At 39.7% G+C, this 144179-nt stretch overlaps 2 protein-coding genes and 1 long non-coding RNA gene across 6 annotated transcripts; 2 read left to right on the top strand and 1 right to left on the bottom strand.

Annotated features, from left to right (window-relative positions):
• Nucleotides 1-25292: 25292 nt before the first annotated feature.
• On the bottom strand, nucleotides 25293-52403 carry LOC150063583 (uncharacterized). Of its 2 annotated transcripts, none has more exons than XR_016535556.1 (2): nucleotides 32728-32857; nucleotides 25293-25406 (listed from the first exon to the last, which is right to left on the bottom strand). XR_016535556.1 is itself a non-coding variant. In XM_090333309.1 (2 exons), exon 1 carries the CDS (start codon nucleotides 52388-52390, stop codon nucleotides 51950-51952), a length of 441 nt encoding a protein of 146 aa, XP_090189435.1. In that variant the 5' UTR covers nucleotides 52391-52403; the 3' UTR covers nucleotides 25293-25406; nucleotides 51240-51949. The 2 variants fall into 2 exon arrangements, 1 of the variants encoding a protein (XP_090189435.1); XM_090333309.1 differs by lacking the exon at nucleotides 32728-32857 and adding an exon at nucleotides 51240-52403.
• Nucleotides 44997-58953, top strand: LOC150063582 (uncharacterized). Its single transcript, XM_090332242.1, has 5 exons — nucleotides 44997-45024; nucleotides 49393-49686; nucleotides 50772-50942; nucleotides 51689-51844; nucleotides 58363-58953. The coding sequence occupies exons 1-5, from the start codon at nucleotides 44997-44999 to the stop codon at nucleotides 58455-58457; spliced, it is 744 nt and encodes a 247-aa protein (XP_090188368.1). The 3' UTR covers nucleotides 58458-58953.
• Nucleotides 58954-68611: 9658 nt separating this feature from the next.
• On the top strand, nucleotides 68612-131858 carry LOC150063581 (uncharacterized). 3 transcript variants are annotated; one of them, XR_016535557.1, is made up of 3 exons: nucleotides 68612-69569; nucleotides 87745-87855; nucleotides 131784-131858. It is a non-coding gene; the product is annotated as an uncharacterized LOC150063581 (long non-coding RNA). The 3 variants fall into 3 exon arrangements; XR_016535558.1 differs by having other exon boundaries at nucleotides 68612-69573; XR_016535559.1 differs by having other exon boundaries at nucleotides 68614-69515.
• Nucleotides 131859-144179: the final 12321 nt, after the last annotated feature.

The raw sequence follows: 144179 nt of genomic DNA, 5'->3' as shown, positions 1-144179 counted from the left end.
TTGCCTGCTCCTTAGTCTAAGGCAGGAGGACTCTGGATCAAGGAAATGTGGTTTATACACATACACAGTGGAATGCTGTGCTTCCATCAGAAAGAATGACATCACTGTATTCATAAGGAAATGGAAAGATTTGGAAAAACAAAACAAAACATATTAAGTGAGGTAAGCCAGACCCAAAGAACATAGAAACATCTCTAGGATAGTCCTAGAAGAGGATCACAATAACTCAGTAGTTATGTACAGATGACCCCATAAGACAGTCCTAAATGAAATTAACCCCAAGGTAAGGAAATAAGAGATTTTTCTTTGTTGTTGTTGTTTTTAATGTACCGTGTGAAGTTATTTTTTTTCCTCTCATTTTTCCCCCCTTTGATTTATCCCCTGTTGTCACTGTATTTGATTTTGGTACAGTATGTCCTATATATACTATTATCTGAATTGAAGATGGGGAGGGGAACAACAAAATGCTGAGACAGAAGACAAACGGCGAACCAATGCAACAGAAATACTTGTAAGACTGTATGTTAGAGAATAATAACAGATGCTGGAGGGGATGTGGCCAGGAGGGATCACTACTACATTGTTGGTGGGAGTGCAAATTCATTCAACCACTATGGAAAGCAATATGGCAGTGCCTCAAAAGGCTAAACATAGAGCTCCCCTATGACCCAGCAATTCCACTACTTGGCATTTACCCAACCATCCAGAAACTAGGGCATACTAAATCCACTAGCACAACAATGTTCATTGCAGCATTATTCACCATAGCAAAGATATGGAACCAACCTAGATGTCCCTCAGTTGATGAGTGGATCAACAAGTTGTGGTATTTGTACACAATGGAATTCTATGCTGCTGTCAGAAAAAACGACATCGACCCATTTGTTAGGAAATGGAAAGACTTAGAAAAAATCATATTAAGTGAAGTAAGCCAGACTCAAAGGAACATAGGCCCAATGGTTTCCCTCATTTGTCATAATCAGTAGAAACCTTGGGCTCTACTAGCAGAGATCTGCAATAGAGCAAAACCTTGATACATAGGCCATATAGTCTGAAGCTAATTGAAAGGACCTCCAGGATATTGAAACAAAAGCCATATAACGAATGATTGTTGTCCTTAATGCACTATGTTATCTCTCATCTCCTTTGCTGTCCCTTGGGTATCTCATATTGTTACGGTATCTCACTTTGTTATCTGATATATTGAATTTATTTATATTTGATTATTTGAAATTTGATAGCGAAGGGGAGAAAACCAAGATGGGGTGGGGGGTGGGATGGGGGGAGGGTAATGGGTACCAAGACATGTGAAAGGGTATCAATGTATGTGAATTAATGCACCTTCTATCTGTAACCCTTTTATTAATTACAATAAAAAACATAAAAAAAGACTATGTTAGAAAGGCAGTTTACAACTTGGTGGGTTGGGGAGGGAAAGTGGGAGAAAAATGGGGGAAGGGGTAACAATGTTTGACAAGAAATGTACTCATTACTTATGTAACTGTAACCCCTCTGTACATCTCCTTGACAATAAAATTAAAAAAATTACAATGAGCCAAAATTTAAAAAATTACAATGAGTTTTCATGGTACCCCTATTTTCATCCTCCTCTCCCCCTCCCTTCCCACTTGGCCCCCCATGTATATCTCACCATCATTGCAGGAGGGATTTTTATTTTGGCATGCTTATATATGCATGCAGTGATACAGTGTCCCTTCATCAGACTTACCCATCTGTCGCTCTCCTCCTCTCCCTCTTCAGAATAATTTCAACAAGTTTCATTGTTCCATCTTTACACAAGTACCTACACTATTTTGTCTCTGTTTGCTCTCTCTACTTTACTTTCCTGACTTTTTTTTAAAAAGTTCATGCTAATTCTTCAAAGGGGTTTTACTTTAATATTTCACTTATACATATACTGTATTTTAATCTGATTGAACATATATGTGTATATGTGTATGTATATGATCCTGTACCTGTTTATGTTTATGTTTGTCTTTTCAGTCTAGCATCCATGGGCTCTCTTTAGAATTCTCCCAAACTGTTCTCAATAGTGGATTGGAGAACTTCTGCAAGTCAACTGAGAAGTGCTGCTTACACTATGAAGTCAGACCACAGGCAAGCTTTTCTCCTCTGACCTTTCAGACCAAGGACAGCTCCACCAGTCACAGGCCCTCAGAGATGGAAGGGGAAGGGTCATAGCACCAGCTGGTGGGGATAGAGCTGTGAGGAAAGTTCAGACTGTCCAAGGGAAACACTGAAAGCTTTTAAACTTCTAAACTGTCAGCTTTCACTACATGAATCCTCCGGTGGAATTCATCATTGGCATAACAACCTAGAAGTTTTTTGTTTTTCTTTTCACATAGAAGCTGTAGAGTCAAACTTGACATTCCTTTAAAAAAGAAGAAAAAAAAAAACTATTCTCTAGCCTTGTGGAGAAGGCAAAAAAGCCTGGAATATTTGGTGTTTTATTTCATACTGTTTTTTTTAACAAGTTTCTTAATTTGACTATACCTCAGGTTCTTTATGAGTACATTTGTGCCTGTTTTACTGGCACCAGTAGCAATTTTGTACATTAAACATGATATGAGATGTGAATGAAGTCTAATTCATAGGCTCTCGCAAATGTTTGCTATAGGGCAGGCAGTTTTATCCTGGCTGCACCTACCTATGACAGGAGACTAAGAGGTTTTCTACCTAGGATTTTGACTATAGGAAGCACAACAGAACCCTGCTGGGCTGTTGGAATGCTGAACATTGTGAATACTGTTTTCTAAGAAATTCTGAGTTTATTTAGGATATTTCCTAGACTTTTTGTTGCTTGAAACAACTTGTTTATTACATGCAAATATCTCTTTTTTATCAGAATTTTCCTCTGAAATAGTAAAAACTGATGGAAAAATTTTTATTGTATTTGGGATTACTATTCAACAAATCATTTATAAGTATAATGGATCTTGATTAATGACACCCCTCTCAGGACATTCCTTTTGACATCTTTTACATGTCTCTTATTAATAGTTTTAATTCTTAAATCTAACACCATAAATATTCTAACTTAATATTTCATAACAGTATCCTGCTTTATCAAAAAGTCATTATTTGTTCTTGCACAAAACTTTTAAACCCTTCAAAGGAGATTATTAGTCAAGTCAGATAAAACTGATTTGTAGATAACCAAAATTAAAATATTTCAAATTACTCATTTTTTAGTCTATAGTTACTGAGATAACTTGTTTTTGAGTTACTATTAAAATGGTAGATGGTAATGGAAACTGTGAAGGAAAATAAAGTGGAACCCCTACAAGGGAGAAGGAGGAGCTAAGATGAAAAAAGGCCATTAAGAAGGCTAATTGAGCCTCTTTTATGTGTATAAATGTTGCCAAGTGCATGGGACTAGTTGAATTCTTTTAGCCTTAATGTTTCATGATGGTAACCTTCCTAGTGAGAAGGACATAGCTTGACCTATGCAGTGAAATAGAGAAGGAACACGAATGAGGGACCACTGAGCACTGGGCACTTAGTGAGCTGGAGGGCCACCATGTACCTCAGTGGCTCTGTGCAAAAGGCAAGCTTTAGGAAAGGCCTGGAAAGTTACACTTAAGTATAGAGAATCTATGTTTAAATCTGTACAGTAAATTTAGACTCAGTACAGACTAGAGGGTAGTTAAGTTGTAGCAGTTTGTTTTGGTATTTCAAAAATAATTATTAAATGAAATACGATTACAAGAAAAATATAACCTAAATTCAGAAAATTCAAAAGACTTAGGAAAAATAAGTCATCTTTAATTCGATTACTCTTTAGAGCATTTAGTATCAGCACTTGAGTAAATCTGTTCCTCGTATTTTTGTAAGTATGCGTATTTAAACATAACTGAAATCAAGAATACATAGTTGTGGATCCTGTTCTTTTAAATATAACATCTTAAAAGCATTTTCCTTGTTGCTAACCAGCTTTTCATAGCTATTCTTTTAACAAGGGAATAATATATCATTAAGCAAATGAACAGTAATTTACTTAATTTAACTACTTTAAATAGTTGGATATTTATAATCTATCCAATTTCTTGATATTACAAACTATCACATCAGTGTACAATTTCTTTTCTATATTTTTGATTCTTAGAACTATCAGAAATTCCAAAACATAAAATGTTTCAGGACATGAATATTTTATGATTTGTCATACTTACTGCTAAATTACTTTTCCAATGGCTTATCCTGCCAGGCTTATCCTGCCCAGTCATACTCCTATTTGGAGTAACAAACCTCACCGTATGTGAAAACACTGAATTCTTTTCTTTCCTCTCTTCCTTCTTTCCCTGCTTTTTCTCTTTCCTTCCCCCACTTTCTTTTTCTTTTCTGACACTGTGCGAAAGGGTGATCAGGACTATAGACAGGGAAGTGAGGACAAGGAAGAGTGTGGGTGAGGGAGTGTGGTTCTGTATTGAGGTTTTATACAGAATCAACAGGAAAGGCCTTTCTAAAAAGATGGCATTTAGCTGAGGATGGTGGCCTACATCTGTAATCTCAGTACGAGATGGCAGTTTTGAAACCAGCCTGGGCAACTTGGAGCCTATGGTTAAGTAAATAAAATGGACTAGGGGTAGAGCTTAATGGCAAAGCACTTGCCAATTTGCATGTAGCCCTGAGTTCCATTCTCCATACTTGCAAGTAAAGAAATAAAAGGTGATATTTGAGTAAGGTATGAAAGGAGTGATAGCTGCGGAAGAAGGGTTTATAGCAGTGAGAACACTAAGGGGAAGGCAGATCCATTCAGAACCAAAGTGATGGCCCCTGGATACACGATGGGTGTAAAGGGGAGAGGTCAGAGGGAAAGAGATACCTAGGACATGTAAGGCATTACTGGTAATTGCTTTTCCACTCTTGAGTAGGACAGAAGTATTGGAAGGTTTGGGTTTTTTTCCCCCGTGCTTAATTTTTTTCCCTGTCATCTGTAGGACTTGAACTCAGAGCCTTGACACTGTCCCTGAGTTCTCTCACTTAAGGTTAGCACCTTACCACTTTGAGCCACAGCTCTACTTCAGAGTTTTTGAGTGGCTAATTGGAAATAAGAACCTTACGGATCTATGCTGGCTTCAAACCATGAGCCTCAGCCTCCTCAGTAGTTAGGTTTACAGGCATGAGCCACTGGCACCCAGCTATTGAAAGGCTTTAAGTACAGGGTATCAGGAACTGGTTTATGTTTTATATGATTGTTATCCATGGCTAGTCTGTCTAGCCATGCTAGACATCTTTCCTGCAAAACTTTGTACATTCTTAGCATCTTTAACAAACGCTCAAAACCATGGTCAACTCCTTAAACCAGTTGTCACCAAGCCCTGTCAATGCTTCCTCCAAAATGTCTCTCTTGTATTGGCTTTCTCTATTTCCACTTCCCTGTATCTACTCTAACAATATTCTGTCTGATCTTCCATTGATCTTGCCCTTCCTCCTTCTCACTACTCCCAATTGCCAACACACTTAAACCAGCCAGGCAGTTTATTTATCATTAGTGTCACCTTGTTCTCTACCACTAGTAAAGTCCAGATTCTTCATAGTGGCAACCAAATCCTATCATAATTCCATTCTAATCCAGCAGTCAAAACTTATCTCCCGGTATTACTCAGAATTAACTGTGCTTTCCTGTCTAACAAGTTTTCTGAACCTGCCCTGCACTTACTGAACAGCCTTGTTTACATTGTCTCTCTGTCTTTCTATCTTCTGTTTAAAACCCCTCCCCCAGGCTTACTCTAAAATTCTCCCCATGTTTGTGGGACCATTCCAAATACCACTTTCTTCACAAAGCCATCCCCTATCTCACTGGCTGGGATTATAGTGATATCCCCTGGACTCTCATAAAATCTGTGGCAGTACTTGCATATTAAGTGTGAGTTCGTGATTGTGTTCATTTCCTACTAGATGATATGTCCTTTGAAGGTCTATGACTTGTTTACCTTAGCTCTGACAGCACTTATTACAATGCTTTGAACAAATGGGTATCTGATCAATGTTTATAGAACCTAAATTCCCCAAGGCCTGTTGCTAATTCATTCTGAAACAGAACTAGAATCCAGGTCATTTCAGTCCAGCTCTAACCACCGTTCCCAACATCATTCTCTCCAATTTCTTATTATGGTTCATTGTCATCCCATCCGAACTGCATCTGAAACAGCTGAGGAGAATGACTAAGCAAAAAACAAAAGCTGTAATTAATTTTCCTTGTAGCCATTTAGGCCAACAGTAAAAATTAAATAAAATTTTTAATAAAAGCAAAACCAAACAGTAACAAATAGCATATGCACCTTTAGAAACTTTTTAGCTTCCTAGAGTTTGATTGCTGAGTTGTATTTATAGACATCACGTTTCTGTGTTTCTTGGTATGCTGTAAATTTGTAGTCTAGAGGGAAAAGGAAAAGAGAAATACATGGGTGGTTTGGTCTCTTGCCTGCCTGCCTGCCTGCCTCCCTGCCTCTCTGCCTCCCTGCCTCCCTCCCTCCCTCCCTCCCTCCTTCCCTCCTTCCCTCCCTGCCTCCCTGCCTCCCTGCCTCCCTGCCTGACACCCTTTCCTTCCTTCCTTCCTTTCTTCCTTTCTTTCTTTCTTCCTTCCTTCCTTCCTTCCCTCCCTCCTTCCCTCCCTCCCTCCCTCCCTCCTTTCTTCCTCCCTCCCTTTCTCCATTCCTTTCTCCTCTTTTCCTTCCTTCTTTTCTCCTTTCCTCTTTTTTTCCTTCTTTATTTTTAATAGTTCCAAGCTACATTTCTTCATCTTTGTCTTTCCCTGTCTTCTCAACTTAGAAAAATACCTCAAAAAGCCAATGTGTTCTAGACTGGGCTTCCTCTTGGAAAACTGTAATTAAATAAGTAACGTATACTCATAATACATGTTTTATGCAAGTATGTATACGTGAATAAAATGAAGTGTTAACATTTAAAGAATGGCATTGCTAGCATTAATGGTGCATGCATGAGCATTCTTTGAGAGTAAAGAACAATGATTCCCTTAGGAAAGTGAAGACTGGCTGAGTTAAAACATCTATTTTAGAGAATTCTTAATAGTGGTAGGGGAATCAAAGGAACTTGTCTTCCTTTCTTGCTGCTGAAACTTGTAAGAGGACAGATTGCTGTTAATGTCCTATTGAGGTTCTCACAGATTCAAATGAAATAGATGAAATTAAAGCCCATATACTTTGTTGGAAAAAAATAAAGTTGGAGAAGAGTTGATTTCCCTTTACTGGAGTACTATGTCAGAGGCTGGCCTTTGCACCTGACAGAGATGGAAATACAGGATCAGAGAAATGAAAAGAAGCTCTGAGGCCATTTCTATCCTTTTTATTTTTGGTAAGGAGTCCCAAACTATTACAGATATGCAGTGTGTGAGAAACTTTCCCATAAGCAGTATCTCCCAAATGCTACTATGGACCATGTTTTCTTATGCTGTACCATAGTAATGGTCACAGCCATTTCTATATTCTGTGGATTATATTTCTGGACCAGAGGAGACAGCATAGACTGATAGGTAAGAGTTGAGGCTTAGAAATAGAGATCTGCACTTAAGCCACAGTGTGGGATCATAGGCAATTTACTTAAGCTCTCTAAGCCTCAATTTCCTCATCCATAATGTGGGGATGATGATATGGTCCAGCTGATCAAATTACAGTAAGGAATAATTTAGAACAAGAGTTGTCAATACAAATATAATTTGAGCTACATGTGTGATTTAACGTTTTTGAGTAGTTTGTTTAGAAAAGTAAGAACAGCTTGGCACTGGTGACTCATACCTGTAATCCTAGCTACTCAGGAGGCTAAGATCTGAGGATCACAGTTCAAAGCCAGCCTGGGCAGGAATTCCATGAGACTCCAGTTAATCACTAGACAACTAGAAGTGTACTGTGTCGCTCAAGTGGTAGAATGCTAGCCTTGTAAAAAAGGAGCTCAGGGATAGTGCCCAGGCCAGGAGTTCAAGTTGGTAAACTGACAAAAAGAGATAAAAAGTAAAAGAAAAAAAAGTAAAAACAAACAAGTGCAATACATCTTCGTATTATATTTAACCTGTCCAACATAACATTTCAGTATGTATAGAATATTAATGAAATAATTTGTATTCTCAGTTTTTGAAACTCAGTGGGTATTTTATATTTACAGCATATCTCAATTAAGAGGAATCACATTCCAGGCACATTCTTAATCACATGTGACTAGTGGGTAGTGTGAGTCTAGGAAAAAGCTGTGAAGTATTTAGAATTATGCCCACATATAGTGAATGCAAATATTATTCCCAGATGACTCTAGTCATCTCAACTTTCTCCTGTCTGTGGTGCTTGTAGAAATATCTAGAGCTGTGGACTGCTCAAGCTTTAGTGGCCTGGTTACCCTAGGAGTCACTTCTTTATAGTCATTCCCCATCTATTGTATGGAAGTGAACAAAAATAGTATCCTCAACAGGGCATATATGGACAATATATCATGAGTTCCAATGATGTATTAGGGCTTACTGCACTTTAGGATAGTGACTTATGAAACGCCAAAGAGGAAGTACAACTACTTTTTCATAGAAATGGGACATTAACAGGGCATTGCTAAAGAAACCATTTGCTCCTATATTTCCCTTCTTTTCAAACAGTGAGATGCTAAGCAATAAATTGTGAACAAAAGTTGAATTGTGCCAGGTGCTGTTTGGTGTCTCATATATCTGTAATCCTAACTACGCAGAAGACTGAGATCTGAAAGATTAGCCCAGCTTAGACAGAAGAATCCTTGAGACTCCATCCAAAATTACCAGCTAATAGCAAGACTAGAGATATGGCTTAAGTGTTAGAGCTCCAACTAAGTAAGCAAGCTGGACAAACAGAGTTCAAACCCTAGTTCTTGCAATAAAGAAAAGTTGATTTGTTAATTTAAACATAGAGTTGTGATATCAAGAAATTCTATCAGGTATATACCAAAGAGAATTATAAAAGATCTGTTAACACAAATTCTTGTACACAAAGGTACATGACAGTATTATTCATGATAGCCAAGAAGTGCAAAGAACCATTTCCAACCTTCATAAATGCTAAATAAACGTGGTAGGCTGAAATAGTGTGATATTATTAGCTATTCCTTATTAGGAATTAAGGTTGGATAACAGCGGTTCATGCCTGTAATCCTCACCACTCAAGAGGCTGAGATAAGAGGATCACAGTTCATAGCCAGGCAGGCTGAAAAAGCCTATGAGACTCTTACCCTCAATTGGCTACCAAAAAGACTTGAAGTGTAACTGTGACTCAAGAGATGGTGTAATAGTCTTGAGGGGAAAAAAAAAAGCTCAGTAAAAAATCTTAGTAGAGATGAATATCTAAACTGCCTGAGCTGAAGCAAGAAGATAGAAACCAATTAAACAGGCCTATAACATGTTACAAGATTGAGGAAGCAATCAGTTTTCCAATAAGGAAAAGCCTAGGTCCCAATGGATTCATGGATGAATTTTCTATTACTTTTAAAGATTAACTAATACTCCTCAAACATTTCCATGAAATAGAAACAGAAAGCACAATTCCAAATTCATTCTATGAAGCCAATATCAGGTAAAGATTCAACAACAAAAAAAGAGAACTATAGACTAATTTTCTGATGAATACAAACCTCTTCAATAAAATACTAATCAGCAAAATCCAGAAACTGGTGAAAAAAAGCATACATTATGATCTTGTAGGCTTCATCACACAGGCACAAGGTGGGTTTTAACATAGTAAATCAATAAATATAATTTACCATATGATCATCTCAATCAATGCAAAAAAAAAGCCTTTGACAAACTACAACATCCATTCACATTAAAAAACCTTTAGAGAAGCTCAGAATAGAAGGACCAGATCAATAGCCAACATCATACAGTGTGATGAAAAACAGAAACAAGGCCAGGGTGTCCACTCTCTCTACTCCTTTTCAATACAGTTCTAGTCAGAACATGCTGCAAGAAAAGGACATAAAAAGGATTCACATTGGGAAAGAAGTCAAACTATCTCTATTTTCAGATGGCATGATCCTATATCTAAAGGACCCAAAAGACTCCACCCCGAAGCTCCTAGAACTGATTAACCACTTTGGCAAAGTAGCAGGATACAAAATTATCCACAAAAAGAGAAGCCCTTCTGTATGCCAACAATATATGAACAGAAAGGGAAACCAGGAAAACTCAATTTGCAGTAGCCTCGAAAAAAATAAACTACCAAGGAATAAACCTAACCACAGGCATAAAATATCTTTATTGTGAAAATGATCAAATCTGAAGAAGGAAATCAAAGAGGGCATCGGGAAATGGGTAGGCCTTCCATGTTTATGGATTGGTAGAATCAAACTTGTAAAAATGGTCCTACTGCCAAAATGGATATACAAAGTCAGTGCAATCCCTATCAAGATCTGAATGACATTCTTTGCTAAGATAGAGAAAACAATTAAATTCATATGGATCAAGGAAAGACCTAGAATAGAATACCAGTCTTCAAGCTCTACTACAGAGCTACCATAACAGAAACAGCTTGGTATTGGCACAAAAATAGATATGAAGAATAATGGAACAGATTAGGAGACCTGGTAATAAAATAATGTACTTAGTTATTTGATATTTGATAAGGGAGCCAAAGATATACAATGGAAAAGAAATAGCCTCTTCAGTAGTTGGTGTTGGGAAAATTGGACGGCCATATGTAGAAAACTAAAAGTGGTTCCTTATTTGTCACCATGCACTAATACCAATTCAAAGACCTCAATGTGAGACCTGAAACTTTGAAATTACTTCAAGAGAGAGTAGGAGAAACACTAGAACTTATAGGCATAGGTAGAAATTTCTTGAAAAGAGTTCCAAGGCACAACAGAGAGTAGACAGACTACATTAAAAAAAAAAAAAACTAGAAATGCAGCCAACAGACTGGGAGAAGATTTTTTACCAGCAATACATCGGACAAAGGCCTAATATCCAGTATATACAAGGAGCTCAAGAAACTAACCCCTCCCAAACCTAGAGACTCCATCCAAAAATAAAGCAATCACTTATAAAGGGAGCTGAGGAGAGACATCTCAGAAGAAAAGGTAAGAATGGCAAAGAAACACATGAGGGAATGCTCATCATCCCTGGCCATAAGGGAAATGCATATCAAACCAACACTGAGATTCCATCTAATCCCAGTTAGGTTGACCAACATTGTAAATTTGAACACAAATGTTGACTGTGATGTGGAAAAGGAACCCTATCGCACTGTAAACTAGGAATGTAATCTAGTATTACACCATGGATAGCAGAGATCTTCCCTATGATCCAAACATACCACTCCTGGGCATCTACCCTGAGCATCGTGATCCAGGATCTGATGAAGACACCTGCACATCTATTCACATTAGCCAAGATATGGAAACAGCCCAGATGTCCCACAATAATAGATGAGTGGGTCCAAAAAATATGGTACCAATACCAAATAGTATTTTACACAACCATTAGAATTAATCTTATGTCTTTTACAGAGAAATGGACAGAACTAGAACAAATCATGTTAAGTGAGGTAATCCAAATTCTGAGAAACAAATGGTGCTATGCTATCTCACCCTTCCTCGAGTGCTGTCCCCTCCCAAAGATCCCATACAAAGACACCATATATAAAACGTATTCTTAAAAAATCTCGTTTCCATATCTTGGAGTTTGTGTCTATATATACATATATAAATATAGATAGATACTTAAGATAAAGGGACACATAGGAGTATCCTCTTTTGGTCTCACTGTGTGTGAGTATCTAGAATCCTATAATTTACCATTTCCCTGTGTGTTTTAGATCTAATTTCTTCATATCAGAAAGAGCCTGCACCAATTGTCTTCACTTGGCTTATATCGCTTAACATGTATGATGAAGACTGAGTGACCCCAAAACATTAAATTCCTTATGGAGGGACACAGTATGTGATTATAGCATGCTAACAGTGACCTTCCTCATTCCCCACTAGGCCCTTTGGCAGCCTAATAAGGATTGTAGGATCTTAAATACAAGCACTGGACTTCAAATGAGCTGTTTTATTAACTTAGCCCAACTAGTTTGGGGAAAATGTTGCTCTAATTGTCTGAGGCCTCCAGATCTCTCTTGGACTTCTTCTTTTCCTTCCCTGCTCTTTAATACTTCTCTGCTGGCTCTTGTCAGAAGAAAAGCTGCCAATGAATCATTAGCCCCTCATCCCTTCCAAGAGAAAAAATATTAAAAATATTAAAAATATTAAAATATTAATATTAAAAATATTAAAAATATTAAAAAATATTACACAAAACTCCCCCAGTGGTTCATGCCTGTATTCCTAGGTGCTCAGAAGACCAGGATCAGGAGGAGGATGATTGGTTTCCTAGCTCAAGGGAAAGGTTTATAAGGCCTCATCTCAGCAAATAAGCCGAATGTTGTATCTGATTCAAACTACACAGGAAACCTAAATAGGAAGATCTTAATCAAAAACTGGCCCAGGCAAAAATGAGACCTTACCTGAAAAATAAAACAAGAATGGATTGGGGACATACCTCACATAGTAAGAGTTTTTCTTAACAAGTGCAAGGACCTTAGTTCAAACACCAGTACCATGAAAAAAATCAGTTAAAAAGAAAAGATATAAATGGTAATGTGGTTGGCAATGATAATACTAATAGTGACAATACTTGCTGAAGATTAGGAGTTATTTATTGAATATTTACTATGGATCAGATAGCCTACTAAAATGGATAATTATATATCCTAACAACACTATGAATAAATATCATACCCATCTCATAGATAAGAATGAAAAAATAGAGTTAGCAAGTGACAGATGAGAGACAAAAACTATCTCTAAGAAATTTTGCCCTAAGAAGTTCCATCCTAGTACTCAATGAAATACTATTGTAGTATATAGATTTCTAAGATTGATCTTTGATCCTTGAGGGAGACCTAAGGAGTCTCATAGCAAACCAGTGTGTCCATCACTACCATGATTTAAATCTGGAGTCTGACGCTTAGGTCTCCTGAGTGAAGATCATGTTTCTGTGTTTGAGATTAATGTTAGAATGTGAAGAGATAATACAGATGAAGTACTTACAGCAGCATATAGGAGAAAGTACATAGAAGGCTTTCAGATATTATCCATGTTGGTTGGTTGCTATGAATTTCTATTAAGTATTGGAAGGCCCATGCCTTTTTTTTTTTTGCACTCCTAGGATTTGAACTCAGGGTCCTGGACTTGCTAGGCAGGCCCTGTATTGCTGAGCCAACCTTCCAGTCTTAATTTTCATTGGTTATTTTGAGTCTCATGCCCAGACACGTGTCTGAACTGTGATATACCTATTTTAGGCTTCCATCATAGCTGGGTGCCCAGGTAGACACCATCATGCCCACTTCCTCCTGTGAGATAGTGTTATGGATTTTTCGGCCTCGTGTGTGAGTTGGGGGGGTGCGAATCCTCCAGATCTCAGCCTCCCCGGTAGCTAGGATGACAGGCATGAGCCACTGATGCCTGGTTCCTGTACTGTATTTCAGCTTCTCAAATAACAGAACTGTACTTTTACTGGAGATTATAAAGTGCTTGTTGCTCCATTTTCTGTAAATTTTTTAAATCGAAAAGGTGATGCAATTTTGAAAATAAATACCCTAATTCCATTTCCCTAACAAGATAATTGCTTTTATTTTTGTGTACTTCCTTCCATCAAGTTTTGCCAGGTTTGGGAAGATGCATGGAGAGAATACTGACTGCACTGAGTCATATTTGGGCTTTTGTCACAAAGTAGCTGTATAACTTTAATAAAGTTACATAACTGCCCTTTGCCTTAGTTTTCCAAAATATAAAATAAAAGAGTGAAGCCAGATGAACTTTAAGATTTCTCTAGCTCAGACAGTGGGCGATTTTGTCTGTCAGGTACTTTTTTAAACTTTCATAATGTTAATAGAAAAATGAACATATAAAACACATATAAATATTTTCTGATGTAGATTATAACTAAATATACTGGGAATTACAAATGTGTCTACCCAAAACATGAAAAAAAACATAAATTAGTATCTTAATACATGATATAAATACCATATCATACATATCTAAAGCTATATTAATAAAAATTATAAATAATACATGCAGTATATTAAGGCCATTCTAATCTTTGTTAATATGTAGTTATTCACAAACTAAAAAAGATCAGTATTCTATAAGTGCCATTTTCTATGTACAACAAGGTTTATAATTATTTTTAAAGTTGCTATAAAAAAAGATGAAAAAAGAAATAAAGGAACAGTTCTAGCTGACCAAATTGACAGAAACACATCAGTATACAGGTCTCAGAAATAATCCTTCAGGAACACAGTGGTTCAGTGACTTACATCCACCCTTCTGTGTCATATGACTTGTATAACTTTTCTAGAGGCCATTTGACAATACCAATCAAGAGCTTAAAAATGCTACTAACCTTTAACTAGTTGATTCTACTTAGAAAAATCTGTACTAAGGAAATAGAAAGTATACTAATACCTTTATTGCAGCATTACGTAAAAGTACAGAGAATTGGAAACTAAGTGACAAGAAATAGAATGACAAATAACTGATGTTAAAAATATAGGAAATAAGACCAGGAGTTTGGCCAGGTGGTAGAGTGCTTGCCTAGCATACATGAAGACCTGGGTTTGATTCCTTGGTACCACATACTGAGCTCAAGTGGTAGAGTTCTAGCCTTGAGAAAGTCCAAGGACAGTGCTCAGGCCCTGAGCTCAAGACCAGGACTGGCAAAAAAAAAAAAAAGGAAATAGCCAGGCACTAGTGACTCATGCCTGTAATCCTAGCTGCTCAGGAGGCTGAGATCTGAGGATCATGATTTGAAGCTAACTAGAACAGAAAATCCCATAAGACTCATCTCTAACTACTCAAAAGCCAGAAGTGGCATTGTGGTTCAAGTGGTAGAGTGCTATGCTTGAGCATAAAGAGGACAACACCCAGACCTTGAGTTTTTTTTTTTTTTTTTTGTCAGTCCTGAGGCTTGAACTCAGGGACACTTTTTGCTCAAGGCTAGTACCCTTCCACTTGAGCCACAGTACCACTTCCAGGTTTTTCTAAGTATGTGTTACTGTGGAATTGAGCCCAGGGATTTGTGCATGCTAGGCAAGCACTCTATCACTAGGCTCTGCTCCCAGCCCACACTGAATTGTTGTTTTTGGCTTTTGGTTTTTTTTTTTAAAGTATATTCATGTGAATACATAGTTAGAATGAATATATATTTGTGGATGTGTGTGTGTGTGTGGATACTTTTCCTGCCTCAGCCAAGTCATCATATGGATTCTAGAGGTGCTCTCTGCTATAGTTTGCTTTCTAGGTCTAGTCAGTGAGCAGAGGAGGTAAAAAAAAAAATGTTTAGTTTGTTTGTTTTGAGATGGGGCCTTGCTATGTTGTCTCCATTGGTCTCCAGCCCAACCTCCTGCCTGCGACTCTTTTGTTTTTACTTACAATATAAATATAGCTTAGAGATCAGTCTATAATAAATATACCTAAAGATTCCCAAGTCCTGTTATTTACTTATTTTTGTTGGTCTTGGAGCTTGGACTCTGGGCCTGGGCATTGTCCCTGAGCTCTTCAGCTCAAGGCTAGCACTCTACCTGTGCCTGGGCTGGCTTAGACATGATTTTCAGATCTCAGCCTCCTGAGTAGCTAGGATTACAAGCGTGAGCCACCAGCACCCAGCTTCAAGTCCTTTTTATAGCTGCACAGACTCCATTGTATGAACATAACCATAGCTTGTTTACTAAGTCTTGTGTTGACATTGGATTATTTCTTGACTTATACTATTATTTTCTAGACTTTTACTATTCTATAGTTTTGCATTACATATGTGTGTGTGTATGAATGTGTGAATGTGTGTATATATATATGTATGTATATATGTCTTAAATCTATATGTTTTTGCTGTGTGGAAATATATAAAATAAACCTAAATCATATCAAACATAAGGGAATTATCCAATACTAGTAGTTGTTTCAGAATTCTAGAACCAATTTGAAGATGCTAGTACACCAAATAAGGATAACTTACACAATAAGTTTAAAAGATGAGATGATTGTCAGGCACGGTGTCTTACACCTGTAAGCCTAGCTACTCATGAGGCTGAGATCTGAGGATCGTGGTTCAAAGCCAGAGCCAGGGCACTAAAGTCCATGAGACTCTTATCTCCAATTAACCACTAGAAAACCAGAAGAGGCGCTGTTGTTCAAGAGGTAGGGCGGTAGCCTTGAGCTGAAGAGCTCAGGGACAATGCCCAAGCCTAGAGTTAAAGCTCCACGACTAACAAAAAAAAATGAAAAACTAGGAGTGAAGTTCAATGATGAAGCAGTTGCCTAGCACATGAAAGGCCAAATGTCCTAGTCTTAGCATTCCAAATATCTAGGATTATAGCTGTGAGTCAATAGCATCTGGCTAATGGTTATATACTTTCAAAGTCCTTCTAAAGACCTATGTTGAAATATTTATAAATGAAATGATATAGTATCTTGGCGTTCACTTCAAAATAAAATGAATAGGGCTGGGATGTAGAACAATGGTTAAGTACTTGCTGAGCATGCTTGAGGCCCTGGGCCCAATCCACTGCACTGCAACAAACCGGACCTAGCCCTCCCCAAACAGAAATAAAAGTAGAAAGGTATTGATGGGTTAGCTGAATCATGGATGTGGGGCTCATTATTCTGTCAACTTTGGTTTATGTTTTAAATTTTCTGTAACAAAACTGTACATTACTTGGGGTATATATCTGTGCATATGGCTATGTATGTGGATGTTATATGAATATATGTGTATATTATAAGGAAATAAAATATTGGTGATGATTATATGTATATGATAAAATTATAGATGATCTGGTAATTCCTTTTTCTTCTACTCTTAGGTTTTAGATATATTTTATGCTATACATACATAATTTTTGTTTGTGTACTGCAGATTGAACACAGAGCCTTTTGTATGCTAATTATAGAGTCTACAACTAAGCAACACCTTTAATTGACTTGTGTTCTTTGTAATCAGCAAATTTTCATTTAAAAAGACAGATAATCTTATAGCTGGGCATGGTAGTATACACCTATAATCTAAGCACGTAGGAGACTGAGGCAGAAGGATTACAAATTCAAGACCAGGCCTGGGCCATATAGCAAGTTCCAAGCCTTGGGTACACAATGAGATCCTGTGTGTGTGTGTGTGTTTGTATATAAAAATATACATATTTATATATATATGTATTATACTGGGGATTGAACCCAGTCTCTTAGGTGATAGGTAAGCTTTCTGCTACTTGTTTGTATCCCCAGCCCAAGACAAATATTTTATTTAACAAAGCTCATTTTTATAATTCAACTATAATTCACCTCTGGCCCAATAAATAAAATTATTTTTAAATATAATTGAACAAGGCAAATCATTTGATATTTCACTGTTAATTTTGAGTGAATACAACTAATGTTTATGAAATATAGCTCTGAACTAAATTTTGAGATTTAGAAATCTGTCATTTGGTGCAAGAGGATAAATCTTAAATGTATAGCCTAGGAATAAACATATTTTTTTCTCCTTGCATAACATAAAAGCAACTGATCCAGTATGGCACAATATTTTTTTCTCCAAAGTCACCTTTGTGCTGAAATCCTGCATCTCAGATTTCCGTAAAATAACTTGCAGATTAGAAAGCATTTATTTTTGTTGTTGTTATTGTTGGTAGTGGTGGTGATCATGGGGCTTGAACTCAGCTTGTGTGCTGTTCATGAGCTTTTTTGCTCAAGGCTAGCACTCTACACTTGAACCATAGCCTCACTTCCAGCTCTCTGTGTATGTGATACTGAGGAATCGAACCCAGGGCTTTATCCATGCTAGGCAAGCACTCTACCACTTAGCCACATTCCCACCCCCTTTATTGTTCTTTATTTAATTTTCCTTTTATTTTTGGAATGCAACGTGTTTTTTTGTTTGTTTGTTTTGCCAGTCCTGGGCTTGGGCTCAGGGCTTGAGCACTGTCCCTGGATTTTCTCAGGGCTAGGGCTCTACCACTTGAGCCACAGCACCACTTCTGGCTTTTTGCTATGTATGTGGTACCGAGGAATCGAACCCAGGTCTTCATGCATGCTAGGCAAGTACTCTACCACTAGGCCAAACTCCCGGCCCCAAGAATGCAATGTTTTATAAATTATACTTTTATTATCTTTAAGGAGTTAAACAAAGAAGTTATTTACCATTCAACCAATCAGTTTATGAATGCAGTGCCTTAATCAGTGTCACCCCTTTCATTATTCTTCCCCATCCTTCCCAACTCTACTCCTTCCCTCATTTATCTTAATTTTATAGGATATGCATTGACTTTTATTCCCCTCCCTCTCTTCATTTGTCTACCCCCTCTCCTTATCCCATCCTTATCTTTCAAGTCGAATTTTCCTTTTTTTGTTCATGCCATTTCATACTAAATAAACCAGTATGGAATATGTCATGAAATATATAGACAGGTTAATGTTAATGCCTCTTCTGTTCTAAGTGTAGACTTCAAACAGTCATCTGTTTATTATACTCATTTAGAAGGTATTATTGATTTGGGTCTATTTGTTCTTTTGATGTTCCATGTGTTAGTATGTGCTTCCCATAAATTTAGTCTACACTTGCAACTATGTTACAGGCCTTGTATTATGTTATTTTCATATGTAATCCCAATCAAAAGCCATGTGAAAAAGTTGTTTTAGAAAGAGGTTAAGTTGCTTGTCCAAGGTCACACAGGATTCTAGTTATTCAGAGAGTTATGTTACTACTTGTAAATTATAAATAATGATGACTAAGAACATTGGTCACAGTCCTTGATGGCTAGCACCAGCTTTGGACTAGAACGTATGTCAAAGTTCCAAAGCTGATATCTATGTATCTTTTTGCAAAACCTCTTACATCCTAGAGAATGTGAAGAAAAAGCAAGATGACTCAGTATTGGAGCAGAGGTGGAGCCAGCTGGAGCATGCGCTTATGCAGACCCAGTGTCACGTGTGGAGGAAAGAGGGAGATCCATTCACAATAGCACAGCAGTGCCAACATTCTGCTTGGATCTTTTAACTAAGTCTGGGAGTAGACAATATTTTGATGTAGCCAGGACCAAACTAAAGGTCATCCTAAGAAAGTTGATTCTTGACATCTTTCCAATATGGGTCACTTGTTTCATCTGAGTAATTCAAAGTTTGGCTCTAAAACCCTCAACCTTAGTAAATTGTATGTTTCAAGTACTGAGAGTTCTAATTAGACATACCTCCCAAATGCCAGGAGTACCCTCTTCATTCATTTGATCTCAGCTTCATGAAAAACTGCTGGTTTAGGAGGTGGCATTTTAAAAAAGCAATTTACCTTCAGGCTTAGAAAATGGAATATGTGAGAAAATAATTTTCCAAGTTTTATTGACTCAATGATGAAATAGGAAAATATGTTTATAAGAACACAGCTACTTGGTTGCTGAAAAATAATGCATCAAAGAAACTTGAAATTTCAAATGCTAACTCCAATGGTAAATTTCAAACATAATTCTCTAAGCAGACTCTTGTACCAGCAACCAACAGAAGCATACCAATGAGCATCAGCTGGCCATCACATTAACTGTTCCTGTGAGATTACACCAAAGTTACCAGACACAGTTTATTTGTGGAGACATAAAGACAGGTTATACAATACCTTGAAATAAACTTGAACTAAAGGATATGAAGAACAAAAATAAAGCATGATGAAACTCACTCTCCTGCTACCAGGAGAACAAATGTTTCCAAGAGACTTGAAGCCAGGAAAATGGAAATCCACAATCACAAAGGGCAAGATAATCAGTAGAAGCTAAGTCTCAATAAATGACAAAACATAACACTGGAAACCAAACAAACCTCAAGCCTCCATCTACTTTGAAGGAAAGAATGCTAAAGAGCTTTGACCTTTTCTGCCCCACTGCCTACCACAGAAACCCCAGCTGGCAGCTGATTTTAAAATTACCAACTCTCCAAAAATGATGGAAGATGGCTATCAAAAAAAAAAAAACCCAAACAACCAAACAAACCAACAATCACTTTGATCACATAAGTCAAGTCCACATTATCGTAAGTAGGAATTATTGAGGAAGGGGTAATTTACTTCATTTTAATAGCCAGTTCTTTCTCAGATCTGCCACAGAGCCAACCCAACTTAATTAAGAAGGCACAATAATATTGGATTGAACCATTTTTTAATCTAAGAATTTTTATTATAGAGAGAAATCTTGGGCAATTTATACAATTATGTGCTTTTTTTCTCTTTTGCTATATCTCCATTCTTCCTCATCTACAAGGTATTGAGCTGAGCTTGTTTCATTCTTAATCTTTTGTATCTTGTCTTCTTTTTAGAAAAAATTAAAGTGTATCTTAAAAAGCTGCAGGATAAGTGCTGGTGGCTAGTTTCTGTGAGTAATAAGTCATGTCCTCTAGTTCCCAGACTGTTGCCCTGGAGAAAAATATGCCAAATTCTAGCAATTGTGCTGTGTACCTAAAACATAGAAAATCTAGAGCTCCTGCCATGATGCTTGTGGATGGCTGTGTTAATGTTCCCTGTACATTTCACAATATCCATTCCCAAACACCATAGGAGATTGTGGCCTACATAGCCCTGCTTGTTCCCAGGTTAGCATTTTTTTCCCATTTGGATATAACATCTGCTAAGAAGCAAGTCATGTGAAAGAAAGTGGAACTTAGAGTCACAGTGATTTAGTGAGTATCTGTGAAAGCTATGCTGACCAGTGCCAATCCTAGTTTTCCACCTCCCAACTATTTTACTTTAGGGCAGGCTATTTAAAGATCTTACTTCAGTCTTTTCATTTGTCAGATGGTGATGACTACCAATAACTACCGTACTGGAGTTCTGAGGTTAAAGAACTTTTATTTTGTCTGTTGTGGGTCTTGAACACAGCCTGGTTGCTGTCTCTGAACTGCTTTGCTCAAGGCTAGTGCTCTACTAGCGCCCCCTCTGGTTTTTTAGTGGTTAACTGGACTCGCTTTTTAGTGGTTTCCTGGGCTCAACTTGAATCATGTCCCTCTGGTTTCAACCTCCCCAGTAGCTAGGGTTACAGGCGTGAGCCACCAGTGCCCAGCCTGAAAGACCCTTTTTTTTTTTTTAAGGGTTTAGAAGAGAGACTCAGGTATCCTAAGCACTCCATAAATATGAGCAACTATAAGTATTAACTGCATGACAGGGAATCTTATCTAACCATTCTAGGATTCTGTTTTACCTTTTATACACAATAAGATAACAATTTCACATTATTTAGAAAGATCAAATAAATTCAAATAAGATAACACATGAAAGTTATTGAGATGTAATCAAGTATTAAGACAATTCCTGTAATGGGCTGTCTGTCTACACACACACACACACACACACACACACACACATGCATGTACACACATGCACACAAACACACACATGCTCATGCATGCTTGTACCATACCCTGTCCATCCCTGTACTGTAACACTTGTTATATTGAATATGAGGATCTCTTCCCTGTCTATATCTCCCACTACCAGTGAATCCTCTGACTCATCTCGGCATTCTCAGCAGAGTATTTATTGAATACCTGGTGCAGGACAGGTACTCAATAAATACTTGTTTAAATGAATGTTGTTACAACAGTTGTTCAAGAACACTAAAGGCTTTTCTTTGCCAGGAATGATGGATTATTATTTTTGTATTATGTCCATATTAGACTACCCAAAAAGTGCTTGTTTCTCTCTGCAGAGGCAAGATAATAAGATTCTCCCTTTCACATGCTGCCAGTTTTATGTGGTTGTATTTTTTTATTCTTTTCACTTAATAAATAATTATTCAGCACCTATTGTGTGTCAGGTCATAAGATGAGCTCTAGCTATTGCATAAGTGGTAAATGCCAGTGGCATTTAACTTGGCTTACCAGACGTAGAAGTAACCTGTTTACCGTAGAGCTATATACTGTTTGCATTAATAAGCTCCTAATTGAGTGCTACATTAGAGTGCTAAGATCTCAGAATAGGAAAGAATAGTTTCTAGAATTAAGGGTTGTTATAACATGATAATTAAGGTCAAGAATCTGACTGCATAAGTTCATTCCTGAATCTGGTTTGCATCAAGGTATAAGACCTTGGCAAAATGTAATGTCTTTATGCCTCACTTTTCCTATCTGTAAAAATATAGCTAGTAAATGCCAAGTAGTAGAATTGCTGGGTCATAGGGGAGTTCTTACCCAACCATCCACAATCTAGGGCATACTAAATCCACTAGCACAACAATGTTCATTGTAGCATTATTCACCATAGCAAAGATATGGAACCAACCTAGATGTCCCTCAGTTGATGAGTGGATCAACAAGTTGTGGCATTTGTACACAATGGAATTCTATGCTGCTGTCAGAAAGAATGACATCGACTCATTTGTTAGGAAATGGAAAGACTTAGAAAAAAATCATATTAAGTGAAGTAAGCCAGACTCAAAGGAACTTAGGCTCAATGGTTTCCCTCATTTGTCATAATCAGTAGAAACCTTGGGCTCTACTAGTAGAGATCTGCAATAGAGCAAAACCTTGATACATAGGCCATATAGTCTGAAGCTAATTGAAAGGATCTCCAGGATATTGAAACAAAAGCCATATAATGAATGATTGTTGTCCTTAATGTACTATGTTATCTCTCATCTCCTTTGCTGTCCCTTGGGTATCTCATATTGTTACAGTACCTCACTTTGTTATCTGATATATTGAATTTATTTGTATTTGGTTATCTGAAATTTGATAGGGAAGGGGGGAAAACCAATACGGGGAGTGGGTGGTGGGTGGGGGGAGGGTAATGGGTACCAAGACATGTGAAAGGGTATCAATGTTTGTGAATTAATGCACCTTTTATTAATTACAATAAAAATATATATAAAAATATAGCTAGTAAGATAGATGTCAGTATTAAAAATAAAAATCTTACTGATTGTGGTGGCTCATGCCTGTAATCCTAGCTACTTAGGAGGCTGAGATCTGAGGACCATGATTCAAAGCCAGCCCAGGCATGAAAGACCATAAGACTCTTATCTCCAATTAACCTCTAGAAAAGGAGAAGGAGTAGGGAGATAGCCTTGAGCTAAAGAGCTCAGGGACAATGCCCAGGCCCAGAGTTCCAGTCCTATGACCAACAAAAGAAAAAAAAGAAAGATAGGGCCTGGAGTTTGGCCTAGTGGTAGAGTGCTTGCCTAGCATGCATGAAGACCCGGGTTCGATTCCTTGGTACCACATACATAGAAAAAAGCTGGAAATGGTGCTGAGGCTCAAGTGGTAGAGCTCTAGCCTTGAGAAAGTCCAAGGATAGTGCTCAGGCCCTGAGCTCAAGCCCAGGACTGGCAAAAAAGAAAAGTAAGAGAGAGAGAGGGGGAGAGAGGGAGAGAGAGAGAGAGGAAAGAAAGAAAGAAAGAAAGAAAGAAAGAAAGAAAGAAAGAAAGAAAGAAAGGAAGGAAGGAAGGAAGGAAGGAAGGAAGGAGAAAAAGGAAACCTTGCAGGGTATGGTGGCACCTGTCTGTAACACCAGCAATCAGGAAGTAGAAGACAGAGGATTCTCAGTAAGAGGCCAACCTGGGCTACATAGTGAGACTTTGTTCAAAATAAGAAAGAATAAGAGACAAAGAATAAAGAAAAAAAAAGATTAAAGAAAAAGGAATGAAATCACTATGGTATCTGCCATATAACCAGTACACACTACAACGTATGTTTAACTGTTACACTACTCTCCCAACTCCCTCACTTTTTCAACATAGTTTTTGAACCTCCATTACAAACCTTTTCCAACAAATAGGGAATGGTTCCTCACCTTCTAGCAACCCTACCACCTGCTCAGGGAACCAACTACCTCCTGTCATTGTTCATTTAATGGCTACACTGATATAATTGTTGATAAATTATATGGTGCTGAGATATACATGCTTATAACTTGTACTCACTGAACCTTGATCATCAGGAAGAATGGCATCTTTCCATTGTATGCTGCCCCCTTTGACTTCAGAAAGTAGCTGTGAATGCTGTCACCTCCCCATTCACATATCTTAAAACCCTCTTGTTATAGCTGAATAACAGTTTGCCAGATTGTTCTGTTACTTTTTCTCCATTCTGGAATATTTTCATTTATCAATGTCTCTGAATGTCTGAAGCCCAGAATTTATAAAACAAAGTAAAATGTGGTTTGATCACAATGAGTACTAGAGAATTAGGCCCCTCTTGAACACTATAGTTCTATTAATACAAAAGATAATTTTTTTGGAAGCAGCATCACAGTGTGTTGACTCACTATCTCCTTACAATCAGTAGGGACTCTAAATCTTCCTGACATGTGTGTTGTTTGCAAATCATCCACCCTCATCCTGTGCTTGTGTAACTGAATTTTGGAGATCTTTGAGTACTTTAAATGTGTACCCATTAGCTTTATATTATTAGATATGATTCATTATTACATTTGTCAGGATATGGGAAGAGAAATTTCTGATTGTATCCACCAATTTACATGTTATCCCTTTAGTTACATGTCATCTGTAAATTTCCTCAGTGTGCCATCAATGTTATCATCTTAGGAATCAATACAAATTTCAAAGGAGACAGAGCTGCAAACAGGACCTGCTGTAGGTCCTAGAAGATCTGAGTATGTGTCACCCTCTTAAAAGCAACAAAACAACTTTTATAAGACACCATTCAATCAGCAAGTATTTGTTGAGTGTATTATGTATACCATTCCAAGTGTTTAGCTAAATAAAATCCCTGCCCTCCTGAAACTTACACTCTAGAGAGACAATTTAAAAGAGAATATAAGTAAATAACATTAATTTCATAAAAAAAATTAATGCAAGTAAGAGGGAGCATGGAGGAGGCAATTGCTGTTTATAGGCAAACTGGCTAAAGCTGAAGTGTACTGCTCTTGCTCTGTGTTCTCAGACTGTTCCTGGGTTTTCCAGTGTGGGTAGCAAGTCTTTCTGACTTCACAAAATCCCCTTTCTCCATCTGAAGTCACATTAGAAGAAAATCAATGAAGCAATGCTGAATTTAATTCTTCATGAACCAAAATAGAAAATTTAGAGTTATGAGAGTTCCCATTCCTCTGAACACAGATATTCAGACATTTTAAGAATAACTGGAATTGCTGGAAAGCCAGTCACATATGATGTAGTTTCAGAACGGAAAAGTTTTTAAAGTTTCTCTACAGAAACAGAACATGATTTAAAATAATAATAGAGGAAAAAACTCTGAAAAGCTACTACTTACCTTATTCCAATCCCCATGTTCTCAGGTATGGAGTGGGTGAATCCAGTAGCTTCTGGAGAATCAGCAGATGGGGTGCTTGGCTGACCTCAATTTATGGCTCATAGTCTGGATATTGAGCTCTGGAAAAGAATCCCACAGGGACAGCTTGGAATCTGCCTCTACTGACTTTTTGTTTTGGTTTGGTTTTTTTGCCAGTCCTGGGCTTGAGCTCAGGGCCTGAGCGCTGTTCTTGGACTCTCTCAAGGCTAGAGTTCTACCACTTGAGCCTCAGCACCACTTCTGGCTTTTTTCTATGTATATGGTACCGAGGAATCAAATCTGGATCTGCATGCATGCTATGCAAGCACTCTACCACTAGGCCAAACTCCAGGCCACTCTACTGACTGTTCTTTGTTCATGATTCTAATGTTTTGGTGGAGCCTTCTAAAATGTTTCATCTTTAAATCATTTTGATATTAGAAAGAATTGATAATTTTTGTTTCATAAAATGCAAGTTATAACGTTTAATTCGAACTTATATTCTCTTAATGATATTTATACTCATTCATTTTTGAGAAGATATTTTGCTAGTGCTAGGAATGAAAAGATAAGCAGGATAAATATGATTCCTGCTTACAAGGAATTCACCTTAGAGGGTAAGATAAGAAGCAGGAAAATCAGCCCTGATGAAGCAGTATGCTATGAAGTGAAAAGGAAGTGAGGATGGGGAGTTAGTGACTTTTACAGGTATTTACAAACTATGAAGGATTTACTCCTACGGAGAAGTAGGAAGTCTGCCTCTGGTGGATTACACAGCATATCACATTGGGGAAGTCTTAAAGATGACTCCATGCTGAGTTCTAACTAAACACAGACAGGCACAGTTGAGGCAGGATGCACCGACTAGGGATGAGCCTGGAAAGGCAGAACATCAAATTATGCAGAAATTTACTTCTCTATCCTAGATAGAGAAGATAGATTCTAATGAAATGAGTGACTGATTACATGGTGGGGTTTTGAAGAGAAGTCAAGAGGAGGGGTCACATTTTGGACTTGGGCAATAGAGTGAATAGTAATGTCACATGAATTACAAGATGGAGTTGGTGTGGGGAGAAGGTGAGACATTCAGCCTTGGTTGTGTTTGTGATACTTGACATTTACAGAACAGCAATAGACAGCTGGATCTAGAAGTCTGAAGATATAAGTTTGGAAATAATTACATCAGATGATAGGATTTATAGCAACGACTGAGACTGTGGAGAAAGAAAAAGAGACTCAGAAGAGAATCCAGAGGAACACCAAAGTTCTAAGGATGAGAGAGAAAGGATTGGTGAGAAACACTGAGAAGAAACAAGAAGTGTGAACTCTCCCCGAGGATAAGGGAATAGCACATTTCAAGAAGTACGTTATTAGGCTACGAATGTGGCTTAGTGGTAGAGTGCTTGCCTAGCATACATGAAGCCATGGGGTCCAATTCCTCAATACCACACAAACAAAAAAAGCCAGAAGTGGAGCTGTGGCTCAAGTGGTAGAGTGCTAGCTTTGAGCAAATGAGGCCCAGGGACAGTGCCCAGGCCTTGAGTTCAAGCTTCATGACCAACAGCAACAACAACAAAAAAAGTACATTATTAGATGAGGTGCCTAATAAGCATATCTATTCAGGAGACTGAGATGTGCAGGTCTTGGTTCAGTCTTTGAGACTCATCTCCAGTTAATCAAGTGGCAGAGTACCATTTTTGAATGAAAGAGCTAAAGGACTACACCCAGGCCCTGAACTCAAGCCTATTACCAACACACACAAAGTACATTATGTTCAATACAGGCAAATGTTGTTATAAAGTAACAAAGACAGAAGAGTATCCATAGATGTCCCTAGAAGCCATTTGACCAGTTCAGCAAGAAACTGGGCCAGTGGATACAGAAGTAGGACATAGTGCATTGGGAAAAAATAGAACCAATGCATAGAGGCAACTTTTTAAAAAAATACTTTGCCTTAAAGGTGGTAGATGTGAAAAGCATAACCCCTAGACTTTCTTTCTAAGGATAGGATTATTGGGTTCTTATGGAGCTCCCCATCCCCTTCTCTCTCTTTTGGCAGTACTGAGGATTAAACTCAGAGCCTCCTGCAAACACTCTACTGCTAGTCATAGCCTCTGTCCATGGGGGCTTATTTTAATCTTTAAGATCCCTATCTTCTATGACCTATTGTCACAACTCGATTGACCACATGGTCTGTCCTCTGGATGGCCATCATTTGTGTGTTGGACAGAGATCTGAAAAACAGCAGTGCTGGACTCAGCTTCAGCTCTAAAGTAAAGCAAATTGGGGTTTTATGTTCTCTACCTAGGCCTCCAAGGTCCATACAGGCTTCTTGGATCAGCCCACAGTCTGCCTCTGACCTCTCTGAGCAGTCTACCAATGACATGATCGTCACAGGTCAAATCTCACAGTTCCACACCATCGTTACTTCTTGCCTATCGTTATGGCTTGGGTTATGGGGGAGTCAGAGGGCAGAAGAATTTTGTCACCTTGGAGTCTGGAACAGGCAGCTGGCACCACAGCTGGCCCAGCAGCTATACAAGCAGGGAGCCTCTCTGAGAGAAGTCAAAGTAAGTATGTCAAGTGGAACATAGGACCATAATTGTGAGCAATGCTGTGGTTGGCCCTGGGGAATAAAAATAGGAAAGTCATAATGAATGGACACCAATGGGTCTATATGGACAAGACAAGACTGAAAAAGCAGAGATGAACTGAAGATACTACATCCCACACAGAGGCTAATTATGTCTATAGATGGATTTAGTACCAGAAGCCATTTATGATCCTGATTCCTCCCAGGGCACAATCTCATCCTCCATTGTAGGAAACCAAGTCTCTCGGTTCCTATACCTCATTATCATAGTCTTCTCTTTTGCCATCATGGCCCTCCATTCTTGAAGACAGGAGTTGTTCCTGAGTGCACACAAGCATCAATTATAACTGGTCTAGTATAACGAATGATTGTTGTCCTTAATGTACTATGTTATATGTCATCTCCTTTGCTGTCCCTTGGGTATCTCATATTGTTACAGTATCTCACTTTGTTATCTGATATATTGAATTTATTTGTATTTGGTTATTTGAAATTTGATAGGGAAGGGGGGAAAACCAAGATGGGTGGGGGGTGTGTGGGGGGAGGGAAATGGGTACCAAGACATGTGAAAGGGTATCAATGTATGTGAATTAATGCACCTTCTATCTGGCAAATATCATGTAACCCTTTTACTAATTACAATAAAAAAATTTTTTTCTATTTCCAATCAATTGTCTACCTGCTGGATATTGTTTAAAGAGGAGTGTTCATCTTATTTGATGGGACTGAAATGAAAAAAAAACTACATAATACCTCATTTGTGTATAATGCTTGTCTTTCAAGAAGACATATCAGTTTGAACTCCCTAATTCAGAGTAGCAACATTTTTATAATGTAAATACCAATAAGAGCTATTATCATTTTACATATTAGACAGGAAAGAAACCAGAGGAGAAGGGAATCAGATGACTGATTCAATGTAACTTCCATTTTAGAAGTGTCACAGCTAGCTTTTCATTTTTTTTATAGACACAATGAAACCCTGCTTTAGATAAATACATTTATTATACTTACTTTGACATACTTACCTTGCCCTTAAGTTTTAAAAAGAAAAAACGTATTGTTTAAAAGAAGTAATGGAAACAAAAACATTCAGATCACATTTCTCTTGAAAATCTAAACCATTAAGTTTTCACTGCCTAGCTTTGCTGTTCATCACTTGGTTCTTACCATCTAGGGCCATACATATTACAAGTGGACTCTGTATTGCTCCCTATCCATACGTGATATACCACCTTAATTGGATTTGGAAAGTACCATTATATATATACAAATTCAGGATTGTTGCCCAGTGCAGCCTAGACTTCAGTCTTCCTATGTAGCTGGGGTGACAAGTGCATGCCACCACACCTAGGTCTTGATTGAGAGGGTCTTATTAACTTTGCTTGGGCTAGCCTCAGTAGCTAGAATTATAGGTACAAGTAATGTACTCGTAATTTCAGATTTTTTTCTGAATCATTCCTTTATTCACACACTCAAACATGTATGCATCCATTCAAACAAATTCAGTGTTCAAAATGTGTAGTCCATTTTCCAGATGCAAAAGATAAAAGTAGGCATAAGACAAAATCACAGACTTCAAAAAACTCACAGCCCTTTGAGGGAGCCAGTTTGGTTGTGAAAACACACGTGAGCTATGCACACACAAAAAAATGGGAAGCACAGAAAGGGAATCTGGTTCTGTTGGATTGGGAGCAGAAGGAGGTACTCCCAGAGTGCCCAGGAGAGGATTACAGTATTCTAGGGACAGGGAACAGCGTGTGCCAAGAGCAAATGACACATTTGGAGAATTAGAGGAAACAGGGTACAGTCATTCTATGGTGTTTTCTGTTCCACAGCCCAGGCCCTGATTTCCCATCAATTATACTCTAAAGGGAAATATATTATCATAGTCATATAAAAACAAAAACAAACAAGCAAAAAATAAATTTTCTCTGTGGGATCTATACCATAGTGCTTTTGGAAACTTCTGCTACCTAAGGAATCTCATAAAGAGTATAGCTTAGAATAAAAACTTCAGTCTGGTTTACCCAAAGTTTATATTCTCCATATCTTATTGCGAGTATACTCTAAGAGTTAATAGTATCCAAGAAGGCTGTTTGTCAAATCTAAGTGGTCACTTAGCCTTTCTCTAGTATTTCACTGTGAAAGTTTTATATATGTTATTTTTAAATGCATTGTGTTGGATGGGTCAGCGTTTTACCTCTGATTATTCAGATATGGTGCTGGTGAGTCCCAAATGCATGTGAATAAGCCTTCCAGACTTACCAATAACCCATATGTTAACAAGGGGTGTTTGAAAATGGTTCCTGAAAATCCTACACCAAGTCCCTGCTGTGACAGAAACTAAAATAAATTATTTTGAACTCTTGAAGTAGCTTTAAAAATTCCCAAGTAGAGAAAAGGATGTGATTCACAATGCAATGCTTTTAAGTGACAGGGGAATTTGAGTGAAATCAATTCAATGAATCACTGTTTCATCTATCCAACCTTTACCAATTTCATAGCATTTCCTTCCTCATTTCTGTCCATCTCTTAAGACCAATCCAGTCTGTTACTCCACTAAAACACATGTGAGAAGGTTGAAATGGCTTCTGTGATGTCAGATCCAATGGCTAATTCTCAGTCCTAACCTCTGAGCTATTCAACCTCTTGGGACTGATGGTCACTGTCACCTTACTAGAAAATTGTACTTGTCTTCCACCATGTGTGCTGGCTTTCCTCCTACCTCACTGTGCCTTCTCAAGATGCTTGCTGGGTTCTTCCTTAACTCTCACTGTTGGGCCTGCCCCTCTACAGTTGCCCAAATAGTCTCTTGGATTTATTTTGTCTTATTTTACATTTTTATTAGCATATGCAGGTTGTACAAATGAGGTTCATTGTGATAGTTCCATATGGGTACACAATATTTGTTGATCAGATTCCCCCCTCTGTCACCCTTCCTAATTCCCTCCTCTGCCTGTGTGTGTGTGTGTGTGTGTGTGTGTGTGTGTGTGTGCGCGCGCACACGCGCACCAGTACTGGGGCTTAAACTCAGGGCCATGTATTTTTGCCTAGCTTTTTCTGCTCAAGACCAGGGCTCTGTCACTTGTGCCACACCTCCACTGCGGCTTTTTGTGGTTCATTGGAAATAAGTGCCTTGCAGTTTGGCTGCTTAGGCTTGCTTCATAACATCCATCCTCAGATCTCTCTCAGCCTCCTGAGTAGCTAGGATTATAGGCATGAGTCACTAGCTCCCAGCTTCCCCTCCTCCCTACTTAAAAACAATTTCAATAGGTGTAGCTATTTTATTTTCATACATGCATATAAAGTATTGGGCCATCTTACCCTTCCTTGTCCTCTCTGTTTACCCTCCTCTTTCTACTGGCACCTACTCCACATCAGAGCCTGTTAGGCATTATTGTCATCCATTTTTTTTAAGTGTATGTTAATTCTACAAAGGGGTTTCACAATAGTACTTCATATATGTGCATATTGAATTTAATCAGATTAATCTCCTCTCTCCTTCTTTCCATGTACCTCCATCCTGCTGCTATTTAAGTTTTCAGTGAGTTTCCTTATCTGACTCTATTATTCTATTATTTCTTTTTTTTTTTTTGTGGGTCATAGAACTTGAACTCCGCCTGGGCAATGTCCTTGAACTCTTCAGCTGAAGGTTACTGCCCTACCCCTGGGCCTGGGTGTTGTCCCTGAATTCTTTACTTCAAGGCTACTGCCCTACCGTTGAGCCATGCCCCACTTCCCATTTTCTAGAGGTTAATTGGAGATAAGAGTCCCAGGTCCTTTTGTGCCTGGGCTGGCTTTGAACCTTGATCTTCAGATATCAGCCTCCTGAGTAGCTAGGGTTACAGGTGTGAGCCACCACACCAGGCCTTGACTCTATCATTTCTAATAACATATTTTGGGGGCTAGAGACCCAGTTTAGTGTCATACTTGCCTAGTATGCTCAAGGCCATGCATGGATTTGATGCCCACTGCTGCATAATAAGCTAAAGTGGCTTTTTCTATAGAAAGTGCCAAAATTTTAGTGGTATAGGAGAGAAGGATATGAGTTGGCCAGAAGAGTGTTTCTTATGAAAGAGCAATAGGAATAGACACAAAATTGTTTAAAGAAAGATGCAGTGATTACTGAGAAGGTGGCTTGCAGCTATAGTTTATAGCTAAGAAATCTAGAGTTTACATTGAAGACAGCAATTACCAGAGGTTCTTAAAGAGAAGAGAGTTCGGATCATTCATATTTAAGAAATAAAAATAGACTGGGAAGCATGATTTAGGTTATAGAGAGCCAGCCTAGCAAGTGCAAGGTCCTGAGTACAATCCCCAGTACCACAAAAAGAAATAAAAGGTTAGAGTAAGGGGAGAATTGAGTCAGAAAAGCCCATTACAAGGCCATTTTAGTAGTCTTAATGTTGAGAATAAGGTCTGAATCATCATAATAGCAAAGGAATGAAAATAATAACACATGCAAGGGAGATTTAGAAGTAGCTGGGAGAGCCTGGTTACTGATCAGATAGGGGCATGGAGTAGAGGAGACAGATAGGTTGAAGTGTAGTGCCATTAGGCCAAAGGTAGTAGAGCAAGTGCATACGGGGAGATTACTACCATCCTAAGTTTGAGGTGCTTGCAGGCTGCCCAGTGTGAATGAAGGCCAAATCTATAGATAAGGGGAGGGATTTGGGTGAATGTACAGGTTTAGGTAAGTACTCTAAATGGGAGGAAGTTCCTGAGGCCAGGACTGTGAACAAAAAGATACAGACAACTTTTTAGAGGAGACCTGGGAGAAGGGACTGGAAAAGAACCATCAAAGGTGGCATGGGAGAGTTAGGTACCTGGTGAGTTCACAAGTAGATGGAGGAATGATCTTCTAGGAGAAAATATCAGCTCTCCCTGGGGTCAGGTGGTTACAGTAGGTTTAGTAATTAGAAGATGAAATGAGCACAACTTCTTGAGAGTAAGAAATCAAGCTGGAAAAAAAAAAAGAAATCAAGCTGGAATGATCCTTCTCTTGAGAGTGTAGCTGTGAAGGGAGTGGGTAATTGGAAGAAGATGGAGCTGGGTCAGAATGGATGGGTGTGGCCCTCTAGCCTAAAGACAACCACAAGACAACCTCTTGAGATTTTGTCCAGTAACTTATGCAAAATACTTCAACATATATTTGTGAGCACCTGTTATTGTAAAGTATCAGACTTAGCATTTCAAGTGCCCAAAAGATTTTCAAGGTACAGTCATATTTTAGCTTGTCATTGCCCCAAAGTTATATCCTTCCAGCTACTGTCCTCTGGAAAAAAAAATTCTTCCATGTAGTAGCCCTGCAGCTAACAGAAAGTGGTTTCAGCCATCTTCAGTTCTCTCACTTGTTCGAATTTCATGAAATAATTCAGTTTTGATGTATGTGTGTGTATTCATTTATCCATGTTTTGTTGCCAGCTGGCTGCTTCCCTCTGGATATCCATAACCTCGTCTGTCAAAGTCCCTTTGAAAGTGTAGTACTCAAAATTCGTCTCAGTTGTCCCCATCTGGTAATGAGCAGTAGGAACACTCCCAGATGCAGGACGCGGGCACTCTGGTCTCGCAGCTTGCTCAGCCAGTCAGTGGGTTCAGATAGTTGGACTGCTGACTCATGGTACTTTACAGTTAACTCCCAGCCTGAGAGCTTTGGCATTTGAAATGTTGACAAACTAGGTTTCTCATCTGAAATTTAAATCATTGGCCTTTAAGAGCAAATAATTTAAATTTAAGAGCCAATTTCAGGATTTTACATTTTTCCTACTAAATGCTGTATTTTCACATTTGGGTTTTTTAGTCAAGTAGCAAAAAGAGCAAGGGCTTAGGACCCAAGCAGATCGACATTTGAATTCTGGTTCTGTCAAGCTGTCTTGAAACTCTGAATGTATCATGTGTTCTCTGAATCTCAATTTGCTAATCAGTGAACAATATTGTCTACATTTCAAAGTGGTTCTAAGGCTTAAAGAAGGACAGGATAATCCCTAATGTAAGTGTTCAATAAACCTTGGTATTTTGGCTTGCTATTTTTTCTATTCACTCTGCTTTGCATCATTCTTAGAAGCACATTGACATGAGTAACCACAAAAAGAAATTTGAGTGTAATAGAAGACTAAGAGCAAAAGAAGATGTGTTAGTATAATAGTTAAGCCTATGGGCTCTGAACCCAGAATTTCTATGGTGAAATCTCAGTGCTTCTACTTAGTAGATACATATTCAGAAGTAAGTTCAAGTTCATAAAGCATTCTGACCTTTGGTTTACTCCAAGAAAAAAGAAGTAACAATACCTGCTTTTCCAGATGAGAGGACAGATTAACTGAGATGATAGATGGGAAGCTCTTTCTTCACAGAACCGTGCACATGAAAAGACCTCATTGAGTGGTGGTATTGTTATTACCAAGTTGAACCCTCCCATTAATCCACATGTTGGAGTTTACTCTCTTCATCTATTAGTGCCACTGTATAATATTGTCCCATGTTCCTTTGCATTGTCTACCAGGATCTCATGAAAATCTCTGCCCAGTATGACAAATACCACTTAATTTTCTGACCTAATAGCTATTTTGTAAAGGAAAGATAGAGGGAGAGAATGAGGAAGGAAAAGAGGGAAGGAAGGTAGAAGGGTGACTTGACAAATCTGACCTGCAGCTTCTGCCTCAAAGAAATGGTATTATTACCTCTACTAGGAGGTCTGGAGTGAGAATTGACTTGAAGGTATGTGGGGATGAAGGAAGCGAGTGGGTACTTAACTTCAACTCTGCTAGTTCTGTTGACACTAACCTTTCCTTAAGTCATTAAACTTATCAGCCAATAGGTTCTCGATTTCACTTCCCTACTTTTAAAATTGGCAAAAATTAACCTGGGTGATAATTCTATGTCTGGGAACCTGGATCCAGTACATAGCGCTAAAAAATAAAAGCAGAGACCATATGCCTTCGTACCTAGCAAATGATCAAGAACTTTATGGTATTTTGCACAGATAAAGATGCAAAAAAATTTAAAAAATGCATGCTATATCCAGAATGTAAACATGTGCAATCATTCTAGATAGCAGTTGAACATTTTGTTAACTACCTTAACGTACACAGATGGGAGTGGCAGCAGCATACATTAGTAATCCTAGCATTTGAGAGGCTCAGCCTGGGTTACTAGCCAGATAGTACAGAAAAACAATTGGCAAGATTGTCTAAATCCAAGCATTTCTTTCAGTGTGATTCCTTACCATACATCTAAGATCATATCTGAATTTTTTTTTGTATCCCTAGAAGTAGTTTATATGGATAAGAAGAAGCTTTCAGTCTCATTTAAATTTGAATATCTCATCTAAATTTAAATCTTATTTAAATTTATCCATTTATCATTCACCTTGGGCCTCTATTTCATTTTAAATTTTTTCTTTGCCTACAAGAGCTTACATGTCTACTGAGGAAGATTTCAAGTATGAAGAAGTCATGAAGAAGAAAATTCAATTCTATCAGGACATTATCACTAATAATATTTTACTATGTAATTATCCAGTTTTTCTGAGAAAATGCATTTAAAAATAAGTAACCAGTGTTTCTGATGTCACAGCATCTTCTAGAACCTGCTTTTTATTGTATATATGCATTTCATTGTAAGAATGTACTACAATTCACACAATGACTTTTTTTGGACAGTAAGATTATCTCCAAATAGTCTTAGAATGTTCCACTAAATACTCTCCTACATTAAGTTTCATGATTATCTCTGAATTTTTATATTATGCTCATGAAGTCTTTTATCATCCTAAGGTCAAAAATGCCTGTACCACTTGATTCTTTCCCACACACTTCACGTCTCTTGAATGGGTCATTTTCCATGTTTTCCTCTTCTTTTTTTTTCCTTTCCTTTCCAGTGGTACCAGGATTTGAACTCAGGACTTCAGCGTCTTAAGCAGGCACTCTACCGCTTGAGTGATGACCCTAACCCTAATATTTTGCTCTTTAATCCATCTGAAATGTAATTCATTCCTTCTTAGTCATGTTTGTTTTGTCTTTTTGAATCAGAGAGTATGATTTTTTGCTCCGTTAAGTGAAAAGTTCAAGACCTCCATGCCAAGTTCAGTCAGATGGTTCACTCTGCGCACAAGATCTGAGAGTTCCCTTACCTAGGCCCTGGTGACAGCTTCATTTTTTTCAATCTCTCCCCTCCAGGTCACAAGACCTCTGTTTCCTATTTATTTTCACTTTCAGAATGAAAGCATCTTTGGCTTAGCTTGGCTGGCAAAACTCCTGCCATTCTCTTTGATGGAAATGACTTTTAAGACACATGCTTATACCTGAGTCTGTCACTGAGGTCAAAGGATACTATTGGGCCTATATTATACTATTTGGCTAGCCTGGGCTACATCTTCCACCTTTGGAAATAAACATGAATCAATTCTCCTAGAACTCTACAACCACCCCACGGGAAGGAACAGCAGGGAAAGGATAGCATGTGAGGGGACAATTAAGGTTCTATCTCTAAAGTATCGAAGTCATTTTTTTAAATATGAAATAGTAGCCAGGTCCCAGTGGCTTGTGCCTGTAAATCCTAACTACTGAGGAGGCTGAATCTGAGGATATGGTTCAGAGCCAGGCCAGGCATGAAAGTGCAGTGAGATTCTTATCTTCAGTTAGCCACCAGAAAACTGGAAGTTGAGCTCAAGGCTAAAGAGCTCAGGGACAGTGCACAGGTCCAGAATTCAAGCCCAGCAACTGATAAAACAATAATAATATGAAATAGTGAATGTTCTGCTATTCAAAAATTTATCTCACCACTATTAATGCTAATGACTAGAGATATGGTCAGAACAGACACAGTTCTTTCTCGTCTGCATTATGAACATTTGGATACATCATTTTCAAAAGTCCAACCATATGCAACTAGAAACAATTCAGCACTGTGTAGAGAACCATAGGAAACTGGTTCTGCCCTGAATTTCTCCATTTCTCCTGGTGATGTCTCTGGCTCCTTGCTACTGTCTTGTCTAATTATTAGAACCCTCTGTCGTGTGTGTGTGTGTGTGTGTGTGTGTGTGTGTGTGTGTGTGTGTGTATGTGTATGTGTATTAAAGTTTTAACTACTTTGTGATGTCTTTTTCTGTTTTGTGTTCCGATAACTGTATGCTTTATTTGACTCCTTTCTCAAAGAAGCTTCCCAGAAGGGTGAATTGAAACTAAATGAGCTGGACCTTGGAGAGACATCAGTTGACTCTGAAGAGTCATGGCACAGTGACACATAATGTTACTATGTGCCAGGCACATTTCAAAATGTTCTCCCTGGATAAGCCATTATCCATCTGCCCTGTCCTAGACACAGCAGTTCTTTATTCCTTTTTGCATCATGTCTGGTCCTTTCTAATCATATTCTCTGCCTTCTATCTAATCCTAACTTATGACATATATGTATGATTACTTGATTTTGGTGGTCTTTTTTAATTTTTAAATTTTTATTGTTGAGATAATGTATAGAGGGGTTGCAGTTCCATTTGTCAGGTAGTAGGTGCATTACTTCTTGCACACTAATACCCCTTCTCATGTTTCCCTCCCAATTAATGGTCACTTTCTTCACAGGTCTCTTTCTCCAAAAGCTTTTGCTGTCACTGGACTCAGTCCTGTCTTCAGCATTTGCTGCTGTTGTACTCTTCAGCCTTGTCCATGGGACACTGCACATCCCAATATTGCCTCCCACCTGATCACTGACTGACTCTTTCCTATCTTTTAGTGACCGCTGGCAGCACTGCCACGCTGAGACAGAAAGTGAACCTCTCACCTGCTGTGAGCAATGAATAGCAGTAGAGCTAGATGACTGAAGCCCTAAATTCTTTATTCTAAAACCAATTTATTGTACATACAATCCCATTTTATGACATTTTTGATTCTCAAAAACAAAATAAAAGCAAAACACTTGTCCTCCTCCTCCTTCTTTTAATGTTTTCTTGTTCTTTACTAAAGTCACAGATTTTTATAAAAATATACTTCTCAAATCATTTTACTCTTCTGGTCTCTGGCCATACAGAGGCTTATGGCCATATGATCTCTTAATTTGCTCTTCCAGATGGGGTGAATACAGAACTGCCTTCAATTTCAAGGGTGTCACTGTCACTTCCCTTAAGTTGTCACTTTTACTTCATTCTTCTGGTTAGACTTAAACATGGAATAGAACCTTTTCGATGCTCACTTTTCAGCAGAATGATATTGTTAGTTTACGTTAGAAAGTCCTACATTATCCCTTCATTGTGCCCTTTGCCAATCATTTTGTCATAGTATTTGTTTTGTCCTGACAGCACATGGCTGGAAGAGAGGAGGCATGAACCAGATCTGGGGTAGGGGTTCTCTCCAGAGCATGGGCTGTGAATACAGAAGCCAGCTTGGAATATAGAAGCAGCAGCAGGTGTTGCACAGCCTGGCACCTCACAGCAAGGTGAACTTCAGGAAGCTACTAGCACTGAGCTGTCTGGACTTGCTGCAGGAGTAGATTTACTCCTGAGTGTTAGACACCTGTGTGCTACATTAAGGAGATCTCCCCATGGATGTGGGCAGTGGAATAGTCCTCTGTTGGGGAGACCTGAGCTAAACAAGAAAGCAGAGTCATGGTAAAGTGGGTTAGGGCTCTAGGCAGGTACTACATCTAGAGAGAGACTGGGATACAAAATACAGTGGCAAGAGACAGAAGGCATGTTGAGGGTGGAAAACCAGCATTGGGGGAAGTGCAGAGAGCAAGGGATGTACAAGTGTCTGAGGCCCACAGCCCACCTGGTTTAAAGAATGCAAGGTGTGAAGCAGACTTCACATTTTGATACATATTGATGTGCTTTTCTCCCAGTTAGAAGTACCATTTAAGTACTGGGGAGGCTGGGGAGCCAGATCTTCAGGTTGGGTTAGATAACCTAGCAGCTGCTTCTAGGGAAGACATGGCTGGGGCTTATTGAATGATCTGTATCTGGGCCACTTTGGTTTCTGTTTTCACGAATGCCTGGTAGATTATGTGATTCTTATGAACAGTTACATACCTTCCTAGTGCTATAATTCAATAATAGCTACAGTTTCCTGATGGCTTAGCATGTCCTAGAGACCACTCTAGCTGATTTACATGCTCTGCCTCACTTAATCCCACAACCTCCTTCAGAGGTATTATCTCCACCTTAAAAAGAGAGAGGAAATTGAAACTTAACACGGTTTATATAATCAGCCCAAGGTCATACAGCTGGGATGCAAAAAGAGCTCAAATTTAAAATTAGTTTTGTCTGAATACCTATCTGTTGCTTAAAAGACAACAGGGAGTCTGAGTAGTAGTTCATGCCTATAATCCGAACAGAGATCTGGAGAATTTAGATTTGAAGCCAGCAGAGCAAAACATTAGCAAGACCTCATTTCAAGACAAGATATGTGCATGTCATCCCACTGTATAGGATGCCTTAGATAAGAGGAATGAAGTACAAAGCCCATCGGGACAGAAAGAAAGACCCAATTTAAGGAAAAAATGATTTAAAACATAAGGAAGTGGAAGAACCACCCATGCTCCTATATTGGAAGGATTAGCATTATTACAATGGTAATACATGGGGCTGGGTGTTTGGCCTAGTTATAGAGTGCTTACCTAGCATGCACAAAGACCTGGGTTCAATTCCTCAGTACTGCATACATAGTAAAAGCTGGAAGTGGTGCTGTGGTTCAAGTGGTAGAGCTCTAGCCTTGAGAAAGCCCAAGGACAGTGCTTAGGCTCTGAGTTCCAGCCTCAGGACTGGCCAGAAAAAAAAAAGGCAGTACTCCACAAAGTTATCCACAAATTCAATGCCATACTCATCAATATCCCAACAACATTCTTTAATGAAATAGAAGAAGCAATCAAAAATTCACATGGAATAATAGAAGGCTCCAAATCACAAAAACAATCCTTATCGGGAAAAACAGTACTGGAAGAATATCGATTCCAAACTTAAAATTCTATTATAAAGCTGCTGTTATTTAAAAAGAAACAATAACAAAACAACAACAAAAACCCTTGGTACTGGCACAAGAACAGGCCTGAGGACCAATGGAATAGAACTGAAGACTCAGACCTGCAGATCGATGGCCACCTAATCTTTGATTAAGGGAGCCAAAAACACAAAACAAAACAAAAAAACAGGATGGAAGAAAGACAGCCTCTTTAAAAAATGGTGCTGGCAGAATTGGGCATACACATGTAGAAAACAGAAGTTAGAGCCTAATATAACATCTGGCACCAGAATCTACCCCAAATGGATGAATGACCTTGAGGTAACAGCCGATATCCTGGAAATATTACAGAAAGGGTTAAAGGATACACTAGGGCTTCTTGGTACAGGTCAAAACTTCCTAAATAAAGATCCAAAAACACAACAAATCAAAGAAAGGCTGGGTAAATGTGATTACATTAAATGGCAGAGCTTCTGCAGGGCAAAGGACATAGCTAGCAAGATAAATAGAAAGCTCACAGATTGTGAGAAGATCTTCACTAGCCATACAGCAGACAAGAACCTCATACCAAAAATATACCTAGAGCTCAAAAAAATCAAACCCCCTAATGACAAATTCTCAAAGAAACAACCACCCCCATTAATAAGTGGGATAAAAAATTCAAAAGTGGGGCTGGGAGTTTGGCCTAGTGGTAGAGTACTTGCCTAGCATGCATGAAGACCTGGATTTGATTCCTCAGTACTACATACATATAAAAAAGCTGGCAATGTTGCTGTTGTTCAAGTGGTAGAGCTCTAGCCTTAAGAAAGCCCAAGAACCTGAGTTCAAGGCCCAGGACTGGCAAAAAAAAAAATTCAAAAGAGACTTCTCTAAAGAAATAAGAATAGCTAATAGGCACATGAATAAATGCTCAACATTCTTGGTCATAAAAGAAATGCAAATGGGGTGAGCTTTGACCTCACCCCATTTAGAAAGATCATTATGAAGAAAACAAGTAAATGCCAGCAGGGATGTGGCTAAAAGGGAATGCTTCTACACTGTCGGTGGGAAGATAAACTGGTTCAATCACTCTGGAAAGCAGTATGGAGGTTCCTCAAAAGACTAAACATAGAGCTCCCCTATAATCCAGCAATCCCACTCCTGGACATTTACCCAAATGATCACAAACAAGGCCACACAAAAGCTACCAGCACACCATGATCATTGTAGCATTATTTGCGATGGCTAAGATATAGAATCAACCCAGATTCTCCTCAGTAGATGAGTGGATCAAGAAAACGTGTTATATATACACGAAGGAATTCTGTATTTCCATCAGAAAGAATGATATTGTCCTATTCATAAGAAAATGGAAAGACTTGGAGTAAATCATATAAAGTGAAGTAAGCCAGACCCAAAAAATCATAGGCTCTATGGTTTCTCCCACTTGTAAATAATTAGTGTGTGTCTAGGATAGTCACAGCAAAGCATCACAATAGCTCAATATCTAAATATCTATGTACATATGATCATATAAAATGATGCTAATCAAAATGAACTCTAAGACATGGAAACAAGGTTGTTGTTGTTGTTGTTTAATATACTATGTGAAGTTACTTCTTTTTGTCTTTTTCTCTCCCTTTGCTTTATCACCTCTTATCACTTTTTGATTTTGGTACCGTGTATCTTGTATATATGTTTATCAGAATTGGGGAAGGGGAATAAAACAGTGAGACAAAGAACAAAGGGTCCACAATGAAACAGCAATACTCACAAGACACTATGTTGGAAAGAAACTTTACAACTTTGGGGGGAAGGGAGGAGGAAGTGGGAAAAAATGAGGGAGAAGGTAACAATATTTAATAAGAAATGTACTCATTACTTATGTAACTGTAACCCCTCTGTACATGTAGTTTACTGTGTAAGAAATAGAACATCAAGTAGGAAGTTACAGAATGAATTAACACAGTTAAAAATGGAATTGGTAGGGCCCAGTGCCTGTTATCCTAGCTGCTCTGAAGGCTGAGATCTGAGGACCATGGATCAAAGCCAAAGCCAGACCAGGCAGAAAATTTTGTGAGATTCTTATCTTCAATTAACCACCAAAAAGCCAAAAGTGGGACTCTGGCTTAAGTGACAGAGCACTAGCCTTGAGCAAGAAAGCCCCTGAGTTCAAGTCCCAGGACTAGTGCATGTACACATGTGTGCATGCACACACACACACACATGGGATGGCACTACTATTTTCTCCCTTGCTTCATGTGTTTACAAAGTCAGCTGGCAAGAATTCTTGTTTGCCCTATGAAAATAACCAAGTTGCTAACTGGTGGGGATATATCCTGAGAAATATATTCTAATGTGGGTTTGTCATTTTGAGAACATCATTGACTGAACCTCACAAACCTACATGCAATAGCAGCAGAAACAGAAGAACCTAAAATATTTATTTGACTTTATTGGGAATGTTTAAACTATAATGGTCATATTTTTAAGATTGTTAAAACTAAATTTTTGTTTTACTCCTAAAATTTTTAATTCAAGAGTACTTTTTCTTTTTTTTTAAGTGACACATTATCACAAAAAATGCAGTCAAGTTTCCTACTTTGAGGAAATCACAGAAATCAGCATATCTGTAATATAGTAGATGACTGTTAGCCCAGGAAAACCACTTTTGTGATCCTAGTATCTTCTTTGCCAGGTAAGTATGGGAATATTTATTGTTTGTTTGCTTGATTAGTTTTGGGGAAAAAGTCTTACTTTGTAGCCCAAGGACACTCTTGTTTTGTAGATTTTCACATCCTCAGACTGAAGTCACCCCTTCTCTGGCAATGGTCTGTTCTGATGGCAATATTTTTCAATAGAAACAGTAGCAGACTGAGAAGTATATAGTGTTTCTTAACAGGTTATAAGTCTTTTCTCTGTCCAGAGTTACCTTTTCCTCAGATGGGGATCTGGGGCTGGGCATTCCAGAAGTGGCTGCAATGTCTTACAGAACTGTGATGGCAACATACATGCCCATTAACTGCATCAGGATGCAGTGATGGATGGAGAAACACATTGCTCTTTTTCTCATCTAAGAAAAGATAAAAATGACCCCAATTGACCAGGCACAGACATTACTTATCAAAATGGTTTGGAACGCACATTATATCACTCAGTTCATGTTAACTCAAGAGCAAAACAAAAGTCCAGCAAATTATGCTTCCTACAGTCAAGTTAGGCTTCAAAAACTCAAGTAAATATCCATCCATCCATTTACTTACTTGATTTATTTTTACACAAGGTCTCACTATTAGCTCAGGCTGGTCTTGAACTCAGAATCTTTCTAGCTCTGCTTGTCAAATGCTAGGATTATAGTTGTATACCATACCTGGCTCTATTTATTTTTTTGAGATCTGAACTGATTTTTATGTCTTTCTAAAACCTGTGTGCTCCTTTCTCTAATTTAACAAAAATGTACTAAGCATGGCAAGCTCCAGAGATGCAAAATAATTAAAAGGATCCAATTAGCCTAGTGCCGGTGGCTCACACCTGTAATCTTAGCTACTCAGGAGGCTGAGATCTGAGGATTGCAGTTCAAAGCAGCCCTAGCACAAAAAGGTCATGAGACTTTTATCTCCAATTAACTTCCAGAAAACTGGAAGTGGTGCTGTGGCTCAGGTGGTAGAGTGCTGGCTGAAAAGCTCAGGGTCAGTGCCGAGGTCCAAAGTTCAAGTCCTAGGACTATACCCCCCGGCAAAAAAAAAGAAAGAAAAAAAAGAAAAAGAATGTAATTCTAAGGGTGCTTAGGAAGTATAAGTGGCACAAGTTATAATGATCTTTTTTTTTTTTTTTTGCCAGTCCTGCGGCTTGAACTCGGGGCCTGAGCACTGTCCTTGGGCTTTCTCAAGGCTAGAGTTCCAATATATGTGGTACCAAGGAATCGAATCCTGGTCTTTGTTCATGCTCGGCAAGCACTCTAACACTAGGCCAAACTCCTTGTCCTATAATCTTGACTTTTTGTCAGTGCTTAACAAGTTGGTCTTTCTTTTTCTTTTTCTTTTTTTTTTTGTCACAGTCTTGTGGCTTGAACTCAGGGCCTGAGCACTGTCCGTAGGCTTTCTCAAGGGTAGAACTCTACCATTTGAGCCACAGAACCACATTGGGTTTTTTTCTATATATATATATGGTATGGAGGAATCAAACCTGGGTCTTCGTGCCTGCTAGGCAAGCACTCTACCACTAGGCCAAATTTCGGCCTCAGACTGGCTGGCTGTCTTGTTTTATTTATTTATTTACTTACTTACTTTCTTACTTACTTACTGTCAGTCATAGGGATTGAACTCTGGGCCTGGGCGCTGTCTCTGAGCTCTTCAGCTCAATGCTATGGCTATACCACTTGAGCCACAATGCCACTTTCAAGTTGGTCCTTCTTGCATTCCTCTCTTAGTATCTGTGGCCCCATACTCTCCTAGTTTTATTTATTAATTTTTGATTAATGATTCTGTCTCCATTGCCAATGATACTTTCCATTCAGGCTTAGTACTGGTCCTACTTTTCTTGTGAATCCTACCTACCCTCTGCCTCTAAAGTAGCTGATATTATACAACTGTGCCACTACACCCAGCTCATTAAGCTTTTTATGATAGCTGTTGAATTCTGATTGTTCTTTCCCTGGGCATACTACCACCATCACCAGGCAACCATCTAACACACCACTGAAATACTCTTTCTATTGATGTCTGCACAAATATTCTTCCCCTGTTCTGTTTAGTCTTCCCACAGATGGTTTTCAGATTAAAAGGATAATTCATCAAAGAAGAAATGCAGTGCCATGTAGCAAAACAGACCTGTTGTTCTTTGTCTTAATTTTTTAAAGTTGGGTATTATAAAGAACTTTTCCCTTCAGTACACCTAGAAGTGCCTCACAAATTTTACCAGCTACCTACCGTTCATATGTAGAGATCTACTGTAATTTGTTTAACCACTTCTCCATTGAAGGTTGTTTTCAGTCTTTAATGACTTTAATGTTCAGTGAGGGTCCTAAAAGAGTCATCCTTCCATATATGTGAGAGTCTATCTTTGGTAAATATGTAAAAGTCGAATTCCTAGGTCAAAGGCTTTGTGATAAGTACTGTCAGTTTGCCCTTCACAAAGGTTGTACCAACTTTCCCTCCCACTTTCTGTGTAAGAACATGCCTACTTCCCCATCTGCCCAGCCAAGTAAGCTATTAAACTTGAGGATTTTTGACAGCTTGATATGTAAATAATATTTCTCATTAGATTGTAATGTGCATGTTTCTTGTGAAGAGAAAAGGTGAGTACCGTGATTTATGTTTTATGATGGGTTATCTATGTCAACTAGCTGTGCTTTGGAGAATAGGGACAAGTATGAAAGCAGAAAAGTCATTTAAGCCATTATTGGAATACAGAAGAGAAAGCGTAGTATCATGGATTAGAATGATAGCAATGGAGACAAGACAGGTTTTGGAAATGTTTTGGAGGTAGACTTCACCAGAATTCTTCATGGACTGGACACAGAGAGTAAGTAAAAGAATGTCTACATTCTCTTTGGCTTAAGCCATTGATAGGGAATAAGGCTACTTAATTTGAAAAACAGTAAAAGAATCCAAAATTTAAAAGTTATTCTTCTTCTACATACCTTTTTTATTGTTGGGATAATATATAGAGGGGTTATAGTTACATTTGCCAGATAGTAAGTGCATTACTTCTCACATAGGGATATCCCTTCTCATTCTCTATATAGTTTTTAAACTCACAGGCTATGAACTTAAGTAGTTTCCTATCAATACATTTATTTCCTTCCCAACTTACCTCCACTCCTTTTTCTCTTTCTCTTTTTGCTAGTCCTAGGGTCTTGAACTGAGGCATTGGCGCTATCTCTGAGCTTTTTTGCCTAAATCTAGCTCTGTTCTACCACTTGAGCCATAACTCTACTTCCTGATTAAGTGGAAGTAAGTGTTTCCTTTTCTACCTCGTTTCAAATTACAATCCTCAGATCTCAGCCTCTCAAGTAGCTATGATTACAGTGTGTGCCATCAGAGCTGGCTGTTCTTATCTCAAAGAACTTCTGACTACTTCCTCTGTTCTCATCTCCTCAAATCACTGCCATCTAATTTCTGTCTTCCCTTTACTAATATCTTTCTTTTTAAACTAATGGCCTCCTTGGACTTTAAATTCTTTTTTCTTGACTTTCAGCTTTTAGCTAGAGATTAATATTGTTGATACTAAATCCGTTGGCTTTTCTGGTCCTCTTGCCTGGATATTCTTCCCCTATATCTTTCTTTCCTCACATTTTAAAATCTTGGTATTTCCATAGGATTCTATAGTGGGTTTTCCTTTTTTTTCTTCCTGCATATCTTCTCATTGATTCATCTACATCCATGAACTGTCATTTATTCAGATGACTCCAGCATGGATCTCTTTCCTGAGTTTCAGATCTATTTAATTATGTAGTACAGAGCTTCACTTTGACATCTCAGGGACACTTGAAACTCTCAACATGTTTACATGTAAACTAATTATCTTCTTTCCATACCCTGCTTCTCTTCCTGATTTTCCCATCATGATGAATGACATACCCATTCTCCCATTTACTTGAGCCATGCATTTCTTTCCATTTTTTCAATCTGTCAAATACAATTAATAATCAAATCCAGTTGTTTTATGTATTTATTGAATTCTTCCCCTCCTGCCATTACTAGTCTTACTGTCCTTGAAGTCTATCTACCTTTATAATGCTCAGTCTCCTAACTTAACAGTGTTACTAATAAATTCTCTGAACTGGAGTGATCTTTCTAAAACAGATATGCGATCACTTAAAAATCACTGGGTGTGATGGTGGTTCATGCTTTTAATCCTATTTAGGAGGCTGAGATTTGAGGATCATAGTTCAAAGCCAGTCTGGGTAGAAAGGCATGAAATTCATCTCCAGTTAACTACCAGAAAACTGGAAGTGGAGCTGTGGTTGAAAGTTGTAGAGCCCTAGGCTTGAGCAAAACAACTCTCAAACATCACTCAGGCCCCGAGTTCAAGCCCCATGACTGACAAAAAAATAAAATCAAATAAAATCAGTGGCTTTCCAATTGGACTTTGGATAAGTTCAAACTGTTTAGACAACACCTTTTACAATATAAGACCATGTTAATCTTTCTGGATATAGCTAGCTTTCAAGACTTCTGCTATGCATAAATAAGAAGTATTTATGGAGAACCTTCTACCTGCTGGTCACTGTCTTTTATGCTGAGTCTTATGATATACCATTTAACTTCAAGGTTTTTACTACAATATTATCTTTGCCTAGAATGCCTTCTATTTAACCTTCCCACTTATGTGGCTGGCTTCTACTCATTCTTGCCTACTTGTTTCAAGCCCTTATTCTATGATTAGATATCACCTATGAGCTCACATGCAAATGGCACCTCACAGTTACATGATCAACTCTGCACTTACTGGTTCTTTAATATAAGATCCTGTGGTGCAGAGACTATTGTTTTCTACGACCATAATCTAGTACAGTGCAAAATCAAAATGCAAATTGAAGTTGTGCAATGAATTCAATCTAATCACAGGATTTTGTGTAAATGCAAGACAATTTAAATCCTTAGGCCAGTACTACTGTCTTTATTCTTAGTGCTGAGGATTGAACCCAGGGCTTGCCTGGCACTGAAGTATATTCCTAGCCCTTTTTTTTCTCATCAAAACCTACCTATTGAAGCAGTCTTCACCTTTATGCTATTGCCTTTGTGATATCCTTGTTACAAAGAAGGAACTGGGAATGGAGAGCAAAGTTGCCCAACAGGATATTGGGGCACTGGTTACAGACTTTCAGTATACCAAGTAGTGAGGTTATCTATTATAGCATGGCCTTGTAATCTCACTTTGTGCTACCAGTGCTCCAGTGCTAACTCATGATTATTGGTCCTTCCTGGGCCTAGATTCCTTTCATTTCTATGTTTTATTTAGTCAAAACAGCTTTAGGATGTAGTGTGTGTGTGTACACATACATGTGAGCACTTCATTTTACAGATACCATACTTAAATCTTTTCTCTACTTGAGCTTGTACAATTCCAATGCTGAAGAATGACAATTCTAGAGGAAAAGAAATAAAGATGATGGGTTTTTCTAGGCTTTACATTTCAAGAATAGTTTTCTGAAATGGCTACTAAAGTTGACTAGCAGTCTTCCTTACTCCTGCAATATGACATTTTTCCATGGGAATTAGCATTTAATTGGGGTAATTTGCTTTCTGTGGAAAGCAAAGATTTCTTTGAAGAGAACCAATGTGATAATATTTTACCAGCTCATGCTCTGAGACCTGTTTCTGAGAAACAGGAAGTGAACCTGACTGGTCTAGTCATAAGTGTCCCTGTTTGTGACGCAAATACAGAAATCAAATTTGGAAAACAAGATATGTGGGTGTGAGGCAATCGATAATAGTCCAGGATGCTACAACAGAAGCAAGAAAGCCTTCAACTAAATGCCATTCATTTTAATAACACTCTGAGCAGTTTGATTTCCTCAGGACCCACTGGTGATTAGAGCTGGATGAGTTTGAGTTCCTTAGCAACCATATGTGCTTTTGAGACAGTCATTAGCCTTTCAGTTAATCCCTTCAACCCTTTACTTTTAAATGTATGACTGACATTTAAAAAGAAAAGCATGTTTCAGAAGTGCTTTCTGAAATGTCTAAGAGAGAAATGACAAGGAATTAATAATAAAAATAATAATGATAATAACTGTCCTGAGAATTATGCACAGGTGAAAGAAGTAATGTCCTAGATGCCCAGCCTGTGCCTGCATTTCAGGGCATTCTAGGTTTCTGAATGCCCTGTGGGCAAAGGGCAAGGGAGGTGAAATGGTTCTGAGTTTCAGCAGTCTCCTCATGCAGCTAGGAGCAGTGGTACAGAATCTGTCAGAAGCATATCTCTAAAGATGGGGTGTGCAGTTTGGGTGGTGGACAGGCTGACTGGGCTTGGGTATAAGGGAATGTGACACGTTTTCTTCCTCCTTTAGTCCAGTGAGGCTCCATCCCAGGTTGAAGGGTAGGAGGGTAGTGAGGGTGAAGCTCTTTTGTTTATTGATTGTTTAATTGCACCAGAGGCTGTTTGTCCAGGGCCCTTAGCCAAGAGCATTATTTTCATAGGTAAAGTGAGGTTGGGCAGGTTTCCCATCCCCTTCTCTAGTTTTGAATAGGGCAACCCAGAAAGTTCAGCAAAACTGGAGAATATGGGATCTGTGGTATTCTGCAAGTCAGGGGCACGGTAAAAGCACCTGGACTGCTGGTAGGATGGTTCTCCAGTCCTAAACACTGTTTACAGCTCCGTCCAGAGGAGGGATACAGGACTCCACTCTGTGCAGCCCGGGTCAACTACAGGCGTTAAGGGCACAGTTGTTATTGCTGCACCTGGTTGGGTCCCTCACTGCGGCCTGGGTCCCCTTCGGTGGAACTCTGGGTTCCTTCAGTTGGGCCAGTGTGGCTCCCGGTGCTCCCGCCTCCCCCACCTAGCCCCCCCCTTCCCTTCCCAAGGCGACCACCTGTGCCGCCCCACTTACCCTCTGCCCCGCAGAGAGGGCCCCGGGGGAGCAGAGCCCTCCCTGCTCCCGGGTGGCTCAGGGGGAGCTCGACGCTTGCCTCAGCCCTTCTCTACGGGAGGATCAGGTTCCTCCCCTCCTCCCCCTGGAGCTCCGGCCGCTGCCACTACCGCCGCCGCCGCCGCCGCCGCCGCCGCCGCCGCCACCACCACCACCACCAGCGCCGCCGCCGCCTGCTTGCATGACACAGCAGAACCGCAGCTGCTGCAGCAAGTCCAAACCATCCACCCAGGAAGCCGCCCAGCCCGAGATCGGGAGGGGCGCAGGGGGTGAGCCAGGGGTCCCAGCCGGGCCGGGCCCCCCGGGGACCACACACTCCTTCTCAGCCCTGGGGCAAGGAAACAAAATGAAGCTCCAGCTGACTAGGCCAGGCCGTGGAGGAATGCTGGGTTTGACCGCAGAAGGGAGGGGACCAGACAGGAGGGTGGGAAGCAGACCCCAGTGAGGCGCAGGCTGTTTCAGGTAAAGAAGGTAAAGGCCCCGAAGTCGAGGGCTAGACCTGGAGAACTTTAAAGGAGTTCCAAGAGAGGTAAGGAGAAAAGAGACCTTGAGAAGAGACCAAGGAAGAGGGATTGGGGCTCTGCTGCAAGAGAAAGATTAGGATCGAGTATTTGGGAAAGCCAAACTCAGACCCAGGCTGAAAGGGGAGACAAGAACTGAAAAGAGGAAAGGGGTAGAAGAATTAGGCATGGGATTGGAAATGAAAAATTGGGGGATTTATAGAATTAGAAGATTTGTAGTAATTATCATGGTTGATGGGGGTGGAAAAGAGATAGTCAAAGCAAGACCCTAAGAAAGGATAATGTCCCATCCTACTCTGGGGTTCTTTGGAAATTTCTCCATAATTCCCCCTAGCCAGTCTCCTAAATAAATGGGAAGGCAAGAACTAAAACTAAGTAACAGCAATCTACCATTGATTCATAGGATAAAATCTCCATGCCCTATAAAAACGTAGCAGAGCATTAGAATTTAAAGTAGAAACCCCTACAGGGGTTATGAAACAATAATACTGGAAATACTCCATACTGTTGCAGCTTCAGCACATCACAGGACTTCTAAGTCTTTCAAAGCTGTTTGTTGCATATTCTAGTTAACTACTAGAAATGAGGACAAAATTAGTGGCTCAAAATAGTAAAATAAGTACCTGCTCCTCTACACATGTATACACATTTTTATGAATTTCTTGTGCCTAGCAGGTACAGTTTGATTTACAGGATAAGAATGCTTTTCTAATGACTGTTTCCTACCAACTACAGCACACTTGACAGCAGACAGTCTTCTTGTCACCATTTGAAAGAGTGTGCGGTCAAAGAAATGCAAAAGCTGCCACCTTGGTATTGTTTCTCCCTTGCAGGTCCTAGCTTCATACCTCACTTCCTGACACAAACAACTTTTTACTGTTGTCAGCAACAAAGCCCTAATATAGCTTCAGAAGAGAAAAAAAAAACAACGGCATTACATTTGCCTCTTGTGAGCATCCTCAACAGTTACCAGAGGAGTGCAATTCCAGCAAGCTTTGACACTGGTGAGAATAATTACCAAATGCTTCATTGTTTTTGTTGTTGTTGGGGCATTTCTGTGGCCTGTGACTGACGCGCAGAGGGACAGATCCAGGTTTTTCTTTCTTTCTTTCTTTCTTTCTGACTTTGTAAAATTTAATCTGGTCTGATAGAAGACTCATTGCTCTTGGGGGAAATAAAGTAGGAGCCATGAAATGTCATTTTAACAGAGCGTGGGTTTGGTGACTGTAGGAAAGGATTTAAGGACGCTCGCTCCTTCTGTTCAGCTCGCTGTGGAACGAGCCCGGGCTCCACGCACTCACCGACGCCACAGCTCCCGGATGCTGTGGCTCCCTTATCAGGGCTTCTGCAGCGCCAGAGGCCCCTCGGGGATGCTGCGAGGGGCTCCTGGTGGGTGGCGGCACCGCGGCGGCGGCGGCGGCGGCGGCGGCCTCCGCCAGTCCTGCCGCTGTTGTTGCTGCTGCAGTCACGTGGGAGCCCCTTTAAGTTTCCATAGAGAGGCCTCCCGGTGTCACATGATGGACATGATATAATGAAACTACATTGTGGAGAGGAGAGCATTAGGAGAGCCCACGGCTACGAAAACAAGTGAGTGAGCCGAGGTGGAGGAAGAGAAACTACGCCACCTCCCCTGCAGCGGAGTGCACGCAGCAGCCTGCGTGACAAGTGGGCGGCGGGGGGCAGGGAACGGGGTCCTCGGCCCCGGCCCGGGGACCCGCTGCCCACGCCACAGACAACTTTTCGCCGGCAGCCTCGGCCACCCCAGCACCTGTCCCCGAAGCCTCGCCACCCTGGAAGGGACATTCTGGAAGAATCTACGTGCGCATCCTTCTCCCCGCTGGCCGGGCTGGGCTGGGCAGGAACCAGAAGAGGGATCGCCGCAGCCCGGGCTCCGCCAAGGCCGGAGGTAAGTTCCGTGGGGGTGGCAGAGCCGGTCCAGCGGGGCGGGACGGGACCTCGGGTCCCCGGCCAGCGGCTCGGGGCTCCGGGAGGCTGCGTGACCGAGGTGTCTTTACGCCCAGCCAGGGTGAAGGGTGGATCGCCAGTGGGGAATTTTCCCCCCGTGGACGCTGGCGAATCGCTCCCCTAGGCAGCCCCGGTTCCCACCCTCACGCTCCGGGGAGCCCTCCTGGGCCCCGGGCAGGGGTCTGCGGTTCCTGCCGGGATGTGGGGCAGAAGGGCGAGGGGAGGTAGGGCCGTTGCGTGAACTGGGCATGTCGGAGCTATTTCGCCATGTTTGTGTTGCTAAGAGCACTTTTTCCCCCTTGGCGGTGGCTGGATGCCACATGGCTCCTCCGGAGCGGCGGCCGGGTCGAGGGAGTTGTGTGGTTTTTTCTCTCTCGCTCTCAATGTCCGCATTCCAGCTAATGTTGCGCAGATAAAATTCAAACTTGAGGTAAACAGTAGAAGAGGAGGGGGGAGGGCGCGCGCGGGGAGGGGGGGCTGTTTCCATTTCGAGATCCCACCTCTTCACTGCGCGGAGACCGACGTCCCCAACTCTGCTGCTCCGCCCCCGCCCTGGCTGGCGGCGGGAGACGGGGCTGGGGTCCCGCTTCTGGGGAGGACCGGGTCCTCTTCTCCCCCGGGAGCCCCGGCCGGGGCCGCGGTCTCTGTCCGCCGGAGGGACGCCGCACGCCCAGGTTGGCCCGGAGCCGGGGGCGGGGGGGGGTCAGCGCGGCTGCCGGGAGGGGCTGGGGGCTCGGGGCACCTGACCCTGTTGCTTCCAGCCAAGCCCGGCGGGCGGGCGGGCGGGCGGGCGGGGCCCAGGCTTCCCGGAGGCAGGTGACCTAGCAGGTGTGCGGGGTGGGCATTTCTGATGGCGGAGTCTCTCGTGTCCAAGAGGCGTGGGGCGGCTGAGGGAGCGCGTGGGTAGAGTTGCGACTTGGGCTTGGGGGGCTCAAATTAGGAAGAAAAACCAAGGAGGACCCCCCTCCCGCCGCCCTGAATGCCTGTGAGCTCACAGCCTGGCGGCTGCGGGAGCGGATGACGAAGGTGAGGGTGAGCTCCGAGCTTCGTCATGCGGAAAGCTGTGGGCTTCTGACAGCTTGTGGCCGCGCTCCCCCCTCGCGTGCGCTCGGGGCGGGAAGTGTGGGCTGGGTGCTCCCCGAAGGGTGACATCTGAGAGGGGTGGGGGCGAGGCCGGGGGTCCCTGGACGCCGGCGCGAGGTGTCAGGGCGGAGGCAGCCACGTGAGGGGTCAGCAGGGGCGCTGAAGCTGGCAGCTGGGGGCGAAGTGCGTAGCAGAGTCGTGACGGGGTGACACGCAGCAGATGGGGGGGCGGCGGGGCCGGGCGCCTCCCACGCGGCGCCCGGGGCCGTGCGGCGGGTGGGTGCGCGCCAGCGCTCCGGCTCGGCTCCGGGGAGACCGTTTCCGGGCCGGGAGCGCAGGCGCGGGCGGGGCCGGGCGGTAAACAGGGTGGCGCCCTCTGCCCTCCCGCCCCCAACTGCCGGGGCGCGCGGCCGGTGGCGCTGGGGCGGGGGGGCGGGGGGGGGCGCGGTCGCGGCTCTGGGCCGCGGCGACGGGAGCTCGCGCCGCTCACGGCCGCCCCCGCGCGCCCCCGCGGCCACTCGGCTGGCTGCTCTGTTTTTGTTTTGATGGAGTCCGCGTGCAGCTGACGCGTGTCGAGTCACGTGCTGGGGGCGGGCGGGGGCCGGGCGGGGGCGGCGGGGGCTGGGGAAGGGTCGAGGTCCCCCGCTGGATCTGCCCCGGGGGAGTCCGGGCTGCGTCGCGCCGACTCGGTCGCCTCGGGGCCTCAAGAGCGGTATTTGGTTCGTCATGGTCCCAGCATCCAGGGCCTCGTCGGTCCCCGAGGCTGCCAGGAAGGTAGGCGGCGCTGATTGGCTCGGGAATCCGTGGGACCTGACAGGTGTGTGGGAAAGGGCGGCTGCCTGGAGACCCATCCGTGGTTCTTCATCCCGACTGCACGTGGTGACCCACCTCGCAGCTCTGACTGGAGTTCCGAGGCCGGCCCAGGGCTCGGTCAAGGGAGCTGAAATCATCCCAGCGGTCCAGGTAGAGTGGAGGTTTACAAACCCCACCTTCTTCCCCAGCCATTTTGGTGTCCGATGAAGACGAGCATGATGGCTGGAAGTCCGAGCCTTGTAGACGAAAAGTTAAGAGAGTTTTTACGGACCGGTCACTTCACGAGGTCTCTGCCGACACACTTGGTAAAAATGATGATTTTCGTTTTGCATTTGGGGATATGGAAGCTCAGGCGCTTAAGGGGATCTCCATGATCACCTGTGGAAGTAGGAACAGCTGCGTGCTGTGAGGTGGAGGGCCAGTGAGTTTGTAGGTGGGCTTTTTTTTTTTTCAGCCAGTCCTTGGGCTTGAACTCAGGGCCTGGGCACTGTGTCCTTGGGCTTTCTCAGTGCTGGAGCTCTACCACTTGAACCATGGCACCATTTCGGGCGTCTGCGCATGTGGTACCGAGGGATTAAGTGAACCTAGGGCTTCGCGCGTGCGAAGGAGCACTCTGCCACTAAGCCACACTCGCGGCCCTGCTTTTTGGTTAAGGTTTTGGGTGGGTTTTTGTTTTTTGTTGTTGTTGTTGTTGTTAAGGTTTTTGTCAATTTTATCTGATTGAAAGGCAAGGGAACCACCTAGTCAATTTTTGGCAGCGCTAACAGGCTACTTTTTCCTAGTAATTTGAACAGGACAAGTTCTCCTCAAATACTGTTTTCTGTTTGGTAGGATAGTTTAACAAAAATGTAAAATGAAGGGAAGATTCCAGAAGATTCCTCTATTTCCCATGCACTTAGATGAGCATCTGAATAATATTCAGATGTGGACATGATGCAGGTTTGGTGGTCACATGCTGAATCGTAGCCCAAATACCATTCTGTCGACAGAGTATGAGAAGTTTTGTTATGAAAAATTTGGGGGTGGGGGGAACAACTTCTCCCTGTACAGGAATTTCCCTTTATATCTCCCATTTTCCCAGATTTGTTTTCGTTTATATTCTGTACAGATAGAATCTTGGTGAGAATGTCTGGGTAAGTGAGATGTCTGGGTAATCCACTTTTTTTTGAAAATGTGCTCGTTGATAATTTTCTCTAAGGATATTCTAGACACGGTAAATAAAAGCTTCTCCTAAAAAAAGTATCTGTGGGGCCAGAAATTGGGCCTAGCGGGAGAGTACTTGCCTACCATGCACACAGATGGGGTTCAGTTCCTCAGTACCACATACATAGATAAAAAGCTGGAAATAAATGGTGCTGTGGCTCAAGTGGTAAAGCTCTAACATTGAAAAAACCCAAGGACAGTGCTCAGGCCCTGAGTTCAAGCAGCAGGACTGGCCAAAAAAAATATATGTGTATATATATATATATATATGTTTGTAATTATAGTACTTTTGTGACCACTGTGTTATTATGATGATGTCATAAGTAACTTTCCTTATATTTCTGCTAATGGTTGCTATCATATTGTTTTTTGTGTGGGCATAGTTATATCAATTATCAAGTTTTAAGGATTGGTTTTCACACTGCTGCAGATTGGGGTGAGGAAAATTTAAAGATCTACCCAGGTGCATTGATGGCTCACAACTAGCTACTCAGGAGACAGATCTGAAGATCATGTTTGAAGCCAGACCAGGCAGGAACGTCCTTGACTTATCTCCAATTAACACTCCCCCACCTCCCAAAAAGGCCAGAACTGGAGCTGTGGCTCAAGTGATAGAGCAGTAGCCTTGAGCAAAAAAAGCTCAGGGACATCTCCCAGGCTGTGAATTCATAAAAAAGAAAAAAATAATCCATACAGTCAAACCCTACATAAAACATGACAGTCTGGTTTTCACCACATTTGGGGTTCTTTTGCTCAGTTCCTCTTAGTGGGCTCCTTTGCATTTTGGGCAGAGGAGGAAATTTGCCTCAATTTCACCTCAGAAAGCATTAAACATATCTTCAGCATGTTTCCCTGAACCCTGTATACATACCGTATCATTCATTTATCACACCATGTCATTGCATTTTTTGCATGTTGGATGCTTTACTAATATCCAGGCTCCTCAAAGGTGGATGTGATGATTTTTTTAAAAAAAATTTATGTAATGCCAGGCACACAATGAGCTTTAGATTGATTACATTCAGGAGGGAGTGTGGTGAGGCACACCTATAATCTTAGCGCTAAGGATGGTACAGGAAGTTCTTGAGATGAGATCTAGGCCATCATGGACTCCATAGTGAGTTCAGGGCCAGCCTGAGCCACATGGTGATACCCTGTCTCAGAAAAGCATACAAACAAAACAAGTTAATTCATTGTATTAGTTTCCTGTTAAATTTGTCGATTTGAAATGCATTACCTATCTTGCTGATTACCTCTCTTGATGTGTTGCACGTTCTGAGCTATCCTTACATAGGTGATAGTTGTTAGGTTTAAAGAAACAACAGAATGTTACTACTAACACATTCTTGCAAAAAGAATAGAGAAGTGCTTTTCACTCTTCACTGACCTGCCTGGATTTTCTTGGTTATTAATATCGGGGGTGGGGGTGATGTTCACCATTGGTGCCACTTCACCTAATTTGAGGAGAAAGAAGAGGTACAGCATAAACAGTGAGCATGCTTCCTCTGCTGTGTCTTGGCAGAGCACTGATGCTTCGTCATGTTTCAGATTTGTCTTCAGGGGTACCTGGAGAGCAACGCTGTCCTGTTGGGCTTTCTGATATGAATTATTTCTAAAGCTTATTCATATTTCTAATGAAATACCCAGTGTGTTCACCATCAACTACTCCAGACCACTGAACACCGAAAATGTGGCCAGGGTGGCCTAGTCACTTGTGGCTACTGTATTGGAGAACCCAGAAAGAGGTTTTGCTTCTACTTGATTCTTCGTGGGCTTAATGGCAGTAATTCCTAGTCACAGATTATAAAGTAGTTGTTGGGGTTATTTCCACCTCTGTGAGGTCTTCATGTAGTAGAACATTTGTATGTTCTGTGAGCGGTTCAGATTATCCTCTTTCTCAGGAGCAGAATAGAGTGGTTGGACATAATTGCAATAATAGGAATCCTTTGGTTATCTAAACCAAAAACGAAAGTGCTACAGGTTGAAGCAGTACTTCCCTAAAATATAAGGAGCAGGGTCACGGTTTGTCTTGCTGGCCTCCAGTCCGACTTCAGAAAGTTTATGGAGAGGTTGAAGACTGAGCACTTGTAACTACACTGTCTTCACAGTTTTGCCAGGCAGACCGTCTCTCCAGAGACTGTCACTTTGATTTTTTTCCTGTAGAATATGTAGCAGAAGTTGTTACTCTTATTTGATGACAGATTGAAAAATAAAATCATAAGAAGACTCAGTGCTCAGATCAGAAGGATAAGTATAAATCAAATTGAAGTAGTTTTCTGTTGTTTTGTCTACTAGTCCATATACTCGTCCAAAAGAAATAAAATCCCTGCTCTGAACTAGGCTAGTTAGAAAATTTAGTTTATAAAAGCAAAGGTAATTAATATACTGTGTTATTTCTCTTCTCCTTTGTTGTCCTTTGGTTAATCTCATATTGTTACTGTATCTGACTTTGTTACCTCTAGTATATTGTATATACGTTTATTTGTTTATTTGAAATAGGAAAGGGAAAGGGGGGAAACAAGATGATTGGGAAGGTAGGGGGAGGGAAATGGGGACAAAAACATAAGAAGGGGCGTTAATGTGTGAGAAATAATGCACCCACTATCTGCAGAATGTAACTGTAACCTCTCTATACATTACCTCGATAATAAAAAAATAAAATAAAAAAATAAAAGGTAATTATGTTAATAGAATCTAAAAAGAAGACTGAAAGTATTGCTTGGAATATGGTGTGACATTGAGGAAATGATTGCAGTATGGGATGTTTATTTCTTAATTCTGTAACCTGTCTGTGCTAGTCCCAATACCCAAGTTAGAAATTTTTTCAAGACTTTATGGAAGACATAAATAAAAGCAGGTGTTGAATCAGATAGATAGCTACTGCTGGACAAAATACTTATATAAAAGATACGTGGCTTGTCAAACATCAGTTTAGAATAAATACCCAAAGAAGGAATAGATTTTATTAGATGTGGAAGGATTCTGTATGGTGTTGAGGATGGGGAGTTGGATGTGACTAGAAGGGATGATGCAGGTAACTGGTCTAGTGCTGTTAAGAGACAATACATAATTTATTATCTATACATCAAGGAGACCAACCTGTTTTATGCTGTGACATGTGGCTGAGTTTTAAACATGCCTCCATCTACAATGGGTTGTTAGTGGGACACACACTATCTTCTCAGTATTCTGGCACTAAATGTTCAACAAATGAAAAATTCTTATTATAGAGTACATAAAAAACAATTGGAAATACAAACCTGTTGTCAAAAAGAAAGTCATAGGATGCATTCCAAGGTAAGATACGAAATGGTTTGTGATGAGGGGATGGTCTAGTAAGTCTTCATAATTACTTTGCAGATACTTGTGGAATGACCTCTTTGGTGGGACAGAAAGGAAAGATGCAAACCTGTCAATCAGCTGTGTATCCCATCAATTCCCCGGTTGACCTTTGAAACCAGACCAAAACCCAATCATAACAAGACAGAACCTTCACTGCCAGTAGCAACAACACCAAACTCAGCCAAACAAATAAAAGCCAAAGGGATTTAGCTTGTTACTTTTGTGGTTTTATGGAGAATGTTCTTTTATTAGTTATTCCATGTAAAATACTTGCAGCAAAATTTATATCTGACTATGTAATTATTTAGTAATATTCAAATTCCTACTATAGGAAAATCAAAGTACATTCTAGTTATAGGATTAGATGAGATTGGGCATGGTGGGGCTATAGGATCCCCTATAAATCCCAGCTACTTGAGAAGTAGAGATTGTAAGGATCATGGTTTAAGTCAAGTATAAGCAAAAAGTTTATAAAACCCCCATCTCAACCAATAAGCCAAATATGATGGCATGCACCTATCATTTAAACTACTGGAAACCATAGTTAAGAAGATCTTGATTCAAGACTGGCCCTGGAGTAAAAGCACAAGACCTTACCTGAAAAAAAAATAAAATAAAAGACAGAGCAAAAAAAAAAAAAAAAGGCTGAAGGCATGGGTAGGTGACTCACGTGGTTGAACTTTTGCCTAAAAAGCACATGAGTCCCTGAGTTCAAACCCTAACATAGTCCCTACCTCTACAAAAAAAAAAAATTAAAGAAAATTCCTGGTTTTATTTATTTTTCTTCAGTGGAGTGGCTATCTTGGAGCAGTGGTTCTCAAACTTTATTACATGTATATCAGATTTTCTCAGGGCTTGTTAGAACATGCATTACTGGGCCCCACACAGCGTTCCTGACTCATCAGGTCTGGGTGGGCCCAGTAATGTACATTTTTTACAGACTCCACATCACACTGATGTTGCTGTTTGGGGGTCCACACTTTGAGAATCAGTAAACGTAGTAATTTCTTCCCATGTTATTTGATTCTTTGTTTTTTCCCCCCTCTTTTTAGATTGCTTGATTTCTCCAGCATTATATCATTTAAAAATGTCAATATGGTAAACAAAGTTAAAGGTGTATGAATGGACTGGGAATATGGCCCAGTGTTAGAGTGCTTGCCTAGCATGCATGAAACCCTGGATACAATTCCTCAGTACCACATAAACAGAAAAAGCTGGCCCTGTGGCTTAAGTGCTATCCTTGAGCAAATTAAGAAGCCCAGGCCCTGAGTTCAAGCCCATGACTTGAGAAGGGGGTGGGGGAGAGAGAGAGAGAGAAGAGAAAGAGAGACACGTGAGATGGGGGAGGGAAACTGTGTGTGTGTGTTGAAAATTAGACCTAGGACCTCACTCATACTAAGCATATGGTCTACCATTAGACTATACCCACATCCTAAGATCTAAAAGTTTAAGATGGATCAGATTATAATTCTTGTGAAAATTTGATAATTTAATATTTTCTTAAGATCTTTTAAAATTCTGATAGGATATTCTTATTTGGCTAGAAAATTCCCATTATTGGAATATATTTTTTAATATTAAACAAGATTACCTGCCATTTCCTTAATATTGTATTAAATTTAAGCAAGTAGCTTTTAGCCTTTTAAGATTCTAGTACAGAATATCATAAAGCATATACAGGTCTCAGACTAAAATAGGTTTATAAGATATTTTTTTGTTCCTAGCTGAAACTCCATGATTCTGGGTCTGTAGTAGCTAGTGAATGTGTTAGCTTGAATATCTTCTGAGGGTAGCCGTGTTCTGAAGAGCACAGTTGCAGACAGGAGGTAGGTGCCCATAATGGATGACCAGGAATTTAGGACAAGGTTATTTTTCTATTTTATGGCCTGTGGGAATGTGGCTGTGAGGTTTCTAAACAAGGGGCCTGTGGGGCTAGAATCTGCAAGGAGACTAGCGAGTGCATAGCAGACTACTCTTGAGGTGGATGTATATGGGGGTAGGGAGGGAGCATTGTGGGAACACTAGAGAAGATTCTAAGGTACCACAGAGGCAAGTAGTATTCTAGAAACATTCCAAATGAAACCAGGCAAGGCTGCGAGGTGCCCACAGGCAGATCAACTAAGGTCTGAGGTAATTGGAAGTAAGGTTTGATGGTGTATTCTAATGTGAGTAAATTTACTGAAGGAGGATAGAAAGCAAGACTTTGGGAGTGGATGAGGATGTCTATAACTTTTCTGAGATAAAACTTCAGTATGTGAGGAGTAAAGAATGAGGATAAAATGAAATGCTTTAAGTTTAGAAATGTTTTGAAGATATTTATGACAATAATAGTAGTACAGGCTTCATTTTTCTAATAAATTAAAATTTCATCCAATGAATATTGCTGGATATTATTTATGTCGTGTCTTCCCAGAATTCACACAGTGCTAACATTTTTAGTAGCTTTAATCACTGCTAACTTGTTTAAATCAAGTTTCTCAAAGGCACCTACTATGCTTACAGGAATTATTAGGTGGGTTCTGTGGATTAGGGACCAAATCAGGCCACAGTGGTGGGCTGAGGCCAAGAGACCTGCAGTTTTCCACATCTGTAAGTTTTAGTGAATCTCTACTTTATAACTGCTTTTATGAGATGGTTGAACCTTAAAATCTTAAGAGTTGATTTAGTATTCAGTTAATTGATTTAGAATTTCATGGATACATCTTCAGATTTTCTTCTGTTTATTACTTTGAAAAGATTTGCTACTGAGATCTTCACCTTTTCTTTTAGGGGGACTAAGGATTGAAACATAGTGATTCCTTGACTCATATCTATGACATAAGCTTTGTGAAATTTCTGACTTCTTTACACTTGACAGGGTTAGGGTTGGTGGTCTTGAGATCACTGTGACTGAATGTCATGGCGCTACTGGCTGACATTCCCCAGTCCCTCCTGGAATGAGTCCACTACTCCACATCTACTTCCTTAGGAGAGTTAAGATGCTAAAGACACTTAATATTTTCCTAACATTTTATAAGACCCCCCCCATTTAAATAGGAGCATATGTTTCCTTTGTCACCTCTCTTGGTTCCATCCTTATAACTTGTGTGGTTTCTGTTTTTCTCACTTCCAAGCAGCTAGCCTTCATGTTGAGTGCTGGTTGGCCAAAGATCCTCATGTAAAATTCCTTTGTAATTCCACCTCCATGTTCTCCTCTTTCTTTTTCAGTTCGTTCTGTTTCTGTACTGCAGGCCTTGGTTTGGTGGAATGGATAGTGAGGTAGCTAATGTTAATCACCTTAACAGTGATTAATGGCTGCTTGGATACTGTGCTGTGGGTTTCAGTCTTTCCACTAGGGTAAGGTAGCTATGGGAAGTTGGGAGAGTGCCATCTGTGCTCCTCAGAGTTTGAGACTTTGATGGTAAAAGATATTTTGGCACTCAGATGCTCAGCTGTTCATTGTCAGGGTAGTGAGGCTGTAGGCTGTCATAGAAGTGGTTTGTTTTTTGTAATATGCCCGATAAGGGAGTGGGTCTCAGTGTACAGAGCCATCCAGGATCCTTAAATTAGACTGTGTGCAGTGTGGCTGACTCTTCTCTTTCTGGAGTTAGGGTGGGTGAAAAGAGTACCCTTCTGCATCCTGTACCATTAACTGAGTCCTGGCAATTTGACTTAAATCCTGCAGTTGGGAAAGATTGCCTGCAAGCATTTGGAAGACTTTGCAGGGTTTCTTCTCCCAGAAGGAGCCAGCTGCTAAACACAGTCTTTCAGTGATGGGATTTAAACTACTAGGGGAGCTTCTGAAAATTCTTCTATATCTCATGAAAAAAAAATGCCACCTCAGATTTTTCTCTTGTGCATTTGTACATGGCCTATGACCTTGAATGCTTGAATCCTACTTCAAGGGGAATTTTATCACAGCGTGACTCTTATTATGTGAACTGTCTTGTCAAGGCCATTGATGATTGTTTTCCTTTCTGCCTTGCATATGTTGTCCTTGTTTTGTTTTGTTTTTAATTTTGGTCTGGGTTTTGTTTGGTTGTCTCTTTTTGTTCACAGAGTTTAATTATTGCTCTGCTAAGAGCATGTAATTACTTCTACCCATAGTGTCATTTATAGTCTTTTAGCTTTTGCCTTTTTTATCTTCTCAAATTTTTATATTTTGCATAGACTCCATCACAAGTTTTGATAGCTGCCCCACCTCTGTACTATATTTTGTCTGAAAATGAAAGTAGTTAGTGGAACTTTTTTTTTTGCCAGGACGCTTGAGCTCAGGGCCTGAGCACTGTCCTTGGACTTTCTCAAGGCTAGAGCTCTATCTCTTGAGCCTCAGCACCACTTCTTCCTTTTTTTTTTCTCTGTGTGTGGTACCAAGGAATGGAACCCGAGTCTGCATGCATGCTAGGCAAGCACTCTACCACTAGGCCAAACTTCCAGTCCACAAATGGAACTTTTTGAAAAGGCCCCTCTGTGGATTTTATCCTTGAAATTTATAGCTTATGCCTTTTATATCATAGGAAGTTACTGTGCTATGTGTTTACTTGAATCTGTGATTTGATAGAGAAAGATACTAAAATCTTTGCCTTCCATAAAGGGTTCTAGGCCAGACGTGGTAAGGCTCATGTGTGATCCCAGCAGTTGGGATCAAGAGTTTGAGACCAGCCTAAGCTACATAGTGAGACTTAGCCAGTGTCTATAGCTGCCAATTAAGTAAATTCAAATAATCCTAAATTGAGATTTCTTCTGTTACTTATTTAATTCTGGGAAAGGAACAGAGGTGTTTGTGTGTACCATTTATCTTTGCTGCTTCCTAACAAGCAGTTTGCTTCAAGAATTTGATAGGCTTAATGAATCAATCTATTTAGTTTTTCCGTATCATCTGCAGATGATTTCAGTGTACACACATAACATATATATATATGTATGTGCATTGTTCAAGACATATATAAACATATGTACATGTACAGTTTTTCTTTCCCAAAATGATCAGGGCTGGGGTAGGGCTCAGTGGTAGAGCATGTGCCTAGTATAAATGAGGCCCTAGGTTTCATCTCTAGCACCCTCTCCCCCCCCCCCCCCAGTCATTTGCTATCAGAATTGCTCTAAACTGGTCTCTCTTTTTTTTTTTTTTTTTGCCAGTTTTGGGGCTTGCAATCAGGGTCTGGGCACTGTCCCTGAGCTTCCTTTGCTCATAGCTAGCACTCTACCACTTGAGCTACAGCACCATTCCCAGCTTTTTTTCTGTAAGTGGTACTAAGGAACTGAACCTCAGGCTTCATTCATGCTAGTCACGCATTCTACCACTAAGTCACATCCCCAGCCCTCTAAACTGTTTTAAAGTACTACTGAGGGATAACTTTGGAGTGTCTGCTCTTCTGTATGTAATAGGGTAGTGACATGACAGCTAAAGCTCCTCTGTGTCCAAGTGGTTCCAGCCTCTTAACCCAGAAAGCAGACCAACATTCTTGAGGATAGCCACACTGGCATCCTGAGAGGCGGCTGGAAATGCCTATGTTTTGACTTCTCTGTTGTTGTTGGAGGACACCACTTGTTTTCAAGCATAGACTTACACTGGTACAAGTGTACCTATTACTTGCCGAGCCTATTTTCCTCTCATTGTGCTCTTTGGGAATAAGAGACCTAGGCTATGTGCAAAATACTCACAGGGAACTTGTAGGGTTTGGGATTTGGCAGGTAAATTGGTTTTTGAATTGTGAGCTATGTTTGTAATCTTTAACAGGAGTCTTTAAAAAGGTGTGTATAATATGTTTCCTCTGGGTACACTTTTTTTTCCAGTCCTGGGACTTGAACTCAGGGCCTGGGCACTATCCTTGGAAACTTTTTGCTCAAGGTTAGCACTCTGCCTCTTGAGCCACTTCCGGCTTTTTCTGTATATGTGGTTCCAGGGAATTGAACCAAAGGAATTGAACCCAGGGCTTCATGCAGGCCAGGTGAGCATGCTACCATTAGGCCACACTCCTGGCCCTCTGAGTACACTTTCTGTACAAAATTAAAGAAAAACAAAAACTCATAGCACATCTCCAGAAGTAGGGACATTGTGGCCTTGGCCTAGAGGCCAGTCCCCCACCCTGCTGTTCACTGCTTTTCTCTCTATGGCAGCCTTGCTCTGTTGCTTAGTGGGGTTTTCTTTGAGTATTCCTTAGTGGCTTCTTTTTTGTCTTCCTTTCCTTTTGGCTCTTTCCCATTCCTTGGAACCATGGCCTATGGAATCCTAAACTGCCCATATTTCCTCCAAACTAGTAACAGGTTAACCCTTAAAAATAGCATCTGGCCAAGTGCCAGTGGCTCATACCTGTTGTCCTAGCTACTTAGAAGGCCGAGATCTGATGACTGCGGTTCAAAGCTAGCCCAGGCATGAAACTCTTCTCCAATTAACCATCAGAAAATTAGAAGTGGATTTGTGGCTCAAAGTGGTAGAGTGCTAGCCTTGAGCAAAAAAAGCTCAAGGACAGAACCTAGGTCCTGAGTTCAAGCTAACTCCAAAATTAACTTTTAACTATTTTATCACATATCTCAAAATGCACAAAAACAAATCATTTTAAAGAATGTACAACACACCTAATTTCAGTTGTCTCTTCTAAAGTTCACCATACCACAGATGTTCAAGTATGCTCTATACCATGGCCTAGTATTTGAAAATATCCTATGTATATCCTCCCATGTACCATAATCATCTCCAGATTATTTACAATCATTGCAAATGTTACGGTGAGAGGTTACTGTACTGTATTGTTGACATATAGAAACCTGAACATGTCAATACAAGTAACAACTTTTCCCCAAGTATTTCAATGTGGTCGGTTGAATCCATGGATGAAGAAAACATGGAGTTAGCTACAGTTTATATTCTGTTTTCATATTATTGGCACAAAGTTATTGATTCTTGGTGTCTCTTCTCCTGAAGGCTACAGTTTCATCTATGAGTGTTGAATTACTCTCAGTATCCATTAAGTGTCCCATATTTAATGAAGACAGATGATCTGCTTTTAATAGATACTTTGGAAAGTTAACATTTCAACCATGTCTGGGAGAAGCCTGATTGCTTAGGCAGGCAGCAGGAGAATTGGAACTCTGCAGCTTCATCAGGAGTCCTAGGTGTGATTCCATGAGTGAAGAAATTTCACTTTATTTGTATACTCAGAGTTGAAGGTGACCGGAAGACTGAATGAGGCTGACCTCACATTAGAAGATGTTCTGTCGTCCATCGTAGGCTTGCTGAAAGGATGGGACTGTGCTTTCCTCAGTGGATTATATGAAGGCACGCCATATCTGTGTAGATGGTTTGCCACTGCCAAAGTCAACTTCATTTCTTAGTTAAGGCCAGGTTTCTGAAGTTACTGGCTTCTCATGTTCAAATGAAAACTACCTCGTGGAATGGAGTTTTAGATTTCATTATTATGCAGTTACTCATCAAACTTTTGCTCCTAGGCTTTAGAATCTATGGGTACTCATTATCTGGATGAATTATTCTTACCATGGTTGCCTTGTGATTTAAAAGAATGTCATAATTCCTTTTGTTACTAGTTGGCTTTCTTCTCCAAAGAAGAGGTTCCTAGCTGGCATTGATGGCTCATACCTGTAGACACATCTGAAGATTGCAGTTCAAACCCAGCCCCAGGGTAGGAAAGTCGGGAAAGTCCATGAGATTTTTATCCCCAATTAATCACAGAATGAGCTGAAAGTGTCTGTGGCTCAAGTGGTAGAGCACTAGCCTTGAGCAAAAGGGCCTTAAGGACAATGCACAGGCCCAGAGTTCAAGTGCCAGAACCTGCCCTACCCCCCCAAACCCCCAAACTTGCTCTTACCTCTTATGTGTAGAGTCATGGATTTTTGTACTATTTTCAATAAATTATAATATTTTTGGTATTTGAATTGTCTCACATTTTTCCGATGAAAGACTTGTTAGGCAGACTCCCTGTGATGTAGTTTAGGCTGCCTCAGTTCTTCCTACCTCTGCCTCCTAAGCACTGGAATTATAGGTATGGGCTACTGTACTTACCACTACCATTCTTGGAACACATTCTTACTTTTTTGTGCTCCTTCTAATCTTTCTTCTTCTACCTTAGAATTAACCATTTCACTTAAGAAGCTCTGAATAAGAATGGTTTTCATTAGTCTGGCCAACAGCTTCTCAATTTTTCCCAATCTTGATGGTTGAGAAATATCACCTAAGTACAGTTTTGTGTTTCTTGTGTGATGAATTAAATTAGACATCTTTTTATATGTTTAAATGTGCATATATTTGCATATACAAATACATATGTGTATTTGTTCATATCTTTACCCATTTTTCTGATGAGTTATTCGTTTTCATATGATATGATTTTGACAGTACTAGAGTTTTTTTTTTGTTTTTTTGTTTTTTTTTGCCGGTCTTGGGCTTGAGCTCAGGGCCTGAGCACTGTCCTTGGACTTTCTCAAGGCTAGAGCTCTACCACTTGAGCCTCAGCACCACTTCTGGCTTTTTTCTATGTATGTGGTACAGAGGAATCGAATCCAGGTCTTCATGCATGCTAGGCAAGCACTTTAACCACTAGGCCAAACTCCCGGCCCAGTACTAGAATTTTTAATTCAAGGTACTTCAGTATATTTTCTGTAATCTAATTTTAAGAGTTTTGTTTAAATGTACTTGTCATATGCTGCAGATATTTATTGTCTGTTGTCTTTTGTTTATCATGGGGAGGTTTTTTTGACTCTGCACCTGAAAACAATGTTACTTAGTCAAACTCCATAATTTTCTGAGTCACAAAAAAATGTCATAGTAAGTAAGCCTTTTCCACTCTCCCTGAACCTCTTTGTGATCAAGGCTATTGCTGTATCACTTGATCCACAGTGCCACTTCTGGCACCTTTGAGTAGTTTATTGGAGGTAAGAGTCTCAGGAAACTTATCTGCTCTAGTTGGCAAACTTTGATCCTCAAATTTCAACCTCTTGAGTAGCTAGGATTACAGGCGTGAGTCACTGGTGCCCCAGCAGTGATGGTTAGGGCTGAGTATGTTCAGAGTAACAGACCTTTAGGAGAAGCTGTGATTTTTTTTGGAGTCTGATTAGGGAAGGGAGGCAAATCTGTAACATTAGAGCCAGCTGTGTTCCTGGCAGGAACAAAAAAAGTAAGGTGATCAAAACCTTCAAATGTTTCAGAATTTGAAAAGAATGTTTGAAATGAATACATTTGCCTGCAAGGTTATTATAGGTGACAGCAGTTTAAGTAGAGTAGAACAATTTTGGAAATTGGATTATAACATTTAATTCAATGATTAAGTTTTTAAAAAGTGCTTAAGGTGGGAGGATGAGTGGCTGGCATGCCATTCATCTTCTGGATATTGAGCTCTCGTATTTGCTTGCTTCCCTGTAGCAGCATCAAGCATCCCAGGCTGAGAGAATTAAGAGATCTTTACCTCCTTTGTTTCCAGCGAATCTTCGTATCTGTTCAGTTCCCTTACTGCTATGTAGCTAAACTCCCTCCCTCCCCTTCTTTCCCTTCCCTCTGGGTACCATTCACCACATGAGTGATCACTTATTTTCCTTTCCTTCACCTCTTGCATCTAAGCTTTTAGATGATGCAGAAGAAAGAAGCAGGGAAGAGATAGAAGGGTCAGAATGCAAGAGGGAAAGGCAAAACGGAAAGAGGGATGTAGGCATAGATAGCACACCCAGTGACTCTGAAGAGGGATATGAAAAGAGGGCACAGGCATTAACCTGTCAGTAATGCCAGGCAGTTCCTTAGAGTTCATTACATAGCTATTAAGCTGTTTTCTATGTTTGTGGTATGAGAGAAAAAAGGGATTAAAATGTTTGTTTCAGGAGATTGCTATGTAGTTCATTTTCAAAACTGAAAATTTAGATGTTTGCAAAGATTCTGTCATGAATTTTAACATTTGAATGTGGCCAGGTGACAAATTTTAATCTGGTTAAATTAAAGCACTTGTCATTTTCTTGTCTCTGCTTCTTCTATCCCTCCCTCTTTTCTGGTACATTCTCTTTGGGATTCTATCAGATCTAGAAGCTTCTTTGATCAGTTGTAACATACTTAGGGTCCTAGACTTGCCAGGAAAATTGTTTTCTTCCATGCCAAGACAATGTAGAATTGTCTTGGTAATTATTCTGACTAGGCTTCAACTTGTTACTAAGGTCAGTTTGTCTTTACTGTTTTCTTTTCCACTAGTAACTCCTTAGAAGAAAGGGCTACATCACACACATTCATGACTTTCCTTTATTCATTTTAATACGTTACTTGAATGATTGCTTTCCCCCAAGTCATTTAAGGTACTTACACCAGTCCATCAATGTGGCAGTTGAGTTTCTGAGCATTGAGAGTTGAGGTCTTGGAGCAAGAAACTACCCTAGCCTGAGGTGTTCAGCATTTGAGGCTGATGATAGTGCAGTGTAGAGTAGGTTTTAGTGATGGCCTAGGAGCAAGAAACAGGCGAGTATAATACTGTGTGGTAAACATTGTACTGTCACATATAAGCTGCCTGAGATGTTTATCATTTATGGCACCTTATTCTAAACTCTAGGAATGGGAAGTTTTATGTTTTAGGAGCTGAGATGTAGCCCTGACTCATAGAAGGTGGGAAGTGAGAAAGAAAGGGGCAGGAATGAAGTTGGAAAGGGTATCTGCACAATGCCAGACAATGGTCTTTGCCAGATTGGCTGCGCGGAAGCCCTGGAGGAAAGGCATAGAGTCACATTTTAGAAAAATATCTGAAGACAGTGTGGAAAAAAGGATGGAGGGTAAAAACAAATGAGAACAGAATCAGTGGGAGGTAAACTCAATAGATCCAGATAAGAGAAGACAAAGGGCTATATTACAGAATTGATGGTAGCTGTGTAGACAGAAGACAAAGTTTAGACTGATTTTAGGAGGTGGAATTTCTGTACAAACTGACTGTAGGAATGACATGTAATAGTGTGAGGGTCAAAAACATAGAAAGTGGGTTTTTTTTTCCCCTCTCTTGTTAACTCTAGACATTGGTTGACCCAAGGAGAGCTCACTGAATGAAAAAGAAGAGGGCCAACACAAAGAGTTCTGGGACACTCCCAACATTCTAAGAGCATTCTTGGGGAAAGAAATGTTCCAGAATGGTTCATAAGGGAGGTAGTCAGTAACACCAGATGCACGGGATGAGGAGTAAAATGAGACTATTGAGTTCGAGTCAGAGGCTATTTCTGTGAGAAAAATGAGCATAGTGGTTTTAAGAACTTGATTTCAACGGCGATGTGCAGTGGGTATAAATGAGTAGATACAAGTATAAGCAATCTTTGTGTGTGTGTGTGTGTGTGTGTGTGTGTGTGTGTGTGTGTGTGTGTGTGTGTATTTGCATATGCCAATTCTGGACCTTGAACTCAGGGCCTTTGCCAGTCTTCCTGAGCTTTTGTGCTCAAGGCTAGTCTTCTGCCACTTGAGTCTCCATTTTTTGGTTGTTGTTTTTGTGGTAATTAAGAGATGAGTCTTATGGACTTTTCTTGCTCAGGCTGGCTTCTAATGTGATCCTCAGCTGTCAACATCCTGAATAGCTATTACAAGTGTGAGCCACACATACCTGGTTTAGGCAACTTTTTTTTAAATGAATTTAAAACAGGAGTTTAGATTGCAGGCAATAGGTGCAGGGATGGAGGCTGGGAGTTTGGCTTAGAGGTAGAGTACTTGTCTAGCATGCACGAAGACCTGGGTTCAATTCTTCAGTACCACATACATAGAAAAAAAAAGCCAGAAGTGGTGCTGTGACTCAAGTGGTAGAGTGCTAGCCTTGAGAAGGTCCAAGGACAGTGCTCAGGCCCTGAGCTCAAGCCCCAGGACTGGCAAAAAAAAAAAAAAAAGTGCAGGGATGGTCTCTATTTTTAGTATAAATTAGTGTAAGCACACTTACATACTTGTAAAAGCAGTGGAAGGAGGAGAAATCCAAGAAAAGCATGTTCCCAAAGGTGGTGGGGAGCAAGAGGAAGAGCCTAGAAATCTTAAGGAAGGAAACGTGCAGGTTTCCTCTTCAGAAGCTAAGAAATGTGCTGCTGATGTTTGTGGTAGATGTTAAGATTAGCAGCTCTGAAGAAAGTGCAAGGAATGGAGAACACCTTCACAGACTTTCAAGCAGATCACTATACAAGAGGGCAACATAGTTTGGTCAGAGGTATTGAAAAAAATGTAGTGAATGGTTGGGGAGCCATTGTTGAGATTGAGAAAGAGCTGTGTAGGGGTAGGGAGCAGATTAATTCCTGGCTTGGCTTACTTATGAGAACAGTGCTTCTTTATCAGTGTCACCGCTTCCTTAATTCTCCCTTATTTCTTTTGGTGGGTCATGGGGCTTGAACTCTAGGCCTGGGGTCTATCCCTGAATTCTTCAACTCAAGGCTGCTGCCCTACCCCTTGAGCCACAGTGCCATTTCCCCTTTTCTAGTGATAAAAGGAGATAAGAGTCTCATATTCTTTTTTTTTTTTTTTTTGCCAGTCCTGGGCTTAAACTCAGGGCCTGAGGACTGTCCTTGGATTTTTCTCAAAGCTAGAACTCTACCACTAGAGCCTCAGCACCACTTCTAGGCTTTTCTAAGTATGTGGTACCAAGGAATCGAACCCGGGTCTTCGTGCATGCTAGGCAAGCACTCTACCACTAGGCCAAACTCCCGGCCCTCTCACATTCTTTTGTGCCCAGGCTGGCTTTGAACTGCCATCCGCGATCCTCAGATCTCAGTCTCTTCAGTAGCTAGGATTACAAACCACCACACCCAGCTTGCTTTTTTTTTCATATATTTTTTATTGTAATTAATAGAAAGGTTACATTATATTTGCCAGATAGAAGGTGCACTAATTCACATACATTGATACCCTTTCACATGTCTTGATCCCCATTTTCCTCCTCCCCCGACCCTTACCCCTCATCTTGTTTCTCCCCCTTCCCTATCCAATTTCAAATAACCAAATACAAATATATCCGATATATCAGGTAACAAAGTGAGATACTGTAACAATATGAGATAACCAAGGGACAGCAAAAGAGATGAGAGATAACCTAGTACATTAAGGACAACAATCATTCATTATATGGCTTTTGTTTCTATATTCTAGAGGTCCTTTCAGTTAGCATCATACTATATGGCCTTATGTATCAAGGTTTTGCTCTATTGCAAATCTCTGCTAGGAGAGCCCAAGGTTTCTACTGATTATGACAAATGAGGGAAACCATTGAGCCTAAGTTCCTTTGAGTCTGGCTTACACAATGTTCATTGCAGCACTATTTACCATAGCAAAGATACGGAACCAACCCAGATGCCCCTCAGTTGATGAGTGGATCAACAAGTTATGGTATTTGTACACAATGGAATTCTATGCTGCTGTCAGAAAGAACAACATTGCCCCATTTGTTAGGAAATGGAAAGACCCAGCTTGCTTTTTAAGTTTGGTATTCAGCAAATATATGAGGCTCTTCGCATTGTTAAAACCGTTAACTTATTTAGCATGTAATCCCATGGAACAGGCTATATAATTAATTCAGCTTGTACAGGCCTTTTTGTTTGTTTATTTATTTATTTATTTATTTATTTATTTATTGGGGTATCAGTGTTTGAACTCAGGGCCTACTGCTTCAGGCAGGTGCTGTTTCACTTGAGCCACACTTTGAGCCCTCATACAGTTGTTTATGTCGTCTGTGTGTTGGATTTGGCATAGTTTCAAAACTAAGCTGATAGATTGCTAAGCTAGGTTTCTAAAGGAAACTTTTATTTCCTTCTTTCTTTTTTTTGTAAGTTAGCACAGTAGGAAAATTGAAATATATATATATGTATATTTATATGTATATATGACCAGTCATTTTAAGGATCTCCTAAAACTCAAACATTATTCAATCTGACTACATAGTATTTGAAGCCAAAGACTACAATCTGAATTTGCCATGAGAAAGTGTTGTTCTTTTTTGAGTCTATGAATATTCTTCTGTATTTCTGGATCCTTGAAACCTCTTTCTTGTGGCCAGTGATTTTTTTAAGAGCTACATTATGAGTGTGTTGTGTCAAAGTTTGTTTGGGTGGGTGATCCTGAGACCATAACCCATGTCATTCAGAGCAGTTATTTCTAGCATTTAGAACTCTGAGTTTGGTGTGGTTTTGAAGTTGACCTTATCTCTGCATCTTTGTTCTCTGCAGTGCTTGAAACTCTTTGAGGGTACAGCTTGATGTAAACTTTTATTTGCATCCTGTGACTGGTTGTTGAGGAGTCTCAAAGTCTGAAGTCTGCTTTGACTTTAGAAAGTTATTCTCCAAAGCCCTTTTTGGAGTGAGTTTAAAGAAAGAAGAGCAGCAGCCAGGTTCAGTCTTGCAGTGGATGCCTTGGAAAAGGATAAGTGGTTCTCTGGGTCCATCACAGCAGGTCAGATTACATTCTATGGTAATGAGAACAAAGAGCAGCTAAGTCTGAGGACTTCCTTAGATCTTTCCTGCAGGCACTTAATAGCAGATGGGGGGAGATATGTGTTTTCTCTCCACTTTCATTACCTAAGATAAGATTAAAACTCTTACAACCACCATTGGCGGTTTGTTAAAGTCTGAACTTCTAAGTGACCAGCAAGCACAGAATCTCCTCTGATTTAAAATAGTTCTCTTGGGCCAGGAGTTTGGGCTAGTGATAGAGTGCTTGCCTAGCATGCACGAAGACTTGGGTTCGATTCCTTGGTACCACATACATAGAAAAAAGCCAGAGGTGGTGCTGAGGCTCAAGTGGTAGAGCTCTATCTAGCATTGAGAAAGTCCAAGGACAGGGCTCAGGCCCTGACTGGCCAGGACTGGCAAAACAAAACAAAACAAAAAACAGTTCTCTTGTACAAAAAGCATTGAAGTTTCAAAACAGCTAGTTAGTGCTTCTGGTGAAAAATGTTCTCAACCTGAAAAAGTTATCAACAAAGGTCCCTGTCTCAGGTTAAGGTAATCCAATGATCACATACTGTTATCCAAATGTAAAGGACGAAACAATGCTCAAGGTATAGCAAGGAATATTTGTGTGACTCTCACTGAGTCCAGTGAGTGATTCTGGGCAGAGTTGTAGAAAAACTGACTTTCAAAAAAAAGTGATAATCCAGGCTAAACAGAACAGAGTAAGGCTGGGATTATGCTCAAGCAGAGGAGAAGTTCTCAAGAGGACTGCCTAAGTAGTTAGGTGGTGGGTCCAGCAGCTGTGGAGAAAGCTTTTCACCTGGAAGAAATGCAATCGTTTCTTTACCTCAGAGTATGAGGGGAGGAAAAGCAAGCTCAGAGAATAGTGGAGATGAAGTACCTAAAAAAACCAGGCTAAGATCTGAGGATCTTGGTTTACAGCCAGTCTGGGAAAGAAAGTTCATGAGATTCTTAGCTCCAGTTAATCCCCAAACCCTCTCCAAAAAGCTTGAAGTAGATCTATAGCTTAAGTGGTTGGGTGCTTGCCTTGTGCAGAATTGCTTAGGGGCAGCTCCCAGGCCCTGAGTTCAAGCTCCAGGATAGGCACAAAACCAAACAAAATTTTTTAAAAAAAGCTGCTCATCTTGTTTTCCCCCCTTCCCTATCCTATCCTATTTCAAGTAACCAAATAAACATATATACAATATATCAGATAACAAGGTAAAATGTGGGGGGGGGAGGGAAATAGGGACCAAAACATGAGAAAGGGTATCAATGTTTGTGAAGTAATGCACCTTCTATCTGGTGAATATAATGTAACCCTTCTATTAATTACAATAAAAATATATGAAAAAAAAAGCTGAGGCCAGGAGTTTGGCCTACTAGTAGAATGCTTGCCTAGCATACTCAAAGTCCTAGGTTCGATTCCTCAGTACTACATAGACAGAAAATGCTGGAAGTAGCACTGTGGCTGAAGTGGCAGGGCATTAGCGTTGAGCAAAAAATGTCCAAGAATGCAAAGATGCTCTGTTCAAGCCCCAGGACTGGGGAAAAAAAACCTCTGACTTCAAGTACTTAGTAGTTATGAAGAAGGAAAGTTAGGAGGACTCAGGAGAGCCATTTCAATATTTTAGACTTATAATGATAGTTAAGTACTACTATATTCTTGTATTCAAGATTTAGTCCAACTATATTCTTGTATTCAAGATTTAGTCCAAATAAGGAGAATTTGAACCATGGTAGTGAAATATGCTCTATTGGGACAACTCTCAGGTCTTTACTTTCCACAAAGCACCAAAGAGGATTTTTACTGCAGACAAGACAAAGCAGTATATGTCTTCACATCATTTAATTCAGATTAAGCCTTCTCTACAGACCTGACAGGTGCTCTCTGTTTTTTGTTTTGTTTTGTTTTTTGTTTTGGTTGGTCATGGGACTTGAACTCTGGGCCTGGGCACTGTTCCCTTGCCCTACCCCTTGAGCCACAGCCCCACTTCCAGTTTTTCTGGTGGTTAAGTGGAGATAAGAGTCTCATGGACTTTAGTTCCCTGGGCTGGCTTTGAACTACTGGATCCTCAGATCTCAGCCTCCTGAGTAGCTAGGATTATAGGTGTGAGCTACCAGCACCCAGTGTGCTCAGTTTTTATGCAACTTTATATATTCTCTAATTGTCATCTCACAGTGTGTGACTGGGATTGTCCACTTAACTACAGTAGACAGAGTCCATGCATTCCTCAAAGAGGGAAGGCCAGTTAAGTAGTAGAATAGTGGGCCAGCAGCTTCCAGGCTTTTATTTTCATGTTCTACACTGTAGATGAAATCCTGAAGACTTTTTTGTAAGGTCAGAAATGTAGGGGCTATGGGACTTGAGCCCAGGTCTACATTGTTAGTGACTTGTATGAAATTGATAGACGGCAACAGCTCAGCTAACCTCATTCAGCATCTATTTGGTCAACATTCATTGATGACAAATACTAAGTGCATTTCATGCTTAGGGAAAATAAAAGAGGGTCAGACACAGACCTTATTCCGTAGTTGTCTGATAGGATTTGTGGGAGGGAGAGACTATCACTTGATGTTAGAATACATAATTAACTTCAGTTTAGTTTTGAGTGTTGATGTTCCTGATGTATGACCTTGAAAACTTCTCAATCACCCAGAATCCTACAGGGTCCACATTTGGCACATGCCATTCCCAGAACCTGTGCTTATTCATGCCAGAGGGTGCAGGAGGCCTAAAGCAACAGAAATTTTAAAGGGCTCAGAGGATTGCCTCCAAAACTGAGTTCCTTAAACAGTAGCCATACACAGATGAACACAGTGCTGCACCAGGATAATGACTGCTGGAAAATGCAGTGTTAGAGAAAAGGTTTGGGGGTTATCTCTGTGGAAACAGTCAGCCATACCGGATCACATTGCCAGAGGTGACTGTAAACTAACAAGTGAGTAGCACACCAAAGCTTATTTTGTTATCTACAAAATGAGCTAGCAATTATATTTCTTGTTTTCTTTAATATTTCCTCCTATATTACTTTGTGGCTAGTCAGTTTATGTAGTTGTATTGGAATGATACTAATATGGAGGTAATTACAGTATTTGAGCTTGTTAGGATTCTGGTTGGTAACTGGTTCTGAAGTTGAGGACTTTGCCTGGCTTCTAATAATGTAAGCATCTAACAATTTACAGGAAGAATGAATGTAATTGCTAAGTAATAATTTGATAAGTAATGAGTCAGAGTTGGATTTTCTTAGCCTGTTTTGCTTAGACATTCTAGTCTCAATTTACTTAAATTCTTTGTATTTAAATAACTAAATTTAGTGTAAAATATTTTTTCTTTAAATAAGTTAGACTATCTGGTATGTGCAAAGATTTATGTAATTCTGTATAATTAAAACATTGCTAATACACAAACCATATCACAGCTATAAGAGGACCTTTAATCATTTACTGCCATATTATAGATTGCTAATTGTAACTCCTTGGTCAATCAAGAAATATTTAATGCCCCTTCTTTTGCAAGCATCTGGTGACGAGACTGGAGCTCTTGTGTGCCAGCACATTCAATATTTAGGAAAGGCCAGTGTCTGTGTCTGACTTAGGAAGAGATCAGTGGCTTTTGAGAGAAGTAGCAGTAAGAGTAGAAGTAGCTGTAGTTTTTTCTCCTAGATCTCAGGGAAATTCTATTTTGGGCCAATTCTGGTCTAGAGCCATATGAGGAAGGGGATCCTGGGAAGTGTAGTTCCTGTTAACCAAGTTGGTAATAGTAGAAACTACCACAGTGGGGCAGCAAAATACATTTTTATACTTGTTTATTGTAAACAGAGGATATCCAGAACTATTTCCGCTTAGTTACCAGAAAGATTATTTCGGGTATCAAATCAGTGTTCAGAATTATTTATCTCAATTGTATCATAGTTTTTGTTTTTATTAAACTGCATCTATTTTTTAAAGCCATGAAATAACTTGAAATAGCAGGAATAATTTAATCTCATCCTCATCTCCTGAAAATATTCTTTGTAATTTGACAAATCATATTGAATCTCACTGAACAGAAAGACAGATCCAATATAGTGCCATATAGTGATAGTTTACTTGCTGTTTGTTAAGAATAGTTCAAATCTTCCTTGTTGATAAATGAGCAACTTCAATTTTAATCCTGCCTAATTGAAAAATAAACGCAAAGGAAAAAAACAGAAATACTTTGTTCTTCTAAGATGCTAGTATACACTGATACATATATACATTCATAATGACTCATAGTTGTTCATTCCATCTACTTGACATTATTGACATAGGAATGAAATTCACTTTTGTTTTTTAAAATAATCTTTCTGGCCAGGAGTTTGGCCTAGTGGTAGAGTGCTTGCATGAAGACCCGGGTTCGATTCCTTAGTACCATATACAAAGAAAAAAGCTGGAAGTATTGCTGTGGCTCAAGTGGTATAGCTCTAGCCTTGAGAAAGCCCAAGGACAGTGCTCAGGCCCTGAGTTCAAGGCCCATAACTGGCAAAAAATTAATAATCTAGATCTTATGATATTGTTCCTTATTCATTCTTAAATTTTTCCCCACAGTTACATGACTTATGTGTAAAAGATTAGGGTTCCATGAAACTGCCATCTTGGTGCTTTTGTGCTGACCACATCATTAGTGGACTGCATTGCTAACCAGCAGTCCTGTCTGACCTTGGGGCTTTCCCTTGAGCTAGTTGAAGCATCCCTGTTGCCTCTAGAGGAACTCCGAGACCCTATTTGTGTGACTAAGCAAGAACTCAGTCAAGTATGAAACTTCTACCAGGCAGGCACACCAATTGCTTTTTATCGTGACTAGTCATGGGGAAGCAGAGTGAAGTTGCTAGGATACAATAAAGGCTGAATGATATGCAAGGTTATGAACAAACAATAATTAAAATCTTACTTGAAACAAACCATAATAAAAGAATCTTGAAAGTTGTTCCCATAGATGAGTGCAGGAAGAATAATGGAAACATACGTGCTAATGACGTGGTTTCTCAGACACTTTTATGTACCTCATTTATAGACTTGGTAAGATTGTAGATAGTATCTGGGGTACTACTTTTGGGAGTGTTGTGTGGGGAAAAATATAGAAAGTGTAAAGAGTTTTGCTAGTAATAATAGAATTCACTCCAGAACTTTCTTAAGTATTACATTCACAAGGCTGTCATTCCAGAAGGCCAGCACTAGGAGGCCACAGAGACCAGAGCTGTGGTAAATGCAGCTTTAGTTCTGCATCTTTCTCATTACACTTGGAACAGAAAACTTGGGGGATAGCCCCATTAAAGAGCTCCGAAAGCTTAAAGCACAGGATCCGAGAAGCTAAATTATAGATATTACACTGTTTTTCATATAGTACTTACAAGGGACTCTGACATATACAACACTGCTTTCTTTTGAGCTTGTGACAGCTATTGTAAATAAACCAAGTAAAATATTTATGCCAGTGTAAAATCACTGCTCTTCGAGGCTGTACTTAAATTTTTGAATGTTGAATATCTGGATCCAGTTCTCAGTTAAGCATGAGTGGCTGACCAACCACAATTGTTAGCTCATATTCCTCTAGTCCATTGTGTTAATCGAAAATAAATATGTTGTTTAGTGCCTTCGAACTTAACTACAGGCACTGGGGCTTGGGTATCAGGAAACACCCTTCTCCCAGTATACCTTTTCACCTCTGAGTTTTTAGTTTCTGCTTCTAAACATAAATTGTCACGTTCTAAGTCTCTTCTTTTAGAACAACCTATAATTATTCATTAGCCCGATCTTTAACTCTGTTACTTTGAGATCTCCCAGTCTTTGAGTTTAGTCCAAACCATATTTTGTCATTTTTCTTGATTAAAATATCTATATCCATATATCTGTGTATCTATATTTCTGTGTATGCACGATGTTACTTTGTTGTGTTTTGTGTTAGTGTTAAATGTAATGTTGGTACTAACAAAGGAACTACCATTTTCCTGGCAGTAGGGTTGTTTTTCTTTGAGATCTTCCTGCGTCCGCCTTCCCAGTGCTGGGATTATGGACATGCATCATAACACCTGGCTTGCCATTTTGTCTTTTAACAGAAGCCCAGTTTGATAAAGAATCTGCTCTTTCTGCAGGTTTGAACATTTTGAGTAAAGTGGGTGCTCAGGCCCAAGTCACAATCTCCAGCTATCATGAGGATTCCAGTCTGGCTGGTCGATTTGCTTTGAACCTGAACATTGGACCAAGTTCTGGATATAAAACATAAAGATTTCTACTACCGTAGATTTACTTCCTAATGAAACAGCCTAACTTCAGAAGTTCTTTCTGCTTGCCAGATATGGCCATCTGTAACCAAGGCAGCCAAAGACTAGTTGCCCCACTGAGGATGGAAGGGCAGAAAGACAACTGGAACTTTTTCCTTAGCTGACATCACTAAGCCATTCTCCATTAGGATTTCTTGTTTGATAAGAATAATGAATTTTGCAACAAAAGAGAAGAGAAATTGTTACAGTATCTAACTTCGTTACCTGGCATATTCTATATACCTTTATTTGTTTATTTGAAATAGGAAAGGAAAGGGACGAAAACATGATGATTGGTAGGGGATGGGGAGAGGAAAATGGGGACAAAAACATGAGAAGGCATATCAGTGTGTGAGAAGTAATGCACCTACTATCTGGCAAATATAACTGTAACCTCTATACATTACAATACAAATTTAAAAAAATAATGAATCTTGCTTTATTTGAGATTTTTTTTTTCTATTTTCAGTCAAAGACATTTAGCTAGGTCATCAGGATTCAGAGTTTCAGTTTAAACATCTGAGGAGAGGAAGAGAAATAGAGGAAAGGAAGAGAGACAAGGAAGGAAGGGTGAGTGGGAGAATGAAGAAAGCAAGAGGAAATGAAGGAGAGGGGGGAATAAGCCATTACTATTATTGTCTAGGACTTTTCCAGTTCCCTGAATACCTGTCTCCTGGCATGGACATGTCACACTGTTCTGCAGGTTGTCAGTACCACAGTTGAATAAACGAATGCTGTGACAGCAGGGACTCATCTTGTTTACCTTTGTGGCTTTGGAAACAAAACATAGTTAAAGTACCTAGTAACTGATAAATTTTCATATCTGTATTTATTTACTGTACCCCTTCTTTTTTTCTCTTTCCTCCTCCTCCTACTCATGATGATGATAAAGATGATGGTGATGATGATGATAATGATGCAGCTGTACTAGTGTTTAAATGTATCCTTCCACTTAAGGCATGCTTCCTTCCGCCTTTTTTTTTTTTGCCATAATTACTTTTTAGGAAAGGTTTTTTATTTCTGTTCAGGGGTGGCCTCAGACCATGACCCTCCTGCATATGACCTTCTGTATAGTGGAGACCACAGGCATGGACTACCAAAGCCAGCCTATTAATTGAGGCATTATCCTCATCTCTGCCTCCTGAGTAGCTGGGATTACAGGTGAGAGCCACTGCACTCAGCTGCTCTGAACTTATTTTATTGTAATATTTTTCTTTATAGTCCTTTATATGAATAATTATATTTGAAGGTTAAAACCAGATTCATTTCAATTTTTATTTTCATAACTTTTTATTGTATTGACTAAGACCTCTTATTTTGTAACTGATAATTGTGGTTATCTTTATTGCATTTCTTTCATTTATTTATTTATTTTTGCCAGTTCTGGGGCTTGACTCAGGGTCTGAGTGCTGTCTTTGGGCTTTCTCAAGGCTAGCTCTACCACTTGAGCCACAACACCACTTATGGCTTTTTCTGTATATGTGGTACCAAGGAATCAAACCTGAGTCTTTGTGCATGCTTAGGCAAGCCCTCTACCACTAGGCCAAATTCCCAGCTCCTCTTTATTGCATTTCTTAATGTTTTAAGGAAATATTCCTATTATTTAGCAATTGTGATTTTTTTTTTTTTACCAGTACTGGGGCTTGAACTTGGAGCCTGGGCACTGTCCTTGGACACTTTCAGTTCAAGGCTAGTGCTCTGCCACGTGAACCACAGTGCCATTTCGGCATTTTCCATGTATGTGGTACCGAGGAATCAAACCCAGTACTTTGTGCATGCTAGGCGAGCACTCTATCACTAGGCCACACTCCTGGTCTCACATATTGTGATTTTTGTTGTAGTTTTTGTTATGAAGTTAACAAGCTTCCTTTCTATTCTCTTTATGCTAAGATTTTCTTTCTTTCTTTTTTTTTTTTTTTTTTTTACAAATATGAAGATAGCTAAAGAATGAACAAAATAACCTGTCATTTTTTAAGGACAAATTTTACCTTGTATACGTTTTCTTCTCAATTCCTCTGAATGCTGATAAAAGGGAAAAGTTGACTCATGTTGCTAGGTAACGTTGTTGTGATCAGCGTGACCTCTGTTAGGTATATGGATCTGACTAGGGAGGGTCTGTGTGTGAACTCTCAAGCTTGTTGTGAGGCTGTAGCTTTGAGCTTTATTAGGAATCCTTAGAAGTGGGCTTGCTGTTCATGAGAACTAGAAGCTGCAAGTAAGCCCATCAAATGCCCTACTGGCTTCTGTGTGAGATGGGAGGCTCTAAGCTGCATGGCTGTGCTCCCACCCTTGTGATGGCGTTTCCAGAGCTGTCATCTAGATGCCAGAGAGGAGAGCAGGTTGTGTAGCTCTCCCAGAGAAAAAGGAGCTACACTAAGCTTTGGTACCAGCTCTTTCCGAGGTCTCCTGAGAAGCTGCCTGCTGCAAGGCCTTTAGTGATTGGGGTGATCCAAAATGTGGTTTGACGTCTCACAGGGCATTTTGCAAGGCATCCAAGCAAAATACAGAAACAAAATGTTTACTAGGCTAAGTTTGTAACTCTCATCACCCCTAATATATAATTTTACTTATTAGATAATAATATTTCCATTGACTACAAGTTTGATCATAAAATAAGCATAGTATAATATGCTATCCTTTAAAAATTGGTATAGTTTATATAGAAAACCTCAAAGTGGTTTTTCTTCCAAACTTAAATATTTAGACTCATACTAAATAGATGGTATTTGCTATTCTAAAAAAATAAAATATATCTCATATAAATATATACTCAATATATATATATATATACTAAATAGACTAAGTAGACTATTTTAAGATGCTTATTAAGGTATAGGGATAGGTACTAATTAGGTATTTGCTATTTTATGATGTTTATTAAATGTAGCTAAAAATTCCTGGCAGCAGAGCACTAACTCACTGCTCAAGACCTTGGGCTAGGTCAGTTTATGCTATAAATAAATTAATAAATAAATAACATTCTTGGTCACGTGTAACTAGTGGCTACTATATTTGATAGTATACAGATATCTTTTTCATCAATACAAGAAGTCCTGTTATACTTCTGGGTTTTATTATATATATATATATATATATGCGCACACACACACACACACACGTACGTATGTATCCAGAGAAATTTGTATTTTTACTCTGTATGTTAGATGCCAAAAGAAAACTGCTAGTGAACTAGTTAGTATGGATTTCATGGGTAAAACTGAAGACTCTAGTATATTGTATATAAAATGCCCTACTAGAAGACTAGTACTCAGATTTGACTACTAGCATGTTATATTTCTCTTGAGATTCACCTTCTCATCATAGCCGGGATTATTATTATTTTTTTTTTTGCCAGTCCTGGGCTTGAGCTTAGAGTCTGAGCACTGTCCTTGGACTTTCTCCACCACTTGAGCCTCAGCACCACTTCCGGCTTTTTTCTATGTATGTGACACCAAGGAATCAAACCATGGTCTTTGTGCATGCTAGGCAAGCACTCTACCACTAGGCCAAACTCCTGGCCCCATAGAATTATTCTTTTAATTAACTGATTTTCCCTTTCTCAAGGATGGGGGAACATCGAGCCTGCTAGCCATGTAACTCTCAAAATCATCTGGAACATGACAGAACAGACACATACACTTCCTTCCTCTATGTGTCTCATCTTCCCTTGACTGTCTGCCTATATTAATAACATCATATGGCCTAGGAATTATGTTATTAATGTCTAGTAGCTTGACAGAGAAAAAGCTTCCCACCCCTGGAAGGGCCAAATTTATAGCTCAGTTTAATCCTCTGGCCTGGGACTTTGTTTTTTAAGGGTAATAAATTCAAGGTTTTTGTTGATACTTAGCCACTTTCAATGTGGCCCACCCACCTATAATCAAGTGAAGGAGCTTTATACCAGTGTCCCCACCCAATCACAGCATATACCCAGGTAACATGCCATGTCACCAGATGGAAGGTCTGACAATGTCCATTATCATGAAGGCACTTTGCTTGCATTTTTAAAATGTTTTTCAAAATGATATTTGAAGAAATTTAAGATTTATTTATAAGAACTTTGGGCTTGAAAGTATTGCTAGGGACATTCAACTAAGTATATTTTGAGTATCTTCAAGCTAGTGGAGGAGTTTGAATTAAAAAGAGGGTAGAGGGTTGTTTATGAAGGAGGTTCTTTAGGATGATGTTCTGAGCCTATGTATTTTCTCAGTGGAAAAATGCCAGTTCTTTTCTCTCTTTCATTTTACCTGAAACTTCAGGTCCATATTATATATGTCTTATATATTTAAAAAATGGCAGTGTGCAAAAACATATACCTTTTCGAAATGGAAAGACTTAGAAAAAAATCATATTAAATGAAGTAAGCCAGACTCAAAGAAACATAGGCTCAATGGTTTCCCTCATTTGTCATAATCAGTAGAAACCTTGGGCTCTCCTAGCAGAGATTTACAGTAGAACAAAACCTAGATACATAAGGCCATATAGAATGACGCTAAATGAGAGGACCTCCAGGATATAGAAACAAAAGCCACATAATGAGTGATTGTTGTCCTTAATGTATTATGTTATCTCTCATCTCTTTTGCTGTCCTTGGTTATCTCATATTGTTACAGTATTTCACCTGGTTATCTGATATATTATATATATGCATATTTGATTATTTGAAGTTGGATAGGAAAGGGAGGAAAACAAGATGGGGGTGGGGGAGGGCAATGGGGACCAAGACATGAGAAAGGGTATCAATGTATGTGAATTAATGCACCTTCTATCTGGTGAATATAATGTAACCCTTTTATTAATTACAATAAAATATATGAAAAAAAGAAAAAATAATTTCATGCTTTCGAAAATACTTATAAAGTAACTTGAACATTTCAGTGCAAAAGGCAAAATATTATTAGAACTAAAAACAGCCTCACTTTAAAAAGACTTGAAGTATTAAGTACTCACATGATCAGCATGGAACATATTTGGACAGCATATTTGATTTTTATGCTTCTAGTTGCTAACACAAGGACAAGAAACACAGAATTACATGATTTTTATGTGTTGACAACCAGAAACACGTAAACATCTGCAGAGACCAAACATTTCCTGGAACCAAACTCAAGCAGAAATGTGTCATGTGGCTCTTTGTTTAAAGAACGCAGTGAAAATGTCTTCAACCACAGCTATGTAAAAGATCAGGAGTGAAGCTCATGAGGACTTGGTTCTCTGGGAGGCAGAGTTGGGAGGTGCTGTGTGCCCAGGAAGGACTGGCGATTGGAAAGAGGTTCTGGAGGCTCCTAAGTCCTGGACTTTTTGCTGTTTGGAACTGTACTAAAGAAAGGAATTTAGGAAATTACCTTGTTAAATTGGGCCATTAAGTTTTGTTGTCTGTAAAATATTAGATATTGTCGGTGTGGTTTTTCTGTAGATGTCAATTTCATTCTATTTTTTTCCCTAGCTCTCTAAATACAGGACTCCAGTTGAGATAAATTATTTCGTTGTTTAGTGAGAAGCTTTTAGCTTTGAAGGAAGTCAGTGTTTTTCACAGAACTTTTAAGAATTGGTCTCATGGTTTTGCCCATACCAAAGTCTACTTCACTTCGGAATGGATAGCATGAATAATTTTTTTGAGGCTTGTGTCCATTATTACAAGTTTTCACAGCAGAAAGTAATTTAAGATCCCATAACCAAGATATAGGGAAGAAATAGCTTGTGCCTAAATGCTTGAGAGGCAACTATAGCCAACTACCCATCTTTCCCATGGAAATCTAAACTGAAAAACTCTCTTGGTCTGCTAGGATCAGTTAAATAAAAGAAATTGAAAAACAACATTGTATAAGAACTGTTGTTCTTATGCAGATGTTAAATTTCAGCTGTTTATGTAATTAAAATGCCCAGTAATTTCTCCTACTTATACCTTGCCAGCAATGTAAGAAGCTGTGCCAGTGGGTATTTTGCCAGGATGTTTTATTGTTTGCATTAAAAAAACTAATAATTGTGCAAAGGGGTTTCATTTCCACAAGTTAGGTTATGAGTATAATGTATCTTGATCAGTGTCATGCCTTCCATTGTTGTCTTTTATCTTCCCCATCTTATTCCTACCCTCAAGTTATAGAGACCAGTTTTTATATAATGTTCATTGAATAAAATGACTGTGTTTGTTCACTCTTCTTCCATGTGTGTGACCCTCCATTGTCCTCTCCCCCATAGTGTTTTCATAAAGATTACAAGTGACAATATAAATGACATGTTTGGCATGTAGTTTATTAATGATGACCATTAGTATTGTTCTTGTCGGTTTTTGTTTTTCCTTTTTAGTACTGAAGATTGAATTCAGGTTCCAGTGAATGGTAGATGTACCTTCTCACTGAGCTACATTTCTAGCCGCTCTACAGGCTTTTTATACTAGATTATTTTCAAGTATCTTTGGATCCCTACATATCCTGATCATGATTTTTCAGTACTGTATTAATTCATGTTGATTCTTTTTTTTAATTTTTTTTATTGTAATTAGTAAAAGGGTTACATGATATTTGCCAGATAGAAGGTGCATTAATTCACATACATTGATACCCTTTCACATGTCTTGGTACCCATTTCCCTCCCCCCCACCCCCCTAATTCATGTTGATTCTTAAGAAAAACATCTTGTGCTTGTGTGTGTGCGTGTGTGCGTGCGTGTGTGTGTGTGTGTGTTTGTGTGTTCTCTGAGATTTTTTTTGCTCAAGGCTAGTGCTTTACCACTTGAGCTACAGCTCTGCTTCTGGCTCTTTGGTGGTAAGCAACTGGCTTGGAACTGTGATCTGCAGATCTCATTCTCCTGAGTAGCTAGAATTACAGATGTGAGCCACTGGTGCCTGATGAAAATTTCTGTATTCTGGTAATTAAATTTAAGGTTGATGGTAATTCTGGAAATAATGCAATTAGTTTTGAATGCTTTAGTGAGCTGAAGCAGGCTTTGTAGCATTCATGAGTAGAATAACTCATGAATATCTGTGAAATTTAATTTAGCACATAAAAAGATTGCATTGATAAGATCTTCCTATAGAGTAAGAACTAGTGGAGACCTGGAGTCTGAGGATTAGAGCTAGAAGGGCACATCCTAGGGCTCTCAAAATTCATGCTTGCTTTTGAAGGGGAAGTTTAAAACACTTGCCTGTATACTCAAGGGATATCCTTGGAAAGTTAGGCAATTAGTGACAAACCTGAGAAATCGGCAGACGAACCACAGAAAAAGCAACCACAATTAAGCTCTTCCTCTTCCCCTACTGCCCTGTCTAAGCATCTGCACAGTCACAGTGACTCCTCACAGACAGCAAATAATAGAGCCTCTAGTGTAGCTCACGAGATTTATACGGTCTGGTAGACATAGGCTTCTAAAAACACACAAATTCATGTTTGGATGAGAGCTTTGAATCACATAGAGTACTTCCTAAACAAAGTACTTAAAGACTGGAACCATATGGAAGCAACTCAGAGAGAAAAAGACCACCTCCACCACCACAAAGCAGCAGCCAGTGGAGAAAACATGACTCTGCAGCAGAGAAAGAGAAACCTGGTGCTTTGGTTGAGTTGGGAGAAGGCCAATATAGCCTGATAGTAGAAAGTCACCAGTCCATGCAGGGTTTGGTGGCTCTATTGGAATTGTGTGGGAAGTTTCCAGCAAGATGGGAAGGGACAGGATGCAGTGGGAAAATAGCTTGGCTGAAGTGTATCCTGAGGAATGGAATGGAGTGGCAGGAGCAGAAAAAGAAAAAAAGCACCATCCTTTCTAGGGAAAAGATAGTATTAGTGAAAATATTCAGGGTGAAACAGTCTCAGTTTGGGTGTAAACATGGATTTGAGAATACTCTCTTTTTAGTAGAACTCTGTTAGTAGAACTCAGCAACAACAACAACAACAATATATATATATAGTCAGTCATGAGACTTGAACTCAGGGCTTGGGTCCTGTCCCTGAGCTCTTTCTGCTCAAGGCTACATTTTGAGCCACAGGGCCACTTCTGATTTGCTTGTAGTTAATATTAGATAAGAGTCAAGGACTTTTCCTGCTAGGACTGACTTTGAACTGTGATCCTCAGATCTCAACTTCCTGAATAGTTAGGATACTCCCCAAACATTTTCTTGTTAAGAAGAATGTCAATAGGGAGGGGACCGCTTGAAGGGATTGGTGATTTCAGTTTCTTTAATATTAAAATGAAACTTGTAGCAACTTTGTAAAAAATGAAAGGATTGAGACCATATTGAAATTTTTTCTAGGAAAAATACAATGAGAGAATCTCTTAAATTATCTCAGTGTATCAGTATATTTCACAATCAATTTGTTGATGTCTTAAGCATTGATATCATGTTAAGAAAGCTAGAAAAGTTTGCTTTAAGGTAGAGTGTTATTTTATGTTTAAGTAGACACAGTAAATAAAACCAGTTCGTTGGTCTAGTAAGCCAGTCTGTCAAAAGCTCAGCGTTTCACTTTCCAAAATGTTTTTATTTGAATGATACAGCAGGTTTCTGTAGGATAAAGAGTCGGATCACAATACAGGATGTGCATTTTATTACTCCAATTTATACTTCTCCTCCAAGAGATTTCTTAAAACAGAAGGCCTTTGTATTTTAATTCCAAGTATTTCTGCATAGATCACCTATCCCTCCAAAGCTATGAGTTCAGGCTCATTTGAAAAATAGTAAGAAAGGAGAAAACAGGTTATTTCCTCTTGTCACCTACTAGAGATCTGTTTTTCTGGTGCCTCTACTCTTTCTCACACATTTGTTTTTCAGGATTAGAAAAATTGGAATATTTTGTCCACTTGAATTGTGTGCTTCACTGATGGGAGCTGTGGCTGCTGGTTTGTGGGACATGGCTGGCAATGGCCTGGAACTGCTGAGGACGTAGGTGTCTGCCTGTTTGTGTCTCTGCTTTAAAAAAGGAATATGTTAGAACTGTAATATTTTAAAATATTATGCATTTTAACTGGATTCTTTAAATTTTGTTCCTGAACAATTATGATAATTCTAATAAGTATTTGTAAATAGTAGATTCTAGGATAAATTAATGCCCTAATGATAAAAGTGTCATTTAAGAAACGTAGTGAGTTCTTACATGAATATTTGAAATGTATGAAAATACTCTATTCCATGCTTCATTTCACATTTACATTATAAAATGCAAAAATAAAGGTAAAGCAATTACTAATAATCTTTTAAGTACAACTGTAGCAGTATGAAAATTTTCTTTTAATATAAGTTGGTTTTGGCTAACTGGAGAGATTCCAGTTTAGTAGAAATTGAATTTTTATTAGTTTCTATTTTTTAAAAAAGTAATCATTTTTAATGCTAATATATATAAGATGACAGAATTTTCGCAGATTTAGTTTTACTTCATCAAAGAGACTGGAGTAGGAGGATATTCATTCTTTGAGTCAAAACACCTGGTAAGTTCCAAGTACCAGGCCATTTATGTTAATATAAGTGCCCTCTCTCTCTAAATAAAAAGCCATTATTTTTTCTGTTTCATTGAAACTATTTTTAACAAAATTAGTAAGCTATGACGTTGTACCAGAAACTTAATTTGGAATTTTTAGTTGAAAACAGTAAGTAAATCTATATGATAGTCCTCATCTCAATTGGATGATATGGTTTTGCTCAAAATCTGTGATATCTATAATGGTAGTCACTAGCCATAATTAACTGTTCAGTTGAGACAGGATCTTGCTACATAGTCCAGGTTGATCTCAAACAAAAGATCCTCCTATCTCAGACTTCTGAGTTAGGGAATTGGGATTATAGCTTTGTGTCACCACACCCAGATGCAAAAGTTTGACATTACCTGTGGCTAAAGAGATATTTTTTTCTTTAGGATAAATTGATCTGTATCATCATATATGACCACCATTCTTTAGTCACCCAGTACTAATTCTGTAGTCACTCAGCTTTCTGGTCTGTGGATAGCTCAGTTAATATAAACCTTTATTGTTTTAAGAATATGATTCTTTGCTATGGAACTATGAACAAAAAAGCTGAACAAGATGCCCATCAAGCCCCAATTTATACCAGCACCAAAACAAAATAAAAAAGAATCAAGTATTTATTTAATCTACAAATGTGCCACTTAGGCCTCTGTGGCCAGTATCAAACAGCGTGAACAAAATTGGGGTTCAGGGAGGTAACCGTCTAGCAGAGAGACTTAGATCAAATAAATAAAACATATGAAATATTAGAAAGCAGTAAGTGCTTTAGAGAAATATGAGATATACTAGGGTTGTGGTTTCGGTGATGCATGAGTTGTTCAGGAAAGGAACCTGTGGATAATTGGAGAACAGTGTTTTGGTAGAAGGACTAGTAAATGCAAATACCCTTGGGCAAGGATGAGCCTGGCTAGTTTGAATAGTGGGAGGCAGCTAGTGGATGGTATAGAGTGAGCACACAGGACAGGAAGAGATGAGAGAAAGTGAGTCACATGCTGTGAACAGTGATGGTGCTTGAGACCATAAACAAAGGAAGTAATGAGAAATAATGGAAATCTAGTTCTGTGGTGCTATGAAATTGGATAAGGGATGAGAGGAAGGTATCAAGAATGAATCTGAACTTGTCAGCTTGATAAAAGAGTGGGTTGCTGTTGATTAGATGGGTGTAAGTTGGGGAGGAACCAGTCTGAAAGAGCCCAGTTCCTTTAAATGGAAATGGGAAGGTCAAAAAAGCAACATTCCATTCATGGAAAGAAGAGGGCTGATGGAGAACTTTTGAAGTTATCTACATCTGCTGTTAGTCAAGACTCATAGGAAGAATTGAGAATACTAAGAGAGTGAGACTACAGAAGAGGAGCTACCTGGGACCTGAGGTTGGGAGATAAGATGGCAGCAGTAAAGGGGATGGACATTTAGTCATAAGCCTTGCAGCACTGCTGACAGGTTAGGTCAGGGGAGAGCTGAGAATTAATCATTTTAGTCCAAAAAATATTGGGGACCTAGAAATTGGTGGATACTAAAGTCAGAGTAAAATACAGTCAAAGGGAAACTGAGAGGAAGAGGAGGGAAATGGGTTCAGACCCTCTTTTTGAGGAACTGTGGAGTCAGTGGGGCTAATGAAATGTTTGGTTTGGTTAAGATGAGAAAAATAACAGTTTCTTCCAAGGCATTTACTTAGAGAGATTTTAAGTTACCTTTCTAAAATGGCCTGCTAGATGCATGACGTTGAAAACTGGCATGTGTTGTTGTGAGATCAGGGAGTGTTTCCCTCCAAAGAGGATCTCATAGAATTGTTTGGGGCTACAGGAGAAGAAGGAGAGTGATATGGAAGAGGGAGGAGGAAGAAGAGTGAATGAATGAATGAATGAACTTGGATTCATGTAGTGCCACACTGATTATGCCAGAGATTATTCTTGGAATTGTTATGAAGTTTGGCTTTATTTCTTCCTGCTCAGGTCCTTAGCCACGTTCTAGTCATTAAAAATCATAAGAGCTGAATTCCAGTAGTCATTTCTGTAATCCTAGCTACTCAAAAGACAGATCTAGTTCACACCCAGCCCAGGCAGGCACGCGCGCACACACACACACACACACACTCTCTCTCTCTCTCTCTCTCTCTCTCTCTCTCTCTCTCTCTCTCTCTCTCTCTCTCTCTCTCTCTCTCTCTCTCTCTCTCTCTCTCTCTCTCTCTCTCTCTCTCTCTCTCTCTCTCTCTCTCTCTCCTGTTGCCAATTATCCACCACACACACACACACGTCTCCTGTTGCCAATTATCCACCACACACACACACACGTCTCCTGTTGCCAATTATCCACCAAAAAGGTAGAAGAGGAGCTGTGGTTCAAGTGGTGAAGCACTCGCCTTGAACAACATCAAGAAATACTCAGGGAAAATACTGAGGCCCTGAGTTCAAGACTTGGATCAGCAAAAAGAAAAGAAGAAAGAGAGAAGGAAACCAAATAAAAAATAACAAAAGGAATGCATTTAAACTAGTTATCTATAACTAAACATATTGAAAAGCTGATGTTTGTGAGTTAATTTTTTAAAGGAAGTTGCTGAAATATTTGCAGCAATTAAGGCAACGATGTGCCTAAGGTCACACACAGTGGAACACAGCAATAATATCTAGATTTAACATCCAAATTGTGATTCTTTTTTTTTTTTTGCCAGTCCTGGGGCTTGAACTCAGGACCTGGGCACTGCCTTTGGGCACTTTTTCCTCAAGGCTAGCTTTCTGCTGCTTGAGCCACAGCATCACTGCCGGTTTTTCTATGTATGTTGTACTGAGGAATTGAACCTATGTCTTCGTGCATGTTAGGCAAGCACTCTTATCACTAGACCAAACCCCCAGCCTGTCATTGCTGGTTTTCTCTGTACTTAATTGGAGATAAAAGTCTCACTGACTTTAGTGCCTGGGCTGGCTTTGAACGGCCCTCCTCAGATCTCAGCCTCCTGAGTAGCGAGGATGGCAGGTGTGAGCCACCAGCACTGAGCTGTAACAACAGAGTAGTGATGCATAAGCTCCAATCCTATTTGTATACCTCTTGACACGAGTCACTCTTCTTCACCTTGAAACTTCTAAATGATCAAGCTTATGCTGCAATAAAATTTAAACATTACCAATTTATTATGAGTGCGTTGACATTTTGACAGAACAGAAGTTAAAATTAGATTTACCAGTTGCTTCAGCAGCATCTTTTGGTAATATGTGGATAGTGTCTGCTTTCAACTTAGTCTTGGAAATGTAATTGTATGCAGATCATGTGCTGTGGTAGAATGTGAAAAAGCCTTGGAATTTGACATACAGACATTGAGCTGCAGTTCTCTAGTTGAGAAATCTCAAGCAAATGAGTTGCTGTTTTGTTGTCTATGAAGTGCAGATGTACTCCACTATCAGGAAATGGAAAGGCCTTCGCTTGGGCTGGAGTGCCAGTGTAAACATGCAATTTCCTTTTGTGCCACATGAGGGAGTGTCTGTATTACTGTTCCCTTGAGCTGACATTTGAATTATTGTCTAAGAACTGAAATTTCAGGGATGAAAACATGACTGGGGGAAAAAGCATGAGAAAGATTTGGGGCAGTGTTAAACTTGAAATGGTTGGAACAAAAGAACTTCCATTTGTAATGAACATTTGCTGCTGTCTAAGAATTTTGATTTGTTTTCTCCCTAATTTGCAACTAAACTATTCGATGATCTTTCATATTAAACAAATATGTAACTCTAGACTAGAGTTTTAATAGTCTTGAGATGTTAATAAGTAAATTAGATTGTCTTTTCTTGATGATTTAGGTATATATTAGTGGCCCAGGCCTGTAATCATAGCTTCTTGTAAGGTAGAGATTGAGAGATCATGGATTAAGGCCAGCCTGGACAGAACACCCCATCCTAACCACCCTCCCCTCCAAGAAAAAAGAAAAAAAAAAAAAAACGCAAGATACCATCCACATGAAGTGATACATGTCTATCATTCCAACTATGTGGGAAGTAGAAATAGGATTTGGGGCCCAGGAATAAACATAAGATCGTATTTGAAAACCACTAAAGCAAAAAAAGGACTGGCAGCATAGCTCAAATGGTAAAGCACCTGCCTAGCAAGTTCAGGTACTGCCAAAAAATAATGACTCATAAAATAGTAAATTAGAAAAATCTTTTTGTCTGTTCCCCACATTCTTTTTTTTTTTTTTTTCAATCTGAGCTCGATCTTTGTTGTTCCCCTACAGGATATGTTACTGTCATACATAACCCAGAAGGTTGGATGAGGATGAGGAAAACATGGTTTCTGTGACTTAAGCCTAGTGATAAGGGATTTGTTTACAGCAAAACTTGAACTTTTGGGCCAGGAGATTGGCCTAGTGGTAAGAGTGCTTGCCTAACATGCACAAAGACCCAGGTTCAATTCCTTGGTACCACAGCTGTAGCACAAGAGGTAGAGCTGTAGCCTTGAGAGTCCAGGGATAGTGCTCAGGCCCTGAGTTCAAGTCCTAGGACTGGCAAAAAAAAATGAACTTTTGAAACCAAAATCAATGCTAAACTAAGTGACATTTGTCATTGAATTGTTACCTAATGAATAAAGTAAACATGCATCTGTATCTCGGGTACCAAATATTTCATATTAATGAGTCTTTTGATTATGAGCACATTTTATTTTATTAACTGTAATTCGAATGCTTTTTTGTAGTATAAAATATTCTGAATTTAAAAAGAATAATCATAAACATATCTTTTCATTAAAGTCAAATGCACTGTCAGTGTTTCAGACACTGACATTAGTCTATAGGTCCAATTCACACATTTTAAGTGTCATGAATTGAGTTTTATAAATGTATCATGATTTTAAACTCCTTTGGACAGACTTGAAGGTTTTTTAGCTTTTTTATTATTGACAAAGGTATGTTATGGGCATTTTTAACCTACCTCCATAAGGTAGGTACCCAAAAATTTCAAGGATACTTAAAACTTCAGATTGACTAGGAAGGAACTTCTCCTGGAAGTAATTTTATCTCCTGCTGTAGCCTTCTGAGCAGGTCGTTGTCAGTCTTGAATTCTGCCTGTAGTGTGGTTTGAAATGACATTTTTTGTAGTTTTAATTTTACTTATTACTGATGAGATTGAGAACTTGGGAATTTATTAGCTATTTGAATTTCTTCTGTGAAAGACTCTTCTAATTCAAGTGGCCATTGGTGTTTTTTACTTATTGGTGTGTAAGCAATCTTTGTATATTCTGCATATCAATTGTTATATGTACTGAGGCTTTTTGCATGTAGGAGGCACTTTACCTCTGAAGCCATGACTCTAGCTGTTCTTTATGCTTGTAGTTTATTCTCCCTGTGTTGTCTGGGTGACCTCAGATCATGATTTCTCTGTCTCTCTTCTCCCAAATAGCTAGCAAGCATGTGCCACCACATATGGCAAGCCTTTGCTTTTTTTTTTGGTCGTGAACTCTGGCACTGAGCTCGTCAGTGCAAGGCTACCACCCTGCTCCTTGAGCCACAGTGCCACTTCCGGTTTTCTGGTACTTAATTGGAGATCAGTCTCACTCACTTAGTGAGACTCTTTGTACCATGCTCCTTGGATCTCAGCCTCCTGAGTAGCTAAGATTACAGGCATGTGCAACTGCACCCAGCAAGACTTTGCTTTTTAACTTACTAAAAAAAAAAAAATGAATGATCAGTCCCTTCTTTTGGTCATTATTTTTCTGTCTTAATATAACAGTTCTTCTTGGGGCAAAACTAATATAAAAATATTCGCTGCTGTTTACTGAAAGTTTTCACAGTTCATCTAACATGAAGTTTTATGTATAGCATGAAATGCTGTAGTACCTTTTTTTTTTTAAAATGGAAACTGCGCATCCGCCAGAGCCTTATTTCTGTGTATGTCCTTTCTGCTACACAGCTTTCATCTATGTGGAGCTAGATCTTTCTTTGGGGCCTTGGGTTCTTTATCCTTGCTTCTCCGCAAACTTGATTTATTATGTTTCAGTTTCTCTGTTATGTCCTGTTGTCTGGTATATTTTCTTTCCTTTTTCTTTAAAGTTATTGCTGCTTTTGCCTTTTGTCTTTCATGTAAACTTCCGATTTCTATTCCAAGGAAAACCTTGCTTTGATGGAAGTCATGCATTTAATCTATAGACTAACTGGAGGAGAATTGATTCGCTGTGTGATTGGTGTTTTCTAACCATGACTACTTTATCATCTACACTTAAGTCTGTTGCATATAATATGTAAATGAAAGATATTAAAGATAGATGTCTCTTCATTAACACTTTATTGGTTATGTGCCACTCATCACTTAAGTATTATTAACTAGTAGCTATTATTTTATTGTCTTTGTTGGCATTCAGATGAACATATTTCACAATGATGATTATTAAATTCACATCATCCATTGTGAAATTATATGTAAATATCCACCTGTGCTTTATTCTAACAATACCACAAGTTTTACGTAATATTTATGTGAGGTCTATTTGGGTGAGAAATGTTAGAAGCATATCTTAGTTTTTTCCTTTATGATTAGCCAGTTTGGGGATACTTTATCCTCGGTTCTGATTTGCTTTGACTGTTTTGAGGGGCCATCAAGTAACCATCTAACAATGCTCATGAATAGCAGGCACTGAAATGTCTGCATATGTGTATTGGTTTGTAAGATTTGTTTGATTTATAGAGCCATGTTACTTTCCTTTGCTACATCTGCGCATTCTAGATCTCCTGGCCCCTATTTAATTTCTAGAGCTGTATGTGGCAGAACCTGGCTATCATTATTCTTGATTTTTTTTGAGGGGGGGGATTCTGGGTGGTCTCTGAATGACTTGTCTTTCAGATGAACTTTAAAAAAATTTGGTCAAGTTAAAGAAAACCTCAAGATTTTTGATTGACAGTGTGTTAATTTTCTAAAAAAACATTTAAAGACACATTTTAATTTTCTGGCCTGATGAGTGCTACATGTTCATTCATCTGGTTCATAAATTTCTGGAACTTTTTGGTTTGAGCAGATTAGTCCCCAGATTTCTTGTTGGATTGAAATTCAAAGCAATTAAATAAATCAATTGCACAAAACACTTAGCATGCCACATGTTTGTTCTGTAAAGACAAAATGTTTCTCTGTATTGAACAGCACTTTGAGGGCTTTTCTCCTCCCAAAATATGGCAGGCCTGGTATCACATGTTCCTTATTGGACAGAGTCTTAAAAATAATAATTTATGTGCTGTTTGGTTGGGAAATATTTTCTCTCGTGGACTACTCTCTCCCAGGAAGTTTTAAAGTGATCCAGGGTCCACACTCCTCTGATTGTCCTTGGTGATGGTAAGTATGGAGAATATCGAGTCCTGTTAAGTCTGACTTTGTCACCCTGCTTGGGAACTGGTTGTGGAGTTTGCTCCGAGGTGTATGAAGGCTGACTTGCCATGTTTTCACAGAGTGCCCATGGCTCCCAGCCAACCTGTTTATTCTTTGTCTTTCTTTCTTGCATAAAATTGCCTATTTTTCACTTCAGATGGGGGTGTGAGGCAGTTCTGAGATTTGTGTTCTTGTTATATGTACACCATCTGTGGTCTCCTGGCATGTCAGACAGGTTCCCATATTGGCCGAAGTGTCAGTTTGGTCAGCACTTAAGATGGCTAGAATCCTAACCTGTCTCATCTCTGTCCTTTCAGCAGCAAATGCCACAGCTCTCATCTGAAGTACATTGCTTTGTGCTGTGGCTCAGGTTTTTTAAAATCAGTTCTTTGCAGAGATAGTATAGACAATTGTCACGTGTCTCTCAGTCACTCTCCTTGCTGCTTCTATGTTGTCATGTTACATTTCAAAGTAAAGAATAAACAGTGGTTTACTATTACTAAAAGGAGTCCAGATTTCATTCGTGTTATCCTAATGTCCATTTCCTGTTTCAGGGTCTCTGATCTGGGTATATTCTCTAGTTTTTTGTTTTTTTTTTTCCCCTGACCATCAGACACGCTTCATCAAGAGTGATACACCATTTTTCTCACATCCATGTGAAAGGAATGTGCTTTCTCTCTAGACTTAGTACTTTTGAGCACTTTGGTCACTATGGTATAGTTTTCTGTACTATGAATGTGCTTTCTCCCCCTTCCATACTCTGCCATGGAATCTAATCTGCCCTGCCATGGAATCTAATCACTAAATACAGTATAATCTCAATTTTAAAGTTTTGTTACTTCTTTCTTGGTACCTTGCCTTACATTTGAAACCCAATCTATTTTTTGCTGTTGTTGTTGTTGTTTTTCCATCATGGGCTTGAATTCTGGGCCTGGGCATTGTCCTGAGCTCTTCAGCTCAAGGCTAGCACCACTTCCAGTTTTCTGATGGTTAATTGGAGATAAAGAGTCTCACCAACTTTAAGTGCCCCAGGCTGGCTTTGAACCACCATCCTCAGATCTCAGCCTCCTGAGTAGCTAGGGTTAGAGGCTTGAGCCACTGGCACCTGACCAGACCTACTTTTTTTTTTTAAATAGGACTCTGAATATATAGATTCTGCATTTAAAAGTAAACACAAGAAGAAATGGAAACTGCCTCATTCAAAAATGGCTTACAGTGGTGAATAGCATGCTGAATTTGCCTAGCAGTCACTAACATTTGGTTTATTGGTTTTACTTTCAAATCTTCATAATCTGTAAACTCAGTCAGCTGCTCCTCCATGCTCAGATGGCTGCACAGACTGTTATTCTTCTAGCATTAAGACTCTTTTTCCTCTTACTGATGGAAGATAAAGTTTAGCACCAGAATAGTTAATCCATACTGAGGCTTAGTTCCTACATACCACAATATACTTATTCTAATTAATTTGATGGAAACATTTCTGTGTATAAACTTGTCTTAAAGTTTTAATATTCTTTTCTTTTTTTATTGTCAAGGTAATGTATTGAGGGGTTACAGTTACATTAACCAGGTAGTAGGTACATTACTTCTCACACCGTGTTACCCCTTTCTCATGTTTTTGCCCCATTTCCTTCCCCCCCACCCCTCTCAATCATCTTGTTTCCCCCTTCCCTTTGCTATTTCAAATAAACAAATAAACATAAATACAATATACCAGGTAACAAAGTCAGATACAATAACAATATGAAATTAACCAAAGGGCAACAAAGAGAAGAGAAATAACATAGTACGTTAAGAACAACAATCACACAAGATAAAGCTCTTGTTTCCATATCCTAGAGATCCTTTCATTTAATCTCATCCTATATGACCTTACGTACCTAGGTCTTGAGCTATTGTAATCCTCTGCTAGGAGAGTCCTAGATGTGTACTAATTATTACAAATGAGGGAAACCATTGAGATTAACACCAGTTGTGACACTGTCAAGGTATTTTAGCCTTTCACACTCCTCTTCTACCTAAAGTAGGTGAGCCTTAGGAATGCAGAATTTTGATAGTTGTTTTTGTGTTGTTTGTAGAATAAAAGTCTTAATGAATTTGTGGATTTTGTCTGATTATTCTTTCTATTCAGGTGACCATACATTTTTACTTTGTCTATATTGTTTTAGCATGTGATCATAGTGTTCTAGAAATGATACAAATGATGCAGATGTTCATTATATCATTACTACAATTGTATCATTGTTGATGATATGTTTTAGAAAAATTACTGTTTAAAAGAAAAGCTGTGGAGGGAAAATAATGACAAATTTCATGATATCCAAAATGACCCATTTTGTGAACCCACATTTATAGGCATTTACCCATAGTTACATTTCTTTAAGGCAGAATGGCTAAATGTCTTTTTTGTTTTCTTTTGTTTTCAGAATATTGGAACTTAAAGGTTCCTCTTACATGTGTTAATGTGAACTTAATTTTTTTCTTTTTTCTTTTTTTCATTACTGGGTTGTTCAGTTTCCTAATGTAGGTGGGATCACAAATGTGCTGTATCTACCATGTCCAAATCTATTGAAAAGGATGGGCATGGACCAAGATGCTACGATTTCAGGCATGAATCACACAACACATAGCTTACTTAAAATTTTTGAAGTGTGTTAGAGTTGTCTTTTTAAACCAGTTTTAGAGTTCAGTTCCAGGAGAAAAAGTCCAAAAAGTGCATTTTAATAGGTCTGTTGCTCACTTTATGGTCACTTGGTAAGTCAACTAAAACCAACAATAATGTTTTTACTCAACCGCAGGGGAAATCCTTTCCTTGGCCCTTGGTTCTGCTTTCAGTGAGTCAACAAAGACTCTTAAGTTCATGTGGGGGATTCCCACACAGGCCATGTTTCATAGATATATAGAATGTATGATGTTATTGCTTACTTTTTATAACTTAAGTGTGTAAAGCCTATTGAATGTACCATTACTTTGTTTTTAATATTTCTCATTCTTCTTTTGTTTCTATGTTTGGATGTATAAGAGTGCATATCATAAATGTAGAACAATGATAGATATGTATTCAGGTAGTTTAAAGATTTCTTTTAAATATTTATGATCTTTGAGTATATCTCTGGCTACTTGTTGTGTGCAGCAACTAATGAAGAGACCCTATAAAACTTTGGATACAGGGTTTCTCCTTATCTGCCTAATGTTTTATTAGCTAATTAACTGACCAGGCCCTCTCAGGATAACTGCAGCTTGCCCATCCTTTGTGCTCCCAAAGCAGGACATGTGCTTACTACTCAGATCTGGCAGATATACCTGCCATAGTGACTGTTCAGGCCAGTTTCCAGAGCATTGAAGTGATAGTCAAAGGTGGTAAATGTCTATCTTTCGGGAAAATACACTGGATAAAAGCTGTGTTGTAATAACCACATTATAAGAGAGTGCATGGCTTCTAAGAGGGGAGGGGTTTTATTCCTATTGGAGTTACTCTACTCTGCGACTCACTGTAGGAATATGACACCTCTTCCCCTGTAGGTAGACAGGAGCCTTTCAGTGTTCTACCACACTGCAGGCATGTTTGCACAATGTACCAAAGGGAAGTTTTAATGCAAACAAAACTTATAACTGGTCTACAGGAAGCATGGTCTCTTGACCTTTTCCTCTGGCACTGTGTCTGGTCCTCCTGAGAGATTGGTTCTTGCAGGGAGAATCCTATGGATCTCAAAGATCTAGAGGAGTTGGGGGAGAGGGAGTGGTGGTAGCTGAGATAATCATCTCTTAGACATGCATCAAAAGTCCGACAGACAGTAAACATGATAAATGTTTTCCTGGTCTACCCTTAGGCTTGAACACCTCACAAACATACTTAACATGACATTTCCATGAACTAAATTTTCATAATGTACTAAGGAAAAGATTTAATTTCTGCAAGGATACTTTAAAGTTGTTATCCCTCTTCTATTTCCATCCTCTAAATCCCCTGTGTTTTTCCTCTGGTTTTAAACTTTTAAGAGATTTTATTCTGAAACCCCACTTCCTCTCTCAGATTGGCACTGCCATTTCACAAGTATTTGTTTCCGTGCCTAGTCAAGAAAGGAATACTGGTACTACCTGACTCTACCTTCACCTTGACCCAGAGTAAGACTGCTGTCCCTCAGGTCAGAGATGGCATTTCGAAGAAGGTTGCTAAGCTATACAGGAATTACCACTTTTCTTTTTAAAATGATTGATTGATTGATTGATGAGTCATGGGACTTGAACTGGGCCTGGATGCTGTCCTTGAGCTTTTCAGCTCAAGGCTACCACCTGCCTCTGGGCCTGGGCGTTGTCTCTGAGCTCTTCAGCTCAAGACTACTGCTCTACTCTAGAACCAAGCCCCACTTCCCATTTTCAAGAGGTTAATTGGAGATAAGAGTCTCAGGTTCTTTTGTGCCCGGGTTGGCTTTGAACCTTGGTCCTCAGTTCTTAGCTACTCCTATTGCAGGCATGAGCCACCACATCTGGCTATAATGTTTTAATTTTTAATTCGATTGTAAAGGTAGTGTATAGAGGGGGGTTAGTTACATAAGTATAGTAATGAGTACATTTCTTTTTGAACAGTGTTAACCCCTCCCTCATTTTGGCCCACTCCCTCTCTCATACATTATCCTACTCCCCGCCTCCCTTGCCAGGTGTAAAGCTCATTGGAGTTTCTCAGCTTTGCCTCCCTCCACAGCATTTAAGGTGCAAAAATAAGTTTTAGCATTAGATTACTCCATCTGATGTTGATTTGGTCCAAACCCCAAGCACCCAAAAGTGCATCCTTACCTGGAAGGTAAGGTGCTGTATGTACTGTAACCATTTAGCATTTTGAGGAAAGCTGTGTAATGGGATGGGACAAGGGGGACTCAGCAATACCCAGAGGCACAGTGACTATTTTCCCTTGATGTATCTGTCCATAGGCTTCCTTCTCCAGTCTTCACATTTGTCTTTTGTAAAAATAATTTATCACTATCTTTTCAATGTATTGCCATTAAAATAACCCTTTCCCTTAATAAAATGTATGAGTATTTTGAGGAATGTGCATTTTGCTCTAAATTTTATGCATATAGGACTTAGTGTCTTCAACTTTTATTTGCTAGAGACCTATATTCAAAGTGAAAATCACCTTTGTTTTTCTAATGTCATCTAGGCTGCAGATTTGTCCAGCTTGATAACTCAGGAGCACTGATGTGTGGAGCAGAGCAGGAAGACAACCTGCCAGCTCTAAAACGAGAGCGCATTCCCACTCTTTCAGTCAGAAGGTTTCCTAGGCAACCACTTAAGCCATAATTAAAGATGAGGAACTAAAATATATTTTCTTGAGAATTTTAATCCTCAAATGCAATCTTTGTCAGATTGAGATCACGGTGTGCATTTTTTTTCATTTTAAAGTTAAGTAAATAAAAAACTCAACATTTAATTATAGAAGGGCACACACTATCATTAAGATGTGTACACATATATGTTTGTGATTGTTGTGCATTTATCTTTATCTTTTAATATTCTTTCTCTGAATGGATTGTTTCATATCTATCTGCTTTATCCTGGTTCATCTGGGAACCAGATGGGAAGCTGTTGCTCCAGGTGATTGGATTTTGATTGGGAAGCAGTGTTTTTCCTGCTTCAGTATCTGATTTGTTAGCATAAGAAGGCTTTCTAGCAGGTGAAGAAGAGTTTATTGATCATGTATTTTACCTTTTCATGTCCAAGCCTGGGTTTGTATTATTCAGATGCTTTATCCTAATATTTACTGTTTTGTGGCTCAGCATTAGGCAAGGAGAAACATCTCAGTATCCTTATCCTTTCTACAGGAGATTCTAACTTGGCTGACCTGAACATATTTTCTTTCCTCTGTGGGACGCTACCACTCTGAGAATTAACATGAACTTTCATGAAACACTATTTTCATGAATAAGATGACTTTTCTATACACTAGGAAAGAGAAACATGTCCTACTAGTTAGATAAGTGTCATTATATTCAGTTGGTTTAGAAATAATACATAATTGCAAAAACCAGAATGTCAAAACAATAACAGGCTGGGAGTTTTGCCTAGTGGTAGAGTGCTTGCCTAACGTGCACGAAGATGCAGGTTTGATTCCTTGGTACCACATACATAGAAAAATCTGGAAGTGGTGATGTAGCTCAAGTGGTAAAGTTCTAGCCTTGAGAAAGCCCAAGGACAGTGCTATGGCCCTGAATTAAAGCCCAAAGACAGGCAACCCCCCCCAAAAGACATTAATAACGTCATTTTTTTCAGAAGGATGATGCAGTTGCTTTCTTGAGTGGAGAATGGGGGCCTCAGGCATCTATGAACTTTATGAACATTGCCATCTTAGTTTGAAATCTTTGGGATACTCTAGTTGTTTCCCTTTTATTGCCAACTGTTTTGAGATATATCCATCGTGTACGGTGGCAGTTTCTGTACGGAAACATTGTCATTATGGTTTATTTTTTTACCTCCTAGATACGTGGACCATGATAAAGCTGTCACTGCAGAAGCTGGCTGGGAGCCAGATTCTGGATATTTTGTTTTCCTCTTCCCATAGTAAAAGTAAAGTTTTTTCTAATTCTTGGATTTTTAAAATTACTAATTGAAACTTCATGAACAAGATAGGTTGTAAACACACTGTGATCCTTTTTGTGTGTGTGCTGGTCCTGGGGATTGAACTCCAATCCTGTGATTTGTTCCTGAGCTTTTTGTATAAGGCTAGCACTGAATCACTTGAGCCACAGCCCCACTTCCAGTTGTTTTTTTTTTTCTAGTCTTTTCTGTCCAGGTTGGCTTTGAGCCATGATCCTCAAAGCTCAGCCTCCTGATTAGCGAGGATTTCAGGTGTGATTACTTTTAATACCTGTCCACGCTTAGGAAGCTTGTTTTGGTTGATATTCCAATGTAAATGCAGTAAAAGCTACCAATAGTCTTCTAGAAGAATAAGAAAACTGATGGTTTTCTAAAGTTGTCAGATTTCCCCATTACATACTTTTAGTAGTAATATGAAGTTCTGTACTTTTAAGAGTAGAAGTTGAGATATTAAAAGAATATCAGACCTGTATACCTTCAGTGCAAGTTATTATATAAGACCTTTAATATTTCTACTAATTTAAAAAATTAATGGAAAAATTTACTTACACCCTGATATAAGCATATGAGCAAATATGTGAACCCTTGTAAAAGTTTTAGGATACTTTCTCTGCTCTCAGAGATTTATTTACTTATGGAGTTATTGGGATTTGAATTTAGGCCTTGTGTTTGCTAGGCCTACAATTTGAGCTGCTATTATTTTTCAGGTAGGGTCTTGTGGTTTTGGTTAGCCTCAAACAGTGATCCTCCTACTACTTCCTACCAAAGGCTTTCCACAGCCGGAATGTAGCAGGAATAACAGGCTTATCAGGGAGATGGGTCACTCCATCTTCATGCAACAAGCTACTCTTTGACACATAAGCCCAGTGTAACCCATCCTTTTTTAACACCTTGTGATTGTTACCTGTTGACTTTCTCATTTCTCTCATTACATCATGAATGACTGCCCCTTTCTCAACCCTGCCCAGTCCACTTCCCTGATGGATGTCATTTTCCCAGCTACTTTCCTGACTGCTTAGAGTTTGGGGTCTTATATACCAGTAGTGATTTTCTCCTCAAACACCCCCCTAACTCACACACTCTCTCTCACCCCTGTTCCCCCAGCCACACATACTTCTTATGGCTCAGACCCACATTTGACCTCACTCTTATGCTTATTCACCTGTTCACCTGTTTTCTTTTTGATCCCAGTAATACTGCCTGCCTACCAACTTTCCTTCACACTTTAGTTTTCCTCCTAGCCAACTAAGACTTTTGTGTTTCCAAGTATAAGCTACTCTCTTCCCAAATCCGTCTATTTCCTGACACCCTGAGTCTTCTGTTAGCACCTGGACTGCCAAGTTGTGTGGAGAGAGTCAACAGTGTAGACGAGGACCTGTTGCATGGTTTCAGGCAGGTACAGGCCAGCACTGGGCTCCATGTCCTCCTAGCTGCTATAATTTCTTCTTATAGAGGCTACTGCAGGTCTGGACTGCACTTTTCATACTCTTCCTGCTTTCTTTCTCTTTTTCCCTCTGCACTTGATCTCCCTTCTTCTACTTTACAGACCCTTAACAGGCTGTTACACAGAAACAACTTCCCCTCTTCCCCATTGTCCACATCTCACCTTCATCTACTGGATAATGGCATCTAATGCCACTATATGTGGTAGCAGAAGTTGATTTGTCTTTTAAATTATCTTTAAGAAGTTGTTCAAAGGGTTTCAATTCAGCATATCAACTAAGGAGTACAATGCATCTTGATTTATGTCATCCTTCCATGTTCTTCCCCCATCTAGGTATCTATTTCTTGACAAGAAGACAATTCTGGCCACTTACTGGTGACACATGATTATTATCATGAATATCCAAGAGGCTGAGACATGAGGACTGCAGATTGAAGCTAGCTGGGGCAAAATAGTCCGTGAGACTCTCATATCTATCTAATAAAAAGCTAGAAGTGAATTGTGTGACTAAAGTGTTAGAGCACCAGGCATGAGTGAGAGTGCAAGGCACTTTGTTCAAGTCCCGTACCAGAACATACCAATTCCAAATTTTTTTTTTCTGTGCTGGGAGCTGAGCCCAAGCCTTATCTTACCCCTACTAGGCAAGCATTCTGCCATTGAATTATACCCACAAATCATAAAAACAATTGCAAGTTTCTGTCTTTTTCCTTCTGCTGGAAAACTGAAGGATCTCTTGGGTGGCAGGCACCCACTCTTGTGCTGGTGTGTATGAGCTACACTGCTGCCTGATCCCCAGGAGATTTTGGTACACAACATTTTCTGTGTTTTACCTATGCTCTCCTTTGGCTGCTCAGAGAGTTTGCGCTCTGCATATATAGTCTCCTAGGTTCATCCTTCGAATGATTTGGAAAAGTTTAATTGGCAGCTTGCAGATTAGAAGTAGGAAGGAATTTCTCAGACAGGTCAGTTTTCCTACTCTTTTACCTCTGGTAGCTGTCTTTACCTTTTTAAGGGGAGTATAAGAAACATCTTTGATAGTGGGTAAATACACATCCTGTTCAAGACAAGGAAGCCTGGGTTTTGGATGCCAACCTTATTGCAGGCAGGCATTGTTTAGGAATGCCAGGTGCCTTGTGCTTGGAGGATCCATGGGACCTAGAGGCCTGTAACCCCCTAAACTTGAGAAGGAGCAGCCCCGGACTTAGGGAAACTGAGCCTTACTCTGACATTTGTGTAGGAAGTGTCTGGGCAAAGCTGGTTGGGAGGCACCCCAGGGAGAGCCTCTAAACATTTTATGGTGCTTGCACTCACTGAGGCCCAGCTGTATGTAGCAGGCATGGAGAATTGTGTGAAATGTGACATTTCCACAGTCATTCTTCCAGTGAAACTGTAATATCTTAAGTTTTAGACACTTGGCTGTATCTCTGTTAGGTGGAAAGGACATTGTCCTATCAATATAAAAAATTCAGATTTCAGAAACCTAATACAACATTTCTTAAGAAAGGACATGAGTAGAGTAAGTGGGAGTGGATTCTCCCATTTCTCCTTTCCTCTTCCTGTTAGAACCCATTTGCCGTACTGTTCCTTTCCCCCCAAATCATATGTCCAAGTCTCGACTTTCCAAATGATAGCATTTAGAACTAAGGACTTTGTTTGGTGGTTAGTTTGCCATGAGGTCATGGTACACTTCCCACGTAGGGGACATTAGTATCCTTTTTCCTTATGACAAAAATAGATTAAAGTATACCCACTCCATCCATCTCTTCTTCCCTTTCCTTCTTTCCTTTTATCTCCCTTCCACTTCTCCCCTCCCTCTTCCTATAAGAATACAGCAAACCAAAAAGAAATTCCTCATTAGGCATCAAATCTGTTGACCCCTTGATATAATTTCAATTTCCAAGACTATGAACCATAATTGGCATCACTTAAGCCACCTATTCTCTATTGTCTTGTTATAAGTAACCGTAGCAAAGACACCTTCCTTCCTGTTTGTTTAATGCACTGTACATGCCAGTCTATAAAACTAGACAAGAAAATCCAAGTAATTTTTTGAGCTATAAAGTTTAACTTTTCTATAATCTCTTTGCAGTAAGATTTTTTAACAGTTCAGGTTTTATTTTTCTACACCTGCAGCTACAAACCATTTGGGGCTACTTAAATTTAAATAAACTTCATTAAATATTTAAACTGGAAGTTCCTCAGTCAGACTAGCCATATTTCAAGTGTTCAGTAACTAGTAGCTACAATGTGTACAGCATAGACTAGATCATTTTCATCATTACAGAACATACTGTTGAACAGCATGGGTCTTGATATATTCTGTTCATATATAAACATATACATACACACACACACACACAGTTGGCATAACATTGTGTGTACTGTGTTACAAGAGGTTTTTTTTTTTCACCCAACAGAGAAACTGTTAATTTAGTGTGATCCACATATAGTGTCATGCCAGGAAAAAATTAAAACCGAGTATATAAATCAGACATAGAATTTTGGTAAATTTAAACTATTTTAACTTCAGATTTTAAAGATAATTACGACATAGCTTAGTGCTGGTTCTAAATTTAACTCTATTCTTGAAATTGGTCCACTTTGCCTTGGATATCTTTAGATTCAGAAGGCATACTTGGGCTCATTCCACCATGGTATCCTCCATACTCAAACACACGTACTGTTGAACAAGCTTACTATTTTTCTCAGCCTTCTCAATAGCGAGGAGTCACTAGATCCATGGAGCTATTTTTGTTTCAATTAAAATGTTAAAAATTCAACTCAGTTATATAAGTAGGTCACCAGATTACAAGTGCTCCTTAGTCTTAGGGGCGGCTGTGCTGTTGGAAGGTTTGAGAGGGACCATTCCTGTGATGTCAGTGGCTCTGATGAACAGTTCTGAGTAGATTCTTTTTCTGTTCTACTTCTCCTGTGTGGTGGCTTTTCCATAGATTAGAGATGGACAAGGGCTGACTCTTCTGGAAGATAGGTGGATTCTAGGAGCAGGAAAAGAACTTGGGTATTGTCAGGCCTGGCCACTTGGGCTCTGTAAGAGGTAAGCCTTCCAAGTGTTGGTTTGAGAAGTAGCATTCCATAGTAAAAGTGAAGAAGGAAGTTGCTTCTGGTAACTTTTGAGTTTTAGAATATTACCTGGAGTGGTCATTGATGATGCAATAAAGCAGTTAAATAACCAGTATATAACAGTAAATGCCACTTGTTCAGTTAGAGTGGGAAGTATGTTGACAAAAACATTACAAAACAGGGATGTATTTATGCCACCTCATATGTTAGGAAATACATAATCTGAAAGGATCCACAGAAAACAGCAAAATAGGGAGATAGTGAAGAGAGAGGACTTACACTGTGTACTTTTTATGCATCTTGTAAACATGATATACACTGCTTAGAAAAGAAACTCAATAAAAAAAAGAAAATCAAACAGAGAAGGAAAAAATAAAACCATTGTTAAGATGTGCAGGTTGCAGAGTAGATGGTTTAGAAATCAGAGGCCTCTGGGCAGGAAGATTTACGTGGTTGAGAAGGTAAGGAGAGCTAGCTTCACATGGCCATCTGGTATATAGGGACTGGGGCTTTGCTTTGCTTGCAGAGTACTTACTGTACAGCAGACTTGTGAAAAGTTTTTCTTCATATAACTTAATACATCTTAGTGGAAAGAATCTTCTTAGTATTGAATTATTTTTTTCATGCAATCTTTTTAACACTTGGGGAGGTGAGCATAGAAAATGCTGATTTAGAATCCTGGAATTAATTAGGACAGAAAGATGAAGTTGACAAATTGTTACAGGTCTGGGGCACCCTGCTTCAGCTTGTCTTTAAAGGAAATGAATATGATGTTAATTGAGTTTAAGTTCAGCAGTAACGCCTGGCAGCTTATTCAGTGCACCCCTCCCACACAAAAGTTTCCCTTTCCTATTTGGGTTTCCCAGATCCTCTTGATGATGATGGTGTGGTAGAGTCAGCAGGACAGGAGCATGGACCCTGAGAGGCATCCTTTACCATAAAGTTAGCACATTGCAGCTAGACTGACACATCAAAGTGGAATTTTCAGTCTTGAAAACAGAACCCTGTAATTCTAATTTTTTATTTAAAGAAAGTTCCCATTAACCATGTTTTTTTTTCAGGAAAAAAAAACAAGGAGAAACTAGGGACAAATTATATCCTGAATTGTTCATGCCATAAAAAATTAGCATTTGTCATGGAATTTCCAGGCCTGAACTTCCTAAAAGTGAGGGTAAACTTCCCAAAATAAAACCAGCAGGATGGCTCAGTACCCCGGCATCCACAGTAGACAGAACACAGGTTTATAACAGAGCCTGCAGGCTATGCCCTGGTGTTCACTCTACTTTGGGTAGTAACCCAAGCTTACTTGGCCATGTGACTGAACACTGGCTAATAGGAGGGAAATTATCCCCACGATCCCTCCCAGGAATAGTGTGTATCTCTGCTGGTCCCTTTCCTTCTCTGCTGTCTTTCATGTAGATACCATGAGCATAGACCACGAAGTTAGGTCCCATGCACTGGAGCAGTGAAGTAAGGAGGCACCCAGAAGCCATTTCCTGGGCTTTTACAACTGAGAAACTTCTCTTGTCTCAGCCAGTGAGTTGATGTTTACCCCAACAGAATTCGAACTCCTAAAGGTTCCAGTGCTGGGCAGTCATCCTTATTTCAAGCCCAGTAATCTTGTGAGGTTGACATTCTGATTCACATTTAATGGATTAGAAGACTGGGGTTAGGAAAGAATAACTTGCCCAGACCTGTTCAGGGAAAGTTAGTATTTGAACTCAAGCCCGAATCTTTCCAACTTTATATCTGAAAGCTTCCTCCTGGACTTGGTTGTTAGCCAGGCTTTAGTCTGTGACCCATAGTTTTGTAACATTCATGTTTGGCAGAGTACCAATTTTGTGGATTAAAAAAAAAAGACGTTGGGTTTTTCAGAGAACTTCATTTGTGGCTTTTTCAAAGTGACAAACACGTTTAACTGTATTTCAGTCAAAAATATTTATCAGAAAAACTTTGCTCTTAATTTCATAGAAACTCACGTTGGTTTGCTAGTATTTACTTGTCATTTGATATTTAAGACATTTATGTGAGAAGAGAAGAGTTAGAAGAGAGGCATTTTGACTCATTTTCTTGATTCTGTTAGCACTGAAGAAAATTTTAATGAGCTAGGAGCATAGCCTAGTGGTAGAGTGCTCACCTAGCGTGCACAAAGCCCTGGGTTCGATTCCTGGATACCACATACTCAGAAAAAGCCACAAGTGGTACTGTAGCTAAAGTGGCAGAGCACTAGCCTTGAGAAAAAGTGTCCAGGGACAGTGCCCAGGCTATGACTGGCAAAAAAAAAAAGTAAAAGAAAATTTCAAGGACATTTGGAAATTTCAAAATTCTTACAAGGCACCAACTCTAGAACATTCCTCATTTCTTACTTCCTGGTAAAATACTAATTCTGGAATGGCAGTAACAAGTGATGTGGCTTAGCCTACAGGAGTAGGCCCTGCAACTAGCATATGTACAAGAGGTAGAACAGAGACCCCAGGTAGCCATGATACTGGGGCTGTAGGGGAGGGCAGGGGAAATAGCTGGCAGCTTCAGTGATAGTGTGGCGGGCAGGTGGAGCCCAGCAAGTCTGAGGAGTGCAAACAACCAGTTGGCAGCCAGACCTGTAGTGGAAATAGGGGTTTTGATCTGCAGCCAAGACTCTTTCTGGTGGTGTCCAAATGACCCTTCCAGTCCATTCAGTTTTCTTCTCTCCAGCAGGAATACTTAATTGTTTAACATAGCAACCTTCAATACTTTCCCTGGGCTCACTGGACCTGCAGGATTTACTATATAGAAAAAGATACTATGGCAGGCCAGGAGTTTGGCCTAGTGGTTAAAGTGCTTTCCTAGCATGCATGAAGACCGGGTTTGATTCCTCGGTACCACATACATAGAAGAAAGCCGGAAGTGGTGCTGAGGCTCAAGTGGTAGAGCTCTAGCCTTGAGAAAGTCCAAGGACAGTGCTCAGGCCCTGAGCTCAAGCCCAGGACTGGCAAAAAAAATAAATAAAAATAAAAAAAATAGAAAAGAAAAAGAAAAAGATACTATGGCAAATAAGTTCGGGAAAATTCTGGACATTGACAATGCCCACTTAAGATCTCAGGTCTTAAATTGAAAAAATCAATTTAAACTTTAACTGGTTTTTGAAACTTAGAAATGGAAATTGAGTTTGAATTAAAAAAAAAAAAAAAAAAAAAACCCGGGGCTGGGAGTTTGGCCTAGTGGTAGAGTGCTTGCCTAGCATGCACAAAGACCCGGATTCAATTTCTTGGTACCACATACATAGAAAAAAAAAAAAGCCGGAAATGGTGCTAAGGCTAAAGTGGTAGAGCTGTAGCCTTGAGAAAGTCCAAGGACAGTACTCAGGCTCTGAGCTCAAGCCCAGGACTGGCACAAAAAAGAACAGCAACAACAACAAAAAAAAACCAAAACCACAAAACCTTTCCCAGGTATCACGATACAAGCCTGGAATCTCAGCACACAGCACACTAAGATAGGAGGATCATGCATTTGCATTTGATGACACTCAGGACTACCTAGCAAAACCTGGCCTCAAAACAAAACAGATAGGAAAAGCAACCTGAATAACTTAGGAATCCTATGTTAAATAGCTAGTGGAAGACTTGAAAGTTGCTGTTTGAATAGATTGAGTTGCTGGGAAAATGCATGATTTGAATGAATAGCGAGCGTGGGACTTTCTTCAGGTCTTCTTGGCTTTGATTTGCTGATCCATATTGTCTAAAGATGCTTTTGTGTATTTCATAGAAACAAAACTTTAACCCTGAAAGGCTCTCTGAGGTTCTCTAATTCTGTCTCCTTTTTTACTGGTTGTAGGAATAAAGACTTAGAAAGGTTCAAAATTACTAGCCAGAACCCAATAGACATGAACAAAGCTGACTCATAATGTGCTGACATTTCTTAGTGGAAATTACTTGACTGGGATGGAGTAAGAGCAAAGGTGTTGGTGTTTGATTTCTACTACCTTTAGTATGTATAAAATGAAGTGCCTCTGTCTATGCTGTAGACCTGCAGAGTTTTAAAAACAATTTTCTCCTGTCTGTGCCCCCGAGGTAACACACAGGAACACAGCCATTTTGGAGGCCCATTCATAGACAACTCTGCTTATGGTTAAGGAATTTATTTGATGAAGTATTAACATTTTATAATTTGGGGAAAAGGTGTTTTTTTCCCTTTGCTTTTTGTTTTGTTTTGCTTTCAGCTGTTAGTTTTTGAATGGTGGGTATAGGGGGTTTGAGGTTCAAAGCCATTTTGTGAGACTTCATCTCAACCATGGTTATACACAATAATATGCACCTATCTGTCATCCCAGCACAGAAAAAGTACCAAACTTGGAGCAATGGCAGAGGCTTGTTACCCCTACAACATAGGGTAGCATAGAAGGAGGAGAATCACAGCCCAGGCTGGCTGAGGCATAAAGCAAGATCCTGCCTCAAAGATAATTAATGTGAAAAGGGCTAAAATTGTGGCTCAAGTGGTGGAGCTCTTGTCACCATAAGGCTCTGAGTTCAATCCTTAGTATAGCAAAACAAACCCACAAAGCAAACAAAGTACAAATAGCAACAAAAGCAGATATTCCTGGCTTCCATTCCAGCACACTTGATACCGTACCATGTATTCAGTACTGAAGATTCCTACTGAATCTTCCTGTGAATATCTGTCAGAGGGATCATACATTAGAGCACTTCAAAGAACTCTGGTGTCATAAGATATGTACTTAAAATTGTAGCCATTGCAAGATCACCATGCCTGGTGTGCATTTTTTTGTCAATCAAAATGTTAGGATCTCTCCATATTTTATTACTTACCAGATTTGTGTGTGTGTGTGTGTGTGTGTGTGTGTGTGTGTGTGAGAGAGAGAGAGAGAGAGAGAGAGAGAGAGAGAGAGAGAGACAGAGACAGAGACAGAGACAGAGAGACAGAGACAGAGAGAGAGAGGGAGAGACAGAGAGACAAAGAGACAGGGAGAGAGATTACTGCTTAAATTAAAGGGCTTCATGTTCTTGTTCAGCTTGCCTATTTATGCATGGTGCTCTACCACTTGATTCATGCTTCTAGCTCAGCTTTCTTTTCTGGCCGGTATCACTGGCCTTTCTGCCTGGAATGGCTTGAACGTTAACCCTCCAGGTCACCTCTCCTGAGCAATTACAGGTATGAGGCAGTAACACCTGACCTTAAGAGATGTTTAATAAGTGGACACCAATTTGCTCATTCTTCAAAATCCTTGGTAGGAGTTTTTTAATTACTTTTGAGACAAGTCTTACTACATAGACTAGGCTGTTTTCAAACTTAAGGTACAACAAATTATTACCATATATATTTTCATTGGCAAATAGAACCTCATGCTTGCTAGGCACTTTACCACTTGGGCTGCTAAGCAAGCTAATTTTATGTTAGGTTTTTGTTGTTGTTGTTATTTGTTTTGTCTGTTCTGTTGTAGGGCTTGAACTCAAGGCCCAGTCACTGTTTATGAACTTTTTCCACTCAAGACTAGTGCTCTACCACTTTGAGCCACAGTTCTACTTCTGCTTTTCTGATGGTTAATTGGAGATGAGTCTCAAGGACACTCCTGCCCAGTTTGGCTTCAAGCTGCAATCCTCAAATATCAGCCTCCTGTGTAGCTAGGATCATGGATGCCAGCCATTGGTGCCAGCTGTGTAGCTGTGTTAGTTATTTTTGAAATAAGATCTCATTTTATGTTGGGACTGAACTGAGCCACAGTCCTTTCATTTGTGTTTTCTTCTAGGGCTAATAGGCACATACCACTACATCCAGCCATTAGTTGAGATGGAGTCTTGTGAACTTTTAGGACCAGGCTAGCTTCGAACTTTGATCCCCTAGTTTCTGCCCCCCAGCTATTATTACAGGTGTGAGTCACTGTACCTTTCTCTAGCTTACAATTTTTTTTGCCAATCCTGGGCCTTAAATTCTAGGTCTGGGAGCTGTCTCCTTTTGTTCAAGGCTAGCATTCTACTATTTGAGCATCCCAGGGATCCCTATAATGCTAAACTATCTTTCAGTCATTCCATATCCAAATACTTAGGTGCTAAAATGTGGGACAGACTACAGAGCTGTGGAAAGAGACCTGTAAAACCAGAATATCTTAATTTAAATGTGATATGCATGAATTTAATAAGGAAATAGGCATTGTGTGTCTGTGTGTGTGAGAGAAACAGAGAGAAAAAAGGAAGGAGAGGGGAAAAGAAACGATTGTGCTACAATTTCTCCCAAGATACTTCACTAGGATTACGATTTTATTTTTAACCATAGAGCTTTGATTTCTATAAGTTTTAATATCCTACCTTGTGGTCTTGGAATCTGTAGTTAATAAAGTAAACATCCTCTTTGTATATAATGAAAGAGCAAACTTAACTAGTCACTGTTATTAAGAACTCAAAAATGACCAAATTTGTATTGTCAGAAGCTGTCCTTTTGTCCTGTAGTCTTCTGTCCCAGGTTCTCTGACAACTTAGGTCCTTGAATCTGGGAAACACACACACATACACACACACACACACACACACACACACACACACACACACACACACACAAATATACCTTATCTAGCTCTTCCTGCACAAGTTGGTTATTATTGGAATTTATCAGCTTTAGTAGGTATAATACTGTAACAATGTCTAATACTGTAACAATGTCTGCCTGTAGTTGGGAAGTGAGGTAAAAGGTTGATCGTGAATTTGATGTATTGTCACTTTCAAGGAATGAACTATATACAGAAAGAAGAGTAAAACTTATGTCTCATATTTTAGAGTACAGAATTCTGTTTCATGAGGATGAGTGAAACTTGTTTTGATACATGCACAGTCACTCGTCTCTTCTCTTTCTCCTTATAGTCAGCAGATGGCGCCTCACCCTCCTTTCCTCCCTGCTGCCTCTCTCTCCTGTCACTTTGCCTTTTTTTTTTTCCATTCTTCCTCACACACAGCCCCACCCCCTTGGCAAACATTTGTCTCAAGGATGGATGCTGTTATTAAAAAAAAGTCCCCGTGACAAGTTGTCTTTTCAAAGGGATGAAAAGGAAAAAAGGAAACAGGTTTTCACTGCTCCAGGCATATTACAACTGGCTCATTTTCTCTGGTAACATATTTGTTAGAAAAACACTTTCCTTTAGAAATAGATCCAGTATTTTATTGTAATGTTACGTTTGCCTTTTTATTTATATTCATGTTGTTTTTCATGTTTTTTGTAGGTGAAAGTATACTTCTGGTTTAGTTTTCTTTTTAAATACTAAAGTATGCTTGAAAGAAAAACTCTGATATACAGGTTAAAATAGATCATGTTTAGTTAGGAAGTAGAACTAGTAAGAGTGATTCAGGGGGCCGGGAGTTTGGCCTAGTGGTTAAAGTGCTTGCCTAGCATGCATGAAGATCCGGGTTCGATTACTCGGTACCCCACATACATAGCAAAAAGCCAGAAGTGGTGCTGAGGCTCAAGTGGTAGAGCTCTAGCCTTGAGAAAGTCCAAGGACAGTGCTCAAGCCCTGAGCTCAAGCCCAGGACTGGCAAAAAAAAAAAAAAAAAAAGAGTGATTCAGGATAATCTCTCGGCTAATCTCTCCTGTCTTCACCCCTTTCCCATCCATCATCCTTTCTCAGTAATTATTTGTTGAATTTTTCAGAGTGAATGCTGTATTACAAACAGCTACATTGCCAGATGTAGTGGCCCACACCTGTAAACCTAGCCATTCCAGAGGTTAAAGGCTAACTCCGACACCTCATCTCAGCCAATAAGTGTCATGCAAAAGTGTCATGCATCTGTCAGGAAACACAAATAGGCGGGTCAAGATCCACTTTGGCTTTGGGGAGAGAAAAGAGAGACCCTCTTTGAAAAACAAATCAAAAAGGGCTGGAGGCATGGCTCCAGTGATAAAGAACCTGTCTAGTGAGCATGAGGCCTTGAATTCAAACTCCAGTACTACCAAAAAAGAAGAAAATTGAAACAAGGTACAGAGTTGTTGGTTAACAATAATACAGATCTTATCAAACATAATTCTTTAACATAGCTTACTTCTTACTCTGCTTGTTGAAATACAAGAAGACGGCAGCTCAATGCCATCTCCTTCATTGTTACCTTCATACTACTTCCACTTCTCATCATTCTCCTAAAAAGAGATCTCATGGGCTGGGAGTGTGGCCTAGGGGCAGAGTGCTTGCCTAGCATGCACGAAGGCCTGGGTTCGATTTCTTGGTACCACATACATAGAAAAAGCTGGAAGAGTTGTTGTGGCTCAAGTGGTAGAGCTCTAGCCTTGAGAAAGCCCAAGGAGTGCTATGGCTCAAGTGGTAGAGCACTGGCCTTGAGCTGAAGAGCTCAGGGACAGCACCCAGGCACAGGGTTCAAGCCCCGTGACCCTACTGGGGGGGGGGAAGTGAGAAAGTCCTAAGACAGTGTTCAGGCCCCGAGTTCAAGTCCCAGGAATAGGAAAAAAAGTGATCTCATGCTCATGAGCCATCTTCACTATTTATCTCTAATGCCTACTCTTTTATACGTTTTGTTTGTTTGTTTTTGTAGTTAGGGGGTTAGCAGAGGACCTCATGCTTGCTCAGGAAGGTGCTCTACCACTTGAGCCACATTCCCAGTCCAGATTTGTCACTTCTGCTTTATCTGGGCCTTGCTTGCCTTTTTTTTGCTCAAGGCTTGCACTTGAGACACACCTCTACTTCCTGTAATATAGTTATTTATATTATAGTTGTATTGAAAGCTTCTTAGTTCCCACCCGTTCTCAGCCCAGGACCTTGCATAGAAATGCTCTCTACTAATCTTTAGGCTTAGCTTCCACATATGAATGAAAGTATGCAATATTTTATATATTGAGCTTGTCTTTCTCAATGTGATGTCCTCCAGTTCCATCCATTTTCCTGCACATGGCACGATTTCATTTTTCTTTATGGCTGTTTATATACACACTGTTTTCTTTATTCATTCATTTGTTGTTGGTCACCTCAATTGATCCCATAGTTTGGCTGTTTTTAATAATGCTGCAGAACATTAGATATACAACTGTCTTTCTGGTATTTCGCTTTACTTTCTTTAGGATAAATGCCCAGTTATGGCGTAGTGTATCATATGAAGTATGGTGAATGATAGTGGTATTATCTTTTGGCGAACCTCTAATGCTGATATCCATAGTAATTGTACTAATTTACATTGTTGCAAATATTACATAGGGATTCTTTTCCTTTTTTATTATCCCAGCATTTGTGTTGCTTTGTTTTCTTGATGGCTGCTATTCTTTCTGGGTTGAAGTAAAATCAGTATGTATTTAATTTGCATTTCCTTTCTAGCTAAAGATATTGAACATTTCTTCTTCTTTTTTCTTCCTTCTCCCTTTTCCTTCCTTCTTCTTCTTCCTTCTTTTTGTTGTCGGACTTGAACTCAGGGCCTGGGTGCTGTCCCTGAGCTCTCTTTGTTCTTTTTAGCTCCTCTACATTAAACCACAGCTCCATTCTGGTTTTCTAGTGGTTAATTAGAGATAAGAGTCTCACAGACTTTCTTGCCTAGACTGGCTTCAAACAGCAATCCTCAGATCTCTGCCTCTTCAGTAGCTTGGATTGTAAGTGTGAGCAACCAGTGCTCACTGGCCATTTATATTTCTCCTTGTGAGAACTATCTGTTCAGTTTATTTGCCCATTGATCAATTGGATTATTTGTTCTTTTGCTATTTGATTTTTAAAAATTCTTTGTATATTCTTGATATTGATCCTCTATTGAACAGCTAGCAAAGATTCCTTACCATTCCATGGATTATTTTTTGGTTCTGTTGATTGTTTCTTTTGCTATGCAGAAACTCTTCAATTTGATGTAGTTCCATTTGTCAATTCTTGCTCCCATCTTATGGGCAAGTGGAATGCATTCAGAAAAAACATTGCCTATGTTTGCAAAACTTTCAGGGTTTTTCCATAGTAGATTTAGAAGTTCAGGTCTTAGCTTCAAGTCTTGATCCATTGGTAGCTGGTTTTTGCATGGTATGAGAACTACAAGTCCTGTTAAATTTCCTGCAGGTGGATACCCAGTTTTCCCAGCATCATTTGTTGAAAAGGGCTCTCTTTTCTCCATTGTATGTTTTTGCCTTCTTTGTCAAAAATGAGTTGGCTATAGGTGTTTGATTTTATTCCTTGGTTGTCTTTACTGTTCCATTGGTTTTCAGATATTTTTTTGTGTGCCAGTACCAAGCTGTTTTTGTTACTATGGTTTTATAGTATAATTTGAAGTCTGATATTTTGATACCACCAGTGGCATTTTTCTTACTTAGACTTAATGCATGATATTCTTCTAAAAATTTTTTATTATTAAGGTGATGTACAGAACGGTTGCAATTTCATAAGTCAGATGAGTACATTTCACTCCTTTCTTTGTTCTCTCTCAGTTTACGCTTCCTGTCCCCATCCACAACATAGTGTGTAGTGAGTACCACTAACGCCTTTGTTCAGCCTTCATCCCTCCATTTCTGTGCTCCCCGTACACTCACAATGACAGATAAACAAGACAAAAAAAACCAAGAAACCAATAAAAAAAAAACAAAAACCTTGCTTCCATTTCCTGGAATTTATTTTGATGAATACTATTTTAAATATTCAGAGGCACAGGAACATTGCACCTTTGGGTTCCTCCTCAAGGGACTCCTCCTTCATAAACAGTGCGTGTCTCCTCCGTTCATCACTCAGTGAGGATACACACTGTTTATGAATGCCTTAGTGTTCTGTATAATTTATCACGTATATTTTAGATTTCGTTTATGCATGTAAGAGAAGACATGCACTATTAGACTCTCTGAGCTTGGCTTACCTCACTTAACATGATTTTTTTCTAGGTCCTTCCATTTTCCTGCAAATGACATAATGTTATTCTTTGTATGCATGTGCAAAATTCCATTGTGTATGTGTACTAAAATTTTTTGTCTTTTTTTATCTACTGTAAAGCATTTGGGCTGTTTCCGTAACTTGGCTATTGTGAACAAGTGCAGCAAAAAACCATGGATGTGTAAGTATCTTAACAGTATCCTGGTTTGTGATGTTCCAGGTAGATGCCTAAGAGTGATATGGCCAGGTTGTAGGGAAGATCTATGTTTAATTGTTTTTTGTTTGTCAGTTGTGGGGCTTGAACTCAGGGTCTGGACGCTGTCCCTGAGACTCTCTGTGCCCAAGGCCAGCACTCTACCACTTGAGTCAAAGTGCCACTTCTGGTTTTTGAGTGCTTAATTGGAGATAAGAGTATCATGGGAATAACAACATATGCTGGCGGGGAGGTGGCAAGGAGGGATCACTATTACACTGTTGGTAGGAGTGTAAATTCATTCAACCACTATGGAAAGCAGTATGGAGGTTCCTCAAAAAACTAAACATAGAGCTCCCCTATAACCCAGCAATTCCACTACTTGGCATTTACCCACTCGTCCAGAAACAAGGACATACTAAATCCACTAGCACAACGATGTTCATTGCAGCACTATTTACCATAGCAAAGATGTGGAACCAACCCAGATGCCCCTCAGTAGATGACTGGATCAACAAGATGTAGTGTTTATACACAATGGAATTCTTTTTTTTTTTTGAAATAGTTTATTTGTTAAAGGGCTACAGTCCAAAAACATAGCAAGAACTTGTACATCTATATCAAGTGGAAAAGTATCCCACAAATAACTAAAAATAGACAAAAGAAAAAAATTAATAAAAGGATTATATATTTAAATAGAAAAGATTCCAAAGGTAGCAACAGATAATCTCCAGGGAGATAAACACCCTCCGCTGCTGAGGGTGGCCTCGAGAGCAATGATTCTTCAGTGCTAGAGTGCTTCTGGCTTCTACACAATGGAATTCTATGCTGCCCCATTTGTAAGGAAATGGAAAGACTTGGAAAAAATCATATTAAGTGAAGTAAGCCAGACCCAAAGGAACATAGGCTCAATGGTTTCTCTCATTTGTAATAATTAGGATTACAATAGTGCAAAACCTAGATACATAAAGCCATATAGGATGAGGCTAAATGAAAGGACCTCTTGGATATGGAAACAAGAGCCATATAATGTGTGATTGTTGTTCTTAATGTACTATGTTATCTCTCATCTCTTTTGTAGTCCCTTGGTTATTCTCATATTGTTACAATATCTTACTTTGTTATCTGGTATACTGTATATACGTTTGTTTGTTTATTTGAAATAGGAAAGGGTAGGGGGAAAACAAGATAAGGGAGGAGGTTGGGGGAGGAAAATGGGGACAAAAACATGAGAAGGAGTATCAATATTTGTGAAGTAATGCACCTTCCATCTGGTGAATATAATTTGTAACCCTACTATTAATTGTCATAAAAATGTATAATAAAAAAAAAGAGTATCATGGGGACTTTTCTTCCCAGGCCAGCTTAGAATCATGATCCTTAGATCTCAGCCTCCTGAGTCGGTGTGAGACACTGGCACCCAGTTATGTTTAGTTTTTTGAGGAGCCCCCAGACTATTGTCCAAAGAGGTTATACTAGTTTACATTCCCATCCATAGTGCAATAAGGTTCCTTCCTCCCCACATCCCTGCCAACCTTTGTTGTCATTCAAAATCATTCAAGATGTTGGCCAATCTAGGTAGGGTGAGATGGAATCTCAAAGTTGTTTTGATTTGCCTTTCCATAAAGGCCTTGGAGGTTGAACATTTCCTCATGTATTTATCTGCCATTCTTTCCTCTTCATCTGAGCAGTCTTTTGCCCATTTGGACCCATTTGTTTTTTAGCTGTAGGGGGGGTTGAGCTCCTTATATATTTTGGATATTAGGCCTTTGTCTGATGTATTGCTGGCAAAAAATTTTCTCCCAGTCTGTTGGCTGTCTTTCTAGTTTAGTAACTATGCCCTTTGTTGTGCAGAAACCTTTTTATTTTGATGTAATCCCATTTTTCAAGTCTTCTATGTGCTATGCCTTTGGCTTTCCATTCAAAAAGGTTCTGCCTATGCCTCCAAGTTCTAGTGTTTGTCCTATTCCCTCTTGCAGTAATTTTAAAGTTTCAAATCTTAGTTGAGTTTTTTGATCCACTTGGAGTTGTTATTAGTGCATGTAAACAAACAGGGATCCACTTTTAGTTTTCTGCAAATGGATTCCCAGTTTTCCCAACACCAATTATTGAAGAGGCTATCTTTTTGCTACTGTATATCTTTGGCTCACTGATCAAATATCAGATAACTGGGTCTTCTAGTCTGCTCACTGATCTAGGATTTTTTTTTTGTCTTTGTTTTTGTTTTTGTCATTACCAAGCTATTTTTGTAACTGTAGCTCTGGAGTAGAGCTTGAGGTCTAGAATTCTGATATCACCAGCATAACACATGATATTCTTAAAGCTATTCTTTTTTTGTCAGTCATGGAGCTTGAACTCTGGGCCTGGGCCCTGTCCCTGAGTTCTTCAGCTCAAGGCTACTGCCCTACCTCTTGAGCTATAGCCCCACTTCCCTTAAAGCTATTATTAACATAATTATTTATAAATCACAACATTTTTAATTTTCGTAAATAAGTTGCCCAGAAATTTTTTTCCACCTACACAATGAGGTAGGATGCATTTATTTCAAATTTATAACCCTGTAACTAAACGTGAGAAGTAACTGTTCACACTCATTCTAAACCTGGCCATACAGGAAACAGCTCCTTCTTAGAATAAATGTTTGCTCTCTCTCATGTCGGTACAGACCCAAGAGACTTTACAATACAGTGAAGCTTGGTCATGCAGAAGGTCTGGCCTTGCTGGGCTTTCTGGGAGCCCACATACACAAGTGTGCCCTTTAAAATGTGCTTGCTTACTAAGGACTTCAAGAGAATGGACCGGCCACAGATGATTAGGCATTACACACAGGTGTTTTCCTCAAGACCCAGTAGGGACAATGTACCTTTGTTGGCCTCAGACTCACAAGTACTTTCTACTTCAGGACTGGCCAAGCAGCCTCCTGTGAGAGCCATGAGTGCCCTCTCCCCCCAGAGAGTCAGGGGTGCACCAGTGTAGTTTGTAAAGAGTTCATGTATAAGGCACTGCAGAATGATTTTTTTAATGATAGTTTAAAAATATCTGAAATACATTTGAACATTGGAAACAGATGTCTGTGGTATCCTTGGAACATTCCATAAGGGCACTTTCAAAAGCAAACTGAGATTGACTGGTATCTGATTTAGGTTAGGAAAAGGGTTCTCTGCAGGATACAAGGATGAAGAAGTTGAGAACAACCTGATAGTGCGGATGAGAAAAAATGACAATTTTGAGGGAGTTTCTATAGAAAATAAAGCAAAATATCTTTGAGCACAGGTAAGAAACTGGCCTCTTGTGGCAGAAAGTTGGGAAAGGATCCTGGGAAAGCTGGAGAGAGGCCTTTGCAGGCCAAATAAGCTGGAGATGGCATGCCAGACAGAAGAGATGGTACTTTTAGGGAAAATAATGTAATTTCCTTAAGCAGATTTCAGTCTGCATTAAATAGATTCCTGTGTTTAAAATAGAAGCCAGCATTAATGAGCCCCTTCTAAAATCATTGGCTACCTAGATTTATTAACTCATGCTTGAGGTGTAGTTGAGAATACAGACAGTGATTGACTAGTTAAAATTTCGACTTTCTGAGTGATACGTTTACCCAACTTGGCTGACCTACCTATACCTATGTGCGTCATTATATTACCTAAGCCCTACCTCTGTAAGAATGACAGCATTCATTCATTCATTCATTTATGTTTGCCCATGCTAGTGATTTCTAGTGCCAATTTCTTTGCCACATCCTAGAGAGTTCCAGGCACCTAATAGCAAGCAAGTCAGAACTGGAAACTACCTAAAGTGTATTTCTTTTCATCATTAAGCTATATTTAAGGAGGTAACAGTGCAACTTCCTTGCCTTCCACAGTAACAGCAAAAAATGCATACACTTCCAGAGCATTTACACTGCAACTGGATAAAAGCTATAAGCAGATGATATGAGCCTCTAGTCCTCCAGTATTATATGGCTGTTTAGACAGCAGCTTTAGTGTTGTCCTGTGTGTATTTATGTAGGGCCTGGGTCTGTTAATACATCTCTTAGGAAAATTGTTTAAAGAAAACACAACCCCACTGGAAAGCACTAACTAGATTTACCAAAACTGGAAAAGACTTTTGTTAGAATCTTTCCTTTTTTGAGTAGCAGGTAGGATAGGAGGACATAGAGAGGCAGAAGAACCCAGTATAAACACATAGTGTACATGAATGCTCTGGCTCTAGGCAAGTCCCACAGACTGCTTGTGTCAATAAAGGAGATATGATAAGTAATAGGATCAGGGATGGTATAGCATGAAATAAGTCAGTCCATACAGAGCATTTTTGAATGGCCTGCTACATAGCTAATACTAGTTAGCTACTATTTCTTACCTATACCTTTTCCCAGTTTATTAGTTTTCTGAGCATGTGGTACACATCACATGAGATCAGTGGTTAATTCCTCTGCCCCTTTTCACACTCTCCACCCTCCTGTCCCATGGACCCAGGAGTTACTTGTTTTGAAAAGCTATAACAGTTATTTGAATGTATGACCTTGAAAAATCCTGATTAAGTAGTTCTGGGCAAAGTTTTAATGACTGGAAAATAATCAGGCCTCCCACACATACCTGCTCAGCCAAGAATTTGTTTGCCCCAGAAACTGTGGGTGGGCGGAATGGAAGCAAGCACACACCCAGGCAACTGTGAACTCTCTGTTCTTGCTGGGGACTACAGCTTTCTGGTCTTTTCTTTTTCCTCCTTTATTGAGTTGTGCTAGGGTGGAACCTAGAGCATTGCAGATGTTAGGAAAGTGGTGTGGCACTGAGCTACATCAAAAGTCCTCATTTCTTTTACAGTCTCAGTTCTACACAGATATTTTCATTAAAAAATGGGTTTTTCCCCTTTTATTTTCCTCTTGCCTTTGTCCTGAGTGAATTGCCGGGGGCCTGACTGGGTTAGAGCTTTAGTCCTCCCCCCTGTGCACTTAAGTTTACTACAGGGCTGTGTCCTGGGGAGAGCTAGCACTTCAAAGAAGGCCTGTGCTCTGTCCCTAGGGAGCAGTTTCATTGACCATGTGAATCTGGTCAACATTTATTTCTGGATTGTGTTGTTTTTAATTCTCCCCTGACAGCAGGTGTGTGCAGGAGTTGGTGACATCAGGCCTTTCCTTTGGGGCACAATGAGCCCTGAGACCATTCTATTGCCAGTCAGGGAGGCATCCCAGAAAAGCAGGTGGTCTAAGAGGTCTGGATGAGAATGCATGAATAGCACACCTTTCCTTGTAGGAGAAAAGCAGGGAGAGGCCAGAATGGCTGGGGTGTGCTGGGACCTAACATAGACAGCCCAGGCAGAAGCAAGGTGGGCCCTGCTATCACGTGTGTGATTCGTGTGCTTGTGGGAGCCATTACTAGTATAACTTGGGGAAATCCTTCATGGTAGTAGTTATCATTTTAGCCATAGTTCTCTGTGGTTCCCAGATTTATTCGCCTGTGTGTCACTCCCTTCAAAAGTCCTATGCCAGGTAAAACCTGTGTCAGACTGAAATGTCCTAAGTCAGAATGGTCCTGCATAGCAACAACCACAGAAAACATACTTGTCATGTTTTGAGAATTGCCACAGACAATGTAAAAAAGCAGATTCTTGAGAAAAGAGAACCAGTGGTAAAATAGAATTGTCCTTATTTGTATTTAGTAGTTGGGGAGAGAGAGGCTTCTATGAATTAGGGAATATTTGAAGACAGTCATTTTCTGGTATATGCAGTTGTAACAGAAAGGCCTATAAACAGTTGCTGGCCTGTATTGTCTTTGTTCCTATACTTCCTTTAGTAGAGAAATATTATAGAAATATTATATTTTCTCACTCTCTTTAATGACCCCTATCTCCCTGGAGGACAGGTGTAGGCAGCCAGGCAATGGCAAGAGATGATCACTTGAAGATCTTGTATCAGCATATTTTCTACAGGTTTCCCAGTAACTCCACATAAACAAAGAGAAAGGATGATATTATTAGACAATGTAAGTATAGTTGGGCATGGGTAGTTTATTCCTAAGCTTATATCTAGCTGTACAAAGATCAGAGATGGGACTTTGGCTTTTGGCTTTTCTTAACCAATATCTCAGATACATTGAGAAGGGCAAAATAGGAAGATTGTGATCCAGAGAAGGACCTAGGCAAAGTGCTACTCATATCAAAATTAACCAGCCACCATGGTGACGCACACCAGTAATCAACGAGGAAGGATGAGGCTGGACGATCACAAGTTTGAGACCAGCCTGGGCTACACCTTTCAGGGTGAGGGAGGGAAATGCGGACAAAAACATGAGAAGGGGGGGTGGGAGTTTGGCCTATTAGTAGAGCACTTGCCTAGCATGCACGAAGACCCGGGACCACATACATAGGAAAAAAAAAAGCCAGAAGTGGTGCTGAGGCTCAAGTGGTAGAGCTCTAGCCTTTAGAAAAGTCCAAGGACAGTGCTCAGGCCCTGAGCTCAAGCCCAGGACTGGCAAAAAAAAAAAAAAAAGCAACAACAACAAAAAAACAAACATGAGAAGGGGTAGCAATGATTGTTAAGTAATGCACCTTCTATCTGGCGAGTATAATGTAATTCTTCTATTAATTACAATAAAATATTTTTTAAAATAACCAGTATAAAAAGAGCTGGGGTATGATTGAACAATATAGTGCTTCTTACCTATCAGGTACAAGGATCTGAATTCAAACTCCAGTATTCATTGCTCTCCCCAGTGTGTGTGTGTGTGTGTGTGTGTGTCTATTTTTGCAGTACTGGTGTTTGAACGTAGGGCCTAGAACTTGTAGCTGGTGTCCTGCTGTTGAGCTCCTTATACATGGTTGAAAGCAAGTAATTAGAATTGATTCTAGAGTCACTATAACAAATAGATTTAAACATACTTAAAATAAACCTTGGTGAAGGCCACATTAATTCATGGGTTTCTATATAGGGTAAGTTCAAACAATATTCTCAATATACAGTGTCTTCTAGGATACATAATTAATGATGACCTAAGCATGTTTGCCTTTCTTTACCTTCTTCCTCCTCTTTCCATCCAGTGCATTCTGTACAAGGCACTGTGGTCCTCACTGTGGTTGTGATCCTGCTGCTATTACACAGTATATGGCAATATAGATGGAAATACTGACAGGATAAGGAAGAAGTGAGTAGCAAGCTGTCCACTCTGCTTGGAGGGGAGAGAGCAGAAAGATTCAGAGGAGTTTGTGTTGGAGCTGAGTTTCTCAGTTTGAAGGGCTGGTCTGGAGGTGGAAAGGCATTCTAGGCACAGTGCTTATGATGCACACAGTTGTGAAACCATCTTTGGGAAATGACTTGCAGCCTGGTCTACTGGTGATACCTGAGGTGATGGGGGCAAGGAACAAGACCAGGATAGCAGAGGAAGGCTATCCCAGAGATGGTGGGAGAACCCATTGCTGGGCAGAGTGTTTCCTCCTGTTTTTTTCTCCCTCCCTCCCTCCCTCTTTCCCTCCCTCTCTCTCTCCCTCCCCCCTCCCCCCTTCTCATCCATTTTAAACCTCACAAGTGAAAGGAATGAATCTGCTTTCTGCCATATATCATTAAAAGTAAACTAGTATTTACCTCTTTAAATCCTATCCCAGACTGGTAAGCCTTACTTGCTTAATTGGTGGCAATTAATACTTTTTTCCTGTGGACAATCCCATGGTGACTCTGATTGGTCCTTTTAGAGTACATAAAACAGTCAGTTCTGGTCTCCTAGGTTGCTCTTAAGGCTCAACTGAAGAGCCCTTTTGTCTGTAAGTACCTTTTCTGCTGGGCTCCTCCTGGCTTTGCACTGTTCTACAGGAGAGAAGCAGTCTGCCAGCTGGCCTCTCCTGTGCCTGCTGACCATGAGCCTCTTATCACACATGCTTGCCTTTTCCATCTGAAGATTTGAGAAAAAGAAAAGTACACCTCTCTCATAGATAATACTGGGGTTCCTTGACCTAAAAAAAGTGTTTAAAAAATATCATCACTCTTACTGATGAAAAGCAAACTAAGAAATACATGCCTATGAAATGGGAGTCAAAATGAGTTAGGAAGAAGGTATCTTAGAAGGTAAGAAGTATATGTACTAGTGCAGGGTATGTTTTCCATGAACTGTCAGAAGCTATGTTGTTCCATGGCCCCCTGGCTGCTGGTGCTGAGGTCTGTAAAGCTCTGCATTAGTGGGTGAGGGGAGCCTGTGGTCTATAGGTGTGATCTGCCTGTCCAAGCACAAACAACTGTGGTAGGCATGGTGGCATGGCTTGTCAGCTCTGGGAGTCATTGTGAGAATCAAAGTTGGATTTTAATGGCACCTAGAAACCAGGATAGCTGATGGTTTATCACTCATGAGCAGTGCTGTGCTTAGGGAAGGACATAGATTCCATTTCAGAAATCCTGTGGCTTGCTTATGACAGGAAGAGTTGTGCCTCTCTCCCTGGGGGTAGAATAGCTGAGTGAGAACATTGTGCCAATGACCTCCCTCTACCTTTTTCCCTTCTTTTTTGTTCTGCTCATTGAGAGACCAGAGTGTTAAAAGGTTACTGTCATTAAAAAAAATTTCCTCATGTTCATTTTACTTTCCATCATATAATTGTCATGAGTTTCTCAGGGGCGGAGTCTTAAATCAGAAAAATGAATTGATTGGCTGGCAGATCCTAACAGCTCATGGCTTTTACCAATACTTATGTTTGATGTATGTTCTACCATATAACAGTAGATCTTCAGGTGAAAAAACATGCATTAAACACTTCTTAACTGCCATAGATAGATATGTAAATTGAATGGTCTTCTACCAAGCTAAGGAAAATGTCTTAAAAATAAATGAAAAATGCTAGTGCACGGCAATGAGCATGATAGGAAATATTTATATGTTTGGTTCTTATGTAATAATGATACAAAGGTTTCTGTTGGTTGGTTGTTTGATCTTTTCCACTATGTGATGATTATGTTCTGTTCTAGATTAAAACCCAATACATTCCCTTTTTGTAAAGGTAATAATTAAACTAAAAGTGCAGCTAGTGATTGTGTTAGCTTTCTGTAATTATAGCAAAATATTTAAGATAATTAATTACAGGAAAGGTTTGTTTTGGCTCTCAGTCCATGCTCAGCTGGCCCCATGGCTTTGGACCTGTGGTAAAGCGGGATGTCATGGATGTCGGGGATATATGTGATCTATATGTGTCACAGGAGCAGCAGATAAAAAGAAGGGGCCATGAGTCCCACAGTCCCTTTCAGGAGCACATTTCCAATGACCTGAGGACCCCTCTCAATGTTCACCATCCCCCTCTGCCACTACTAAACCTTTAATAAATAGGTTGAGGAGGGATACTTGATAGAAATTATAGCAGTGACAAAAAAATATGAGAACAGTGCACTAAGATATGTTCTCTAAGGAGTTGAGCTAGCCCCCGAGCATTTCCTTCCCGTTGTAACAACTTTTTAGAAGCACCTTGACTGCCATGCTATATAGCCAGGCCACTGCCATCTCTTGAATTGTCTAGTGGCCTGTTAACTATCTGGCTGCTTCCTACTTTGCCCTCCCTTCAAGCCAGATGTTTAGTGGCTGGGCATTAAGTACCTCATTCTATGCTCAGTGAATAAAAGCCAACAGTCTTTGAGTGCCATAGTATGGAGTTTGTTATTTATCTCTCTGACCTCTTCTCCTGTTTTCCCTGGTGTGCTCCAGGACAGACAGGGAACACTTGAGCCCCAGGGTCCTGGTGCTTGTTGATCCCTTTGTCTGGAACTATCTTTCCCAAGATGTCCACCCGACTCTACTCCTTACCTTCTTTATGGTTTAACTCATATAAAAGCTTCTCAGGGAAGGGACAGTGGCAGAAAATGAGGGAGGGGGTAATAATAACAAGAACTATCCTCATTTTCTTATGTAACTGTAACCCCTCTGTACGTAACCTTTACAATAAAGGAATATATACTATATATGTTACACATACATTATATATAAATATATAACACACATATATATGTAAAGTTTCTCAATCAGGCTTGAAGAGAGCCACCATGTTTTTTGTTTTGTTGTGTTTTGGTTTTTTCCAGTCCTTGGGCTTGAACTCAGAGCCTGAGCACTCTCCCTGGGCTTTCTCAAGGCTAGAGCTCTACCACTTAAGCCACAGCACCACTTCTGGCCTTTTCTATGTATGTGGTACCAAGAAATCAAACCCAGATCTTCATGCATGCTAGGCAAGCACTCTACTAATAGGCCCAACTCCCAGAGAGAGCCACCATGTTTTTAAACATCAGCACTCCACACTTTCTCACCCACCCTCCTCTGCTTTATACTTCTTCATCAGATCCCTTATTACCATGTACATGTTTTCTGTTCTTCCTAAGTATGCATTGTCTATCCCTTCCTAGAGAAAAGGGGCTTGTCTCATTAGTGTGTTTGAAGTGCACACTATTTGTGAGAGGTATGAATGACTCTCTAGAACCCTTTTAGAGCCTGATACATTTGGGGTTTCTTCCCACCGGTGTTGTCTCCTTCCCAGCACTTGAAAGACCAAAAATGTTAGTAGAGCATCTTTTCAAAATTAACCCCAGCTGTAAGCTATTTGAAGCAGTCTATGCAGTGAATTGGGACATGCCAAACAATTGGTGATTAGTAAGGCAAATGAGAGAATAACAGTACTATACAGGGGCTCCTGTGTGCCTTGCATGGTTGGGCTTGGGATGGGAAAGGGTACAGGAAAGGGACCTACCTAATTCCTTCCCCTTGTCAGCCCCCCAGTTGTGGCAATGTTCCCAAGCAAGCTGAAATCTTTTTCTGCCCACCTCCTTACTCTGAGACCTTTTGCAAAGTATTTATGTGTGTGTCATCAATGGTCCACGAAGGACTTCCTTTGGCTGTAATGTCTTGTTTTCTTTTTTGTTGATGCTGTTTCTTTAGTAACCCCCCGCCAGAGTCTTCACTGCATGGTTTCTACTCAAATTGTGTCTTGAACTTTGTACTATTTCTCTTTTTAATAGCTTAAAATTTATTTTGGCCACACAATTATGATGAAGCTTACAAGCATGAATGTAGACAGATCCCATCTAAGTACTGATATTTCTTGTGGTGGGAGGTGCTCATTCAGCAAGCCTAATGGCCCACCTGGCAGAATTATCCCTATCTTAGTGCTGGATGCAACAGATTCTAGTAACCCAAAGCCCTTATTGATTGACTATACCTATTGATGTACCACAGTGATAGGCTGTGCCCGATAACAAGCACTGTCCACCCTCAGGGAGATTCCTACAATCTAGTGTGAGAGAGAAATGCAAATAACTGGAGATGTGTGATTTCAAATTAGTAGTGTTACACCAGTCTGTTCTGGTGTGTGAGAGGAGGAGGACATGGACTGTGAGCTAGGATCTGCAAGAGAATAAGCAGGCATGTTTGGGGAAGGGTTATGCCAGGTAGCCTGTGCTTTAATTTCCAAGCAGAGAAAATGGTGTGTTCAGGATCTCAGCACTGAAGGTTTTCGTTGTGTATTCGTGGGAATAACAGGAGATTGTAGGTAGGGCTGAATACAGTGCTTTTTATATTTTAAAATGTTTTCTCTGGACACATTGTGGAGAAAAAGATTCGAAGGAATAAAGGATGGAAGCTAGAAAAGAACAGCTAGAAGAGTTAGTAAGACAGTGGCAGTGTGGATAAAGATGATAGTGGAGTAGGGAAGCCCTTTCTCCTCTCTTAACAGGCTTGCTAATAGTCTTCTGTGGATTGGAATTGGCCTTCAAATAGCTTTCTGAGATACTATGTGTGGTATTTATTGGCTCTCAGGACATATTTCTTGGTTAAAGAAATGAAAATGACCCAAACATCAAGAAACAATGACATACTAAAGCAACTAGCACAATGATGTTCATTGCAGCACTATTTACATAGCAAAGATATGGAACCAATCCAGATGTCCCTCAGTAGACGACTGGATCAAGAAGATGTGATATTTATACACAATGGAATTCTATGCTGCCATCAGAAAGAATGACATCGCCCCATTTGTAAGGAAATGGAAAGACTTGGAAAAAATCATATTAAGTGAAATAAGCTAGACCCAAAGGAACATAGGCTCAATGGTTTCCCTCATTTGTAATAATTAGTGCACATCTAGGACTCTCCTAGCAGAGGATTACACTATCTTAAAACCTAGGTACATAAGGTCATATAGGATGAGACTAAATGAAAGGATCTCCAGGATATGGAAACAAGAGCTTTATCTTGTGTGATTGTTGTTCTTAATGTACTATGTTATTTTACTTCTCTTTTTTTGCCCTTTGGTTAATCTCATATTGTTACTGTATCTGACTTTGTTACGTGGTATATTGTATATATGACGTTTATTTGAAATAGGAAAGGGAAGGGGGGAAAACAAGATGATTGGGAGGGGCTGGGGAGAGAGAAATGGGGACAAAAACATGAGAAGGGGTATCAATGTGTGAGAAGTAATGCACCTACTATCTGGCGAATATAACTGTAACCCCTGTACACATTACAATAAAAATAAAGAAAATAGATATGAAATAAGTTTGCTGTGCACACAGAAAATAAATAAAATAAGGAGATTAAAAAATAAAGAAATGAAAATGTTGGTAAAATTGTCAGGTATCAGGCTTTCTGACATAGTCTCTCTCACAAAGGCTCCAGAAATGTCCATGTCTGGCCAGCCGTGGTCTGTTGTGTAGAGGTCCTAAGAAACATAACCTTTTGAGTATGTATTCCTATTTATCTTTGAGTGTTTTTTCATGCTGACTAAACTCCTGAGCATGATACTGGTTTAGTTTGTTTTATTTAAATTTTTTTCATTGTTATTCTGAAGGTGATATACAGTTGGGTTACAGTTACTCAAGTCAGGTGTAAAAAGACTACATTTATTTTTGGATAATGTTACTCTTTCCATTGTTCTTTCCTTGTGGTTTTAGTTTTGAAACAATGCAAACTTCTTTGAGATTCTTAAGGTTCTTTATGGTCTAGGCTCTAGGGAAATGGATGGAGCACAGTTTGGCTTATAGGTATCTACTTAAAGTTTTCATTCTGGCTTTATCCATCTCTTTATTAGTCACTCTGGTCATTTTTGGAAGTTTAGGTGCACTTTTGGAGCCAATACAATTAAGGATCAGAATGAGAACAGTCAGGAATTCTAAAGAGTAAATGCTCTCTGTTAGAATGTTTTGTTTTTTTTTTTTTAACTCAGTAGGTCTTCAAAATTACATCTGCCAATTGATCATTTCTTTAGGACACTTCCTATACCTGGAAACTTCAAAGGAATGTGGCTCAAGAGAGCATGTCAGACAAAAGGATTCAGTCAAGGGTTATCCACCTTTAATTTATTTATTTATTGTGCAGCTAACTACTTCTTTGTATGTGTATGTGCCAGTCCTAGGACTTCAACTGGGTGCTATCCTTGAGCATTTTTGCTTAAGACTAACACTTGAGCCAAAGCTCCACTTACAGTTTTTTTGTTTTGGGGTTTTTTTTGTTGTTGGTTTTTTTTTGGGGGGGGTGGTTAATTGAGGATGAGAATCTCATCCTTGGTTTTGAACCATGATCCTCAGATCTCGGCCTTCTGAGTAATTTAAATTTACAGGTGTGAGCCACTACCAACACCTAGCTTAGCTTTTTAATGTGCCAGCTTGATTTTCTTTGAAGCTATATTTATTTTGCAAATCCCTTATTATTAGTACATGTAGAAATGACTCTCTTATAAAATGGTTCCTTTTATGAAGCCATTAGTATATGTAGAGTTGATATGTATTTAATGGTTCCTTTTATGAACCTAATAAAGTTAGGCAGTTGAAATAATTGATTGAAGTTGAAAAAAACCCTTTTGAGTACTCCCAAAGTTTAAAACATACCAAATAGTGATATAAAACATGTGCGGATTTGTAACTACTCCCTAACAATGTTCTCATCTCTTACAGGAGGAGAAAAATGATAAAAGCAGAGGAACTTTGAATGGCTCAGAATGACCCACTGAATAGGTAACTGAAATTAACAGGTGTTGTGTATACATTTTAAGCAAATTAATGTTTATGAATGCTTAGTATAGACTGGAGTATAAGTTCCTAAGACTAAAACAAACCCATCATTCATATGAAAAATTTCCAACAAAATCACAGCACTTGGTACTAAAGCAAGTGTGACCCTCATTGATAAGTTGTGACATGGCCTAAGAAATTAACCTCTTCCTCTCTCTTTTAGTGTGTGTGCCAGCTCTGAATTATGAATTCAGGGCCCGGGCACTGTCCCTAGGAGTTTTTGCTCAAGGCTAGTGCTTGTCACTTCAGCTGCATTCCACTTCCAGCTTGATAATTTGGGATAGGGTCTTATGAACAGTTTTGCCTGGGATAAGCATCTGTGATCCTCAGATCTCAGCTTTCTGAGGTGTATGCTACTTGTGTCTAATTTATTCATCTTTGAGCACCTGTTCATTTTTGTCTTTTGAGTGCTAACCTACTAGATGTGAGATTGTTTTTTGTTCTGAAATAGAGCAAACTTTGGAATTCTTATAAATACTTTGGAATTTATGAGATTGAAGTGTAGCATAGCATGTAGGTAGCCAGATGTCATAACTAATGAAAGTAAGGATGACATTGAGATCAGTTACTCCCATGGGCCGAGAGTGGCATATAGATGCTTGGAATGAGAAAATCCAAGCCAGGCAGCTGTGGCTCATGCCACCGAGCTACTCAGGGAACTGAATGTGAGCACTGAGGTTCAAACACCGACTGAGATAACTTTTTATTTCCAGTTAACCAGCAAAAAGCCAGAAGTGAAGGTACAGCTCAAGTGGTAAAGTGCTAGCCTTGACAAAAAAAAAACAAGTGAGAGGAGAGCACAAGGCCCTAAGTTAAAGCAACCCCCCCAAAAAAGCCCTGTAACAATGCAAAGCAAAGTACCTGCCTCAGCTCTAGCTTTGTGCAATAAAATGGTTACTATGGCTACAGGCTACGATACATCCAGTTACCATTGAAAAAGAGGCATGTTATATGCCATATTAGTCATGATATTAAGTGTTGAACATGCCACCTTTGTCCTCGTCCCCGCATATCACTTTCAGTCTGCACCAATTTGTTTCTTTTTCTATTCTATTTAGATTCAGGTGTCCTTGGCTATTCTGTAGATCCTACAAGCTGCCCCTTTCCCTCCCCATCTTCAGTCTTCTTGTTTTCTTTGGTTCCTCTCCTCTGACACAGCAATATCTCTTTACTTAGAAACAGATGTCCACAGTCTCATTTACTAATATTTACTTAGATTATGCTCATTGCCCTCGATGCCTATGTCCTAAGTTACTTGGTTCAGGGATATTGCCTTTTCTGGTGGGAGGTGTTGCAAAGGACATCATTAGCTTGTGTTGGTGGGCTGAGGAGAGCTCAGTATGTGAATGGCTCTCTCTAATTGGAACCAACAGAAGGAAACACATGTTTGTACATGTAGGAATTTTCTAGTCTGTTTTATTCTATCCAATTTTCTTTGTTGTCTCTTTCATTCTGTTTTTAATGCAATTCATAACACAAAATGGGCTTTAGTTGTCCTGTGATCATCTTGGAAAATTCAAGTGCTAGAATATGCTTTCTTGCCACACCAGTGTGCATGTCTTGTGTGTGTGTGTGTGTGTGTGTGTGTGTGTGTGTGTGTGTGTGTGTGTCCTTTGGCTTGAGCTCCAGACCTAGGCACTCTCCTGGAACTATCTTCTCAAGGCTAACATTCTAGCACTTGAGTATAGCTCCACTTCTGGCTTTTTTTGCTGGTTAATTGGAGATAACAGTCTCCCATAAATTTTCTGTCTTGTCTGTCTTCAAGCCACAGATCTCAGCTAGGATTACAGGTATGAGCCAATGACCCTGAGTATCTCTGAAAACAAGCACAACAACAACAAAAAGCTTCAAACCTGCCTTAATTCTTTATGTGCCCACCAGCCCGCCCGCCCTCCATCCCTCCCCTCCCACCTCCCCTTCTCCTTCCTCCCTCCCCTTCCATCCCCTCCCCCCACATCCCACCCTCCATGCCTGTGTCCTGTCTCTCTCTTTCTTTCGCCAGTAGTCCTGGGACTTAAACTCAGGGCCTGGGTACTATCCCTGAGAGCCTGAGAGTGCCTCCCTATGCTTGAGGCTAACACTCTACCACTTGAGGCACAGTGCCACTTCTTGCTTTCTCTGTTTATGTGGTTATAAGGAATTGAACCCAGGATTTCGTGCATACTAAACAAACATTTTACCACTAAGCTACATTCTCAGCCTACTTTCTTCTTTTAACATTCAAGTTTCTATTGCTGTTTTCTCACCTACCATTCCCTCCTCAACAGAGGGAATTCTGTTTGAATATTGACACTTTCCTCCTGACTGATAGACAAGAATCTTAGTTTTACTGTTTTGAATGAAATAGATCCCCCTGTGCTGTTAGATCTTGCTATTTATTTTCAAAAATAATTATTTGTTTTTATTCCTACAATGTTTAAATTTCTGTATTATTCTGTTTCTTAGGAATACGACTATTATGGTGGTCTGATCTTATAGGTCATGCCCTTAGAGAACTCAAGGACCACATAGAGCAATTATGGGGTCTTCTGCACCTCATCAGTCTTGTTGGTTAGTGTCATGGGCTCTAGAGAGACACCTGCTGGTGAAAATTTGGCATTGCACTGCTTTCTGCCCTGAAGTCTATCATACTACTACTACTACTTCTTTAGTTCTTTCTTTCTTTTTTCTTTCTTTTGCCTTTTTTTTTCCTGGCAAGGAAATGGAAAGAACTGGAAAAAATATATTAAGCTAAGCATGCCAGGCTCAAAGAAATGTAAGTTTTACAGTTTCCCTCATTTATAATAACTAGAATATGTCTGTGGTATTCTTAGGGGATCACAGTAGCCCAATTGCTTAGTGCATGTGACCATATACAATGAAGTGTATCAAAATGAAATCCAAGAATTGGAAGCAAGTGGCTCTGTTTGGAGTTAATTCTGTGTTTTTTGTTTTGTTTTAATTTTCTGTACTCTTTGTATTATATGTAAGTTTATTTGATCCATGGAAGGGAAAAGGAATCACAGAAATAGCAGGACAAAGGATGAACTAATACAACAATGATACGCGCCTGATACTGATGGAAAGGAACTTTACAACTTAAAAGGAAGGAGGATAGGGAAGAGAAAGTGGGAGAAAACGAAGGAGGGGGTACCTCTAAGGCTCCTGTTCACCTTTACAATGATAACAGTATTATTAATAAAAGAACCTTCACACTTTTATAGTGTGAAGATCAGCCTTTATATTGATATACATTGAGTACATTCACATAATACCTTCAAGCACTTTTGCCATCCCAGCTGACCTCCAGTTAGCTGAAATATATCCATACTTTTAAATTCAGTTCAAGGAGCTGAGAGCTGAGGGGAGAACTGTGAGGTTTAAACCTGAGTTTTGTGTTTCATGCATTTTTCATGTAAACCTGTTTCATGTATTTTTCAGTGGGACTATATGGGGATAGTTTACTAAACACTCACTGGCCAGGAATAATTGAAAACTTTTGGAAATGGTAATTCATTATTCTCAGATAGTTAAGAACATGTTTACAGCTTAGCTTATATTTGAAAGGTATATTTTGTTCTAGATGTAAATCTTTTTTCATATATATTTTTATTGTAATTAATAGAAGGGTTACATTATATTTGCCAAATAGAAGGTACATTAATTCATGTACATTGATACCCTTTCTCATGTCTTGGTCCCCATTTCCCTCCCCCCCACCCCCACCCCTCATCTTGTTTTCCCCCCTTCCCTATCCAATTTCAAATAACCAAATACAAATATATCCAATATACCAGATAACAAAGTAAGATACTGTGACAATATGAGATAATCAAGGGATAGCAAAAGAGATGAGAGATAACATAGTACATTAAGGACAACAATCACTCATTATATGGCTTTTGTTTCTATATCCTAGAGGTCCTTTCATTTAGCATCATACTATATGGCCTTATGTATCTAGGTTTTGCTCTATTGCACATCTCTACTAGGAGAGACTAAGGTTTCTACTGATTATGACAAATGAGGGAAACCATTGAGCCCACTAGATGTAAATCTTACATTGGAAAAACATATATAAATTTATTGCTTCTTTACTTGAAAGCCTGGGTCAGAGTGTCAGTGATTTCTGTGAGAGGCACATCCCTGTGCACTATTGCAAAACATTTGAAATAAGCTGTTCAGCTAAAAAAAAGTTTTTATGAAAAAAATTTAAATTAAGTGGTCAAGGTATAGTGATCAGACTAGATGAAAACATAGTGTCATTTGCTTTTTCTTTCAGGATTTATTGGCACTCACATGAAAAGAAATAGTACTTAGTGTGTTTATTCAAGATTTACAACATGAACTCATTCAAAGTGCACTGTGTATTTATGGAAGATGCATACAGTGAAACTTTTTGTATGGTTAGTGTGTGCTAAAAATGATGATTGATAAATATTGTAGGTCCTGTAATAATACTTATTATGTAGCCTGAACACAGGGATGAGTAAATAGGGTTGGGAAAAAAATCTTTGGGCACATACATATTTTTGTATTATGCTGAAGCATGGTAGAATGCTTGTCACGGTGCACAATCAATGCCTGCCATTCTTCTGGATCCAGCTTAAACCAGTGGATTGGATAACACCGAAAAGGTACAGAAGAGAAGTGACACCCCTGCCAGCTCTGTAGGACCAGGCTAGCAACCATCTCCTTACCACTCAGCATAACTGGCTTGTGGAGGAAACACCTGAAAGAGGTCTTAGAAATGGTTTGCGGACGCTGTAACTTAACTACCAACACAAGAACCTATTCTTTTTAGTTCTTTTTTCTTTTAAATTACAACTACCTTTATTTTTAATGCCCTAGAATCCATTTTATAAATTTTATAAATTCTCATTTGGCTGGGATAATGGAGATGCTTCTTTGCATTGAATTTGCTTTCTAGAACACTGTGCTGTTAATGAACGGATCAAAGGGCATCATGTTCTTCATTTTTTTCCATATTCCTTCAGACTGAGCTTTGAGAGAAACACATTCAGCATAGCTTTTATTATGTCTTCCTTTTTCTTACCATCCATTAGGGCAGTATATTTATCTTCTGGCACAGGAACCTTGAGGTCATTAAAATTCTTTTCAAAGTCAACCACCAAACCTGCCTTGGCCACATCAGCCTTGTAAAAAGGCCAATCCATAGTTTGTGGCTTATCATATAGAGTGGTTGACCTGGAGTTAAATGTCTCACTTCCAGGACTTCATGGAGAAAACAAAGCTTTTTGGCTTCATGTTTGATCTTTCTACCCAGTCCATGTTTCTTAGAACAAGTTTGAGCCCAGCCATCTTGAGATCCTTCACTTATCTGGGGTCTTTTTAACTCTTAAGTACACAGAAAAGTTAGCCAGGCAAAATGGCTTAAGCCTGTAATCCTAGCTATTTTGAGGGAGGTAGATATCAGAGAAAAGTGGTTTTGAAGCCAGCCAGTTAGTAAGGCTCACCTTGGTGTCTGGGAGCAGTTTTCCCAACTACAAGGAAGTACAGTGGCTGGGCACTGCACTGTGACGTGCTTGTCATCCTCAGCAACAAGTAAAAACACAAGTAGATGGCTTGTAGCCCAGCCCAGTGTAAAGTGAGGCCCTATCTTAAAGATTGCCAGTGCAAAATGAGGCTTTAGCCATTGCTCAAGTGGTAGAGTGCCTGCTTAAGAAGGCCCTAAAAGCAATCAAAAGTAGCAGCCTACTTGCTGAGCTTTTACATCTGTTCTAGAGAAAGGAGATGCATTAGTGTGCTAGGAAACACATCAGAGCATACCAGGGTATCAAAGTGGGAGAGGTTGACTGTTGCCTAGATTGTAGATTGTTGTTAGCAGAAGAGAAGCGGCTAGACAGACAATAATGCTGCCCTTGTGTGCTCATATCCTCCCTTCTCTAGGTGTCACAGGTGTGCATAAAATAGTATTAAGTCAAGGATACAATGCAGGTAAGAACTGGGAAGTGGTTCCCTTATTTCAGATACTAGCTTTGCTCATAGGCAACTGACTTAATTTCTTCAGTTTTCCATCTGTAATATCAGGATAAGGCTAGTAATCTACATTCTGTATTATGGCATTACTAACAGGATCGAATGAGGTAATGATGTATGACATGATCAGAACAATTTTAGTGACACAGTAAACACTATGTGTTAGCTATTTCATGGGTTTGAGCTTCAGGTATTTGTGCTTAAAAAAATTTTTTTAATTAAAAAAAATGGGGCTGGGAGTTTTTCCTAGTGGTAGAGTGCTTGCCTCGTATGCACAAAGGCCCAGGTTCAATTCCTCAGTATCACATCCATAGAAAAAGCCAGAAGTGGCTCAAGTGGTAGAGCTCTAGCCTTGAGAAAGTCCAAGGACAGTGCTCAGGCCCTGAGCTCAAGCCCAAGACTGACAAAAAAAATTAAAAAATTTATTCTCTATTCATAACCTGGCCAGTGAGAGTAGACACTAGTGAATGATTACTTGTGTGGCATCTTTAGAATTGTTGCCTAGTAATGCATTTTGTTTTGTAGGTTGATTCTTAAGAAGGCCACATGATCTAATTAAAGTTCAAATCTATATATATTTCCCTCACCACACTGCAAATTTGACTTTAATCCTCTCCATATAGACCATTTTCTTCCCTATAACTGGCAATAAGGATTATGTTTTACATCATGAAAATGTGCAGCCAAAATATGTTAAGTATAGTCACACTGTTAGATAAGATTTTTTATTTTATTATTTCTATTCTATTTGATTTTTTCTAGGAACATAGCAGTACATTAAATTTATTTTACAAGCCATCAGTAGATCACTCTGAAGTTTGATCATAGACCAATTTGAATTTCGTTAAGAATCAAAAGGTAGGGTGAATACTTTTAATTATAACCAAAAATTCTTCCTTTTCTATTTCCTTATTTTCCCAACAATGGAACTAGAAAACCAATCTCAATCTCTGACTCTCTTTCTCTGTGTCTTTTTTGTATACTTTTAAATGACACCAGTCTCACAAGGCCAAAGTTTATATTGTCATTCAAGAGCTCTCTAGTTCAGATTCATTTTTGGCATGTTTGTAATATTAACAGTGCACAAAAATTATAACATGGAGGCTAATCACTTTTACAAATACTTTAAAGTTAGCTATATTACTAGGAACAAAGTTTTCAGACTGTGACACCTAATTCCCTCCCCTTTCTTTCCTTCTCCAATTAAGTTAGGAACTTAAGAATGTGATGCATAAGGGTGCTTTTCTTGTTAGAACAGAGCTCTGAGGGAACATGTTGCTTTATGCTGGACTGTAGATTCAGATTGCTCTGTCTTGGCCAGCATCATGCCTTTAGGAGCTCACTGCCGTTCATGTTCTAACAACACAGAGCTGACCACGCATCTACTATGCTGAACCCTCACTGGATTTTCACCACCTTGATCACCGGCCAGACTGAAGAGCTACTTTGGAAGAAAGGGCACCAAAGTCATACAGTTTACCACACAAGACCCCAGACTTGCTTTGCACACGGTTTCCTCACACAAAAGCACACATTTGCCTCTCTCAGCCTATATCCTCCACAGCAGCTGTCCTGATTCAGAGCATATGATTAATCAAACACCCTTTCCCATGAACTTAGAATAACTTTTATCATCACATTTTAAGAAAAATCTCTTTTTTTCTCTTGTTCAATTTGACATACTTTTTATTTTTATTTTTGTTAGTCAAGGGGCTTGAACTCAGGCCTTGGGCCCTGTCTCTGAGCTTTTGCTCAAGATTGCACTGTACCTCCTTGAGCCACAGCTCCATTTCCAGTTTCTTGATGCCCGGGCTGGTTTCTAAAATGACCTTAAACTTGCTAGTATGTGAAGTATTATTGCCACAGAGAAACAGAGATTGTAATGTTTTGTATTAGGTTCATATGCCGAATATGCAACGGAAGTCTTAAGTTCAGAGTAGTAGGTAACATTCAAAACTTGGCTTGACGTGACTTTGTACATACAAAAAAATGGATGTATATACAGAATAAAATGATACACACATTTTAAAAAGTATCAAGGTCTGAGTCTGAGAAAATAGAAAACAACGCCCATGGGCCAGGGTATGGCCTAGTGGTAAAATGCTTGCCTAGCATGCACAAAGCCCTGGGTTTGATTCCTCGGTACCACATACACAGAAAAAGCCAGAAGTGGTTCTGAGGCTCAAGTGGTAGAGTGCTAGCTTTGAGAAAGTTCAAGGACAATGTCCAGGTTCTGAGTTCAAGTCCCAGGACTAGTAAGAGGGGCGGTGGGAGAATGCAAGTAATGCCCCATGGGTGAGGCAGCCTTGCCTTGGTTGCCACACTGGAGAAGAAATGAGTAAGGTGGCCAAGTTCAGAAGGACATGGGGATGTCAGTCAACTATGTCTGGCGTTCACTTGGACTGTGTAATGGCCTTTCACTTAAGTGTCCATTAGGGAGAAGCACTTCTCTGACAGGGCCAAACTTTCCTGTTCAACAAAATACGAGGAACACCAAATGCACTCACTAAATACCTCGTACCAAAAACCTGAAAGCTTTGCTTCTTGTGTAAGGATGTCACCCAGTACATGAATTAGGCTGAAACAAAGAAGAATGTTTGGAAAAACTTGTGCATAAATAACAGTGTTTTCTGAGTGCTCCCCTCTTCTAGAAAGTTCCTTTGGCAACATTATACATAATGGAGCAAAAGACAAAAACACTTGTTATCAAAATTTTTCATACTTGCCAGTTATTTTCAGAGAATATTTTTATATCCACGTCATAATGAACTGAAGTAAATTGGTTAAAATGGGGACAGAAAACTACTCTGCAGTTTTTGAAAGGTCAGGAGGAATAAAGAACAAAAATAAGAAATAGGGAAAGGTTCACGCCTGTAATCCTAGCTACTCAGGAGGCTGAGATCTGAGGATCGAAGTTCAAAGCCAGCCTGGATACTAAAATCTGTGACTCTTATCTCCAGTTAACTACCAGAAAGCTGGAAGTGATGGGGTGGCTCAAGTGGTAGAACACTAGCCTTGAGCTGAAGAGCTCTGGGAGAGTACCTAGGCCCAGAGTTGAAGGCCTAGGACCAACACAAAAAAAGGAAAGAAAGAAAAGAAAAAAGGAAAAGGATAAGGAAAAGAAAGAAATTGAGAAAGGTGGGCTGGGACCATGGCCTAGTGGTCGAGTGCTTGCCTAGCATGCACAGAAGCTTGGGTCTGACTCATCGGTACTGCATACATAGTAAAAGCTGGAAGTGGTGCTTTAACTCAAGTGGTAGAGTGGTAGCCTTGAGAAAGGCCATAGATGGTGCCCAGGCCCTGAGTTCGAGCCCTTACCCTGGGGGAAAAAAAACAAATAGGGAAAGGTAATGTCACCTAAATACATACCTCAGTTATTTTTTTTTCTTTCTGGAGGCTGCTGCTGATTTCAGCAGGAACCAGAGACAAAGTATTTGAGTAATAAAGGAAGATGAAAGCATTTCTGATGAGTTGTTCAGGTCTGTCCTCAAATTTTAACATAAATGGAAAGAGTCTAGAATAATCAGTTAAGGTAGATGTCTGAGCTACACCCCAGAGATTCTAAGCCCAGTCCTAGGTAATTCTAATGTAGAAGTTCCAAGGACTGCATATTGAAAATCTCTAGTTATAAAGAAAGACCATTTATAACTGCTTTATTACTCATAGTTCCTTTCTTGGTTGAATACCAGCATAGCACCAAGTTTAAAGTTCTTTATAAAAGTTTGACCAGTCTTTGACACAGTTTGCCACCTACATGGAACCCCCAAAATAGGACTCTCAATTCCTGGCTTAGAAATACTCGCATCATGCCTGCACCTAGATTGACTCCTAGGCAGTCCTGTAACTTGAATGAGTTTTGGCAGTGGTGCAAGATTAATTTGTAATTTGCCAGTGTTTACGTGATAATTCTTTTTTTCATTGGCGTTGCATGATGAAAGAGTCAGATCTTACTGTGGTTTGTTCTCCTCATAGTTTCCGTGGGGTTAGAGAGAATGCTGGGGGAAAAAAAGAACCTCTATTTTGACTCTTAGGTATAGCCTGGCTTACCCCGAAGGTGGCAAATCAGACTTCCGCACGCACTGCCTTCACATAGCCAATGGCTTGCTCCGAAAGTGTGGATCAGCATGTGCAGTCTCATCGTCGGGAGTTTTAGACTCCAACAGCAAACAAGCCTTCGGTCTCTTCTCAGTACTGGGCTCAGGCTCTGTGCCGATTCCAAAAGCAAGAGTGTGCCTCTGGCTCTGGGAGGAATTTGTGGTTCTAGGTAAGCATAAACCGGGGTTCCTTTCCTTTTCTTTCTTTGGGTGGTCCTCTAAGAAGAATTCAGAGCTGTTTGTCTTAAAATTTTTTCCATCTGAACTGTTTTATTGTGTCACCTACTGTCTCAACACTTCGTGTCCAACTGATCCTTTTCTAAAGTAGTTTCAGTTTCAGATTTTAAAGTGTAGAATTTCCTTTGCATTTCTGTGTCTGAAATTTTTTTTAGAATTGCCACTGTTGCTAATGTACTAATTATGTAAAGGTTCCTGGTGTAGAAGTAAGGTCTTAATTTTTTGGGGTGGGGAGTATGTTTTAAAGGGTAGGCAGAGGGGAAAGTCTCTTTGCATTTGATTTTTGAAATAATTGTAAGCCAGGAACTGGTGGCTTGGTGGCGCATATTTGTAAGCCTGGCTACTCAGGAGGCTGGGATCTGAGGACATGAGTTCACAGCCAGCTTGGGCAGAAAAGTCCATGAGACTCTTACCTCCAATTAACCACAAAAAAAACCAGAAGTGAAGCTGTGGCTTTTGTGGTAGAGCACTAGCCTTGAGTGAATAAAGCTAAAGGACAGTATCTAGACCCTAAGTTCAAGCTCTATTACCAGCATTCCTCCCCCACCAAAAAAAAAGAGTAACATAGAAGCTGTGGTCTCTCTCTTTTTTATCCCTATCCCTCTCCCTCTCCTCCCTCCCCTCCCCGTAATAAAATCAGCTCACTTTTCTCCTTCAGCATGCGGTTTAGTTTGTGTACATTCATAGCAGTGGCATTTTCTTGCAGAAGTGACTTAGGCCTCTTGGATGAACTCTCTCTTTGAAAGGGTGGTAGAATTGCATCAGAAAAGCATTTACAGTAAACGGCTCCCCCTCTTCCTGTAATGACCACATGTGAAAGAATGCCTTAATTCTTATTTTGAGGAAATGAGTTGTAGAATTCTATGAAAAATTCCCTTTTGTCATTAATTAACCAGAATTTAACATTAAATTTTCAAATTACAGTCACTCTATGCTATACTCTGAGTCACAGGGATTGAGCTGTCCTCTCGGCACAATAAAAGTAATGTACCCACTACCTGACGAATGTAACTGTAACCCCTCTATACATCACCCAACAATAAAATACAATTTAAAAAAGAGGAAATATTCTTGAATATTACTGTAGTTTATGGTATAAAGCTAAATTAAATTAACCTCTTAGCCATCTTTCATATTGAGTTATTATATTTCTGGTTAGGTTATGGTATCACCTCTAATCCCAGGTAATGGGAGACAGAGGTAAAAGATCTTGACTTCAAAGCCAGCTCAGGGAAAGGCTTAGCAAGATTTTATCTCAAAAAACAAAATAAAACAACACACACACACACACACACACACACACACGCACGCACGCACACACACACACACACACACACACACACACACACACACACACATGGGCTGGGAATGTGGGGAATATTTGCCTAGTATGAGAAAGGCTCTAGGTTTAATCCCCAGTATCAACAAAAACAAATTTTTTAAAGATATATTGCTGATTTGTTCTTAAAGAATTGATTCTGGTGTGATTAGACATGAGGAGTTAGAAGCAAGCAAACAACAAACATAAAAAGTAGCCAGGATTCTCATAGCAACAGGATCTCCCATTGGGACATAGAGACTATTTGTAAGGGTGTTTTGGTTGTACTGTGAGACTGTTTAATGTGTAGATCACAAATATAAAGACAGAAAAAAAATCACGCAATGTCCCACATGAATCTCATCTATCCTGAAGAATATAGTGTAATCAAGTTGATAATTAAATCTGTATTTACATATTTTCTCATATTCATATCTCACCTCTCACTTTCCTGTACTTTTAGCACAGAAAGCTTCTGATTTATCCTCCATTAAATAAATGCAAGTTACATGCATCTATTTTATTGCATAGTTGAATTGAATCTGAAAGTTATATACTGAAGAAGTATTTTTGTGTATTATGCATTACATTTCTCTTAGTTCCTCTTTTAGGTCACATTTAGGGTATTATTGTAAGTGCTTATCATATGCT

Source organism: Megascapheus bottae, chromosome 5 (genome assembly GCF_031878675.1).
Source record: "Megascapheus bottae isolate mThoBot1 chromosome 5, mThoBot2.hap1, whole genome shotgun sequence".
In the NCBI taxonomy this organism is placed as follows: Eukaryota; Metazoa; Chordata; class Mammalia; order Rodentia; family Geomyidae; genus Megascapheus; species Megascapheus bottae.
This window is presented reverse-complemented; position numbering and strand designations above follow the sequence as displayed.

Coding starts and splice junctions, on each gene's coding strand:
- LOC150063582 (XM_090332242.1), top strand. CDS start 44,997: ATGCCTACTTCCCCATCTGCCCAGCCAA. Junction 50,943..51,688: donor TCCAGCAAGCTTTGACACTG/GTGAGAATAATT, acceptor TTTCGCCGGCAG/CCTCGGCCACCCCAGCACCT. Junction 51,845..58,362: donor GGGCTCCGCCAAGGCCGGAG/GTAAGTTCCGTG, acceptor ATTACTTTGCAG/ATACTTGTGGAATGACCTCT.
- LOC150063583 (XM_090333309.1), bottom strand. CDS start 52,390: ATGGAAACAGCCCCCCCTCCCCGCGCGCGCCCTCCCCCCTCCTCTTCT.